General features: G+C 40.2%; 1 protein-coding gene across 2 annotated transcripts; it reads left to right on the top strand.

Annotated features, from left to right (window-relative positions):
* Positions 1-11,597: 11,597 nt before the first annotated feature.
* On the top strand, positions 11,598-101,999 carry Rasa2 (RAS p21 protein activator 2). Of its 2 annotated transcripts, none has more exons than XM_051206812.1 (24): positions 11,598-11,814; positions 29,270-29,387; positions 35,239-35,342; positions 37,367-37,461; positions 46,620-46,696; positions 53,195-53,278; positions 55,359-55,431; positions 58,729-58,805; positions 59,891-59,992; positions 65,386-65,542; positions 65,835-65,983; positions 66,565-66,679; positions 67,287-67,361; positions 69,742-69,865; positions 71,942-72,048; positions 76,756-76,839; positions 85,753-85,830; positions 88,507-88,580; positions 89,277-89,383; positions 94,672-94,754; positions 95,512-95,720; positions 96,898-97,001; positions 97,315-97,501; positions 98,365-101,999. In XM_051206812.1, the coding sequence occupies exons 1-24, from the start codon at positions 11,673-11,675 to the stop codon at positions 98,393-98,395; spliced, it is 2,556 nt and encodes an 851-aa protein (XP_051062769.1). In that variant the 5' UTR covers positions 11,598-11,672; the 3' UTR covers positions 98,396-101,999. The 2 variants fall into 2 exon arrangements, with proteins under 2 accessions (XP_051062769.1, XP_051062759.1); XM_051206802.1 differs by lacking the exon at positions 11,598-11,814 and adding an exon at positions 11,948-12,190.
* Positions 102,000-115,722: the final 13,723 nt, after the last annotated feature.

Here is a 115,722-nt window from a genome sequence, read left to right on the forward strand (position 1 = left end):
TATATCCTTGTCTTTTCTCTGAAATGTAGCCCTATGTTAAGGAAATAACTACCAGCATCCCATCTATGAGGGGCACGATATTGGGCTGGCTTGCTCCCAGTACCTATGTCTCTCTATAGGGACATATCAAGTCAAGGGCCCAGAGGCAGAGGGCAAATGCCAGCAGGCTTAGCCCAGCACCAACCCCATATAAAGCAGTTGCATTTATTGCCTCTGCTGCTCTTGGTGGAGACCTACTTCTTTCCTTCAGCAACAGCAAACAGCAAGCAGGGCCACCCTTGATGACTCCAAACCACTGTCCATCAGGTGATTTGTGAATGAACAACTTGGCCCCTATGAGACAGGGGTCACAGCATCAGCACATAATGTGCAAAAGTTAAAGGACTAAGCAAGAGGAGCATACCTCGGGCTTCAATAACTGACAGATGGTGGCCTGAACAGAGAGCTGTCTGTCTGTCTGTCTGTCTGTCTGTCTCTCTCTCTCTCTCTCTCTCTCTCTCTCTCTCTCTCTCTCTAAAAGGGCCAAAGGATGAGTATTGATTTCAGAGTAAGGGCTCTCTTGAGCTTTTCCTTGTGATCACAAGATGGCTGAGGAATTTTCAGGCATTTATCCTTGTTCAACAAAGGAAGATGGCAGGGCCATAGGAAAAATGGTTATAGTGTATGTATCCTTCCTAGTGGAAAAAGCAAAGCCTTTTGAAAGATCAAAGCAGACTTGCTCTCAAGTCTCAGTGAGTCATATAACCAGCCCTAGCTGCCAAGGAGACTGGAACACATAAGGGAGAAGTTGGGGATATTGGTTGCTTTGACAATGACAAAAAAGTCACACCTGTAGCCTAGCATCTTAGACTAGTGTAACCCTGATGGTGAACTAGGAAAAACTCAGAGCTATTAACTGTTTTTTACAAGTCTTCCAGCACACACAGTGGTAATTTGGGCCTAGAAATGGAAAAATGATCATTCTTGCCAGCTTGGCTGGTACCTGGATGTCCCATGGGTTCTGAAACATGATGCTCTTGGCTTGGGTCTTGACCCTCTCATAGCAGGCATCACAAAACAGTGAGAGTCCCCTTATGTGACATAAGAAGCCAGAGCAGGGAAGGAAAAACACAGCCACTCCATCTACCTCATGCTATACAACCCAATCCCAAGATGCCAATGGCAAGCAACCCCATGGCCCTCCTGGAAAGCAATAACCGAGGGGAGATTGAATTATTTGGGCAGGTAGTGGCAAGATGGAAAACTTTGGATTCATTTGTAGCCACAAAAGTATAAGTCTACCTGGGGATTTCTTCATAAGTCTGAAAGTAGCTTACAACTTTGTATTCACTTTCCTACATTCTGCAACAACCCACAAAAACGGAAGATGTTTAGATCTAAGCCACTGTTAACAGCAGAGTGTGGCCAGCAGGCTCCTGTCTTCCTCTGCACTCTCTACCAAATATGAGTTGCTTGTGACACACAGCCCAACCCAGGGTGAGGACTAACCACAGATCTTGCCTCTTTCCCTTTCTTCTTCCTCACCTGACTTCTGACACTTTGCCTCCCCTCTACCCCTGAACTTTCAGCAAAGCTCTTGCTTGACCCCTCTGGCTCTGGGATGAGCTCTGGTCTCTCTTAGCAGCTTAAATTTAAGTTCAGATTTGTGGCACGTTTGCTGGCAGTTTTTCTGAGCATCCCATCTCATGTCTTTGTTCAGCTACTCATTCTTAAACGTTCACTTGATGCTTCCTCTATCCATTTTGTTTTCCATGCACTTCTGAGCCAAAGACACAGTATTGCCCAGTTTTTGAGAACGGCACACACAGCTGAACAAAGGGGACTTATGAGTCTGCTATGAGCACTGCAGGCAATGTCTGTGCACCCAGGGTCTTATACTACTAGCCCAAAGGAAAAAGAGGCAGATCTATGGGGCAGATTCAGAGAATTAACTTTGGGCGGTAAATGTATCAAAATATTTTCAGCTGTCAGGAGACATCCTGTTGTGGACAGAACTCTCTGGCTTCATGGATATTGATCCCCTCTCTCACAGTAAAACAATGATTTGGTCCAGACTACCAGGTAACAAGCAATGATGGTTATCTGATGATGAAGTGCCTGTCTTCAGGCCCATTAACTATGATTAGACTAAGACAATGGATACAGTCTTCAGTAGGCAATCCTGATGAGAGTACTCCAAGATCAGATGTAGGTATTTCCAGCTACAACAGCCCTCTTGTGACTATGAAACAAAAGGTAAGAAGATTACAAAGATGCTAACTCCCCAGGAGCACCCACAACCTCAATGATTTCTTTTTTTCCCTCCACTATGATAAATACATATAACATAAAAATGTGTTATCTCAGGCCTGGAAAGATGGCTCACGCTGCTCTTTCAGAGGACCCAGGTTTGGTTCTCAGCAACCATATGGTGGCTCACAACCACCTGTGACTCCAGTCCCAAGGGATCTAACACCTTCTGCTGGCCTTTGCAGGCATTGTACATACTTACATACATGCAGGCAAAACATTCACACATGTAAAATAAAATTGTTTCCAAGGTCAGCATCTTAGCATTGGTAAACATGTGTATAGTTCAGTAGCTAAAGACATCCACATCGTTGTACAGCTTTTACCATTATCCACTGCAGAGTTCTTTCCATGCAAAAACAAAACAAAACAAAACAAAACAAAAAAAACCTCACCCTCTACCCAAGAGACAGTGACTCCCTAGTACTCCCTTTGCCCAGTTCCTGAAAATACCATTCTAGTTCTGTCTGTATGAACTTGAAACTCTTAAGCACCACATACAAGCAGAATCACAGTTTGTGTTGTGTAACTAGCTTATTTTGCTTAGCACAATGTACTTGAAGTTTGTCCATATTACAGCATGTGTCAAAACTTCCTTCTTTTTTTTACAGTTGAGTAATATTCCGATGTATGTCTACACTATACTTTGTTTTTCCATTCATCTTTTAGTGGGTACTTAGTTGCTTCCACTTTTTGGCTACTGTGAATGATGTTGCTGTGGAGATTAATGAACAAACATCTCTTCAACACCCTGCTTTCAATTTTTTTTTTAAACCCAGATGGGTAGAATTGTATGGTTGTATGGTAGTTCTTTTTCTAATTTTTGTAAGAGTGAACATTTCTTCTCTATGAAAAAAAAAGTGTAATTGTGTAAGACATTTCTGAACATTTCTATGTTAGTTACAGCCCAAGGTCTCCTCACTGTGCCCATGAAGGGTGGGACTTGGAGGGAAAGTGAACAGAGGAAGTGGTATGGACCCGGGAGTGCTCTGTATAGAGATGCTAGGCTCATTTAGGGCATTGCAGACAGCTTTGCATATCAACACAGATAACCCAGGGATCTACCTCACTTGACTTGAAGCAACTGAAACCCCTGCTTGCTAAGAAATGACTACTTTAAATGTGTTAGGTAACTAAGAATCCTTCAGAGTATCAAAGAGTCAAACTGCAAAACTTACCAGCCAAGTACAATAAATACCCAGTTTACATGGCCAGTGTGCAAAGACACTGTGGTCTGTGCAGGCCTTTACTGCCTGATGTCTCTCTGAGACATCATATCAACCTCATCTTCAATGTAGACTTCTCCAGCCCTGCCTCCTTCCTCATCTTTCTATGAATCCAAGTTTCCCATGGCTATAATACTCTATGGGAAACTGAGTTATGCACATGCATCCCAGCTATGAACAAGACTAATCTTGACAAGGCTTTTCTCAGGCCAAAAAACATGTGACTGAAATCCAGGGACATTTTACATAACAACTGACAAGAACCAACTTGTCATGTCTCAACTTTCCTAGACTTTTCTCTCAGAACAAAATCTGGCAGGGTCTCTGGACCACCCACCATGGCGCCACCACACCTCCCCAAAGAACCTCCTTTGGTGGTGCAGTGCTTTCTTCTGATGTCTGGGGTGATAAGTGGCAAGATGAACTTCCCCTCTTCATTTGCCTGCAACAGAAGCCTCCTTATTCCTGAGTATGTGCGAAGGACCCCTGCTCACGATTTGCAAAAGTCTGAGGCCAACTCTGGGCCTAGTGTTAGACATGTTGCTAGTCTCTTGCAAAACATGATTATGTCGCTGGGGTATGAAGGACTGGAGGAATCCCAGGGCAAGAAGCTGAAGCTCCTGCTCTGGATGACAGAAATAGACGAGAGTGCAGAGAAGAGGAAATATCGTGGGGAGAGCTTCCAAGGACTGAGCCGGTGGGCAGAGAAAGTCCAGGAGAAGTGTATGTAGCCTGGGGAAATGTAGAAGATGTGTGTTGGCAATGGTCAGCTGGTAAATGGAGTAGATGGGGCTAGAACTGCAGTTCAGAACATGAAAAATGGAGACTACTCAGAGCACTGCTGAAGTCTAAGCAGCGATGCCGGTCATACTAGGACATGCCATCTGTGACTGGGCCATTCTTCTATCCCTCTTCTTCTGCCACTCTACCTCCCCCCCCAGAGGAGATGGCAACCTCAGTGAGGACAAAAAGAGGCCACAAAAAGGTCAAGAAGTCAGTAAGATCCTACCTCAACTCTGCAGCTAGCCTCCTAACCGCTGACAGGCCTAACTCTACCGGGAGGAGAAGCTGTAGCTTTGACTGCTATCCTCAACTAGACGCTTAAACTGCTGAAATGATAGATTGGGGACAACCAAGAGGCTGAAAGGATGGTGGGAATGGCACCAGACTTCACTTAGAGCTAGGAAAGGAGTAGCATCAGGGAAAATAGAATTATTTTGTTGCTTATATAGGGCTTACACTTGGCTAGAGAGTGGCAGGCTCTTAGCCCCTCCCACACAAACCCCCAGGATCTGCCACGCCCCTCTAGTAGGGTTCTCTTTCCTGGAGACCTGCTCAGTCTCGGGTGCAGCTTGTCTACTTCTCTACTCAAATACTTCCCTTCTGCTTCTCTGGGGCTAAAACTCCATTCAGCCTTTCCGCATCAAAAATATCATGGAAGTTGCAGTGGCCGTCAGACACGACTGTTTCCCAGAGCTGACCCCCCCCCCCCCCCCCCCGGGTCCTCACCACTGGAAAACCGCCCAGTGGGCAATGGAGCGCCTGAAGATGGCAACAGAGAGGACCGACTTGGATTGCACTTGGTAGTCAGGGTGCATTGGCTCAAATCCTAGCGATTCTGTGGGTCAGCTCTGCCCAGAGCCAGCACAACAGCATGGGAATAACTAACCAACACAGACACTAGCTAGAAAGTATTGGAGTCTACTGTGGCATGGACCGTCAACCTGCATAGGCCCACTGGACGAGCCTGGTTCAGTGGTTATAGCCAGCAAAACTCCCTGTGTTTTGTAGAGGGAAGAGAGACTCTGCAAAGAATTCCCCTTGTGTCTGAATTCTTGATTCTCAGTCCTCATTGCTGATTGATATTTCCTCCGTTCCTGGCTTTGTTGCAAGAGGGACTTTGGGTCAGCTTTTTAGTTAGCACACTCTTTCTTCCCTCCCTTCCTTTCTAAACTAAGTGGGTTTTCTTGTTTGTTTGTTTGTTTGTTTTTGTGTGTGTGTTTTGTTTTGCACTGGTGTTTTGCTTGCATGTATGTCTATGCACCACGTGCTAGCCTGGAGCCCAAAGAGGCCAGAAAAAGGTGTTGGATGCCCTGGAACTGGAATAACAGATAATTGTGAGCTGTTATATGTGCTGGGTATTGAATGCTAAGTCCTCTGGAATTGCAGCCACTGCTCTTAACCACTGAGCCATCTCTCCAGCTTCATTAGCCAGCTCTTCATTGAATCTACTTTCTTTTAGCTGAGACTTTAAAAGACTTAGAAGGTACCATTTAACCAACTACCACTCCATTGTTTTCCCAAGGCATTGAGGAGGGGACTAGGGGACCTAGAACTTTCCTCGAGCATAGCTAGGTGGGTCTCTAGCCTATTTTCCCTGAAGGTGCCCACGAAGAAGTTAATGACGGGGGATTGGGAGTGCCTACCTGTATCTTAAGAGTGTGGGACTCAGGTAGACCATGACCTGCAGTTCGTAAGGACAATGTGGCCTGCGGTACTCTAGCCTGACTCTTACCAACTGAGTTACTGGTGTGTGTCTCCAGGATTTTGATGAATGGATAGAAAGACATTTCCTGGCACAGAGTAGACAAAACAAGTGCACAGTTGCTCAACATTTCCAGTTTTCTTTTCATAGCTGTTGTTTTATCAGTCAAAAGTGACAAGAAGAACACACTGGAGGAGGGGTGAACGTGCCATCATAATTCGAAAGGAAGGAAGCCGGAGAACACCTGAAGTCACTCTGGCCAAAGGGCATATGCTGCTTTATGTTCCAACATCCAGGCCTTTAACAGCCTCCTCCAGGAGCTGAACATATTCGAACATATTTTAAATAAGTGAGCTGGAGCCTTCGGGATAAAAGTTTGTCCACATTTTTGACCAGTTTTTAATCATAGCCTTATTTAGTTCTGAACTAAAATCTTAAAGGTTCTCTGGGAATTTAAGATCTTTCATCACCTTCCACAATTTCAGCTTTGCTAAAAAGAAAGATGCTGTCTGGATTTAGAGGTTGAGTGAATAACTAGAATCCACAAAGTATTCAGATGGGAAGAACAGAGAAACCAAATCATCGCTGATGAAAGAAACTTGCTTCTCAACCAGTCTAGGAGAAATGATTCTCCCTCATTAATATGCAGATCTATGAACGTGACCTACATTTAAATACTAAAGTGCAATCACACACTTCTCCTGAATTATCAGAAAGTGCCAGGAACTCAGGGGGCCATGTGTGGTGGCCAGCACATTTGACCCCAGCATCCAGGAGGCAGAAATCTGTGGTTCTCTGAGAGCTCCAGTCCAGCCAGGTCTACATAATGAGCTTTATCTCAAAAATAAAATAAAATAGAGGCTGGAAAGATGGCTAAGTGGTTAAGAGCACTTGTTCTTGCAAAGGACCTGAGTTAGATTCCTAACACCCACATGGAGGTTAGCTAACAATCATCTATAACTTTAGTTCCAAGGGACCCAATGTCCTCCTCTGACCTACAGGGCTACAAGGCACTCACATGGTGCACAGGCATACATGCAGGCAAAACACCCATTAAACTTGTAAAATAAAAAATAAATATTAAAAAATAAAATAAACTTATGGCCAGGAGACACCTTTCACAGGTCATGTTATAGGCTAGTAGGTGATTCAGAAATAGAAGGAACAGACAGGCTCTAGAAATATTTCCTAGCATCGGGATGTATGTATTTCAAGGGATAGGTGATTTTCCTACACGACCCACCATGAATAAATAAATGAATGGGTCTAAAACTAGTAAAGAAATCAGAAAAGTAGTGAATGATTGCTCATCAAAATAGAGAAGAGGAGAGATAGGAAGATAGCCTCTAAACACATTCATTAATAATATGAGGAAGGAAGTGGACTGCAAGATCTCGTCTGGTGCAACATTGTTGCAGTTACCAAACCCGGTGAAGAAAGGAGAGGAACTCTAGATGAATTCAAAACCCAGCACAAGAGGCAGAGAGGAAATGAGATGAAAAAGCAAGCCGTCTCACTGTTCGAATGTCAATCTTAGCAGTCTGTAAAACTTGACTTCCCAAATGCTTTATATTAAGGACACAATGACCAGTACAGATTTCTTCAGCACCAGTTGGAAACATTCATAACCTTAAGTGCTCATTCAGAAAGTGATTAATTAGAAGTGACTTCAGACGAAAAAAAGAAAGGAAACTTGAGTGTCTTTGGTGGAACAGTGTGCTAATTTTGAACTCTGCAACAGGAAGATGTCCTAGGAAGAAAAATTAATGTTACTTCAAGTGAAATTGTTTTTGTATCTTTAGTAACAATTTAGTATCAGAGTTAATGGAAAAGGAGGGAAATTAGAAGAATCTGGCATAAGCACGGATACTTTTCAAATAAAAAGCTAGCTTTAGATGTCTAATTAGAGGGTTATTAAAGTTTTTAATTCCGACGCCTGCCATTTGGATGGTTATGATAACAAATTACAAGCGAGAAATTGCAAAATAGGGAAGCTCCAAATCTGCAGAGCAGAGGAAGTGGGTTAAGACTTCACTCATTCACGCATTGGACATACTGAAATCTTTAGAACCCTGACTGTAGGAGGTGAAACACCTAATCGCCTACCCTTCCGTTATTCTCTCACAGTGCTAGGAGGGCTTCATATAATATCTATTAGAAAGTAATCAGGATCAGACCACGTGCAAATTACTGTCCCTGAAGGAATACACAGAATGATGATGAAATGAAGCAGCCTTCCGCCAGACTTCTTTCTTTCTTTCTTTTCTTTCTTTTTTTTTTTTTTTTGGAGACAGGACTGGGACTTGATATATAGACCAAGATTGCAGAAATTGGCCTGCAACTGCCTCCTAAGTGCTAGGATTAAAGGTATTTGTCCCCATGCCTGGCTTAGGAAGACACACTTAACATCAGGTTGTTAGGGAATGTAGAAGAACTGTGAGGGAGGCTGGGCCCAATCTCAACCCTGAACACCTACCTAGCTGGGGAATTTGAACTTTATTCATTAGCCATCTTTAACGCTATTCATGACCGTCACTGTGTGTATCTACACTTGCTTATTGACTGCTAAGATGAATGAAGCCTTGCTTAGGTTTTGGTTGTTGTGTTTTCTACAATAAGAAGTGTCAGTTTTTGCTTTTGATTAAGACTAAATGGTGTATAACAGGAATGAGAAGGGTAGGAGACCCATTATGAGTCCCATCAAGAGCATGACATGGTATTTACTGAACTAATCCTTCTAGATGCGTCACAGACATGTTCTCAATAGTTATTTAAGACCAAAGACAAAAGAGGGAAGAGTCACTGTAGTATTTCCATCTTGCACGGGAGAAACACATGCAGACATTTAAACCCACAGGATAGTGCTGCTCTGGGCCTCGGTCAGAAGTTCCATTTTTCACTGGGCAGAGGCTGATGCAGAGATTCACAACTGGCCAAAGAGCTGAGGGTCTGGGCCTGAGAAGTAATCAGCCCTAAACGTGACACCCACACCAGCTACCTCTGAGCTCCAGAGAATTTCAAGGATGATAGGTCAGGAAGAGTGCAGGGACCCGAGGATGGGGAGGAGAGCTGTGGAATTCCATCTTCTGGACTTGACATGGCCTTTGTGCTCATGACCTCACAGCAGCTGTGGTGACTGACCCAAGATTAAAGGGTCAACATTCCAGCATAGACTGGGAGGGGCTTATGAGAACCCTCCCCTCTCTGAGGAGAGGAGCAATAGGGAGTTAATGAATGGCTGGTGGAGGGGAATAATTTTCTTCAGTGGTGCAGGCACCATTACGTTACTCCAGTATATAAATCCCAACCCACAAACCTAATTAAATTCTATGGGGCATGTTCATGTGGGTGCACGCGCGCACACACACACACACACACACACACACACACACACACACACACACACGGACAGGGACTTTGGGGGAAGAGTCTCAGTAGGAGTGGGAGAGTGATAAGGGAGGGTAATGGAGGTGAGTATGACCAAAATACAGTGTGTGTGTGTGTGTGTGTGTGTGTGAGAGAGAGAGAGAGAGAGAGAGAGAGAGAGAGAGAGAGAGTGACTGATTAGAGAAGAGACCACAGGACATAGAGGAATCACGGTGAGATAGAGCTGGAAGCTTCCTCCAGCTAGCTAGCCCTCATAGTGCCGGAAGGTGCTGGCAGACTGCTTGTGGAGAATTGTCATCAGTAGTCTTACTTGGCTGTGGTCTCTATTTGCTACATTACTGTCCTGCCAGGCAAAGTGTACCCACTGATGGTACTAGTGGTAAATCTGCTATGGTGGTTACCAACCACTTCCTGACTGGAATTGAGGCCTGCTCCATAAAATGGAATTTATATCTGATACTATAAACCTGTCTAAAAGCACATGGCTAGGGAGGTCACAGGCCCTAGTAGGGAGGCTACAGATGTTGTTTTGTTAAAGGTTGCTGGAGGAGAAAGAAAGATTTTCTTCCGTAGTATAGCCACTGCTAAGTTTGCCATGCTCCTGTAATTAACCTCTCACCTATATAGGATTCTGGAAACAACTCTCAAAAAAATTCATTGGATTAAAAAAGAAAATCGTGCTGGCGTGATGGCTCATGAGTAAAGGCTCTTGATACCAAACTAAATGGCCTGAGTTAATCCCTAGGACCCACATGGTAGAAGGACAGCCAACTCCCAAAGGTGGGCCACTGACCTTCCGGTGGATCAGTGTAGACAGAAGGGGACTAGCCGTCAAGAGGAAGGGGTTCAGAGGAAGTGGAGGGTAACAAAACAGGGTACTGGCAGGGTGAATATGATAAACAAGTTATACCCATGTATGAAAATATTATCATGGAACCCATTATTATGCATAATCAATAATACTAACAAAGCATTAAACGTCTCAAAAGAGAAAAAGCCAGACTCCAGCACATGGGTGTGAACTCTGATTTGGAAAGGAAAGGAAATAAAATTTGGACTTAGTGCTTGTAAGGTCAACAAAATGCCCCTAAGAACAGGATGCTCACTTTCCCTAAGACTGCATACAGGAAGAGGCATCACACATCGCAAGCTGGATTAGAAGCACTGCTCTGGAGCCTAAGACACTCGGCAAGCTCAGCTCACTGTCCCACTGACTGGCCTTTGCACAAGTGGCTTCTGCTCTTCGAAACACTTCCGTTCCTGCTGGTCTTCGTGGCACCCTTCCCAGGAAGTGTTTATTCCCTCACTAACTCCCAGTTTCCTTACCTTAGCGCTTCTATCACCGTGCCCTCTGCTTTTTTCTGTGTGCCCTTCCAGACTGAGGTGCTCAAGGGCTGGGGCTCTTATGTCTTCTGACCTAAGGCCATCTCTGTATGTCTGAGCCTTAAACAAACAAAAAACTATCTTGGCTGGCAAAGAACAAGCCTGCTCCATTAAGTCAGTTTCTTCCTTCTTAGGGCAGTGCAGTTAACGACCTCAGGACCAGGAAATCATCTCCCTCATCACATACCAGGGTATTATTCACACCATTTACTCACTGTAAATACTTCCCTTAAGATAGTGGCAACAACTAATTGAAGATTTACAAACTTCCCAGGGCAATCTACTTTCTTCAAAGCCTGCTTATGGGGGTGGGAAACCGGTCACCTTTCTGGTTCTGAAATACACATTTGGTGGTACATTCAGGATTTCTCCGGGTCTAGGGCTGGATGGGCATCTGTGGTCCTTTTCTTGAACCAATGTTTGCAGAGCAGCGTTCTTAGGGCAAAGGTAGTGTAAGTGGTTTGTCTCCGCGTTCAGAAGCATCCGGACACTGTTAGAAATCTCTAATACATACATCTCTTAGTTGTTTAATGTTCGCCAAACCCCAAACTTTCTTTGAACCTGGAGTCGTACTGACTGAAGACTCCTTGAGCGTTAGGGGACCTGGAGGTCCGTTCGTGGGGGACGGCCAATTCCAAGGGTTCTGGGGATCACAGCAGGGTCAGGGTTTTCCTCCCGGTGGGGGTTATGGAGCCCCTCTCCCTGACTTGCCCGGGGCCGAGAGCTGCAGCAGTGTCCCGGCGAGGCTGGGCGAGGCGGGCGGGCAGGGCGCGAGGGGCGGGGCGAGCCAGCCCGAGGCCGGGGCGGGGCCAGAGCGCGGCTCGATCCGGCCTAGGCCTCGCCGGGCTCCGCCTCGCCCGGCTACGCAGGCGGTAGGACTGCGGTAGGGGCCGGGCGGCACCATGGCGGCGGCGGCGGCGGCAGCGCCTGCTGCTGCGGCGGCTTCTCCCGAGGCGCCGGCCGTCACGGGCAAGGCAGGACCCGAGACGGGAGAAGAGGACAGTCGTGAGGTCCGAGTGCTGCAGAGCCTGCGCGGCAGGATCTGTAAGCGGGGCCGGGCGCGGGGGGCCGGGCTGAGGGGACCCCGGGGCGCGCGGCGCGGCGCGGCGCGGCGCAGGGTGGGTGGCGGGCGGGCGGGCGGGCGCGCGGGCGGGGGTGGCGGCGCGGCACGCCCGGCACTGGTGAGACTGGATGGGGGTGTGTTGGGGGAGGCGCCGCGTCGACGGGACGGCGCGGGTCCGGGCTCCCCTCCGAGCGAGCGGGGCGGGGAGCTGCACGCGCGGGCGAGCGGGAGTGAGGGGCGCTGCCTGGAGCGCGGCCTGGACGCGGGAGCCCCGGGCGCGGCCGGGGGCGCGCCGAGTTTCCGGCCTTCCTCAGACACAGGCCTGCGGGCGGCCGCGGACGACGGGAGCGGCCCGAGGTGGGAGCCCCGTGGTAATTACAAGGGAGGCGCGGCTGGAGGAGGGAGGCAGGCCGGGGCGGGGCGGGGCCGGGCGGCGGGCTGAGCAGGGGGTGCGAGCTCCCTGGGGGTCGGAGATCCTGCCAGCTTGAGACCGGTGCTGGGGGCTGCGGAAGCGGCGGCCCGGGGTCGGCTGGGCGCGGCGAGGCGAGGCGCGCAGGCGAGCGGGACGCCCCAGGAGCACGGGCCGGACACCTGTGCCCGCCCCACCTTGCGGCGGCGGCGGCGGGGACTTGAATCGAGAGGCGGCGTGACTGACAGGGACTCTGGGCAGGATGTAGTGGCTTCCTGTGAGCAGGTCTCAAAACACACTCATGCAGTCCGCGCTTAACCCGCTTAATTCTTTTCCCGTGCGTTTGTTACTTTTGTGAGAGCCGCGCTGATGAGTGTGGAATCTTCCTCACTCAGGCCAGTTTGATTGACATTGCGATCCTTAGTCTTTAAAGGACCCGTTGATATTACATTGACATCCCTTCCCCAGCTTCTTTAGAGGACCCCTTTTCACTGTTTGAAAGACAAACAATAAAACTTTTGTTGAAAATTTTTTTTCATTCAGTATCCTCAAATTGGAATCATGCTCCACGATGTCTCCTAAATCCATGGCTGTGAAAGATACGTTATATTTTGTGTTAGAATGACTAGTACTGCTTTCTTCGGCAGAATATATTTTTTCTTCTTAAATATTGTTTCAGGTTCGCCCACTTTATTTGAGGTTACCACCTCAAATCCTTTCAAAGATTTGGAATTTTATTAAAACCCCAGGAGCAAACACAATAGTTGTCACTTTTTATTCCCTGATGTGATCCTGGGACTCTTATTAAGACATTTTAGGTATTAAAACTTGGAAAATTACACCAGAGCAATGGATGTTTTGTGAGTGTTAAATTCCCAGTATTTTATGTTACTTTCTTAGGGTGTAAACTTTTCAGTTTGTTTTTCACACATATATGTAATGCCTGGGGACAGCCAAATGAACTAGAATTTCCTCCCCCCACTGATCTGGTTTTCCAAATATTTACTACTTTGTATTTTTCTGTGAATTGATACTAGACACTGTCTGTGGAAGTCTCGATAATCTATAAAAGCAGATTGTGTTGTGGAGTGACATGAACTGTTGAAGTTGAGACAGGGTTGCACTGTTTCTAGAAGGACTTAGTCATCATCTACTTTGACCTAGTCCATAACAAAGGTTCTATGAACAGTTTGGCAAAAATATCACTCCGAGAGAAATTTGGATGCAAATTTAAAGAAAAAAAAAAAAACAAAAACAAAAAACCACAACTTGGTTCCTGTGGTATAGAGTCCCACTGCCCAGAAATTGACCAACAAGTTCCTGGGAATGCTATTTTAACAAAGGCTAAAATATTACACTTGCTTTCATCCTAGAGAGTTTATTTATTTATTTATTTTAATTGCTCAGCTTATAGCCCAGGTCATCGTGTGACTGTTTCACAAAGAAATGTATTTACATGAAGAATACCCCTCCCAATTCTCTGTCTTCCTTTTAGCTAGTGTAGTCTAGAGTTGGTTGAGCTTGGGAACCTTGCAAGGAGATACTGCCCTGTTTGTGAAACTGACATGTGGGTTTTGTAAGGCAAGGGCTGAAAAGTGGCAAAAACAGTAGCAGGTGTTGACATCAAAGAAATGGGATGATGGAGGTCTGACAGTGACAGACTAAGCAGTCTGGGGATGGTGACTAACCTATGTCACCATTCCTTTTCATCACACCAAGAGGCGTTGGGGAGGACCCGATAGTTCCCTGTCCCTGCGGTGTACTGTCAGATTCAAAGCTGCTCTCTGGGGGCCTCTGGTCTACAGCTGAAAAGTCCACCTGAGAGGAAATATTTGTATCCTCATTCCTGGCACTCAACTCCAAACAGCCCAGTGGAAAGTGAGGATGGATTGGTGCAAATATTGTTTAAGTTCTAGAGGTAGATAATGATCCACACCCTTCTTCAGGTGTTTCATTCCTAATTTGTTTATGCCCCATAGATTTCACAAGGCATATAGTATCACATTGATGGATCAAAACAACTACAGGGCGGGGAGATGGTAAAGTGCTTGCTGTGCAAGCATGAGCACCTGCCTTCAGAGCCCATACAAAAAGGCATGCTTTGGGGAGGAAGGGTTACAGCACATTCCTTTGACCCTAGCACTGGGAGATTGTGGCCACAGGCAGGTCCCTGAAACTCATTGACCTGGTCAGCATGGCTGAGTAGAGCTCCTGGTTCGTTGAGAAACCTTGTCTCAGATAATAAAGGTGGAGGGTTTCAGTACCCACATACATGGACACCCACCAGTGTGCACATCTGCACACGGCCTCACTAACAAGTACACACACCCACATACACGGGCAGCTGTGTACACACAGCTTCACTAACAAGTGCACACACATATACAGAAATCATTTCCTAGCTGTGTTTCTACAATCAGTTTAAGGAAATCCACTATTGCAAACAGTATTTTGTGTTACAGACTGATGCCCAATTTCTTAGATCCTTTTGGTGTCTTAAAAATCCTGAACACTTTGAATGGTTGGCTTCTTAACTGTATTCAAGAGGCAGAGTCGTTGGATATCATCGAATTGTCATCTGAGCCTTTAGTAACCAAAGTTAGGAGTATTTTGGGTCTGAACAACTTGGATGCAAGTGGCGTGCCTAAAGCTAGTTTGTATTCCCCCCACTCCCCCATTAAACCCTACTTTCAGGTGAAAGAAGGATTTTAGACTTTCTCCCTTATATCTTCAGGCTTGATGTGACCTCTATTTGGGACCACATTTTGTTCAGTCTGCCCTTGTTCAAGTCAATTGTAAAAGTTTTGAAAGGTCCCACACTACTTTGTGCACAAGCTTTTTCACTCGTGGGATAGATACCTGGTCCATAAAGGTACCAGCTGTGAAGATTTTGTGTGGTGTTTGATGTATTGTGCAGTGAGTTGTGTGAGACAATGATTGTGACCCAAGAACTCACTTAGGATTTTGATATTTTCAGACCAAAAATGACTTAACCCTGTTTGATAGAGCAGAAAGCATTTAACAGTGCTTAAGCTTAGGGGCCTGGTGTAATTAGTCAACTGGGATTGAATGTACACTTAATCCCCAGCTTTTGTTCACACCTTTGTGTTCCTCTACAGTCCCATGTGTAAAATGTGAATAGTAAAAAATATCTATCTCACAGGATTGCTATGATGATACCCTCAACCCACAACTAAAAGAAAAAAAAAAAAAAAAAAAAAAAAAAAAAAAAAAAAGCTGGGTCAACCATGGGTCTCTTAGGAAGGAGTGAAGCAGGAGATAAAGCCTTATCTGATGCTCTTGTCCAACATGAACTAGCATTTCCTGGTGTACAAAGCTGACTGGAAGCAGAAAGCTGTGTTCTGCTTCGTACTTTGTTGGGTAATATTCCTGAGACTTTAGGCGGCTCCTTACCTGGGGCTTGTCTCTGTCTCCTCTTTCTAATCTTCAGAGTGGTGCCAGTGCTTTATCACCAGTCATTTTGCTCATGTTGTTTCCTCTGCCTGTGATTCCCCCCCCCCCCCATATTTGGCCAGAGAACCCCTACACATCTACACATCCTTCAAAAGCTTGCTCCTTGTGATCTGAGTCTGTGAGCCAATTTATCCTCATTTCCAGCCATAGGCCTTTGATGAAAAAAAAATGCATGACCATTTTCTTATCATAGAAATCATTTGTATTTGTTCCCCCTATATTATGAGCTCTTTTGGTTTAGTGTTCTTGTTTTTTTTTTGTTGTTGTTGTTGTTGTTGTTTTGTTTTGTTTTGTTTGTTTTTAACAGTGTCACTAGAGCAGGGCAGGCCTTTAGAAAATAGGCTACCTCGCAATGCCATCCTGAGGGTAGTTTCACAGCATTGGATGTAAAAGAATTTCCATATTGCTGACAGACTAGCAAGTGTTTTATTAAAGGAAAACTTTATAGATCTCTCAGGAAGCTCTTTTTTCTTTTCCTTTGAAAATTGGAATGTCCACTTTTCTTAGGTTTGAATTGAGGCCAAAGTTGCCTCCTTAGGAAAAAGATTACATTTTCCTAAATGCTGGCTTAATAATTAGAGTACTGATTGTTGTCTGATTAGTTGTTTCTGGAGCTTGGAAAAGAAAATCTTAAAGCCATACTTTACCCAGGAAGTGTTTCTATTTGGCATAGCAGGTTTAAATGTTTTGGTAATAAGATATAAGTGAAGACATTTTATTGACTACCCAAGAGTTGAGAGGAAGAGATTTAAAAGGGATTATTCATGCTAATAGTTCATTATTATCATCTTTTTTTTTTTTTTTAATGAGATGAGTACTTAGTGGAGGGATTTAAAGGGTTTACTCATGGTAATAATTCATTATTGTCAGAAACTTGAAATGAGATGATGAGTTATTTATGACAGAAAAAGAGTCCATCTTTGAGATGGATAGAAACTGAGGAGAAAGGGATCTTTGTGAAGTTCACAAAGCATTCAGCCAAGCCTTTGCTCTGTGGAGGACAGGAGTAAACCTCAGTGAATTTGTAGATGGTTTCTGTAACTGTGGACTCTTTGAATAGTCCCATAAGTGACTGTGGAATTAATGTAGCTAGAATAAAACCATCAAGGAAAATCCTATTTCCTTGATAATGTGCTTTATGAAATTATTTGATCGTAGCAGATTATTTGTTTTGCCTACTGATACATGTCTATACTCTTTTAAAAACTGATAATAAAGTTTTGTTGTATAGTCATGTATTATTGTTAAATGAAGGAACATTTTATGTAAATTAAAATTTTATGACATCTAGTTATGTGTGGTATTTTAGTCACCAAACACCTTTAATTAAATTGACTTCATTTGTGTATGTGTGTGTGTACATGTGAAAGCCAGGGGACAATCTTAGCTGTTGTCATCAAGAACACTGCCCACATCGCTTATGGCCTGGTGCCCAGTAATTAGTCTAGACTGGCTGGCCAGCAAGCTCCACGGATCCCTCTGTCTCTACCATCCTAACACTGGGATTACACACATGACTCCCCCACACCCAACATTTTTGCCTGAGATTTGGGGGTTAAACTCAGGTCCTCGTGTTTGAGGCAAGCCCCCCAAATGATGTTATAAGGTTATATCAAATATGAGCCAGGCAGTGGTGGTACATGCCTTTAATCCCACTGAGGAGGCAGAGTCTGGAAGATCTCTTGAGTTCAAGGCCAGCCAGGGCTACACAGAGAAGCTCTGTCTTGAAAACAACAACAGCAGCAAACAAACCAAAGAAACCAAAACAAAAAAACAAACAGTAAGCTATAGTTGGAAAATTTGTTATTTTGAGTGTGGTTCCTAATATCCTAAACATGCTATTAATGATAGGATAACCTGGCAGATTGAGGAGCCCCTGCTTCTTTATTTCAAAAATGAGCGTTTGGTTGTGTCTTTAAACACCTCTCCTAAGACAGTACATCAGAGGCCTTTGCTTTAATGGTTGACTTTGTTTTACATTTAATTCAGTACTTTTAAGAAATTTGCCTAAGACTTATTAAGGTTGTTTAATTCAATAGTAATAGGTAATATATATTTGAGTATCTGTTAGGACATATAAGTCTCTTGCACTGTAAGTCTAGATAAGAAAGTCTTTACTTGCTGTTTTATTCTAAAATTTATACTAAGCAGAAGTATACTTTCAATCATTGTCTGCTTAGAGGATTATAAAGTTAAAATTCTTTCTAGAATGCTATTGATTTATTACTGTGAATGTTGAAAATATGCTACATTTAAGACATGAAGACTGCTTTACCTCTTCACTGGTTTTTGGAGTGGCAGTAGAATTTCATTGAGGTTTGTATACATGCTCGTCTGTTCCTACTGAAGTAGTGGTAGGACTAGCAATGCAACCAAGGTTGAACTGAGTGGAGACTGAACCTGGATGTTTATTCCTTTGTGCTAGACTTTCAACTCCTTGCAGTCTTGACTACCCACCAGTGTCACTTGTGTGCTTTAAAAAGTTGATATCATCACTTTGAGGGTCTACCAGTGTACTTTGTATCCTTTTAGAGATTATGTAAGCACTTAGAAACAGTTGTGTTATAGCTTTTCCACCACAGAGAAATAGAAGCAAAATATGCATTTGTTCTGCGTCTTTCTTTGTCAGTATAACTTGAAGATTTTTTCATATCCTCATCTAAAATTGATGTGTTTATAATATGCATAATATTTCATCATCTGGATTATTGTATTTTATTTAACCAGTGACCTGTTGATTGACATTTAAGTTGTTTCTTGTCTTTGCAGTAACAAATGTTGCATGTGTGTGTGTCTGTGTGTTTAGTACTGGGAAGAGAATTCAGCTTCTTCTCTGTATTCTACAACCAAGCTGTATCTACAGCCCAGGAGCATGTTATTTATTTTATTTATTTATTTGGTTTTCCAAGACAGGGTTTCTCTGTGTAGCCCTGGCTGTCCTGGAAATTTCTCTGTAGACCAGGATGGTCTTGAATGTACAGAGATCCACCTGCCTCTGGAGTGTTGAGATTAAGGGGATACGACACCACTGCTGGCTGCTGTGTGTTATTTTAAGGATGAGCTGTCCTTGAATTTGTGATGACTCTCTTGACTCCTGCCAGTAGCTGAGTGTGTTGGCTATACTGCTTAGCATCACTGTGTTTGGACTTCATACAGAGTTTTAAATTATAGAGCCATTGGAAAAATACATGAAAAGGTATTTCAGAGAAGAATATAAGTTATCTAGGAATATATGAAAATGCTGGTAAGTGAACAGAAATGAATCAGAGAAATAATAGTGTAAATACATCACCACTTAGAAAAAATAGAAACTTTGATTATTTCATTATTTAGTGAGTGCTTAAGAAAACAGATATGTTTTATTGTGATTTTAAATTTATAAAACCATGTGAGCCCATTTTGGTAGTAGCTGTTAAAATTTAAATACATTTTTCTTATGTGTTTTTACTTCCACCTTATTGACCTACAAGCACATACAAAGAAGTTTCATGTTTGTCTTGTTTGTTTAAAAAAGACAAAGTGTTCATTAACAGGAAAGTGAATAGTTTTTTCATACATATATTCTATAGCAGTTAGAAAGAACAAAGTACATTTGTATTAGAATGACCACAAGATGTATTATTGGGTGAAAAGAAGCAAATTATAAGAGTAATATGTGTATTTTGTTATCTAGCATATGACCATTTGTCCGTCCGTCCATCCACTCAATCTGTTAATTGTGGTACCTGAGGATCAAATCTGGGACATCACAAATACTAATTAAGTTTTCTGTCACAGAGCTACAGTCTAGCCCCTTAATGTGTGCTTTTAAATTCTTAGGACAGTGGGCTTTTCTCTACAAATTAATAGATACATCTTATATAAAAAGATGTCTGTAAAGATGCATAGCTTGATTTTTTTTTTTCAATGATGGGCAACAGGAATTAGTCTTCAATGTAATGGCTTGATTTTTAATAAGAGAGTATAAATGTATTGGAGATATCAAAAATTTCTGTTATTACAAATGATTTTGATGGTGTTAGTCAGACATTGTGAGTCTCTATTTAACTTTGAGTTCTGTGTGCAAAAATCAGACTTGGTAACATTTTAAGTACACATTGAAATGAATAATATCAACGTTTCTATTTTCAAATGTTACTTATTAGTGTGTGTGTGTATAAATGTATGTAATTATGTTGGGAAGGGCTTGTGCGTGCGTGCGTGTGTGTGTGTGTGTGTGTGTGTGTGTGTGAGTGTGTGATAACTTGTAGGGTTGGTTCTCTTCTCCCACCATGTGAGTCCTGCAGATTGAACTCACAGCAGTGCCTTTACCTGCTGAGTGTTCTCACTTGCCCCCTTTGTGGTTTTTTTTTTTTTTTTTTCAATTTTAAAGATTTATACTTAATAATGAAAACATGAGTACAGGTGTCTGTAGGTGCCAAAGGAGTTAGAGGCAGTTGCGAGCCCCCTCTGTGAATGCTGGGAACTGAACCCAGGTCTTCAAGAGAAAAGCAGGTGCCAATCCCATAAGTTTAAGTTTAAAGAAAGTGAAACATAGAACAATACAATGGATTCCTATATAGTTTGCCTGTTTGGTCAGTTGCTTATGCGAAAAATATTGACTTTTCAAAAAGTAACTTTCAAAGTAATGTCCTATGTGAGGGTGCTGAATAATTTTGAACCTGTATATCTGGACAGACTTATTTATACAGAATTTCCTCAGTACATATGGGAGAGTGAGCCTGTGCTTATTGACAATTTACTGCTTCCAGGTATTTTTCTAGGATAGTTTGCATATTATTTTATTTACTTCATTTCATGTAGAGGATTGTTGTTCTTACTTTAAAGAAGCAGCAACAGAAAGCCTCTTTAGCAGTGTTTAAAAGGGCAAAACTTATTGTTTGTTGACAAGGCTCATGTCTTTTCTCTACCAGGCTGCTTGTCTACTACTGTATTGGAATGAATTTGTTTCTATTACAAGACGTGGTGATTACCTCTAAATTAACAATGGTGTAATGAAATGGATGGTTATTAAAGTTATAATGTTGTCAGATGCAGTAGAGTGAGTCCAGGGATTCATAAAATAGTCTTTTGTTTTCCTTACTTTGCTCTTGTGCGTTTTGCTGCCTCCCCGCCCCGTTCTCTCTTCTCTCCTTTTCCTTTTCCCCCTATTTCCTTGTTTTATTGACATGAAATCTCACTGTGTGGTTCTGCTAGCTGACTAGACTCAAACTCAGTCTAGCTGGAGTGCTGGGAAAGTTCTATCACACCCACTGATTTCTGTGCTGTTTAATGCAGTTTCTTGCCTTTGAGTGGTTCTGCTAATAAATGCACACCTCTTATACACATAGGGGTGTGCGTATCTTCGTTGTTATCAGATGCTGCTTTTTTTTTCTTTTGAAAAGTGGCTGATAAGAATTCCATTACCATAGATAACAGTCACATCCCACATAAGGCCTGTCCTTATGGCCCCAGGCTCCTCCAGCATCTGTCTTTAAGCCTTTTGCTTGCCATTCCAGGCCCTCTAGGTTGCTTTATGAGCCTTGCTAAGAATCATGTAGCTGCAGGGACCAATGGCCTAGCTTAGCAGAGATTACTCCATAATCTGTTTCCTTTCTCACCTTGCAAAGGGGTCTGTAAGAACCATAGAAACCAGCACACATTCAAAACTGACAGCATAAGTGGCAAGGCAAACCGCAGAAGATTGTTCTCGCACTTGGTAACATACTTGTATAGCCCATGGACACTTCCTGGTAATATCTTGTGAATTCTCTTTTTCATGTACAGTAGTTTCCTAAGTCTTGTTCTAGACTAAGCTTCAATCAGAGGTGATAATATGATCACAATACAGATAACTGCAACAGTTATTATGAATTATCTTTGATCAGGACCTAGTGGCTTGGATATGTGGTATGTAGATGTTAATTTTTAAGAACCTCTAGCTAAGCAAAAATACTGATAGTTGCTGTTTACTAAATACTTTGTTTTAGAAATTTTACCAAGTGCTTTACACACAGCATTTACAAATTAAAATTATTAGAGTTTTAGGCCAGTCAGGACTACTGAGACTGTCTCAAAAAAATTATTTATTTATTTATTTATTTAAAGTTACATGTGAATTTCTCCTTTGATATGAGTTGATCTGTGTCAACAGTCTAAAAGTTAAAAACAGGTCCCCAGTACACAGGGTATATTAATAAGTGTAAACAAGAGTGGGTACCACATATAAATAATGATAATAGTCAAGGAGAACTTCATTGAGAAGGTAGCATCTGCATAAATATATGAGGAGATGGGAAAAACATTTAATTTTTTTATGAGATAGTCACTTTTTGCCATTGTCAAAAAGTAAATGGTTAAAAGCAAGTTCGTAAATATCAATGGAAACAGTAACTGATAACAGAAATGGAAAATCTTCCATGTAAATGTCATCCATATAAAGGTCATCAGAATTTTAAATTAAGATTAAAAATGATAATAGCTAAGTATGGTGGCACAGGCCTGTAATCCCAGAACCTGGGAAGTAGAAGTAGGAAGACCAAGAGTTCAAGGTTATCTGTCTATCCTTGGCTGCATAGCAAATCCAAGGTCAACGTGAAAGTCCTTGTCTCAAAACCTTTCAACACCAACAGAATTTAAAAAAAGAAAGAAAAGAAAAACGTATACTGGGGGGGGGTGTGTGTGAGTGTTATGTATGTATGATGAGAGAAAACTTTTTTGTTTGTTTGTTTGTTTGAGACAGGGTTCTCTGTGTTGTAGTTTTGTAGACAAGACTGGCTTTGAACTCACAGAGATCCACCTACCTCTGCCTCCTGAGTGCTGGGTTTAAAGGCTTGCACGACCACTGCCTGGCTTGAAAAGTTGCATTTTATTCATCAGATAAAACCACTGACATATAGTGCCAACTTGCAGTACATCTGTGAAACAAGAAATGGTCTTAGGGTTTCTACTGCTGTGAAGAAACACCATGACCATGGCAACTCTTACAGAGGGAAACATTTAATCAGGACTGGCTTACAGTTCAGAGGGTTAGTCTGTAATCATCATTGGTGGGACATGGCAGCATGCAGGCAGACATGGTGCTGGAGAAGAAGCTGAGAGTCCTATATCTTGCAGGCAACAGGAAGTCAACCAAGACACTGGGCAGTATCCTAAGCATAAGAGACTCCAAAGCCTGCCCCCACAGTGACACATTTCTGCAATAAGGCCACACCCACTCCAACAAAGTCAAATTTAATAGTGTCGCTCCTTTGGGGGCCATTTTCTTCCAAACCATCACACTAGTGAAGGGTTTGTTTTGCTCATCTTTGAACATTTGAAAAAGGGACATTTAAAAAGAAACTTATGGGGGAGCTTTAAAAGAAATGTCCTTAACAGTTATGCATTAAGCCATAACGTAAGCTAAAGTGCTTAAGGAGTATTGCTTAAAAATTGAACAAAAACACTTATTACAGAGTAAAAGAAGCTGTGTCTCACCTTTTCAGCGAGGAGCAGTTGATTGTGAATGATGTCAGGATCCTAACCTTGATTTATTATTGATGGAAATAGTGACAGTCATAAATACAATCAAATATATACTTTTTGTTAATACCTTTATATGTTACAATGCTTGGCATGTTTTGGAGAGCTATAAGGATCCAAGTTTGACTGCTAGCATCTAAAGAAAAACTGCCAGGTGTGGTAGTGATTGCTGTAATCCCAGCTCTGGGAAGGCAGATCGACCGGACTTGCTGCCAGTTAGTCTAGCTGAGTAAGGGAGCTTCAGGTTCAGTGAGAGACCTTGTCTAAAACATTAGGGGAAATGATGGAGGAAGACAACCAGTGTGAATTCCCATGTGCACACTTGAACATGGTATTTCTTTTTATTACAGTGGAAGTGAAAATCATTTTTTGGATTGGCTTGGTCAAGTATCATATCTCAAACTACAGTAAAACGTTTTAAAAAAATACAGGTATGCTCATGCATTGTATTAAAATATATTATTTTGCCAGGCATTGGTGGCCTTTAATCCAAGCACTCAGGAGGCAGAGGCAGGAGGATCTCTGTGAGTTACAAGCCAAGCCGTTCTACAGAGCCAGTTCCAGGACAGGCTCCAAAGCAATGCAGAGAAACCCTGTCTCAAAAAACATACATACGTATGTATGCACATATCTTTATTTTAAAGATTATTTTTATTTATATATGTGTATGTGTGTCCATGTAGGTCCATGGCACATGTAGGAGGCCAGGAGAGGGTGTCAGATTCCTCGAGCTGGATTTAGAGGTAGTTAATTGTGAGCAGATTGGGAACAGAACTCCAGTCCTCTGGAAGAGCAGCAAGCAATCTTAACTACTGTGCCTGCCTTCCCTCTCTCCCTCCCTCCTAACCTCTCTGTTTTGTTTTGTTTTTTTGAGACAGGGTCTCACTATATAGCTCTGGCTGTTTTGGAACTCAATCTGTAGACCAGGCTGGCCTTGAACTCACAGAGATAACTGCTGGGATTAAAGGCATACACCAGCATGATTGACTTTTTTTTTTGTAAACTTTTGAGCAGGTGTGTGTGTGTGTGTGTGTGTGTGTGTGTGTGTGTGTGTGTGTGTGTACACGTGCAGGTAATATGGAGGTCAGAGGGCAATTTTGCTGATTCAGTCTTCTCCTACTACCATTACATAGGTTCTGAGGATCTAATTCAGGTCTTCAAACTTTCATGGCAAGTGCCTTTACCCACTGAGCCATGTTGTGAGACCCAAGATCTTTTAGTGATTTCCAGGCCAGGGAGGCACACTGTATCTACTAAACAAGTAAATTAAAAAAAAAAAAAAAAATGGTCATCCCCTAAGGAATGGCACCCAAAATCGTCCTCTGGATCACACACTTAATGTGCTTATGCCATCCCCTTCCTCCTGGGTGCCTCAGCCTTCTGAGTGCTGGGATTAAAGGTGTGTGCTACCATGCCTGGAAAGCCTTTTATTTATTTGTTTGTTTGTTTATTTATTTATTCACCCATCCATCCATTCATTCATTATATAAATTTTATTTAAATTAGAAGTAATTTATCTTATTTTACATATCAATCCCAGTTCCCTCCCCCTCCCATCCTCCCATGCCTCCCACCCACTCCCCAAGAGGGTAAGGCCTTCCATGAGGGATCATCAAAATCTATCAAGTTATTTAGGGTAGGGCCTAGCCCCCTTCCAGGCTAAGGGAGTACCCCTCCATGGGAAGTGGGCTACTGAAGCGTGTTCATGCACTAGGGATACATCCTGGTTCCATTGCCAGAGGCCCCTAGCTGGCACCCACGTTCAGGGGGCCTGGTTTGGTCCTATGTTGGTTCCCCAGCTGTCAGACTGGGGTCACCTTTTATTGTATAATGACATATTTTTTAAATACCTAAATTGGTCCTTTGCCTATGATGAATTAGTCTATACCAAGTTTCCTCACATTTAAATGAGGTGAATAAAAAACCAGAATGAGGTAGTAAAACAAAGATAACTTAAAATGAGCCACCTAAACTCTGAGGGTAGGTCAGTGTTACCAGATACTAAAACGTGGGCAAATAAAGTGGAAATCAAAAGGCAACAATTTGATTTTAGTGTTCTTGAAGATTCTAGACAAAGGAGGTTCTGAAGCTAACTGTAGAAGGGTTCAGGGTACAAGTAGAAGAGAAGGATTAGAGCTAGAGGATGGATTATTTTGGCCTAGTCCATCTCCTGAGATGGCATGGAGGTAGTAGGACCATTTGTGAGGAAGGACAGCTTCCACAATGCTTCACTTTTGTGTTGTATGTAGCTTGATGACACAGTGTATGCTATTAGTACCTTTATTCTGCTTAGAGATGGAACAGAACACAGCGATGCTTTAATGCCCTAACCATTGGCTAATGCACTTTGTAAACGGGCAGTTAATCACTGTTGGAGTTTGGAATTACAGTTTAAATTCCTGATAACTGATTAAACATGTTAGTGTAATTATTTTGGAGAACTGGGCATTGGTTGGATGAATTAATTTTCAGCATGGCTTATCTAAACTCCAGTCAGTGGTAGATACTGGGGAAAAAGAATGAGTTAGGAGAATTGCTTTTATAGAATGTAATGCATTTCTTTATATTTTAAGTAAGTATCTGGCAATGCCAATTTTATTAGATTCTGCAGACAGGACAACCCTCTTCCCTCTCTGGGGTGGTGTTGGTAGATAATGTACACATTATTCAGCATTGTTTCCTAAATAGTACTTAACATGGAGGAAACAGGTACCTACCCAGGGCAGGTATTTAATGTTCTAAACTCTCATGTTAGATATGTAGCATATTTATTACAGTCTAATTCTAATTGTTGTACATTTCAGGCCTTGTTGGTGGTCTCTATGAACTTAGGTTTAAAACAGATTTGTTGTGTTATGTGAAGGAGGAGAGTCTGAGGAATGAAAATAGAATTGCTAGGCAAGGTCTTGAGTGGGAAAAGGGGTAGGAAAGAGAGGACCCTGATGGAAGGGGGAACTCCTGGCGAACAGAGGACTTTGATTTTCTTTTTTCTTTCTTTTCTTTCTTTCTTTTTTTTTTTTTTGTTCAGAAATGCTTCACTTGTAAATACACCATCTCATTTTAGTTAGTTTGGGAATCATTTTCACGGTGAGATTCCCTGATTCTGATTTAATTGGGATGAGCATAACTTTGTTTAGAATGGTTAAGTGGTAATTTCATTTTTTTTCTGGTCTCCAGTGATAGTTGAATATTGTTGCCTTTCCATTGCCTCATTTTTTTCCTTCTTTTTTAGACACAGTCTCACTATCCAGTACCCTGATGAGGATAGAACTTGCTATGTAAACCTGGCTGGTTTCAAACTCAGATCCTCCTGCCTCTGCTTCCTGGGTACTGGGCTTAAAGACATACACCACCACACCTGGCTCTTTGATTTTCTTATTTTAAGTTTGTTTGTTTATTTTGGTTTGGCTTTTTGAGACAGGGTTTCTCTGTATTGCTTTGGAGCCTGTCCTGGAACTTGCTCTGTAGACCAGGCTGGCCTCGAACTCACAGAGATTCACCTGCCTCTGCCTCCCAAGTGTTGGAATTAAAGGTGTGAGCCACCAACACCTGGCTTTAAGTTTTAAATTGTTTACTCAATTTTTTATAAATGCTTCTTAAGTTTCTGGTAGACTTTATAAACATTGGCTTCAATAACTGTTCTAAACTTAAGCAGAAAGAACCCAAACCTTCATCAGAAAAACTGCTCTTCAGTGATTTTTCTGCAGTTATATAATTCTTAGTAGGAGAGAGACATTGATTTAATGATTCTTAGGGTAATTAAGTTTCTTTCCTTTATGAAGCTACCCTGCTTTCTTTTAAAAGCTTATTTATTTGTTTATTTATTACATGTGTGGGGATAGGGATGGGGTTTGGGTACACATGTTAAGGCATGTATTTAGTAGTCAGAAGACATTTAAGGGCTAGTTCACTTTGTCTTTGAAGCAGGATCTCTCTTGTTGTTTGGCTCAAGAGCTGATGGTTGGTTCTCCTGTGTTCCCTTCCCATCTTACTGTAGAAATGCTGGGGACATTTTCATGTGTATCATCCATCCAGCTAGTCGGGATTGCATGCAAATGTTTTCACACACTGAGCCTTTTTGCTGGCCCCTTCCTTACCTTTTTAGATTTGTACATTGGTGTGTATTTCAGTGTGAAGACTTGTGCTTGTTCTTTTGGTACATCAGTAGCTCACAAGAACTTCAAAGCTTGACTTACTGGGTTCTTTATTCCTTCAACAAATATATTACCAGATGTTTATTGTTTAGATCTTGAGCATTAGCAAATTCTCAGGCCTTATATAGGAACTGCAAAAACTAACAGAAGTTCAGCCAGTTACCAATGCTCTGAAGGAGACCAAATAGGAGGAGTATGGTAGTAGGATCATCTGCTTTCGACAGACCAATCAGGGAAAAGGTCTTTGACAAGTGTCCTTTGAGCTCAGACCTGAATGATAGGAATGTACCAGCTCTGTGAGGAGTAGAAAGATCCAGGGAGAACTCACAATAATAAAGTTGACATGGCTGATGAATAGGGAAATAAGTGAACCCTGCAGAGAACAAAAGATTTAGAGATGAGATTCTCAGATAGATGGTAGGTAGTGAGGCAGAGGAGTGACTGACTTGAAACTGATGAGAAGATCACTCTTGGTCTGGATTATGGCTCTGTGGCAGAGCACTCATCTACCATGTGTTCATGCATAAGGCTTGGGTCTGATCCCCGCATTGAAAAGGAAAGAAAAGATCACATCTCTAAGTGAAGAATAGAGTGTAGGAGAGCAAGAGAAGCAAAGACACCAGTTAAGATATTTCCATGCTTGTCTGATCAAAAAGTTACAGTGCTTGGACTTGGGTGATACAAGTAAGTGAAGGAAAAAAATAATTGGATTTTAGATTTTGTCTTTTTTGGTTTTTCGAGGCAGGGTTTCTCTGTATTGCTTTGGAGCCTCTCCTGGCACTTGCTCTGTAGACCAGGCTGGCCTCAAACTCATAGAGATCCTCCTGCCTCTGCCTCCTAAGTGGTGGTGGGTGTGTGCCACCACTGCCCAGCTTAGATTTTGTTTTTTAAAAGATCTTCTGGATTTGCCAATGAACTGGATGTATAAGGAAGTAGCATGAAGATGATGAGGGAGAAGGGAATAAGAGTAGACCAAGGGAAGAGCGTGTACAAGAGGAAATAAGATTGTTTTCCTGGGACTTGTTAAATTTGAGAAACCTAGTGGATGGATATCCAGGGGATAATTACATTTAGCACGAAGGAGAGAAGGTGGGGCCTACCGACACAGAACTGGGAGCCACTAACACTATATGCTGCAGGAGTTTATAGGGAAATAAAAAGGAGGGTCCAGATTGAGATCTGAGGCAATTACAGCATTGTAGTGAGAAGGGGAGGAGCAGAGCCAGAAATAGTATGTTGTGGAATCCAGCAGGAGGGGGTAGACATAGTAAGAACAGCATTGAACATAGGACTTACTTTAGTAAGTCAACATTCATTGATGTTGGTGACCTTGATTAAATAGTTTCAGTGTCATGTTGGGATCAGAGGCTAATTAGAGGCCAAAGAATGGACGGATGTGAGAAAGGAGTCAGAAGTGGAGGTTTGCAAGGGAGAAGGGGTGGGATTAAGGATGGTTATTTGCTTCTTTTGTTTATTTTTATTGAGAAATGTTGTTTCTGTGCTAATGAGAAATCTGGTAGAAAGGAAAATTAATGCTGATTCAGGAAAGGGGTTAATTGCAGGTTCATGATGGTACTGTGGGACAGAGTGGAGAGAGAATACCTTTTCATAAAGATGCAGTGATGTGTTATGACCCCCATGTGTCTGTACATAGCTCCTCCCTCCATTCTTTTTTGTTGTTAAATATTTAGGGTTTTTTTCTTTTAATTAAAAAATAAACTTTGCTATAGAGTTCTAAGGAAGGCTCAACACTTTTTAGCCACATCCCCCAATCTTAGATCACCAGTTGCTTTTTTTCTCTACACCATATTATGCCTTCTTCCAGATTTAATTCATATATAAGCCTTGGGTGATATAAGTAAGGATATTTAACATCAATCTAAACTTTTGTGCCAACAGATGAAGCAAAAAATTTATTGCCATATATTGGACCCAACAAAATGCGAGATTGTTTCTGCACTATAAATTTGGACCAAGAAGAAGTTTATCGCACCCAGGTTGTTGAAAAATCTTTAAGGTTGGTAGAAAATAAGAAATTGCCGCTCATTTGATATATATTCATAGTTTTAAGTATTTTCCATATTCTTATCAAGTTGACTTTAATTGAAACAAATATTTAAAGATTTTCTTTTCTATTATGAATGTGTTTTTAGAATTATAGAATGAAGCATTTGAAGGGGCCTTGAATGTTGAGTAAGCTGGGCTGACAACATTAGCAGTAGTTCTGGCAAGTGGTCATGTGGCTTCTACTTAACAGTGTTCCAGTCACTAAGAAGTTCAAGCTTCCTAAGCAGTCTGCTTGGTCTTTGAACTGTTCTGAGTCAGAAAGTGCTTATGTTTAATTAGTTAATGATTGTTAAAATAACATCCAGCCATGTGCCAAGCGCTTGCTCAGTTCTGGGTTCTGTTTTCTCCTCTGTGAGAATAATATCCATGCAGTGCTTGCCTTCATGTGTCTTTTCATTGCCTTGGAAAGTATTTTTTCTTAGTTGTCCTAACTCTGTCCCTTACATTTTTCTGGGCAACAAGTTTAGTCTATCTTTTACATGGCATCATTAAATATTTGAAAACAACTATCAGTCTGTACCCTGGGCTAAATTTTGCCTATTTATTTGAGCTTTCTCCAAGTGCATTATTTTACTTCTCCAAAGAATAAATTAGTTCTTAAAGTTCACACAAGTTGGAGCTAGAGAGATGGCTTAGTTGGTAAAGTACTTGATATGAGAACTGGTGTTCCATCCCCAGCACCATGTGAAAAAAACAGGTGCAGTAGCTTTCCCCTTGTAGTCCCAGTGCTGAGGACATGGAGATAGGAGGATCCCAGAAACTTGATGGCCAGCCAATACAACCAGATTGTTCAACAAGAGACTTTGACTCAAAAAATAAGTTGGAAAATGAGTGAGAAAAATACCCGATGTCACCCTTTGGCCTACACATACTCCCTACCCCTGCACCTGCATACACAGAAGAACAAACACACACACTTCTTACAAGTTACTTGCTAGTGTATTATCAGGGGATAAGCCCTTGGTAGGATGCTTTCATCTTTGGAAGTGTAATTACACTTTGAAAATATCATAGCAAATTCTTAATTTGTCTCCTCTGCCTTGCTGCATTGTTTGTGGTTGAAATTATGATTTAGAATTTTGCTAAAGCCAGGTGTCATAACACATGCTTTTAATTCCAGCACATGGAAGGCAGAGGCAGGCAGATCTCTGTTGAGTTTGAGGTCAGCCTAGTCTACATAGGTAGTCCAGGCCAGTAAGAGTACATAGTAAGAGCCTATCTCAAAAACACGCAAACAAAGCAAAACAAAACAAAAAGAAAAAACCCACCACCATCAAAATGATAAAAGGATAGTCTTCAGAAACAACACAATCGAGGATTCTGGGAGTTGTTAAACAAGTGTGGTGATTGAAACAGTTGTCATAACTTGTACTTCATTCCACGGGATCTCTGGAGTATGTTTTGGTGCTGTGTTAACCCCCCCCCCCACTTGCCTGTCTTCTGAAGTGTGCCTGTGTCTCCTTCCTGTTCTTCTTTCTCTTCTCTCCTCCATCTTCCCTTTCCTTTTCTTCCTCTCTTCCTCTGCACACAGGGTCTTGCTATGTAGCCCAGGTTGGCCCTGTACTTCTCACTCCTACTTCAGCCTCTGAAATGCCTGTGTTGTAGACATACCCCTCTGCATGCCCTTTTACATCTTTGGTTCTTTAATTTTGGACTTTTTTCCCCCTGAGGCAGGGTTTCTCTGTGTAATAGTTCTGGCTGCCCTGGAACTCACTTTGTAGACCAGGCTGGCTTCAAACTTACTGAGATCCTTCTGCCTCTGCCTCTGCCTCCCAAGTGCTGGGATTTAAGGTGTGTGCCACAACCAGCTAGCTAACTCTTCATAAGGAAAGTATCATATTAAATGAAAGTAGGCCAATGTAGAGGCTTAGTCAGTAGGTAAAGGTGGTAGCTGTCAAGCTTAACAGCTTGAGTTCAGTACCTGTAATCAGAGTTTTTCTGTGTCCCTGCACTTGGTTCCAAATATCCACTCAGAGACTTCTTATTAATTATAAATGTTCGGCTGATAGTTCAGGCTTATTACTAACCAGCTCTTACAATTTAAATTAACCCTTTTCTATTAATCTATGTGCTGTCCTTAGGCTCATGGATTTTACCTCAACTGCGTGTCCTACTTCCTTTCCATCTGGCTGGCAACTCCTCTCACTCTGCCCTTCTTCCCAGCATTCTCTCTACCCCAAAAATCCAGCTTAGCCATTGACCAATCAGCTTTTTATTAACAATGTGAGCAACACATATTTACAGTGTACAAGGGTTGTCATAGCGAGTTTGCAGCCCACATGGTGAAAGGAGAGAACCAGCTCCCAGTGCTTGCTCTTTGGCCTCAAAAAACAATAAATGGTAGCCTGAAAGATTGGGAATAATACAATTCAGAAATTTTGTCATAAGTCATATATGCCCATATTGATTTAGAATCTTGATGTTTTTCACATTTGCCATACAAACTCATAAATTTCTTTTTTATTTACATTTATGAATGATGCAATCGTGTTACCGAAAGGCTGAATAATTTGTCATGTAATGAAGGAAGTTAAAAGCACAGCTTGGATTTGAGACCCGAAATTACTAAATTTTAGTCTGTTACAACAATTTTATATCACAAGGTAATTAGTGATAAAAATTAAATAGTAATTGTCTATACGTTGAGTCCTTGTAGTTTGTAATATGTAGCCATAGATATGAAAATAACTAGAATTGGCTTATATGATTTTTTAACCCTTACCCTTTCTGAATTTTTGTGTAGTGGGAAATGGTGAAATCAGTTTTCTTTATTTCTTTATCCACCTTTAAAAACAAGAAAACAATTTGAAAGATACTGTAAAGCTAGCAGTGTTACTACCATAGACACTTGAGAGTATAGCTAGTTAGATTAGATAATGCTTGGATTCTGAGTACCCTCAACGATTTATATTAAAAACCGTTCCTGATCTTGATTTTATTATAATGTTCTTGATACTTGTGTAAGTTGTGATCAACCATCCAGCTGAAGTAACTACATGGTAGATCTTTCTAACTTTTTCTCCCTCTGAATTTTTTCCTTCATTTTTAGTTTTTATAACTTTGAATTATAAAACAGAAAATACTATAGAATTAACAAAAGAATGATGTAAGAGATTTTGCTTTTCAACATTTCTAAATCAAAGCAAAACCCTTAGTAATTCAGAAATTTAAAATATGAGAAGTCTCAGATATTTTATAAAAGATGTGCAGGTGTCTGGGAGACACATGAAGAGAGATGGAACACCTTTAATCATCAAGAAACCACAGTCTAAAACCGTTTTGTCACTATTAGGGTTTAATCAGTAATATAATGATAGAACTTTCACCAGTTGACTCATGTTGTTGCTGGAGATTCTTGTCCCGCCAGGTCCCATCACCCTTCAGCCCCAAATAAGCACACAGACGCTATATTAATTATAAAACTGTTGACCGATGGCTAGGGCTTCTTATTGGCTATCTCTGTCTTAATTATTAACCCATTTCTATAAATCTATGTATTTCTACATGGTCTTGGCTTACTGGAGAATGCCTCGACCTGTAGCCTTTGGCAGCTGCATGGTGTCTTCTTGCTCTGCCCCTCTCTGCCTACCTCTCCTAGAATTCTCCTGCACTGGTAGCCCTGCCTATCTTCCTGCCTCATAATTGGCCAAACAATATTTATCAACCAATAAGAGAAACATATATACAGAAGGACATCCCCCATCAGACTCACAATGTGACGCGTTAATTACAGAGGGTATAAGGGAAGTTTCTGGGAGATAGGTTTTATTTTTAATTCAATCTTTGAAAATTCTGTGTAGTTGGACTTTCTTTTGGGACTGCCAGCCTCCAAATAATGACACAGAGACTTACTAATTATGAAAGATTGGCCTTTAGCTTAGGCTTATTCCCAACTAGCTCTTATAGCTTAAATCAACCTGTTTCTATTTGCACTCAGCCATGTGGCTTTTTACATCTTTTACATTCTGTGTGTCTGACTCCCTTCATGTCTTGCTTCATGTCTTTCACAAACTTAGATTCACCCCTCTCTCTCTGCCCAGAAGTCCCACCTAACCTGTCCTGCCTAGATATTTGCCATTCATCTCTTTATTAAACTAATTTGGTGCCTTAGACAGGCAAGGTAAAACAGCAGCAAAAGTTTATACAGCTTGCTCAGATATCCCGCAACAATTCTGTACATGAATGTATTGTTTTTAAATCATACCCCTGGTACACTCTCTGAACTCCTTCCAAAAAGTTCACCTATTTTCATGTATTTTTGTGTATGTATGTGACCCACTGAGTTTAATTAAGGCTGCTTGCATAAGCATGGGTAGGACATTATTTACTGGAGCATGGGCAACTAACCAATGGCTACACCACCAAAGAAAACAATTTCTCCTTTTCCAATAGCTATTAACTGCCAATGGGGCCTCCCAAGCCTCTTCCCCAACCATGATGAGTCAGCTGATAAAGAGCTTGCCTTGGAAGCATTGAGAACTTCATTTTTAGATACTTAGCAACCCATGTAAAAAGCCAAACACTTGTGCTATAATCCCAAGACTGAAAATGTGGAGACAACAGAATCTCTGCAACTTGCTGGCCAGTCAGTATAGCCAAGTCAGTGAGCTGCAGGATCAGCTAGAAACCCTGTGTCAAGGAGTCAGGTGGAGGCAGATGAGGAACTAGACTCCCACTTCTGATCTCTGTGCTGATGCGCACATACACATACATGCACACACAAATCAAACACTGAGGCTGGGGAGACAGCTCAGTCAGTAGTGCTCGTTGAGCAAGCATGAGGACCTGAGTTTGGGTCCTCAATGCCCATGTAAAAAGCTATTTGTCGTGGCATGAAAATGAGCTGGGCCTAAATGAACAGAAAGATCCAGGCTCAGGAAAAGAATCTGTCTCAAAAAATTAGGGGGAGGCAGATTGAGGAAGACATTCAACATTGATTGACTTCTGTACTTCATACTCATACACTCATACCTGCACACATATGTGTGCACATATACACACACATACAAAGAAATCTTATCACTGGGCTAAGAAAATGGCGCAATGGTAGAGTACTTGCTAGTATATACAAAGCCCCAGGTTCTAGGCCCTGTACTCCCCACCCCCATAAAACTAGTTGTTTGTGTAAGGTACTATTGGGAGCATAAGGAAACTTTCTAGAGTGGTAACTGTTCTATATTTTGATGAGGATAGAAGCTACATAAGCTTGCAAATTTATCAGAGGTCATCAACCTCCACAGAATTTATAAATAATTCAAGAAAGATAATGAAAATATTTAATAATATTTATAATACATTTTAAAATATTTTATATAGCATTATCCATTTTAGATGTTAGGTATTATTGTGGCCAATACAATTTTATATAGTTACATATTTCTAGTAATTATATTTTAAATTAATTTATCTAGTTATAGTTAAATTACACATATAATTATGGTGTTATAATAATGTGAATGGTTTTGTTCTTGGCTTTCATTTAGGTCTACTTTAGGTGAGCATGGCCTAGGCAATTACTAGATCTTCTGTCTAGTTTAGAATTCTTTTGGCACCTGAGGTCTTTTCAGTTCAGCCTGATTTGTATAGGATTTGTCTGAAACAGTATTGAGAATAATTTTGGGGTTTTTGAAGTTCTTTTCTAAAGAATTTTAGTTTATAATTTCATTGATGTTTATTGAAAGTGACATTTGAGTGTGATTTTATTTAACAGTACCATTTTAATAGTGGTAGTAATGAATTATTTAATAGTAATAATAAATTATATATTATTTGGCATAATGTGCTTTTTCTGTTCTTTCTAGACCATACTTCAGTGAAGAATTTTACTTTGAGATTCCAAGAACTTTCCAGTATTTGTCATTTTATGTTTATGATAAGAATGTTTTACAAAGAGATCTTCGTATAGGTAGGTACAACTCAATAATTTTTTTTTTTCAAGACAGGGTTTCTCTGTGTAGTTCTAGCTGTCCTGGAACACACTTTGTAGACCAGACTGATCTCAAGCTCACAGATATCTACCTGCCTTTGCCTCCAAAGTACTGGAATTATCAAGACAAAATATTTGTAAAATGAGAAAAATATGCAGTATGTTTTTTAAGTCTATCCTGCAGTTGTATAATCACCTTCTGCTTCCAGGAAGAAAAAACAGAAAACACTTTGAACATGTTTTTCTGTGTTTATTTTTCTGAAGTCTTCCTATTCATTTGATAGCTCAAAGTTGATGCTGCTTCTCATAAAAGTTTTTCATTTTCTTGGTGTTTTCAAATGCTGAAGTAAAAGTAAGCTGTATTACAAGCAAAAGGGCATAACATACATTTGAGATACTTGAAAATAGTTTTGTTTTGTTTTCTTTTAGTTTTTTAGGTATATTGGTGTTTTATCCGAATTTATGTGTCACCCCTAGGACTGGGGTTATAGGCAGTTGTGAGCTGCCATGTGGGTGCTGGAAATTGAGGGTCCTTTGGAAGGGCAAAGTGCTCTTACCAGCCCCAAGTAGTTACTTTTTAAAAAAGGGAAAAAAGTGAATTGCTTTTAAACTGTAGCACATCTCTTTTGTTGGAACTTTTGTGCAGTCTTTGAATTGCTAATCATATGCAAAACTATGTGTACTTCTTAAAACTTGAATCAAGGAAGGAAATGCTTTGCACCAACAGGGCAAATATTTCATTTAAATATCATTTGTTTCTTTCTTTCATAGTACTTTGTTCATGGTACATTATCTTTCCCCAGTAGAGAGGAGCACTTTAGAGAGCTGCCTCGATTTTTTAAATGTATGAATTGAAGCAGTATAGTCAGGTTAACAATGTTTTGATGAAGTAAAATTTTGTTGTTGTTTTGTTTGTTTTTGTTTTTTGAGACAGGGTTTCTTTGTATTGCTTTGGAGCCTGTTCTGGAACTCACTCTGTAGACCAGGCTGGCTTCGAACTCACAAAGATCCTCCTGCCTCTGCCTCCCTAGTGCTGGGAGTAAAGGCATGCAACGCCAATGCCCGGTGATAAAGTGAAATTTTAAAAAGGTGAGTTTTGAGTTACATTTCATTACTAGGTGGTAATGTTTGTCCTTTCACTTAATTGTAACATATAACCTCTTGTTAAATGCAGCTGTAACTGCTCAAAAATAGCCAACACATAACACTTCATTCACAGCTTTATAGAACCTGGAACATTATATTTCACTGCCATTTATATTTTGTTTTGTTTTGTATCCTGAATATACTAGTAAAATATTAATCTGAGTAAATTATAGTACTACAATACAATTACATTAGAGTCCAACTGAGTGAGTTCATTCTTTTCTTTTTTTCTGGTATTTTGAGACAGGAGTTCTCTGTATAATAGCCCTGGCTGTTCTGGAACTCTGTTTGGAGACTAGCCTGGCTTTGAATTTACAGAGATTTACCTGCCTCTGCCTCTGCTTCCTGAGTGCTGGGATTATGGCTGACTTTTCTAATTCCCTGATTCAGAATGACCCACAAGAGTCTGCCAATGGACAAACAGAAATAAGACATTTCTCTTTTATGGTATAGGAGGAAAAAAAAGTCATAGACACGGGTTTTTAAATTCTGTACTCCCAGCCAGGCAGTTGTAGTGCACGCCTTAAATTCCAGCACGTGGGAGGCAGAGGCAGGTGGATCTCTGTGAGTTTGAGACCAGCCTGGTCTACAAAGAGAGTTTGAGGACTGTTACACAGAGAAACCCTATCTTAAATAACTAAACAAAGGCAGGAGGATTACCATGAGTTCAAGTCTATCATGGGCTATAAAACAAGTATCAGGACAGCTAGGGCAACATAGCAACATCCTATTTCAAAGAAAGGGGTGGTGGTGGATTTTTATATCAACTGATTCAAATCTAAAGTATTTTTTATAAAGTATTCAACTCTGCTTATGAATGGTAAGATTGTATAAAATGTTTTTCTCATTTTCTGTAGGAAAAGTAGCCATCAAAAAAGAAGACTTGTGTAATCACAGTGGTAAAGAAACTTGGTTTTCACTGCAGCCTATTGACTCAAATTCAGAAGTTCAGGTAAGTTAGGTACTACAAGAGATTGTGACATACAGAAAATGAGTGAAAACCAACTAATTATACTAGTTTATACTGTTAGAACTTGTTATACCTTAAGTTCTAATGCTACACATTGTAGAGCTTCAAGTAATAGGAGCTAGAAGCAAGTGGTTGTTTCATGTGGGTATGAAAATAAAGTATGAATGGTGAGGTAGCTCACTGAGTAAAGGTGTTTGCTGCCAAGCCTGAGTTCAATCCCCAGAACCCCTGTAAAGGTAAACGGAAAGAACCAACTCTCACCTCTGACCTCCATTTGTATTCATGGCACCTACACACATACACAAACATATATTCATAGATGACTAACCACAAAATCTAAAGTCTAAAAGACATATTTATAGAAGATAGTCATGAGCAAAGTACAATAAATGCATATCTAGAAATGGCACAGTGAAGCATTAGTTACTGCAACTGATGTGCATTGATAATTATAAGAAAAAAGTGTGTGGATGTATATACATATCTGTTTAGGAGTTTTGTTGTTTGTTTTTGAGACAGGGTCGATCTGTGTCCTTTAACACACTGTGTAGACTTGGCTGGTCTAGAACTCATAGAGGTCCACCTATCTCTGCCTTCCAGTGTTGGGATTAAAGGTGTATGCTGCCGCACTCAGCAAAAGGACATTTCCTTCATTTCTGGGTCCTAGTATCAAAAAAAAAAATCTTTTTTGAGAACATTTTAAAGGAAAGGATGTTTTATGAGCTCTGTCCTTTAGAGGAATACGGGAATACATGGAAGTCTGATTGTATTCATTCTCATCAGGATACTTCTATTCCATTTCTAATAAGCTAGACAGGAAAAAAATGTTACTTATTTAAACCATGCCTGGCTCTCCAAAGCACAGCGTCATTCCTACCTCCTCCTTCCTATTCACCTCTTTTTATTTGAAAGGGTATCATTATGCTTGTTAGCCTCTTCTTTCCTCTTGCCAGAATAAAAGGCTGTATATAGATTCTGTACATGAACAGAACTATATATTTAGCCAAATAGTTGAACTTTCTAGAAAGCTTGAGTTTCTATGACTGAAGAATTATTTCTAAGGGAATTTTTTTTTTGTAACCCTATTTATTAAGTGCAGTAATGATTGTGAAACCATTTCTAAGAGTGTAATTGCAATCAGGATTCTTCGTCTCTTGAGGAGACTATAATTTGCCTCTAGGACTCAAACAGAAGTTTAATAAGACAAGGGGAAAAACATACCCACAGATAATTTGCAAATAAGTGTATCTCCATTTCCTCATAACCTTTCATGCAATCTCTAGGTTTAAATTCTCAAAATTGTGTGCTGAAATCCCTTAAGTACACAAAACAGCCAAGGGCTGCTTTTGGTTTACCTGCTCCACCCCATTTTAATATTCACTCTTTCCATTTGACTGTAAGTATCATTCAGATCCCACTAGTATAGCCCTGTCAATAACCCAGGTCAGAAGCAACAAATGTGAGGAAGTAGTCAGAAAATTTTTACTCAGTATTTTTATGTATGGTTATTCTGATGATCTTTGGCTTTGTTTCTGTAAAATGAGAATAAAACTCACTATATTGGACTCATATTAATTTTGAGCTGTGTTGTAGTTCGGTTGGTAGAGTGTTTGACTAGCATTCCCGAAGACCTGGATCCCCAGGATCACTAAAACTGAATATGATGGTATATACTGTAATCCCAGAACCTAGGAACTGAAGAGGGGATTTAAAGCCAGCCAGGCTACATAAACTTTTGTTTTTCAAACAAACAAACCTATTCGTGTCTATGCAAATGTAAATTTATTACCATCAGTCAGTCTAGTGGTGTCCTAGTTAGGGTTTCTATTGCTGTGATGAAACACTGTGATCCAAAACAGCAAGTTGGGGAGGAGCTCATTTGGCTTGTACCTTCCGTATTGCTGTTTGTGGCAGTTTGAATGAATGGCCCCATAGGCTCATAGGGAGTGGCGCTATTAAGAAGTGTGACCTGGAATATTTGTGGCTTTGATGGAGGAAGTGGGTGACTTGGGGTGGGCTTTGAGGTCTCTGATGCTCAAGCTAGGCTCAATGTGGCACTCTCTTGCTACTGCCTGTCGATCAAGATGTGGAACTCTCAGCTCCTTCTCCAGCATCGTTTCTGCCTGCCTGCTGCCATGCTTCTCACCATTATGATAATGAACTAAACCTCTGAATTATAAGCCAGCCCCAATTAAATGATTTTTGTTTTGTTTGTTTGTTTTTTAATAAAAGGAGTTTTCATGGTTATGATGTCTTTTCACAGCAATAAAACCCAAATTAAGACACCGTTTATCATTGAACTCAAACAGGCCAGGAACCTGGAGGCAGGAGCTCTGATGGCAGAGGCCATGGAGGGATGCTGCTTATTGGCTTGCCCTCATAGCTTGCTCAGCCTGCTTTCTTACAGAACCTAGGACCACCTGCCCAGGGGTAACACCACTCACAATGGGTTGGGCCCTCCCCCATCAATCACTAATTAAGAAAATGCACTACAACTGGATCTTATGGAGGCATTTTCTCAACTGAAGTTCCCTCCTTTCACATAACTCTAGCTTGTGTCAGGTTGACATAAAACTAGCCAGTATAGGTGCCTTTCTAATGTAGCCTTACAAAATTACCAATTTACTTTTTCTTTTTTTTGACACGATTTACTACATTTTCTGTATACAATCCACATGAGGAATTGGGTATGTTGTTAACCTTTTTGGAGGTGGTACGCACTGTGTACCTGAGGTTGGCTATACACCTTAGAACCTCCCTAGTGTTGGGATTATAGTCATGCATCACTGCACCCATCTAATCTTTCTAGTAATTTGAATACAGAGGAAGATAAGAAAGGGCTTTGAGAGTTTGATCTGAAATGGATTAGAAGATTTAGTACACTTTCTTTATTAAATGCATTCTTAATGACCAGCATCCATTTTCTAAAGAATTTAAAGATTTTGTTCTGAAAATGTAGAGCTCTATAGAGTATCTTTATGTAATACTTGGAGACAATACTAGAAGCTAATATGGTGGCACAAGCTTTTGACACTGTATATATAAAACTGTCACCTCTGAAACATGAAAATACTTAAAGTAGCATTTGGGTTTTATATATAGTATTGGCATTTTAAGTTTTAGTACTGTTTGGGTTCATGACCATTAGTCATTAACCTTTCCAGAACTTTTATCTAAAGTGGTAATTAGCAAGATTTACCCGTTATTTAAAATAGATTGTAAAAGAAGGGTGCAGTAGGAGGTGGGAGGGATGGATAATTCTTTTTAAGATAATGTGGTGTCATTGGGAATATTATTTAGCCACAAATTGATCCGAGAATACCACATTAACCTTGTAAGTATAAAAGATGTGAAAGCAGCGCATACTTAATACAGAGCCTAGTCTGTTAGTGTTTGTTTACTCTGCATCTTTTTAACTTTTAAAAGAAAACACACAAACATAAAAATAGATGACTATATAGAAAGTGATGAGAGTGAATTTAGCCAGGACTCCATCTAATAATTACTTTTAGTAATAATAAAAGTGTATACTTGTCACAACAGTGAGTACCTAATAAACATTATGTCATTTAAGGTCCACAATAGCACTTTGAGGTAGGTCGTCTTAACCTCATTTTACAGATTATTTTAATAGGATTAAAGATGCGCTGACTTCTCTAGTCACAGAAACTGATTCCAGTGGAGATCTGTCTTGGTGTAATCACACACTAGACTGCCTAGAGGGGGTGCATTAGAAAGTTCCTAGGGAGCTTGTGAGCTCCTCATCAGGCTTTTGCCCAAAGGCTGCATGTTGATTAGCGGTTAGGTTCTGACAGTAGCAGACAAGATAAAAATTCACATAAGTTAAAAGTGATCTTTGAAGTGACTTTAAATTCTCATAAAATGGTTGCCCACCACGGAGACATTAATGAATGAGCACTGTGTGGTGTTATCCTTTGCAGGAGGCCTCAGCCCCGCAGCAGTGTGTGCTGTAAAGCCTTGGGACTGAGATGTGCTGATTGATTTCTTTCCATGTTTATGTTTTCTTACCTTTCTCTTTGCAGAGTGGATAGTTAATGTTTTCTTCTTTCTCTTTCATTGTATCAACTTTATATTTGTAAAATAAAGAGAAAAAAGGTTTGGGGGTTATGGGGGAATTGTGTGTGGCAGGTGTATGTGTGTGCAGGAGCTCATGTGCTTGTGGGCTTGCACATTTAGAAGCCAGAGAATAACCTCGGGTGTCATTCCTCAAGATACTCCCTCTTGCTCTTTGAGATAGGATCTCTCCTTGGGACCTGGAGTTCACTAACTTGCTAGGCTTGCTGCTCAGCATGTCCTGGGGATCTGCCTGTCTCTCGCCTCTCTAGCATTGGGATTACAATTACACAATATCACATCCACCTTTTTTTAAAAGTTATTTTTTAATTTTTTGAGATCATATAATTACATTGTTTTTCCTTTCCTCTCTCCAAACCCTCCCACATATCCTTCTTTGTTCTTTTTCAAATTCATGTCTTCTTTTTTCATCAATTGTTGTTACATACACTTATGTGTACATATGTATGTATATACATATATCCTTAAATTCATAACTACAATCTGCTCAATCTGTACAATATTGCCTTATGTATGTTTTCAGGGCCTCCCATTTGTGATTGGATAACCAATTGGTGTGTTCTTCCCTGGGGAAGACTATTTTCTCCTGCTGTTAACACTCCTTAGGTTGCTATAGTTCTTTTTGTAGAATTGGGGCCTCCTGGGCTACCCTCATCCCCTTTAGCTTTCTGTTGGTAAAACTTTATGGGTGTACTTTGTAACATTACTATTAGGAGACAGTTTCACAGCAGACTTTGTGATCCTCTGGTTCTCAACATCTTTCTATTCCCCTCTTGCACAATGACCTCAGGCCTTAGGTAAAGGAACTGTATTGTAAATGTGTCTGTTGGGGCTGGGCACCACAGCTCTGCATTTTGCTGGTTATGGTTTTCTGTAATGGTCTTGGTCTGTTGCAAAGAGAAGTTTCCTTGATATTTCAGACAAGGACTACACTTAACTCTGGGTGGAGGGGCACATACTTAGGATGTAGTTAGACACTTAACTTTTTACACACCCATTTTTCTGGGTAGGTGGTAGAGATTAAATGCCACATGCATATGTGGCAGGCTCTTTACCAGCCAAGCTCCCTCTGCTGCCATATTTAAAAGTCTTAAAGATAAAATTTCACCCACTCTTTTTATCTAATGAGAATACATACCTCTTCCTCTGTTTCTTTCTGTGAATTTGCTGTTGTATATACTGTTAATACAATATTCATCTTTGAGTCTCTGTGTACATACAGCTTCCTCATCCTCAAACATCTGACTCACAATTTGCAGAGAAGTTGGCTAAATTTGGGTCACTATCCACTGAAGTCTAATTTGATGTGGTTGGAGAAAACATTATAGGACAGTACATTCTGGAGTTTGGGTTAGGCCCGTTTGTCTAAGGGCTTAAGTAGATGAAATGATTAGTATCTTTATCTCAGAAAGGGAGATACTTAATTTTCTATCTGTCACCACTAATTAGTATTTGAAATTCAAATGATTGCTGATTATTGTTGCCCAAGGATCGTTGTGAAATGAGGATCTCAGTGTAAAGGATTGTCTTTGCTTGTAAAGACACAGGAAGTGACATGCACAAATGTAGTTTAGTTCTTAAAAGAGAAGATCCCCACCAGTAACTTGCATTTTATACCCAAACTGTTTAAATATTTTAGCCTTTTACTTTGCTACTTTATTATTGCAGTTATTATTTTCTTTTCAGAAGTTCATGATAGCAGTATTTAATGGGTACAACTTATACATTTTTGGACAGATTTTGTTTTGTTTTGTTTTTGTTTTTTAAGACAGGTTTCTCTGTAGCTTTGGAGCCTGTCCTGGAACTAGCTCTTATAGACAAAGTTGTTCTCGAACTCACAGAGATCCACCTGCCTTTGCCTCCTGAGTACTGGGATTAAAGGTGTGCACCACCACTGCTCGGCTTTGGACAGAATTTTAATTTTAAAAATTTATATGTGTTAGTATTTTGCCTATATGTATGTCTCTACGCATGTGTGCCTAGTGTCTGTTGAAGCCAGAGGGTGTTGGACCTCTTAAAACTGAAGGTACAGATGTTTGTGACTCTCCATGTAGGTGCTGAGAGTTAACCCAGGTCCTCTACAAGAGCAGCCAGTGCTCTGAACTGTTGAACCATGTTTTCAGCTCCTTGGCAAATTTTTTAAAAAAAATGTTTATTTCATGCGTATGTGCTTGTGCCTGTGTACATGTACATGTGCCACATGTGTGCAAAGCCCACAAAAGTCAGAAGAGAGCATGAGATCCCTTGGAACAGGAGTTGCAAGTGGTTGTGAGCTATCATGTAGATCCTGGGAGTCAAACCTGGGTTTTTACCAGAGTAATGAGTGCTCTTAACCACTGAGACATTTCTTCAGCCTCTTTTCTGCCTTCTTCATAACACACAGAATTGGGTTCCGTTTTTTGCAATTTTCCCCTCTGGATTGAACTGTTCTCTTAAACCATTAAAAAGTGCCTTCAGACTCTGCAGTGAGCCTGAGGAAGCACAAGTGGCTCACCCCACTTAGGACTCTAAGCTCAGTGGGCATTCTAGCCCTTCTCTTCCTTGACTTTTAATCAGCTCTTGATTCTGACTGACTGCTTCTTTCATTTCAAAGCACTTTCCGCCTTAAGTTCTAGTCTTGGTTTCTGATAGTCATTGTGTGACACTTGGTGTCCTTTTTCTGTGTTTTCGTCCATACAAGTGAAGTTAGTACAGCTTACGACAGTGCCTTCTGTAAATTTTGTTTGGCCTGCAGCCATCCTCTTAGCTGTAAAGATGCTGGAACTCATAGCTTTCAAGCTTTGTCCTATTCTTGTTTCTTAGGTACCATGATGTAGAGCACTGTTAATTATGGGTGGTGTCCCACACAACTTGTACAGACAGCAAACCCAGATGTAATGTCAGTTATGTCCTTTTGATGCAATTACTATTTAATCTTACCCAACAGGATAATCTTGACCATCTGGATCATACCATAAGTTATTGATTGTTACATACTTTTTTGTTCATGGCCTTTGTTTTAAACGACATTTAAGAAGGAATTTATAAGTTTATTAAACACATGCTAAATTAATGCATCATGAATATAAAAGTATAATTCATTATTATTATAGGTTGATTTTTAAAACTTCATTTCACTTATAAATTTGTATATAGGAAGTAACAGAAACTAGCCATTCTGTCTCTTTTTAAATTTCATTTTTTACATTTTTATTCATTATTTTGCAACAGGGTCTCACTATATAGCTCTGGAAATCACTGTGTAGACCAGCCTGTCCTTAAACTCAGAGATCTTCTTATTTCTGCTTCCTGAGTGCTGGGACTAAAGGCATGCATCACTGTTCCCTGCTCTCTATTTCATTATTAAATTATTGTTTAAGAGAAAAACAAACCTAATATAAGAGATGTTATAAAGCAAAACTTTGTGTTTTATGTGATAGTTGTGTTCAAAATTATTTACAGAGACAATTTCTGTAGATAAAGCCCTGCCAGATGCTGTGTTGTTGTACACTGTAATTCCAGCTACTCTGTAGGCTGACGCAGGACAGGCATCTAATCTGATTTCAGGAACAGCTTAGACAATAGAGAAAGATTTTATCTCAAAAACAAGCAGCAAAATCTGTCAGAAGGCATAAGTTTTACTTTTTTCTCCCCTCTTTAGAAGTTTTCTTAAGAACAGTTGAAACCTATGGAATTCTTTTAAATTTGTTTTCTTAGATTTGTGTATTTTATGTGTTTGTGTGTCTATGTGTGTGTATGTACACCATGTGCATATTTGGTGCTCTTAGAATCCAGAAGATGCATCGGGTCTCCCAGAGCTGGAATTACAGATGGTTGTGAGCTGCCATGTGGTTGCTGGGAGTTGAACAGGGGTCTGTGGGAGAAGCCAAAGTTCTTAACCATGGAATAGTCTCAACAACCCTGGAAAATACTGAGTTATTTTTATAAGGAAATTATTAAATTTAAATATTTTTGATTTAGAGACTGTCTGGACATAAGAGGATTTTATTTTTATGCATTTTACTTTGCCTAAGTACTTCTGTTTTTCTGAAATATGCATAAATTGTCATGCATTTTTATTTAATATCAGGATTTATATGTCTATTATGCTCTTCCTTTATTTCCTGTTTTTATTATTAAGACCTGTTAGAATTCATGCTACACTACCTCTGATAAGATCACTCGGTTCACCAGCTGCTAGACATTGTACCCAGGATCTCTACTTGGCACTGTGGAAATATGTCTTATCAGCTGGGTAGAGGTAATGCAGCACTGATTGCTAACCAGTTTAGAATTGCTCATCACTGGTGAATGGAAAAGATAACCAAGCTCTAGATTGTGTTTTTCCTAAGCTCTATTCTTGAGGAAGTTGACAGCTTGAATTCCTTTAAATTTACTAAATTGTGTTTTAAACCCAGCTCTTAGCAGCTGTATGCCAGAAAGAACTCTGTTTTATTCCAGAGTCATTTCCTTCAGTGATTTTGGCCATTTATTGTTACTCTTTAAGTATCCCTCGCTAGTTCTTGAACTTCTGGCAGGTAGTGATTGTGTCCAAGACATCTGTTTGTTCCCACCTGTTCCCATAGTACCTCTTAAAACATGTCAGATATTAAATCTGCTTATGTTAAAGTATATAAATATAATCTGCTATATTAAGTTAATAGTTGATAGAAATAAGTTTTTAAAAATGGATTCTTACTGTCTTTAACTTAATTGTATAGCTTTAGAAATTAATTTCTCTTTAATTTTACCAAAAACATAAGTGCTATCATTAAGGAAAAACTGTGGTCATTGAGGTACATAAACATTTATTAAACAGGGCATTAAGTTCTTAAATTTTTGTATGTCATATTTAATATAAGAATTAGACTCTTTACTTTCAGAACTTTCATATATGCATTGTTGGTTATTAGGCATTTAACAACTAAGTATGTGCAGAGCCATGTGATAGTGGTTAGTGAATAATTAAATATGTGCCATTTGGACAAAAGTACATTGTAATATTTTGTTAGCAAAATAGACTGTTCAGTTTATGATTTTTTTTTTTTTTTTTTTTTTTGTCATAGGGAAAAGTTCACCTTGAATTAAAACTGAATGAACTGATCACAGAGAATGGAACTGTGTGCCAGCAGCTTGTTGTACAGTAAGCATACCGTTTTTATTTTTACTTTTTGCCAAAATTACCTAGAAATAATTCTCTATGTTACATTCTTAGACCAACTTCTTATTTTAAATATTTCTGAAACTTCAAAATGAAACTCACATAGATCATTTCTTTACTAAGCTGATAATCCAGTTTTGTTTTCAATCTAGTCCACTTAGGTTATGGCCAGTCATTATATATTCAACTAATTTCTATTGAATGTGGATTAAATGACATATCTTCTGCATTAAGGTATGGCAAGGTCATAGGTAAGGGCCTCTGACTTCCTAGCAGTAGAGACTTGCTACCAGAGGATATCTTTTCAAAGAACTCAAGACAGGCACGCACGCACGCACACACACACACATTTCCAGAATTTTTCCTTATTTGGTATTCTTTATCATCCTAATTCTTAATGGTCTGACTGTGCTGTAAAATTCCTGTTCTAGTCTAGTCTTCTACTTCTTTCCTCCCCTTCAGATGCATACCCTAGGTCACCAGCAAGCTACCAAGACTCTTTCATTCTGGGACCTTTTGTGTCTTTGCCTCAGTTGGTATCTGAATATTCTCTGAATTTATGAGGTACATAACCACATACCTCAGGGCAAGGAAATGGAGAAGTTATTTTCTATTGCTGCTCCAAATTGTAATTGACTCTCCTAATGATGAAAACCCCCATTCCTCAAGGCATTGCCTTTGTTCCTGAGTTGACGTTTCTTTTCTCATCTTGTTTAAATAATTTTCTTTTTTGCCATTATTTGAAGGTAGATCTATGGATGACACATGCTCTTAACTTTACTTCTCAGAATGTTTTATTTTTCTCTACAGACATACACAGAGTAAGACTAGCTCTCCTCTCGCCCTCTAAACTTTGACCTGTGTGTGTGTGTGTGTGTGTGTGTGTGTGTGTGTGTGTGTGTGTGTGTGTATATGTATGCCACAATTTTAGCTACTACTTTTATTTATTTATTTATTTTTGGTTTTTGGTGGAAGAGCAAAATTTTTGCTTTATTAGTTTATAAAGGTTTGTCTTTCTGGGTGTCCTATTTCTTGATTGTTGGGCTAGGGAGAATTGGATAGAGTCCTTTCAAAGGACATTTTTTAAATGTAGATTACTCACTGATATTTCTAGGTTTCTAATCCCTTTAGATCTATGTGAAGTAAATAAAGCTAAGTTAATTAATGTCCTCATCTAGTCATTCCATGCCTTTCTTTGGGTCCTCATGTTTAATTGGTTGGCCTTCTTCTCTCCAAATTGGAGTTTTCATGGTTTTTATAGAAAGTATCCATGATTTGTGCTGTGCTTACTAGAAAATAAAAACATTTGTTTGCTCCACCCTGTTTAAAATTGATAGTCAGTTCATACAATATATTTTGATCATTTTCCCTCCCCCAACTCCTCCCAGATCCTCCTGACCTCGCTTCCCACCCAGCTTCATAAACTTGCTTGTGTTCCATGAATTCTCACTCACTCACATGCATGCGTACTTGCATGTATGCACATGCACTTGCACATACACTTTTAAAAAAAATGAAAATCAAAACCAAAAAAAAAACTAAAACACACAACATGGAGGTCCTTTTTGTGTTCTCCAACTGCTCCTGGGCACAGGGCCTGCTTTGGAGTGTGTGTGATATGTACCTAGAGACACCACTGGAGAAGACTGATTTCTCTCTTTCCCAGCAGTTTTCAATTGCAAGTAGCTTCTTTACATCTATTTCTTCTCAGCACTGGGATTATTTGAGTCTCTTAAGTCTTAGGCATGTTGTCACAGTCTGTGAGTTCATATGTATATCAACCCTGTTGTCTCTAGCAGTTGTTTTCTTGGGAGTCACCTGCTACATCTGACTCCTAGAATCTTTCTGTCTCTTCTGCTTAGACCCTGGAGCCTTGAAGGGATGATTTGATGAAGACATCCCACTTAGAACTGCATAGTGTACAGTTGTGGGTCTCTTTGTTCTCTGATGAGGGTTGAATGATGCATTCACCTATGGTTATTGCATTATGTCATTAGGAGTCATTGCTATGTTCCTTTAGCAAAATAATAATAGATTTTCCCCTAGGCCCATGACCTAGCTAGTCCCAGGTTTTTGGCCACTTTAGCAGTGTCAGGTTTGGGTTCCATCTCCTGGAGTGGGCCTTAAATAAAAGCAGAGGTTGTCTATTTTTAACACTTGTGCCACTATTACACCAGTATAACTTTCAGGCAGGTCTCTGTTATAGGTTACAGGGTTTGTAGTCATCTCCCCCATTTCAAGGACTTTCTTTCTATGGTTATATTTTTCTCCTGCTTCATCTTCTGATTCTCGCTGACCTTGGTTGACCTTGTTACATATAGCTCCCATCCTAAAATGCATGCTCTGAGACATTTGTACTATTAGCTAACTCATTCTGTTTTCTGCTCTCCTTTGAAGGTAGACTTCTCAAAGACATGTTGTTTAAAGATGTAGGGGCTTGGGGAATGGTATGTGCACAGGATTGTACACAAATGTATCCAGTATGAATGCTGACCAGTAGATATTTATATGAAAAAGAAAACATTTTACATCTTCACTCCCAGTTTAATACCTACCAGCCATGTGTGGCTGTTGAAGACTTGAAATATGGCTTACATGATTAAGTACTTTTTAATTTTGTTTAATTTTAAATTAATGGCCAAATATGGTTATGGCTGCAACATTAGTACAACTCCATTTAAAAAAAACAAAATAGAACAGAACACCTAGAATCCTTTTTCACATTGCTGCTTTAAGGGCTTGGATAACAGAAATATATGATGGTGCTAGAATATCTTATGAAATTAAAAAGTAAAAAATAATCTTAAAATAATGGACAGATAGATATGAATGAACTCCAGATGGCCAGTTATTTGAGCCACAGAATTAGTAATAGTAATGGATTAAAACCTGCAGAATAAAATAAATATTTATGAGTCACTACTGATACAAGTAAAGAGTTGAATAAGTGCATAGAAAGAAAGGATTTCTAATTAATTAATTCTAATTAATGAATTCAGGAAGAATGATGGAGATTGAATCAGCACTGGTAAACACCATAGTTGTAACTGGGTCAAGCAGAAAAACAAACACTGCAAACTCTCAAATATATAGACACTTAGAAAGCTATTATTAAGGAAGTACATATAGAAGATGAGGGGAAGGATTGGTGGAAGGATAATTGTTAATGGGTCAGAGCTACAGGATGGGAGGAATAATTTTTGTCTGTTTTTTGTTTTGTTGTTGTTGTTTTTGTTTTTGTTTTTTTTGTTTTTGTTTTTTGAGACAGTTTCTCTGTATTGCTTTGGAAGTCTGTCCTGGAACTAGCTCTGTAGACCAGGCTGGCCTCCAACTCAGAGAGATCTGCCTGCCTCTGCCTCCCAAGTGCTGGGATTAAAGGCATGCACCACCAACACCCAGCAGGAGGAATAATTTCTAATGGTTTATAGCATAGCACAATTCAGCACAGCTGGTATAGAGCATTTTGAACATTCCCAAAACAAAGAAATTGTGTCTAGAATTTAGATGTGCTAATTTCCCTGATCTGATCATTATACATTATATAAATGTATTGATCTGTCATAGGTATGTACATTTATATGTCAGTTAAAAACAAAAGCATATAATAAAAATATAATTGGAGATCTAGAGAGATGGTTCAGTGGTTAAGAGCACTTGCTAATCTTTCGAAGGACCTATGTTCCATTCTCATAACCCACATGGTGACTCACAACTTCATTTCCAGGGGGATTGAAACCCTATTCTGACTCCCACAGGTACCAGATATGCAGGTGGTATACATACAAGCAGATAAACACTCATACATAAAAGACAGAAATAAATAGCTAGCTACAGAAATCCACAGAGACAGCTGATCTGAACAAGGAGGAGCTAATGGGCCCCCAGACTGATAGCTGGGCCTCTGTTAGAGTGCCTGGGCAGTCTAAGGGACCTCTGACAGTGGAACCAGGATGTATCCCTGGTGCACAAAGGGACTTGGGGAGCACGTTCCCCATGGATGGATACTCCCTTAACCTAGAGGCAGGAGGGAGGCCCTAGTCCCTACTCCAAATTACTTGAGAGATTTAGATGATCCCTCCTGGAAGGCATCACCCTACATATGGAGTGGGGGGAAAGGGGGGTATGGGAGGATGGAAAAGGGAGTGAGGGAGGGATAGAGAGGGAACTGGGATCGATATGTAAAATAAGAAAAATAAATAAATTTAAAAAAAGAAGTAAATAGCTAGATAAAATATAGTAGGATGAGGAAGCATCTAGGACTACTAAGTATGTCAGCCTAAGAAAGATTGCATATTTGTATAGTCTCAAAGAACCTCCTCATAAAGTTATCTCAAGATAACCACTTCAGAGTATTGAGACATCCAGTACCTCTTGATATATATAATATATCGGAAAGGACACCAAGATATCTAATCCCAATCCGGTCACGAGCACATACCAGACAAACTCAGAATAAGTAATACAAAAGCAATTATCCCAGGGTGACAGAGACTAAGAGGACACGGCACCTGAATGTAGTATAGGATCCCATACTGCATTCTGCAAAATCTGAGTGACATCTATAGATTAATTAGCATTAGTAGTATTAAGTTAATTTTAGCTTGTTGATTATAGTAGTTTCACATTGGTTAACACTGAGTACTGGGTTTATAAAAACTCCTTATATTATCTTTACAACTATTTCAAAGTCTGAGATTATATTAAAACCATTTTTAATTGTCTGTACCTGTTTGCTTTGAGTCTTAGTCTCATATCCACTGTAACATTGCAACTTTACACGTCTAAAGCTGAATTATTTTATTCTCATGTTTGTTCAGCTCCTCTCCACAGTCTTAGTAAACATTTGAGTTTACCTGTGTTTTTGTCAGATCTTACATTTTTCTATGTCTAGACCTACATTTCTCTTAAGGTTTTTCTCTATCTCCACTATGAAGTAAAATTTTTAAATGTCCTTGTCTATGGTTATATTTTCTGTCATTTCTGGTTCTGTTTTGTTTTGGTTTTCTTTACACAGTAGGTCATATTTATTTACTATTTACATTGGACACTGAAGTCACTAAATGCTTTGTATTCCTGGAATGTATTTGAGTTGTTCTGTAGGGATCAGTTAAGTTCCTTGGAAACAGTTTGTTCTGATTATAATTTGCTTTTAAGCTTTGTCAGACAAATGAGACCAGCATATATCACAGAGCTAGTAAGAGGGAACCCACCAGCCACAGGGGAAAAAAAAAAAAAAAAAAAAAAACTTGTAGTTAAATAATAATTCCTCACTAATAGGAAAATGTAAATCCTGAAATATTTCCTTGGCCTGTGCTTTTTTGGTTAGTTTCAGAATTTTTAAAAAATAATTTATTAAAATTTATTTTATGTACATTGGTGTCAGATTCCCTAGAATTGGAGTTACAGACAGTTGTGAGCTGCCATATAAATGCTGGAAATTGAAACTTGGTCCTCTGGAAGAGCAACCAGTGCTCTTAATATCTGAGCCATCTCTCTAGACCTAGAATTTTTAAAATTTGACTTTTGAAACCCAGTTTAGTAGAAATAAATCTTACTTTCAATTTTCTCTTTACTCGGCAGTACTTCATTTGCAGTTCACCCACATATGTGATGAGTGAGTTTTGCAGAGAAATAGAGGATGTTGCTACCTTGTCTCCAGAAAAAGAAAAGAAAAAAAACCACTTAACAGCATTCATGAGCTCCTGTTAGGCAGCAGGAAATGAAGAATTAGACATTAAACCAACTAACAGTAATAATTACTGAGAATCTTTGAGAATCAGGCCATTAAATTGTATTGTGCACTTTCTGTAAATATAACAATAATCCATCCATAAAGTAGATTGGATGGCCTTGGTTTTTATAGTCTAGGACATTTTCTACAGAATGATGCAAGAACTGTTGCTGAGAATCACCATGAAAGACTACAGAACTATGTGAAGCTTGCCCTATATTTATGAATCAGGTTTTAAGTAAAACCACAACCATTTCCTCATGTGTCATTCATGCTTTAACAGAGGATATGGTGCCATGGCATTGGCCTGGTTTATAGTTTCTCATGTAAGTTTGTAGTTTCTTTTCCTTTTTAGAAGCCGCAGCAGTTTTGATGTATTATCAAACCACAAAATGTACCTTGAGTATTTACCAGAAAGAAATGTGTTATGGTAGTCTGAGTACCAGCTGTGTCATTCCTCTTCAGTTCTCTTTGGGGAATAATCATGTAAATAAGCAAATACATCATTTAGAGCAGTTGTATTGGAACTGCAAAAGTGGTAAATAATTTTAAAGCCTTTGAATTGGTTGATTTCTATGTAAAGATAGTGTTTTAGTGTTGGGAGTGTGGCTCAGAGGCAGAATACTTGCCCTGTGTGTGAACCCAGGGTTCTGTCCCCAGTCCATAAGAAGGGAAGGGGTGGGGTGGGGAGAGATGATATGATGTTAACTAGACTCTAACGGTTTAAAATCTCTTTTATTCTACCTTAGCATCAAGGCATGCCATGGATTGCCTCTCATAAATGGACAAAACTGTGATCCTTATGCAACGGTTTCCCTAGTTGGCCCTTCTAGGTAATATTTATTGAATTGTTACTGGGTTTTCAAGTTTAAGGTTGGATTTAGGAGTTTGAAATCTAAAGGTCTTAGATCAAATGCTAAGTAACTATGACATAAAATAATGTTTAAAAGAAGAATTTTTAGTAAGTTCTAATGTACACTTGGTAAACAACCACGTTCTGTTTTTACAGAAAAATTCTGGGTATCATTTTAGATCTATTATGCTTTTACTAGACTATGGGGGAAAGCTCCATCTTATACACTTGTAAAATGTATTTAAAACATATGCTGTGGGCCAGGCATGTGGGGTGTGTGCCTTTAATCACAGCACTTGGGAGGCAGAGGCAGGTGGATCTCGGAATCTGAGGTCATCCGGGTCTACATGACAAATTGTAGGCCATCCAGGGTCTAAAACAAAAACCTCAAATCATATTCACCTGGCTGCCTTTACCCATTAACACTCTTAGTTCAGATAACCTCAATTTCATACAAGTAAAAATCAAGTTTTAATAAATGTCAGTTCAGTATAACAAAGCAGTTTCCATACTGTTGCCTGAAAAGCAGCTCCGCCTTAAAATTCCTTTTCTATTCCTGATGTCAGCACTTTACAAAGAGTCTTGAGCTCTAGAAGAACCACTGAAGTTCCAGAGTACAGGGAAGTGCCCCATAGCATTTGCATAAGCCTGTAACTCAGGAAAAACCAATAGCACTTTGCAATATCTGTATTAGAAAACGTCATGTCGTTTAAGAGACTGACTAGTCTGGAGTTTGTCTATAGCTTGAAGCTGTTAGAGTCAGGGAACAAAAGCATGGGATTTGTTCTTACACACATACTTCCCCTTTATTACCTAAAGCTCTTTTTTTTTTTTTTTCCACAAAGTTTTAAAAAGTATGTGTATGTTGTGCATGCATGTGTAAAAAAAGTATTTGATACCATGGGAGCTGAAATATTTGTATGCTATTATTATTACAGATTAGTTTTAAACAGATTAGTTTTAAATTTAAAAAGCAAGACTTCATACAGCATTAAAAGCTGTCACTCACACTCACACTCACACCATGTTAAAAATGTTCAGCCCTGCTGGGTAGTGGAAACATAGCAATAGTCCCTGAACCCAGTTAAGCCCCTGTCTCACAGAGAAATGGAGGTGGGGGCACACGTCAGCCGAGAGGAGCTGCTTGTTTGGAGTAAACTTTTTTTGTAGTTCTGCATCCAAACCCAGACTATTGATGATAAGCAGTTGCTCTACCAGTGACATGCTCTGCAGCTCAGGAGGCTGTTTGTTCTCTGTTTAATGATTTCTTTCTCATGAACAAATTCTTTTTTTTTTTTTTTTTTTTTTTTCTTCTGAGACAGGCTTTCTTTGTGTAGCTCTGGCTGTCCTGTAACACTCTGTAGACCAGGCTGGCCTCAAACGCACAGAGATCCCTGCTTGTGCCTCCTGAGTGTTGGGATTAAAGGCGTGCCCCGCTGCCATTTCCATCTGGCTTCTCATGAATGAACACATTTTTTAGTGGAACTTTTAAAGTAATGTTTAATAGAAACTTTTTTTTTTAATCACAGTTGAGTTTGCTATATAATCACGCAAGACATTCACATTGGTTGAGTCTGGCTAAAGACACAAGACTCCCTGAATATTTATTTATAACTGCTTCAGAATGTGTGTATTGACTGGGAATTAGGAGTTTTTTAAGTCGGTGTTCAGAGACACGCCACGTTTCCCATGTGTTTTCAGCGTCAGTGGAGACATTGTGAGTTCACTGCCTTTCTTCTCACCACTTTCTCTGCTGTAGGAGGATGTGTTTAAAACTATCAAAGAGAACTTGGCAATCAACCTTTCCCAGCCATAGAGACAATAATCCAGTCTTGGCATGTATACATAAATAAAACTTGTATCCTGTGTACAGATATTATTGGGTTTGAGTTTGTGAGGACACTCTGGCTTTTTCCCCCCTCACACAATATGTGAATTATTGTCTTCTCTCAGTCATCCTTACATTTAGAAAAGGGTCAGGCTTCCTGGTTGGAAATAGCTTGTTTTATAATTGTGTACTATTAAGTTCTACAAGGTAAAACTCTACCACATTGGAACAGGAATGACCAAAAGAAGACAAAAGTAAAGAAGAAAACAAGCAATCCGCAGTTTAATGAAATCTTTTATTTTGAGGTAATTTCTTGTTTTGTATAAATATTAATATTTAATCTAGAATTCTAGTTGATTTAATTTTGTAAACCATGCCATAGTAATTATTTTATCAGTTAATGTAACTAGTAATTTCTGTGTAGAAAGCAGTAGAACCATGATGTAGCTCTGGTTGGTTTGGAAATGGGGAGGGCTAGAACCATACCCACCCTGTAGTCGTTCTCCTTTTACAACCTCCTCCAGCTGGCTCCCACACGCTCTAGTCCAGAGTGACTCTTCTGAGCATACCGTGCTAAAACCTCTAGAAAAACAAGCATTACCACTCAGATGATCTGAAATCTTTTCCCAGTTGACTTGAATGATGAACTAAACATGAATCCTGTATTTAATACCCTGTGAAAGGACAGTGTTTTTTTTTTGGGGGGGGGGAATAGCAAATGTGCCAAATTCAAGACTCCTTTGAGAGTATGAAGCACTTCATGATTAGATCTTTCTATCATTGAGATCTCCTTAATCTAATTTACTCTGTAGGTATATCATGTTCATGAAGATCTTCAGGTGCCTTGAGCAAGTTCTAACCACTAAACCACCAAGGTGCATCTTCAGCTGCCTTGAAATTGTCCCAAATACAGTGCTTTGGAATTCTTTCAAGTATTTAATAAATTCTTTTTTTATATTAATTGAAGTCTATAGAAAAAATTAAAAATCAAAATCTCCAAAAGATTTTGTAATAACAGAATGAGCTACAATTGATACTAATATGTGAGAACAAATTGTAGGTAGTTACATCATGAAGTTTTTCTTTTGTATTTTTCGTCTGTTTTGGAGAGGGCACCAGAATACCCCTACTCATGCCTGAGTCCTATAAGAAAATACTGAAGGTGAAATAGGAAACTGGGGGTGGGGTGGAGGGCTAGAAGAAACGAAAAAGGAAAACATACTAACGCAAGAGACTTCCTTTTCTGGGGGACTTGGTGCGTGCAGTTTTCTACATTCATTAATGGCTCTTATGTCTAACCACGAGAACATGAAGAAGATGGCAATTTTAAAAGCTGCTCCCATATTCACTCACTCTTGCACATAGTTCACACCTCAGATGGGCTGGAATTCACTGTGCCTAGAACCTCGTAACAAGCAGGTGACTTTTTTTAAGTCAGGGTCTGAACTATTCATCATACCAATTTACCTGTCAGACCTTGAATGTTTATTCATTGAGCCCTTTGTTAGGCAGGTTATAAAGGTAGACATGTTAGGCAACCAGAGCACGATGTAAGAAAGCGCACACACTTGTACATACACACAGCTATAACATGCAGCACACACTGCTTGAGTTCAGGGTCAGAACAGTTCAAAGACTGGACTATCCTAAGTGAGAACAGGGACGATATCATAAAGAACATTTTGGGCACAGAGTCAGAAAAACTGAAAGTTATGCCCAAAGAGCATCTGAGTAATGATTTAACCAAGTTTAATAAGAAAAAGCCAGAATTAAGAAGGATGAAAAACAAAGAATAGAAAGAAAGGGGCTGAAGAAATGGTTCATTGGTCCAGAGCACTGACTGCTCTTGAAGAGGACCTGGGTTCAGTTCCCAGCACCCACATGGCAGCTCACATCTGTCTGTAACTCCAGTTCCAGGGCTTCTGACATCCTTACACAGATATACAGACAGGCAAAACACCAATGGACATTAAATAAAAGTAAATTATTTTTCAAAAAATAAAAAAGGAGTAGAAGGAGGCATAAAGTGGCTGTGAGCCCCAGGCTTTAATTGTAGTCAATGAAACATCCTTGAGCCTAGAACAGAATAACTGTGATCTCTTAGCAGGTGCCTAAAAACTTGGTTTCAGTGTTAAAACAGACAGCTGAAAGGGGGGCAGAGAAGAAAGATACCGCACGTCAAGATAACTGGTTAAAGGGAGAAAACCAAACGTACCCGTGGATCCATGTAAAAGTTCTCCACCGGGTATCAGATGTGGTAGATGCCTGTGATTACAGCCCGTGACAGGTGGAGGCTGGAAGATCAGAATTTCAAGGCCAGTCTCAACTACACTGTGAGCCTTAGGCCATCTTGTCTCAGAAAACAAATAAAATCTGTTCACAGGACAGTTTGTGACTGAAATATGATAGGTGATGACCAGATCACAATACAAGATTTGTCACAGAGTCAGGAAAGCCAAGGGAATGAAGAGATGCAACAGAGAAGAAAACCAAAGCTCTGTGCTAACTGTTCAGCTTCAAACATACTTCTTAATTTTTGTACTGTAGCTTTCTCATTTTTAAGACAGGATAATAAATCTAGCACTGCCTGCCTCAAAGCAACATTCTGATGAGTAAAAGAGATGATGAATGTGATAGCACTTTGTAAGCTGGGCAACACCATGTAGCTTTAAGTTGTTTTTAGAACAAAATAAACAGAATGCCACCTGTGTAGAAAAGAGAGTAGCAAAGAGTGGCAGGATAGTCCTAAGGTAAACTCAAAGCAAAGAGCTCTTCTGGGAACAGGTCAGAGGGAGAGGCCAAGGACAGTGAGGAGTAGGAGTTGACCACAGATTTGGTGATAAAGGTAGATTTTACAAGGGTGCTCTGTAAGGAAGCTGGCGATGAAGTGGTCACTGTCCTGGGTGGGTGGTGAGTAAGGACGACTCTGGGATGAATTAGTTGTAGGTAGTTGTCTGAAAAAGAAAAGAGGCGGGAGCACTGTGATTTAGGAGGAAAGTTTTTCTCAGACTAGAATTGAGTGATCAAACTAGTAAGGAAAGCTGTAATTAAGATAGATCAAATGCTTACAGCACACACTTAAATACACTGGGGGAAGGAGCTGGCTTGGGGGAGGTAGTATTGAGTCATCTCTTGAAAAAACTCGAGAGAGGCTTGAGGGTAGGAAGTGGGTGTTCAGCTGGGTGGCAGTTGAGGAAGTTCCTGCCCAGTGGCCTTGATATTTTCAGTAAAAATGTGAGGAGGAAATAAGAGTGTGGTGGTGTACTTTGAGAAAGGTGGGAGAGACTGTAAGGTGCTTTTAGTGTAGCTCTTTGAACACGGTTTTCCTCTTTGTGTCACTGAAGACACCTGTAAACCAGGGCCCAGGGGTTGCTGCACATAGAATTGGGAGAAGAAATGTGGAGGCAGAGACGCTTGTGGTTTTCATACCACTCTTCCCTAGCTGTCTGGTGCCTCGCCAATACTTTCCCCATGCTTTGGAATATCATTCTACCCTTGACTCTTTATATTTGTAATTGAATGTTTTGGGAATTGTCATTTTTTTAACTCACGGTGGAAAAGGCTACTTTAAGATATTTTTTACTAAAATACTTTCTTTATAGGTAACCAGATCCAGTAGCTATACCAGGAAGTCCCAGTTCCAGGTAGAAGAAGAGGACATTGAAAAATTGGAAATCAGGTGTGTGCCTTGTGGTTTTCCTTGAGAATTGGTTTTTTTTTTTTTTTTTTCCCGTGTGAACTTTAATAGAATTCTCTATAGCAGGTTGATAGATGAAACTTAGAGGAACAGGCATCTAATTTAATCCAAACTGTCTTTTAAAGATCTGATTTCTTTTCAGAAATACCAAAGTATATTTGTTGTGTAAGCAAAGACAACCTAATGTCACCTATTTTCTTTTTCATTTCCCCTTAATTTAATTGTTCCTTAACTATCTGGATTATAGTATAATGAATGGAAAAGCAATTGTATTTAAGCCAATTTAGAAATAATTTTTTTATTCTTCTTAACATATCTGCTGACTATCAGAAATTTCAGTGAGGTAAGGCGATAACTCCACAGGTGCATGGGTTTGAAGTTTGTGATATTTCCTAGGTCTTAAATATCTATGCTGTTTTGGAAAGGAAACTTTTGCAAATGCATGTATAGGTGTGGTGTTAACAGCGTGTTACCTAAAAGGCACAATACTCATGTGGTCACAGTGATAGGCAATATTTTTCTAAGTCACCGATCTTTACATATTAATTAATTATCTTCAAAAGAGAATCTGTAGTCTTATATTGGTTTGTGTTTTCAAATTCAGTAAAGTAACCATTTTATCCTTACTGCTTACAGATTTAAAAAAAAAAAATCAACTAAACTTTCACACTTAAAAAACATAAGTTTTTCCTTGGAAACTATTTAGAATTTAGCCAGGGAGATAGCTAAACTGGTAAAGGCACTTGGTGCCAAGCCATTCTACCTAAGTTCTATCCCTTGAACCCACGCGGTGGAAGGAAAATACCAACTCCTTAAGCTCCGAGTGTGCACAAGTGGCATGTGCCCCTCCCCCAAATTAATAGGAATATAATTTAGAATGGAAATTGTGGTTTTTCAATAAAAGTTACTGTAGTACTTTGCTTTCAAAGTCTGGATAATGAGATATATGACAATGCTAACCTCTTTTTTAAGCATGTTAAATTAATGCTACAGTATACATCAAAATCACTTACTTGAAACTATTCAGTGTGGTTCTCAAAGACTAAAGCTAGGCTTTCTGTTTTCAGGATTGATTTGTGGAATAATGAAAACCTAGTCCAAGATGTTTTCCTGGGTGAAATTAAAGTTCCTGTGAATGTGTTAAGGAATGACTCCTCTCATCAAGCCTGGTAAGAAGACAACTGTTCTAGTGAGCCAGAGATGCTCTGGTGAAGCTCTTTAAAGAGATGCATGATTGCTGGTAGTGAGCCAAGCAGTGGTGGTGCACGCCTTTAATCCCAGCACTTGAGAGACAGAGAGACAGGCAGATCTCAGTGAGTTCAAGACCAGTCTGGTCTACAAAGCTACACAGAGAAGCCCTGTCTTGAAAAACAAAACAAAAAATAATTACTGACATTAGTTTGTTTATGAGTTTGTTATTAGACAAAAATAAGTACTTTACTAGTTATGATACTGGATGTGATACTAAGATAAAAGAACTTAGTTGTCTATGAATACTTATTTTCCTGATTAAAAATGAAACTGAGGACTGTAGAGATGGGTAAACTCACTGTTCTATCTGGACTGCATTTCAGATCCCAGCACCTACCTAGGACCACTCACAAAAAAGCAGCTTTAACTTCAGCTCTAAGGAATGCAGTGCTCTCTGTGGTGTTGGTGGGCACCTGTACATATACTCATAGACACACACACACACACACACACACACACACACTAAAAAAATGAAATACTGAATCTGAGAAACTGAAAAACAAATTAGCATAAGCATGAGAAGATGCTTGATCGCAAGTTTTCATATGCAGTTCAGATACTTTGCTTTTTGGTCATAAGAGCTATAGATGACAAGCAAAGGGCTTATAGAAGATGCAGTTGTTTGTGGGGAATTGGTATATGGTTTTCCTTCATCACACACTACTAAAATGCAGATAACCTTTCATGTATTTTCTGAGTGTAGAGTGTTGACATTGAACTGATTCACTCTTTAGGAACTCTGGGAGCTCAGTATTGACTATAGTGTTATTTGACATTTTTATGGCTCTAGTGGTGATACTAAATTGATGTTAATAAACCTAATGTTCATAGATTAAATTCATACTTATTTCAATGCAAAACCTTTTATCTGTATAGTCCTTAAAAACTTAATGTATTCTGTCCCTTTGTGTATCCTTGCCAGTCTCTTACTAGATTGGTGTTCAACTGAGTATGTTGAAACATGCCTTTCTCGATTATCATATGTCTGCATTGGGGGAGGTAGGGGTGTGCTTGTTGATAAGTTTGTGTAAACATGTAAGTGTGCACACAAAGAATGGAGCTTGAAACTGGGATCTTCATCAGTCACTCTCCTTATATTTTGGAGAAAGAACTTCTGAACCTGGAGCCAGACTAGCTGGCCAGTGAGCCCCAAGGACTCCACCTGTCTATCTCCCCCATGCAACATTACAGATGTGTATACTACTAAGTCCAGCTTTTAGCTTTTATGTGGGTGCCCGGAATCCAGACTCAGTCCCTCATGCTAACATAGTGAGTACCTTATCAACTGAGCCATCTCTCCAACCTCTGTCTAAAGATCCTTTTTAAAAATGAAATGTAGTATTTGTGCTTGCTTAAAGGAAAATAAGTACTATCACATGTATACAGTATGTAATGATCAAATCGGTCTAGTAAGCATGTCCATCTCCTCTGTGTTCAAAAACTGTGCTAAAATGTAACATCGATTGTTGTAGTCCATGGTTATTAACCTATTGGGTTATAAACATGAGAGCTGCTACTCTCACAGCTATAGCATGACAAGTAAAAGACCCAGAGACAGGTGTTGGGGTTCAAGCTTCAAGCTGAAGATCAGAAAAGCAAAGCCCCCAGTCACTAGCTCTTACCTCCAACTCAGGCTGAAAGGGCTGATCCACAAACTGTTTACCAAGTTTCAGGCTAAAATCCTAGACTGCTACGCTCTCTTCAACGTGGCTGGAGAATCCTGAGACCAAATGTCTTCCTATCTTCAATGTGGCTGGAAAATCAATGCCAGCTCTGAGTCCCTGTTCCTGTCTTAAATACCTCTCATGAGTGCTGAGATCATCATTGTATGAGCTGTTTCTCTTTAGGACTGGATATGTTTCTTGTAGCTCAGTGTGGCCTTGAACTAACAAAGATCCATCTACCTGTACCTTCCAAGTGGTGGGATTCAAAATGTGTACTAACACCACCACCTGGCTTCAATAGCTTGTGGCTGACGTTGCTTTCTGAATCCTCAGACAAGCTTTAATAAATCATAAATAATAACTCACCACACACAGCTGCATTTAGAGCCCACTCTCTACCTTTTCTTACCCTTTCTCTCCTCTTGCCTTCTAGCAATTCTACTTTCCTATGTGGATCAACTTCAGCTTGCACAAATGAATGAGAACTTGTGATCTTTATCTTTCTCTGCCTCTTTCACATGATAAAATTACCTCAAGTTCCAGATGGGTTACCACAAATGCTAGGATTTTACCCTTTGATAGTGAAATGCCTGTTGATGAGTGAGTCGATTTAAATAATATGTGTACACACTGGAATGCTAGCCATGAGAACCACTTTTTAGAACTCAGTTTCTGCTGCCTGGAAGAGGAGTTGACATTTGAATATTTAGGAATTGTTTTTGTTGTAGTTTTGTTTCATTTTTGTTGTCTTGTTTTCTAAGACAGTTTCAGTATGTAACCTTGGCTGGTCTGGACTTTGCTATGTAGACCAGACTGGCCTTGAACTCTGATCTGCCTGCCTCTGCTTTCTGAGTGCTAAGATTAAAGGTATGCACCACCATGGCTGATAGAGTATTCCAGTATTTCTTTTTGTCTCATTTGCCTTTAAAAGAGCCTGCCTCTTCTACCCAGCCATCAGACACTCATCATTTGGATTGTGTTATCTCATAGTTTCCTTAAAGACTGCGTTCTAGATTTCTTTTTAAATGTTATTTTTAACTCCTCTAAAGCAGCTAAGATGTGTTGGTATCTCTAAGGATATTTTGTATACTTTCTAAATGCAGGGGGGGTGTGACTTTTCATTAAGAAAAATATATCAATGTTTGTCCCTCCATATGCTATGCTTTCTTGCATCTCTATAAAAATTTCCATATCTTTTAGTACAGAAGAGAAAGATGAGTTGTTATATCTCCCAGGGCCCACCAAAATGAACTGTATCATGTATCTACCCTATATTGTTTACTTTCAATGATAGTCTCTTCATATACGTTCCAAATGTGACAGAACGTTCTACCATGGCAGACTATAGAATATTATCAGACAGTAAGAAATTTTATTTCAATTTCTTCTGTCAATAGTATAAATATTTTAAGTGCACTTAAGGGCTGGTGTCTTTGAGGGCAGAGCTGGAGCCTCTGGAGGTAGAGTTACAGCTAGTTGTGGCTGCCAAATGTGGGTACTTAGAATTGAACTCAGGTCCTTTGAAATAACAATGTATGATCCATTTCTCCATATAAACCTCTTCTCCAGCTCCCAGTGATATGAATATTTTAAAGTAGCCTGTCAGAAGCATTAATGCAACATGAAAGAAAAGAATCTGCCAATATGTATATTAATGTACATTGTAGGGAAATATAAAAATATTAATGCCCTTTTAATTCAAGATGCTTTGTCTCCTTCATCACATGTAGAGCTGTAGCATCCTCTAGTGGGGCTACTGGTAACTGCATAAAAATGCCATAATTATTTCTGATTTTGTTCCTTACAAAGGGTCATAACTTATCAGGCAGTAATATTGTTTGAAGTTTTTCTGTTTTCTTTTTTCCCCAATAATTTCCATTAGTATTTGTCTATTATGCTGAACTCCTAAAAACTGTTTTTGATGGTTCCAATTTATTTTTTTATGATTTTTATTTTATGTGTATGAGTGTTTGCCTGCACATGTATGTTTGTACTATGTGTGCCTGGTGCTTGTCGAGGTCAGAAGAGTGTCAGATGCCCTGGAACCAGAGTTAGAGATTGTTGTGAGCCGCTGTGTAGGTGCTGGGAACCAAACCCAAGGTCCTCTGCAAAAGCAGCAAGTGTACACATTTCTCTGGATTATAACATGACTTGATCATTTTTCCCATTGTTTTAAAAACTTTTTTGTTACATTTATCTGTTTATCTATGGGTGCGTGTGGCATGTGAATGCCAATAGGAATTGTTGCTCTGTTTCCACCATCTGGCTTCTAAGATTGTCAGCTGTGTATCTCTCTAGTTGGCTCTTGGGTGTGGAACCTGGGATAATGGAGCCTAAAACTTAGGCAGACTAAAGTCTCATGCAATAACCAATTCCATTCAGAACATTAGATAATTTATACTCTGAGGGTGAAGAAGAATCACGTAAGAAAAGTGTATAATCACAAGGACAAGTCGAATGTGGAAAAACAAACATGTTGCTCCATAGAGGCATATATACAAGTAACAACAACCAGTTGTAATGAATAATCAGGGTAAACTCACTGTTATCTGTTGCACCTGGGAGGAGGGGCATGAAACATGCCAAGAACGGTTCTGTGGGGTTTTTGTTTTTCTCTTTTGTTTTGTTTTGAAGAAACTGAGGTCACAAGTCTCTTGTAGTTTTCTCACAAGCATGCAGAACTCCATTCTTAGACCGTGTTCCAACAGTCAGCAAGTGCTTTTACCACTTAGCCATCTTGACAGTGCCCCCCCCCCTTTCTTACTGATTTATCTCCTTAAAATTTATGGTGTTTTTTTTTTTTTTAAACGGTATTAGTTAAGTCAGATGTTAGCATTGTCTTGTTCGTGTTGATACTAGCAAATTTTCACTTTACCCTCTGTAGATAATAGAATTTGATTTGATTTGGGGGTGGTTGTTGCTGTTGGTTTTTTGAGACAGGGTTTCTCTTTGTCACAGTTCTGACTGTCCTAGAACTAGCTGTGTAGGCCAGGCTGGCCTCAAACTCACAGAGATTGCCTGCCTCTGCTTCCCAAGTGCTCAGACTAAAATTTTTTTTAAAATGGGTAATGTACTCACACCATTTCTAGATTTAAAAAAAAAAAAAATTCAAAAGAGAATCCTACCTCCTGCCCCCCAGCTCCTCAAGTGGGGCCAATTTCTGAGCCAGCCACAGTTACCTAGTTTCTGGGAATATTTTCTGTATTAATAGGCAAGTGCATGTGTATATTTTTCATTCATTTATTTGTTTTATTGAAATTCGGTAGCCTAGGCTGGACTGGATGGAACTCACAATCTTTCTGCCTTAGCCTCCCAGATGCACACACTACCACACTCATCTGTACCATGCTCCTGTTCTTACTTAACAATATAGAACATATAAATGTGTGTTGACTCTTGATAGTGGTTAAGGACTTGTATTCTGCAGTCAAACTGCTTAGTTCAAATCCCATCTTTGCCAGTAATGATCTCCTCTGTGTATGTACTTATTTTATGACATGCTGGAGGTTGGATATGATGAGAATATGTTTCACCACTGAACTTCACTCCCAGCCCCTGGTTGTTTTTAAGTAGCTCACTTGTTTGTTTATCCCACTTACTTGTTACTCATCACCATCTCTTCTGAGTTGACAATATTTTTACTTTAGGTACTTGCTACAACCAAGAGACAATGGAAACAAGTCATCCAAAACTGATGACCTGGGATCTCTTCGATTAACTCTGTGTTACACAGAAGACTATGTGCTTCCATCGGAGTACTATGATCCATTGAAAACTCTGCTGCTTAAATCACCAGACGTTCAGGTACTTTAAAAATCTTACACGTGCAGCTCAATGTGAAAGGCTAAATTAATTCTGTAAACGATGAAGAAAAGATTTCATAATGTCAGCTCTTTAAAAATCTGTGTATTTAATCTCTCTGAACTAGAGTGCTAATGTGTGCTTCATATTTTACCTCTGATTAGAATTTAGAGAACTAAGTACTATTTTATGTATCGGTTGTAGTTAATGAGTGTATTTAAGTTACATCCACAGATTGAGCATGTAACCACATTTCTTTGATTCTGTGCTTGTTTACTTCCATTCTGTATCCTAGCCAGTATCTGCCTCAGCTGCTTATATTTTGGGTGAAATATGTCAAGATCAAAAGGATGCTGTTTTGCCTCTTGTACGACTATTGCTGCATCACAATAAACTTGTTCCTTTCATCACTGCGGTGGCTGAACTGGACTTAAAGGATACCCAGTAAGAATTGTATTTCATTAAATGTTAATCATGCATTGCCAAAATTGAACTTCATTTGCTAGATTGTTTTTATAATCTCAGTTTTGTTTTCTTTTTTATTGACCAAGTTTATTGTAGAACGGGTAAAAAAGAACTCTTGGTCAGTAACAAAAGACAGTTCTTAAAGTTACCAAATAGACTCCAACAACAGTAAGGACTAGTTAATAAGGGAATGTGTTTAATTCCTTTGTTACTATTACTGATCTTTGCTTCTGGATGCAGTGATTCACATGTCACAAGTCAGATAGTAAGAACACTTTATAAGGCACACATAGGACAATGTAAACAGCAATCAAATGGCTTTCCATTCCCACTGTAGTCATTTTATGTACAGGTAGCCACACTATATTTAAAATTCATAAGCATGGTTAATTTTTGAAACTTATATTAATAATTTCAGAAAGTAGTTTCTCAGTGGCAGCAAATTTTCCTGTTAGTAGTAAAATTTACTAAAAGTGTATATATAATCAAAAAATGTTATTATTTTTAAACTTTTTCTTCCCTTTTTTGCTGTAATTGACTTGTATCTCTTTCTGTTTCAGAGATGCAAGCACAATTTTTAGAGGAAATACCCTGGCAACCAGATGTCTGGATGAGATGATGAAAATAGTGGGAGGACACTACTTGAAAGTCACATTAAAACCTATTCTAGATGAGGTACAGTGTATACCTCATTGCCAGCGTCTCTGACCCTCTAGAGCAGTGGCTCAACCTGTGGGTCAAATAGTCTCTTCACAGGGGCCTCCTAAGACCGTCTGCATATCAAATATTTGCATTACAGTTCATAACAGTAGCAAAATTACAGTTATGAAGTAGCGATGAAAATAGTATTATGGTTTGGGGGTCACCACAACATGAGGAACTGTATTAAAGGGTCGCAGCATTGGGATGGTTAAGAACCACTGTTCTAGAGCTGCTCTTTCAAGAAGTAATATGTTAGTTAGAAGGATCTGTCCCTTCATGGGCTACTGAAGCAATAAGGATAGACACTTTATAAGTAAGTTACTTTGCCATCTGTGCATTTTACTCACAAGGCATATCAATCAATATCATAGTTCGTTACATTTTTATTTTACTAGGACTTTACAAAACAATTTTGATACAAGTATTTGGGAAAATTGTCTACATTGTACATATTATCTTCAGATGGGGACTTTAAACTTTGTTTGATTTAATTTTTATATTATCAGAAAAAGAATTGCTTTCATGTTGTCAGATTGCTTACATGAAAGAACAGTAACTGAAAAATACATGTATTTTCCAGATATGTGAATCCTCAAAATCCTGTGAAATAGATCCTGTTAAGTTGAAAGAAGGAGATAATGTAGAAAATAATAAGGTAAGTTTATATAATGTAGTTTAGAACTACATTAATTTAATGTTATACCTATCTCCTCTAAATGGTTTATTTTATTTTATGTGTATGAGTGTTTTTTGCCTGCATGTGTGCTGTGCACCACATGTGTGATTGGTACCTGTGGAGATCAGAAGGCATTGGATCATCTGAGAACAGAGCTGTAGGTGGTTGTGAGCCACCACATGGGTGCTGAAAACCAAACCTAGGTACTCTGCAATAATGTAAGTGTTCTTAACCACTTAACTATTTCTCTAATGCCCCTCCCACAACACACACACACACACACACACACACACACACACACACACACACACACACCTACACACTTAAAATTTAATAGACCATGTGTCTGGAAACAATGCTTTTTATTCATTTTATTCTTAGATTTTTTTAACTTAGCATTTTTAACTATGTCTGTATGTTTGGAGGTAATATATATGGGTATGTGCGCATGAATGCAGGTGCCAACAGAAGCCTGAAGAGGACATCAGATCTTCTGGAACTGGAGTTGCAGGCAGGCAGTTGTGAGCTGCATGATATGGGTGCTGAGAATTGAACTCTGGTTCTCTGGAAACTAATCTTTTGTGAGCATATATTATAGATAATAGTAGGTTATATTATGTTTTAATACATGTATATATAATGTATTTTAATTGTGTTAACCCCCTTTTTTTCTCTTTTGTTCCCTCTCCTACTGATCCACCTCCTCTTCCTAACTAGTCCTCCCCTTCAACTTTTTTTTCTTTTTTTTAATTGTGAGTATATTCATGTGACAGTACAGATGCTGTGGAATCCAAAGCCTTTGAATTCCCTTGAGCTGTAGGCGAGCTGCCTAACATGGGTGCTGAGAACTGAAGTGTTTCTATTCAAGAGCAGCATGTGTTCTTAACTGCTGAGCCTCCCCCACCCCCACCCCCAACTATACCCTTTTCTTTCAATTACTGGCCCTCCTCCTTTTCTACTTCCATGTTGTGAGTGTGGGCATGGGTGCATGTGCATGCGTGTCTGTCTGTTTCTGTGTGAGTTCATATGTATCCTAGTAAGTTTACTTAGGGACAGAAGTGGCGGGTTAATTATAGTAGCATAGACAACTTAGCAATAGTTATACCACCAAAAAAAGATATTTCTTCTCCTTCAGCAACCACTTACTGCTTGTAGATCCTCAGGGATGTAAGCCCCTCCCGGCTCCTAAACAGACAGTTAAAGGGCTTGATTTTATATAAGTCTTGTTCTGTTGATCATAGCTGCTGAGAATTGAAGAGTTCTGTGGCCATGTAGTGCTTAAAATATGGTTATAGGAGAGTCACTCTTTCCTCCTAGGTTCTTTCTGTCCACTCTTCGGTGATGTTCCCTGAACCTTGAGGGAGATGTTGTAGATGGCCCACTTAAAGCTAAGCACTCAACAGTCACTTACTCTCAGCACCGTGAACCTCTGCAGTGGCTGCCACCCACTATAAAAAGAAGCTTCTCTGACCAAAGCCAACGGCATCACTAATCTATGGACTTAAACATTTAGAAGGCCATTTGATAGGCATATCCATTTAGCAGATCAGCAGCAGTAGCTTCCCGTTACACCACTGCCCTTATCCTAGCCATGGGTTTTTGACAGGTTTTACAGTGTCAAATGAAAATTCCCTCCTGTGAAGCAGGCCTCAAATCCCAATCAGAAAGTGCTTGTTTATTCCCCAAACAGTGGTGCCCCTGTTGCCTGGCAGGTCAGTAGTGCAGTATGCAGGGTTGCAGCTGAGTAAATTCTTAGTGATAATTCTCCATTTGCAGCCTACATTGTACCTTTTGACTCTGAAGTATAATTAGCAGGGAGACAATTTCTAGACCAGGGCACATGATGTCTTCAACAGTAGGGTCTTACAATCTAGTTCTAGTGAGGTTAATAGCCTATAATAAAGATAGATTTAAACTGTAGCTAGTTGCATCCTCCATTCTGACTGTTCCTTTCAGGTCAGACTCATAGGACTACGTGACTTAATGAATTTAGTTGCCTCTGAGAAGTCTATAATTATGTTGGGGGTCACAGGTTTTCACTGTGGTGTATTAACTGTGTTAGTGTACTAATGCTGCCCATCGTGCTTTATTTCCCTGGTTTCCTTCTTTATTGTTTTGATTAACTGTGCTTATTGTGAAAATTACCCACATACTAATCTATCTAGAAAGCCTGAATTTATTAAATTAATTCAGAATGTTGATTGCCCTTTTAACTGAGTGAGCTTGGAGAGTGGGAGCAGAGCTTTAGAATAGTAGATAGTCATCATCTAATACATCTCATATCCATCTCTTTTTCATGAAGACTGTTGAAGATGTGTGCAAGTCAGAATCTTAGTGTTCACTTTGTTAAACCCTGCAGGAGAATCTGCACTACTATGTGGACAAAGTATTCAACACAATTGTAGGATCAAGTGTGAGCTGCCCCACTGTGATGTGTGATATCTTTTATTCTCTGAGGCAAATGGCTGCTAAGAGATTTCCTAGTAAGTGCCTTGATATACTCAATCACACCATTTCTTTTTATTATGTTTTTTCCTACATAGTGTCCATTCGGTTTGTATGAAATGTTTGTGCATAGGTCCAGTCTTCTAGAAGTTTTTCAAAATGATGCTAGCTTCTTTGTGAGACTTAATGGTTTATTTTTCCTATAATCTCAAAAAATACAATCCATTTTATTTCAGTATAATGGAAACTATATAAAAAAGCAAATCAAAATCATTAGTTTTAAGAAGGAAAATTTGGCTCTGTAAGATTTTCTGTAGTATGTAAGTAAGCCTGTCCATGCTATGTGTTTAGGAAACATACAGGAGTACCTTTGTTGTTCCAGCTGTTTCCTAGCTGCATGTATTCAAACAGTCGTAACCATTAATTTCATACAGTTGACTAGATTTGACAGCTGGGGAAGGCTAAGATGTCTATGGCAAGATGTTTTTTCAAAAATAGTCTTTGGCCTTATAAACACTGTCCCAATATACATAAGACTTTGAGGTACACATATCAAGAAACCATTGTGCTCAGTTTAGCAAAATTAGCTACATTAAGATTTTTATTGGAATTTATAAAGTTATGAATTACCCCCTATTATTAGTACTTAGTTCATTTCTGTTACATAAATAAATTTGTCAAAGCCCATTGCAGATCTGCCCAAAACAGGAGGAGGCATTGACCAGGCAGCTACTCATTAATAATCAGGTTTATCTATCTGCAAAAAACTGTAAATTAATTTTTTTAGCCATCCAAAGAGGTTGTATTATTTTATTATGTTCGCCCAATTTACCCAATACTAAATTATTAATTTACCCAATACTGAAATAGTATGGCTGAGTTGCTAACATACATAGATTCAGGTTTAGGTATCTTGGCTAATTATAATAAAGTTATAAAAACATTTAGCTTTAAATAAGCATCTTTAACCTTCATAATCAATAGGGGAGGCAGAGACTTGTTCCTATATAAAGTGCTAATTAGATTCCTTCTTCAAGTAGTGAGCTAGATCATAGCCACATTACCTGCTTGCTAGCCCATCTTGTCTTTTGCTCCTTACACTGTTTGAGGTCATTAACTATTGACTAGATAATGAAACTGAGGGCTCGTTTGTTCTTACTACTGGCATATAGAGACCAGAGCAAGCAGTAGGAAAACAAATATCATTAAGGGACAATGGACAGTTTGGTGGTGTTCCCTAGTGAGTGATTTGTAAGAGTGAAAAGTTACATAAGTCACATCAAATCCTGAAACTCTTTCCCTCACCACCCGCTTCTCTACCATCTGGTTGTCAGGTTAGTTGTTGACTCCAGTCTAAAACAAGTACTGGAGATGAGGGACCAGTGCTACAAGTAGCCTGCAGTTCATCTACAACTTTAGAAGAAATACTAGGAGCTTTTTGAAGTTATATTTCTACCTAATCATTTTTAGTCTTCAAGCTGTTGGTGTCTCTTTTTGTGGTAAATACCTGAGAAAAACAATATAAAAACGATTTACATGGCATTGTTTCAGAGCTTCAGTCCAACACAGACCCGTGCTTTATTCGGGCCTGAGACAGCAAGCGCTGTGAGGGGGTCCTGCAGCAGAGGAGGCTGCTCACCTTACAGCAGTGAGGAGGGAGGGAGAGCGAGCTGGGAACGAGCCCTTCAAAGACATACAAAGGAGGTTTACTGGTCTCCTAGGCATTTTCCATCCAGTGACTAGACAGAGTTAACCACACACATGACCTTTGATGTCATCAAGTTTTTTAGGATGAATTTAAAACAAAATTATATATAAAACAAAATTATAAAAATATGTTTTGGTATTCAAGTGTTGCCACTGGGTAGTGCTAGATACTGTTTTTATTTTTGTTGTAATTTCAAGACTGTTTTTCAAATTAAAAATATTTCTTTAAAAACAGCAACTTTGCCTTTCATTTTGTTATTTTAAGTTGCAGCATTTTTTTTTTCTTTTAGTTTAGCCGCAATCATTAGTATCATCTCACAAACTCCGTTTTTACTTTACAATTTTTTTTCCTCTCTCTGGTTTTAATTAGTGTTTTTGCATGACATTTCACCATTTTATCCCTGCAGATAACCCTCATGTTCAGTACTCTGCAGTGACCAGCTTTGTGTTTCTTCGTTTCTTTGCTGTAGCGATACTATCACCTCATACTTTTCATTTGCGACCTCATTATCCAGTAAGTGTTTGTTCCTCTCAAAGCTTTATTCCATTTTTATTTATTTTTTAGTAAAATGAAGAAAAATAAACCACTTTTAGTGCTGTGCTAAGATTTTTCACTAGTGATAAAATGCTGATAAGTTGAAGTCTGCTGATGAGCAAGAGGGAGATACATCAGGGTTTCCATCTGCTGTTTTATACATGTAATTTTCCTAATACAGGTGCTGTTGGTCCTTAGTTACAGGGTGGTGGTAATGGGTTGTAGTAGTGGTTTTGGCTGGTTGTTAACAGACCCTTTCCTGATTTAGTATAACAGTTTTTTTGTATTTTGAAACAGAGTCTTGTTACATATCCCAGATTGACCTTAACTTGCAACAGTATTCCTGCTTCAGCTTTCAAAGTATAGGCACACCTGTTGTTAAACCCAGTTTATGGTAGTTTAATCATGAGAATATTTTTAAATCTCAGAAATTTGAAGAAAAATGAAATTTATTTCTAAACCGTGCAGTAACCTCTTTCTGTTCACTTAAACTATATCAAAGCATAAGATTTAAAATTCTTCAAAGTGTGTAGTTTATTGAAATTCTACTCAAATAGTTTAAATCTTCTTTGCATATATACTTCTTAATATTTTAAGGTTCTTTTTTTTAACTTATTTCTACATCCTTCTCTCCATACAGCATATTTTAGTCACTCTTCAGCTTTTTTCTTCTAAATACTTTATACTCTTGATGGTTTTGGCTGCTGGTTTGTATAACAGATAGTAAGAAACAGTGATTACTTTGTACTGAGCTGTGTTTTAATCACTTTATATGTTTAACTCAGTTATCTCATCCTAGTCAATGTAGTAGTCAATTATTTTATTAGCCTCATGTACAGGTAAGGAAATCACCATGCAGTGATCTCTAGGCTCACATAACTAAGTTGTTATGATTGGATCATACCCAATTTGAAATAGATTCAAATGGAACTAGGTTCAGTCTCCTTAGTCTGTAAGCAGACTGGTGTTGAGACACTTAGGCAGCCACTGTCACAGTGCTCAGTACTGGAGATGCTGCAGCATCGTGACATTCCCTACCATGATATACTCATGGTCCATCAAGTAATGCAGTGTAGGGAAGACTCGTAGGCTTTGTAGCTGAACTGGATTCTGAATGCCCACCCCTCCCCTGCATAGCTTCACAGTGTTAGATGAGTAGAGCCACATAGCAATGGCAGAAGATAGATGTTCTGTGTAGCCTGTATCCTTTTGTTCATGGAGCAATCCATTTTGTGACTGTGTTAACTAAAGCTGTAAAGACCTGAGGCAGTGGAAGCTTGCCAGCAATATTTTATACATAAACAGAACTCCCATTTCTAAATTTGTGAGATTCTGCCTTGTATTCAGACTTGGGATTCCTAGATCAAATGTTGAAATAAAATCCCACCAACCACAAACACTGTTAGGTCACTTTTCATGCAATTTTATTATTCTAATTTTTCCGTCTTTTGATCCTTTTTGTTGTGTGCCCCTACCCCTGCCACCTCTAACAGGTCTTAAACCACCCTTCATTTTAAGGAAATTTTGAAATAATGGGAATAGAGAAAACATATAACATTATTTGGTATTGGTGATGTAGGGATGAGCACAGCTACCATCTATTAATCTAGAACTACTTGCAAAAATTTAAAGCTAGCACTTAATTAGAACCAAGTAAAATGTATGAGTAGATGCTACTGTACACGCTGAGAGTACTGAGTAATCTCAGAGAAGGGAGTGATGATAATATTGTCATGTATTGAAAGTTACAAAGTAATTCAGGAGCAGAGTTGATCAATGTTGCTAAATTTTACATTTAGAAATTGTTTGAATTTTGAGAAACTAATTATAAAAGGTAGTTTTAGAGTAGACAAGAAAATAGATTAAAGAACAGGTTCAGTCCATTGTCATCATAGTGGGGAGCATGGCAGCATGCAGCCAGATGTGCTGGAGCTGAGAGTCCTACATCTTGACTCAGAGGCAACAGGATGTCAACCTACTGTCACACTGAGGAAATCTTGAACAAGAGAGATCTCAGAGCCTGCCCCCACAGTGACAGACTTCCTCCAATTAGGAGGCCACACCTCCTAATAGTGCCACTCGTTTATAGGGCCATTTTCTTTGAAAGCACCACAATCTTTTTTGTTTGTTTGTTTTGGTTTTGTTTTGTTTTTTGAAACAAGGTTTCTCTGTATTGTTTTGGAGCCTGACCAGGCTGGCCTCAAACTCACAGAGATCCGCCTGCCTCTGTGTCCCAAGTGCTGGGATTAAAAGCACATGTCACCAAAGCCCAGCTCAAACCACCACAATCTTTAAAAAATAAAATTTTAAAATATAAATAATGAGATAGACCAAGGGCTGAGACCATAGTTCAGTGGTAAGGCATATACGAAACATTTGTGAGACCCTACATTCAATTTCTAGTACTGGCAGAAGAAAGAGAAAAGAAAGAAACCTTCACTTGAATTGCCTTAGCAATTGTTTTTCCTTTAAAAACACGGATTGTATGAACATTGACTTGATAAACCACTGTTGAAGTTTCATAAAGGAATAACGGGACTATTTTCACTATACATATCTCTCATTCTCTCCTTGATAACACCTTTTTAAGATCCTCCCAAGGAAGACCTCATTAACCCATTAGTTTTGTTTTATGCCCCTCATAAAAATCTAATACTCTGTGGACTCTCTCTGTCATGGCATTTTTATATTCTGTTCAAGTAACATCTGTATAACCTCTGTACATAGACTGCCAGTGCTTCAGGGGAAAGGTGGGACCTTTTCCAAAGCTTGTGGCAGCTTCTAGGACAGCCACGTGCTCAGTGAGTGTTGAGTTAATAAAGAGGGTAGCTCAGAGGAGGAGCTTCAAGTCGAGTCTTTTTCTTAATGGGAAAACAGAGCCATGACTTAAATACAGGGGAGGGGAGGCAAAAGGAGAGAGGGCTTTGTTGCCACCAGGTCAGACTCCCAGAGAATTCAGAAGAACGTCTTTAGAAAAGGGAATACCTGCTCTTTTGAAAAATTACAGCAGACCTATGGCATTATTTTTTGTAGACCGAAGACAGTCAGGTGGTACCAGTTTTATAAGTTGACATAAGAGAGAAAAAAGAAGAGAGAGAATGTATGTTGTTATTTTGAATTGAAAAATCAAGCATTTCAGTTGAATTTAATAAGTGTTAAGTACTGTTTGCTGAGTGACAATATCCAATGAAATTTTATTACAGCCTCTGTGTAGGTAGTACCAGGGAATCAAAGCAGCTGAATGACATGTTGTATGGTAGTAACCACAGTTGTGTGCTCTGTGTAAAGTATTTTTTGGGTAGCCATAATTTATAACTTTTTCTGAATATATTGCATTGATCATATACCGGGTGTTACTCCTTCAGATTTCTTCATTTCTCAATTATTTCTTCCCCACCGCATTGATTGCCTTTTTCAATGTTGGGATATAGGAACTAAAATGATATGTCTCCTCAATTATTTCTTCCCCACCGCATTGATTGCCTTTTTCAATGTTGGGATATAGGAACTAAAATGATATGTCTCCTTAACTAAATTTTCCTAGACATGTCTTTTGATAATATAGTTTACTGTGGTAGGATAGTTGGTTATGTAAAAGATGGATATTGATAAGAGTTTATCAGGGTGTGCACATGAGAGTAGGACAAGTCACTATATGTAAATTTTATCTTAGTCTGAAAGGAAAAAGGAAAAGATTGCAGGGCACTGGTAGCATATGCCTTTAATCCCAGCACCTAGGAGGCATGTGGACCTCCGAGACTAGCCAGGAATAAAGAGCAAGTTATAGGACAGCCAGAGCTACACAGAGAAACTTGTCTTTAACCCCTCCCCCCAAAAAAGAAAAGATCAAGGACTCATGGGAAAACTCTGTTCCTGTCCATTTTACTTATTATTTACTTCTGTCAGGTAGACAGACCTGAAAAATAGCTTGGATAACAGACCCAAATTGTTACCCTCTGGTAAGATCCTGTGTCATCTGGGAGACTTCATTACCCAGTCTGAATTTGGATTCTCCCTCCACCCCCATGGTGGAAACAGTTGATTGCAAAAGCCACTTATGTTCTTCAAATAGACTTAGAAGTAGACTGAGCACAGGAAGTTGGAAACACCCATTTTAGGTTACATGGTAGAAAAAAAGTATATAGCTCTGATCTTCCAAAAGTGAATAAACTTTGTGGCGTGATCCAGCCACAAAACCATTAGGTACAGTTGATTAGTAATGTCTTTCAAAGTCATTAAATATCTTTAATCTGTTTTTTTTTTGTTGTTGTTGTTTGTTTGTTTGTTTAATGGTACTGAGGATGGAATCTAAGGCCTCTACCATTGAGCTGTACCTCAGCCCTCTTTTTACTTTTTAATCTTGAAACAAGACAATCACATTAAGTTGCTTAGACTGGACTTCAATTCACTTTGTAGCTTAAACAGGCCTCCAGTGTGCAGTCTTCCTGTCTGAGCCTCCCAAGTACTTGGGAATCACAGACCTACACCACCAACTTCTTTAGCCTTTTAACCCCTAAGTTCTCTAAGTTATCCTAGGCTTAGCTACATTTTAACTCTTTTGGTTTGAATGAACTTTTTTAGCTACTATTTTAGAGCCATATAGTCCATTTACTCCATTCTGCTTTTTATATAAATTCTACTTCTTGAAAAATTAACAAGAATTTTGGTCATTTTTACATTTTCTAGGATACACAGACAAATAGGACATTAACTCTCATCTCAAAAACCATACAGACTTTAGGAAACTGGGGAAGTCTATCCAGAAGAAAGGTGAGTCTGTAACTTTTCCTTCTTTTCATACTTAATACATGTTACTATACCCTAAGATTCCTGCTTCACTTACCTCCTTCCGTATTAAAAATAAAACTGAAGAGAATACATATTCAGAGGCAATAACTGTCTGTTAGTGGATGGTCTGTGTCTCCTATTGAAGGAGACGGTGTTATTAACCTGATATACCCAAGGTAAGGAGAACAACTAGGAAGAAAAGACACAGGCAGGCACAGTTGAGGTATCTGATGGTCTGTGCCATAGTCACCTAACAGCTGTTAAAGAAGTCTTCAGCTCCAACCTGAATAACTCGTGGAAATATGTGACTAACTTGATCCTTGGCTTCAAAATAGAGTCCTATCATTTCTTAGTGCTCTACTTCAGGGCTTCATAAACTTCTCCACTCATGAAGCCTTTTACCCAAGAAATGCAAGAACAAATCAAAAATTTATTGATGTTAATTTATTTTAGCATTTTGAAATGCCCAGCACCCAGTCCTTAGGAGAATCTTTCTGTCATTTGCTTCAACAACTGCTATCCTGAGTTTTTATTTAGTTTGGGATCCAGGAGGAAAAAGGCCAAACAGTGATTACCATGTTCATGACTGTGCCTCATGCTTTGAGGGACCTTCATTGCTCCTCAGTCACTCTCTCATCAAGAATATTCAGAAAGAGGAGAGAAGAACCATCTTCCGATTGATAGAGTAACTGTGGTCACTGGCTCCACAAAAGAATAGCTTTTCTGGCTTTTCTGGCACCCAGCAACTGATAACATTTGGTTATCAACATCTGGAAACAGCAGAATTGAACCAAGCCTGGTCATGTTCAGGGAGGGGCTGAGCATGATATACCATGTGCTGTGTGGGGAAGACTAAAGACCAACCACCAGTGCCTGGAAACTATGACCCTGGACCATTCTGAGTTCACTGGCTTTCTGACGTGTATGACAGAGGTCCACGCCTGGGTGGAAAGCACTCTGGGAGTGCTCTGGAACAAGATTGTGAATGTGAAGTCCCTAGCCCTGCCCCACATGGCCTCGTCTCCTATATTTGCTTATGTGTCAGTGCCAGATCTGAGTCTACAGTACGGGTGAGATAGCACTGTGGGACCTCTGTGAGTTCTTGGCTGCAGAGCTGGCTCTGGAAGACATCCAGGTGAACTGCCATGAGTAATTAAGACTGATTAGCCAAGAGGAAAAACACACTGCCATACTTGCTACCTGACATGAATGAAACCTGTGGATCTCAGAGGTTTCGGGAACCAGAAAAATGTATATGATTGTCCATGTGCTCTCTTGAGAGTTGGCTATATCAGCCGTGAAACAGTGTAGTGGCTAGCTTCTTATCTACTCTGTGAAGAGACAGTAGAGTTGAAATCCTCAGGGAAAATGGGAGTTAGTAAGGAATATGAAATATGGAGACCAGAACCCTTAAGAGTACTTCATCTTGCACAGCTTGGTCCTGGAAACCTGACAGGGACAACACAGGAATGAAGAAATGACAGGCACAAATACAGAAAAGCTGGAATTGGGTGAGCTGTGCTTAACTTATGGGCAGACCTACTAACTAACCAACTAGTAAACTAGGTCTAGCCTTCATTGTATATAGCACAAAAGGAAGGAGTTAGCTAGTCTCCATGGGAGGTCTCTGGTAGGGGAGCAGTTTCAGGCAGTAAACTTCCTGAAGGAGGAAGTTGTATTTGGTAGTTTCTTGTTTTAGATAAAGGTCACTCCTAAACATTAATACATGAATCAAAAGAAAGTTTTGCCATTTTCAGGGGTCTGAAGCACTGGGGTCCTTGACATGGCTGTGCTCCTGTCAATAATACACATTTACATGGCTTCTCTCCACTGTACAGTATGTTTTAAGTTCCAGGTTATATAAGGAAACTTGCTGAAGAAAGTCATATACGATTTTTTATTTGTGATAAGCATGTTTGGACACTTCTACTCTGGGCCCATTCTTGTTTGGCTAGTGACATGGGAGCAGCCCCCGTGACCTAGAGGCCTCTTTCCTTATCACTGTCCATCATCATCTCTTAGGGTTATATCTTTCCCTACCTGCTTTCTTCCTTTCCCATGAAACTGGAAATTGAAGTGCTGGGCTATAGCTCAGTGGTAGAACCCTTACCTCTTATACATCAGACCCCACTACTACTGTGTTTCGCAGTAATCAGAGGGCCAAGAATTGTCACAAAGATCACACCAAGCAATAGACCTCACACTGTTTGGTTGGAACCTCCAGCTTGCTCCTGCATGGTCTGAGAAGCCCAATCTCCCCCTTAAAGTAGCTAGCAACCCAAGCCCCCAAAGTCAGTTTTTGACTGTACTTGGGCACAAGCCCAGCTTGTGGCAGACACATCATTACCCCTCTCCTACAGGATATATAAGCTCCCTGCTCTAGCTTGGATTTGTGACTTTTCTGGCCTCATTCTCTGGGACTGGAGAACTCACCTGGGAGAGTTGCTTTGCTCAAATAAACCTGTTTTTTTACTTTTTCAGTTTGGCTTGATCTGGCTTACTGTGTTAGCAGAAAAACCTGCTGTCAGAGTATAGAAAACCTGTTATCTTAGGAATTTATAAATCTTATTAAATCAAATTTACCTTATTTATCAAACATGTTACTTACCTGAATTTTTTAGAACTTTGGTATTGAACAGTTAGCAAAGACATAAGTAGTTAGAATACATCTTAAATCAGGTTTTGCTAATCTGAGTAGACCTTTATAACTTTAAATTTGTATTATCATATACAGTATATTCTAAACCAGAGTTGAACATATATATATATATATATATATATATATATATATATAGTATGTTGTAGCAAATCTAACCTTAAATTTTTACCATCGTATAAAACTCCATACCAATCCCAAAATATTTTGAAGACTTGTTACTTCCTTCATCTAAAAAGGAGATACCATGATAAACAGAGTGTAGAGGCCAGAGAAAAAGCTGAAGAAAGACCCCAGGCTCAAATAGTATGCAAGAGCAAAGAGTGTTTGCCTACCAACACATGCATAGTTGTTCACCTGTGCAAAATGGCAATGATCCTGAGAGGAGGGAGCATGCAGGCTCCTTTAAGCACATTTAGGGGTATTTCAGGAACATTTATTTAAGTCATCTCAAACATAATAGGTTAAGCAGGCAGCAGTTAAATTTGTACATTTTTGATAGGCTGAGTTTATAGTATTTTATTTTTGGACATATTTGGGCAAGTCTGGGCTCGTTTCAGGAGGTTACAGGAACTGTCCTTACTTGGTCACAATCTTGTAATAGTTGGGTCTGATCCAAGCCTTGTACATGTTCTCTCTTCTTCCTGCTGTCAGGGCCATTGTTTGATTAATAGCCCTTTGTTTAAGAAATTGAAACTTGTGCTGGGCATTGATGGCTCATGCCTTCAATCCCAGAGGCAGGCAGATCTCTGTGAATTCAAGGCCAGCCTGGTCTACAGAACAAGTTCCAGGACAGGTTTCAAAGCTACACAGAGAAACCCTGTCTCGGGAGGGAGGGAGGGAGGGAGGGAGGGAGGGAGGGAGAAAGGAAGGAACTGGAACTTCTTTGCGCTTTAAAAAACTGTAACCAGATCCAGTTGTAAAAATGGGGGAAATTTAGACCTCTCCAGAGCTCAGTAAGACTGGGAAGTTTTATAATTGATGGTTTTGTGCCACATGGTCATATTAAGTGGTGGTTAAGTCACATGGCATGTACTCTTTAACCTTAGTAAAGATGGCTGCCAGCCATGTGGCTGCTTGTATCTTCATGGGGTCATTAGCCAAGACAGTGGAGGGCATGGTTGCTATTTAAAAACATGTGTTCCTAATAGTAGAAAACTCTAATTTTTAAAATGAGAGTTGAATTTGAGTTACATACACATTTAGAGTTGAATCCGAGTTACACACACACACATATCCCAAACAAGAGCTGAATAACATAAAATATGCTGCAGCAATTAAGATTATCAATTTAAAGCCAAACTTTGTTACAGATTTTATTAAACTATACCCAATGAACTGAGAGTTTACAGCAGAGCACAGATAAATTGTAAAGATAAAAGTTTTTTTTTTTTTTAATGGAAAGAAGAGGAAGTATAAAGTGGAGCCAGATTAGCTATATCTGGGAATCATTTGTGCAGTAGTAGTTGTTAATATTTGTGAGACTTTGGAAATCAAGTATACCAATCTTTGGCCACTGATGTGTTTTGAGGTCAAACTGTCAAAGAGGAGAGAGGATTGCAAAAAGAAATTCTGCTGGAGGGAATTTCTATAAGCTCTGTGAGGGAGCAGAGGGAGCAGAAGCTGAGAGAGAGAGAGCAGGGGAAAGGGGAAAGGGGAACCGGTGAGTGACTTTGGTAGAGAGACCCAAAGGGCATAGTAGCCCAGAGCTGAAAGATTTAAGTGGAAAGTTGCCTGCTGGCAGTGGTGGCACACACCTTTAATCCCAGCCTGGTCTACAAAGTGAGTGCCAGGACAGGTTCCAAAGCCACAGAGAACCCCTGTGTGTGTGGGGGGGGGGGTGCCCACATGGTGGACATTCCAAAGGCATAGTAGTGTTAAGTCTGAAATCCGGAACCTGAATCACCACCACAAAACAAAGCAAAAACAAAAAAATCTTTATTTGCGGGTTAACTTGGGTCCTTCCGTCTGAAGCACCAACAACCTCCATGGCACAGCAGAAGCAGAGCAGGAGAGACCTAGAGCATCGAGCATGGGGGTTTAAGATAGTAGCCCAGGCAGGAGGAAGGGGCTTGGGAAACTCCAAACCTGCCTGGCTCAAGCCTGAACTGAGCTGACTGGCTGCCCCAGTATAGGAAATTCCAAGCTGGCCTGTGATTGGTCAGTTTTTCTAGCTCAGGGATTGGCTAGTTTTTAGGCAGAGATGGCTCCAATTCCAGGGCCAAGCTGGGTTTCTTTCTATGGTTCATTTTGGCTCCAGTTCTAGGGTCTAAGTGTGTTCTTTTGGTGCCAGTTTTGAAGTTAGGGTGTTTTTTCCTGGCTCTAGGCCTAGGGATAAGTGTCTCTTAAACTGGCTCAGGTTCCGAATGCAGGGTGTGTTTCTTTCACTGTGCTGGACCTTGGGGTTGAAACATTCAGGGTCTGCATAGGGGCTGTAGACTAGGGATTTTCTGGGGCCTGGGTCTCTCAAGATAGAACAGGTAGCAGGAGAAAAGGGAGATGTCCACATGGGTGTAGTAAGCCAGAGGCATAGCAGGCTGCAGGACCCAGCAGGATAGGTAAGTGCCCATGTGGAAGGCATATCAGGCCAGAGCCCAAAAAGGCAAGAAACATGGTTAGAAAGCAGGTAGAGGAAAGAAGCAGCTGAAGAATCAGACTCTAGAATTTGTAACCAAATTTTGTGAGTGGCAGAAGCCAGCAGAAACAAATGATCCTTACATATCTTAGGAGAGGACTCTACAGTGGCAAAGAGATGCACTGACCAGCAAGGAGTATGTGCATGCTGGGGCTGGTCTACGCCTTTGCTTTCTACCTCTCCTGCCAATTTGGACTAAGACACTACTTTGCAACACTTACAAATCAGTCAATGGTAATTTAAAGATAGGACATTTACACAGTGTGTGGGTGGGGAAAGGATCAGACAACAGGGCTTGGGACTAAGAAATATGGAATGGGGAACCTCTTTCCTCCTCCCTGTGGGTGTTACACTGAATGGGATGGACTGAGGTTCTGGCACTTGGGAGCCAAAGAATACTAAGTGTTACAGCTCAGATGGAAAGGTATTCTGGCAATCAGGAGCCAAGAAATACCACAGGTCACAGCAAGCATAGCATCTTACAGCCCTGCTTCAGGAGAGGGCTTCCCCAGTTCCCTGGAATGGCTTCCCACGTAACAGCTCTCCTCCATCAGGAGAGGGCTTCGCTAGCAGAGTTATTACAGTTTACCTCTTGTCTCCCCAGAGTACAAGTATAACAGCTCTGCTTCTCACCAGGGGAAAAGTTTCCCCTGCTAAAAGTAGTGCAGCCCTTCTCCACTCAGTCCAGGGTTGTCTCTGCTCTGGTAAAGGAAGGTCTCACCCAAACCTCATTCAAGAGATTTATTGGGAGGGAAGAATCCAGGAGAGTAGCTGCCTCTGCCAGGGTGGAAGGAGACAGCCAGACAGCCACAGGCTGGAGAGGCTCAGGACTTATATAGGGCTTTTTAGGGGCAGTTTTTCCAGGGTGGGGATTGATCAGATTTCAGTCCCTGAGGTCAGATTGGCTAGATATCCTGCTCAGGGATTGGTTGGTTTTCTGCACAGGTTCAGGATCAGATTTGGCTCTGGTTTCCAGACCAAAGTGTGTTTCTTTCTTTGGTCCTTTTTAGCCTTTTGGCTCTAATTTTAGGGCCAGGGTGTATTTCCTTTAGTGACTCTGATTCCAGGGACTCTGATTCCAGGAACAAAGTGTTTCTTTGGCACTGGTTTCAGGGTCAGGTGCATTTTTTTCGTTCTGGTTGCAGGACCAAAGTGTGTTTCTTTGGCTGGCCCTTTTTCCCTACACTCCCTATCCCAATCATTTGCATTATTTGTAAAGGTCCAGGGTGCTGTTAGTCAGCCACATTTGAATTGATTATCTAAGGGATATTGAGGCCAGATTTGATTGCAGAAGCAAATAAATTTAGGAACCTTCAGGTAGGTGTCAGGTGGAGAGGCTGGGGATTTTCCTAAGGTGCATACTAGTAAGGGAGCCAAAAGGTATGAATTCCCATGGGTGAAAAAGAGAAGAAGGTCCTAAGCCTGAAGTCTAGGGACTCCCCAGGACTCCGGGAGGACTGACAAGGAATGAGGAAGAAACAGCCTTAGGTGGGTAATCATCACACTCAACAAGGGTTGAGGCTAACAGCCCTAGGAGACTCAGTGCCCGGTACTGGGGCTTTCTTGTAAAGCTAAAAGGTGAAAACCAAGCTCAAAAACAAGGCCTCACCCAAGGGAAAGGATTTAGAGCAGATGGGTACCTCCACTTCCAAGAGTACCAGAGATCAGAAGAAGCAGTTACACCAACCAACCTAGAGGGATCACTTACCATTTGCAGATGATGGATGGACAGCCAAGTGTTCAGTGGGTTGGAAGGTGGGTCTGTTGCAGGTGGACAGAAGATAAGGAATAGGGGTCCTAGTGCAGCTCAGATCCCAAAGGGGAATGCAGGCACCAGAGTATTCTATCTAAGTCTTGGCACCAGTGTTAATAAGTATTTTGTGGTATCAGAAGGCCAAGGAATGCCACAAAGGTCACACCACACATAGACTTCATGTAAGAGATTTACTGGGGTCGGGGGTGCTATGGAGCATGGTATCAGAGCAGAAATGAGAGAGACAGCACAGGTAGGTCATGATGGCGCGAGCATTATTGGGGAGGGTCCCATTGTAGGAGTGTGTGCATAGTGGTGATATAGAAACCTGTTGTCCTTTAATAATGATGTGCTGTTGGTGCTGAGTTATTGAAGGCAAGAGGAACTTGGTTTTGGAATGTGGGCAGTTCTTAACAACTACTGTTTTTTAAACAGAAAGAAACTAGAAATAGGGCTGCATAGTTTCTATCTCCATCCCTACTTTGCTCTACTTCGTGCCTCAGGAAGACCTATGATCTCTAGCTTCCGGGTGAGTTTGGGCAATGGAGGAACAGCAGACTGGAAGTAGAAGAGTGAGGCCAGAGGCCAGAGGATTTATTTCTTAGTCTATAGTCTGCGTGATATGTGTGAGCTGTTCTGCCACTAAAGGAAGCTCTTGGCGGTTATACGTATAGATTTTCATTTGCTACTTGTCTCTTTAGGCGGTGGATAATGATACTCTTGTTGTATGCTAATTAAACCCTGTTTACTCACTTATAAGTACATTTTCAAAATCTGTGTCATATAAGAATTACACAAATTTATATATGCAATGTGTTTTGATACATATTTACATTGTATATTGTTAAAAAATATTTTAGACCAATTCTTTGTATATATAATCTTACCACTTATTAAAGACAAAAGGCAAATTAACATACTAATAAGATGGATATACTTATTTGTGTTTCCATAAATAAATATTAGTTGGGTATTTGATACTGTAGAATACAGTTTTTCAAACCTGATCATATTTTGATTTTATAATTACTCAGTTTGCATAAATATATAGTACAGAAATTTATTACAGGGGTCAGGAGCAATGGCTCAGTGGTAAAGAGCACTGGCTGCTCTTCCAGAGGTCCTGAGTTCAATTGCCATCTACAATGGGATCTGGTGCCCCCTTCTGGCATAAAGGCATGCAGCAGAAAGAGTACTCATTCATTTGTATAAAGTATATTTAAAGCCATTTTAAAAGTTGTGGAAATTCTGTCCTAATCTCAAGCCAGAATTTACTTCAAGTTTTTTTGGGGGGGTTGTTTAGTTTTGGAATTTGTTTGTTTGTTTCTTGAAACTTAAGTCAGCAATTTAAGCAGTTAAATCAAACATTTTAATAAAACCCAAAACTATTAACTTAATACATGCTGACTAATGATATGGAAAAAATATTGTCAGTCTTTGTTTTCTGTAATTAAATTATTATGCTTCTATTAGAGAAAAAACCTTCATGTGTGGTAATAATAGCTCTGTCCCTAATATACCAGAGCCCAGAGCTGTGTTCCGATGTCTTCCAGGCAGCAGTGATTGGTGATATGTGGTGTGTTGGCTTGCATAGTGCAGAGTGTAAGTGTGGTGTGAGCAGGGGTAAAGCTGTAGAGACATGCTCCCATGCAGCATACTGACATTGCCAAAAAACACCTCAGAGTTGTGACATGCTTGCTTTTGAATTAGTTCTTACTGTTGTGCTTTCAGAAACCTTCTATTGACAGATTTTTCATGACCCCTTTTGTAGGGTCACAACTAACATTTTAAGAAGCTATGCATATTTTAACATACACAAATCCTGTTTTGGTTTTTTTTTTTTTTTAATAGTCTCGTTCCAAAAAGTCGGTCATGTGTGAATTTCTCAAAATGTTTCAAGAGGAAAGATATTTTACAGACGTGAAAAAGGTATGGTGGTTTTATTTTGGACTAAAGGAAATAGGAAACTTTTGTGTCATCTAGCATAAGAAAATTAATAACTCATTTTTCCTAGAAGTCGGTCTCCAATTAACAAAAAAAAAAAAGTTTAAACTGTCAATCAAGTCTATCTTTAAAGCTGTGAAATAAGCAAGTCTTAACAGTAACTGCAGTTGCTGATTTCTTGGCTTAGCTTTCTCAACTACAACACTATTAACATTTGGACCTGGGTAGTTCTTGATTTTAAGAGCTAGCCTTTACATTGTAGGATATTGAGCAACATCCCTGAATTAAATGCCAGTAGTATATCCCCAATTTTGAGGACCAGAAGTACTTTTAGCTATTGCTAGATGTCCCCCAGAGGACAGAATTATATTTGGTCTAGGCCTAAAGCCAAATAAATAGCACATGTTGTGTAGTAGAGTGGGTACTCAGTCACCATAATAAAAAGCAAAATGGGTGAGCAAGATGGCTCTGTAGGCAAAGGCATGTGTTATGGATCCTGATGACCTGAGTTTGATCTGTGGGATCCACATGGTTGGCAGGAGGGAATCAGCTCCACACAAGTTGTCCTCTGACCTCCATATATATGTTGTGACACACACACATTCCCATACACATCCACACAAAATAATAAAAATGTAAAATACTGTTTTCAATGAATTATTGTGTGCCTGTATTAGTAATTGGAGGAAAGTAACTGTTAGGAACTAGCAGCCAGCTGACCCCCGCCCCAACAATGGGCGGGACGCTCATGGCCATGTCGTCCGTACATACGTCAGCTTTACCTGGCAGCCAGAGGACTCAGTTACTGCGCAAGCCTCTTTTAAAGCAAGCGCGCCAAGTGCTTCTCTCTCTCTGCCTCTCTGCTTCTTTGCTCTCTCTTTGCTCTCTCTCTGTTCTCTCTCTCTCTCCTGCTTTCGGTTGGCCACCAGCTACCCCCTCTTTCTCTCCCTTCTCTCAATAAACTCCACGTGGGCGCTGAGTCTCATATCTGTGTTTCTTAGGCATTAACTGCGCAGCAAAAGAACAACAGTAACTAAAATAGAAATTTACAAATGCCTACAGTATATAACATGGTAACATAAGACCTACAACATGTAAAAAGGTATATGATTAGAAACAGGAAATGTTTTTTTAAGCCTTTAATTTCTTGGTCCTTGACTCCTTAGTCATCCATATAAAATACAATATTATAAATCTGGAAATTTTAGGAAGAAAAGAAATTTGTTTTTGAATTTTTTTTTTTTTTTTTTTTTTTTTTTTGAAACAAGGTTTCTCCGTGTAACTTTGGAGCTTGTCCTAAAACTCCCTATGTAGACCAAGCTGACCTCGAATTCACAGACATCCGCCCGCCTCTGCCTCCTGAGTGCTGGGACTAAAGGTGTGCACCACCGCCGCCACCACCACCACCCCCGGCAAAAAATTATTTTTTAAATAAATCTAAACTATACTTGAAGAACTGTGTCATCATTATCACAATCCTAACTCAGTGAACCAAATTAGCAAGGGGAGTCTTTAAAACTTGTTCAATTTCTATAGCATGATTTAGCAGTTGATAGCCAAGAACACACTTTACTAAAGTATATATGTCTGTACTTTTAAAATACGTTCACAGGGACTCTATAAGTAAAACTTCTGGCACCAGATAGTTGGTTTTGTTTGTTTTTGGCTTTTCAAAATAGAGTCTCGCTATATAGCTCTGGTTGTCCTGGAACTTATTATGTAGACCAAGCTGGCCTCTAACTCACAAATATCCCCTGCCTCTACCTCCTAAATGCTGGGATTAATGCTGTGTACCATTATGCCGAGCCTAGGCTTTTATATTTTTATCTAGAACAATGCAAATTCACCTAAAACTTTTTTTTAAAGCAGTTGTTAAAGGCTCTTGAGAAATTTTAAAAATAACCCTTTTATTTGGAGGACATTATTAAAATATTTTAGGTGAATTTGCATTAATAAATTCTTTTTATCCAAGGCCTTATGGAGACCAAAAATATAGATAAGAGCTAGCTGTGGTGGTAATCTTAGTACTAAGGAGGCCAAGACAGGAGGATTGCAGTGAGTTTAAGTCTATTCTCAGAAATAGTGAAATAGTGTCTCAAAAAGAATTACAATAAAGTATTATTACACATTGAGTTATTTCTATAGGGAAATCAATTCAGTATTTGAGTAAATTAAGAATAAACTTCTTAACTTCTTTGTAAATTGGCGACTTTGTATATTAAATGTATTTTATTTTTATAGATAATTGTAGAATGGGCCTCTTCAATCCAAGATGGTCTAAAATCTGAAATATTGGGATATCTAAAACTTCTTGAATGGACATGATGTCACAATGGAAAATTCCACACGACCTCGTGATAGATTACAAAGTGCAGGATTAGTAAAAATACTGTATAAAATTGTCTTTAGGCTATGTGTATGAATTTGTTTAGATATGAGTCCCATCTTCAAGAAAACTTTCTGTATATGAAAATATTTCAGAGCCCTAAATCTAAAGCACTTTGGTCCTGAGCATTTTGTGTAAATATATTCTCAACCTGCATTATATATACTCTAATAATGAATTTCCTCATATAATCAGTGACATATAAGATAAAACAGTTTTGTACAATATACCTCATTTACTCACATACCATAATACTTTCCCATTTCCCCATTTAGTTCTTAGATGAAATCTCATCTACGGAAACTAAAGAGTCCAGCGGTACGAGTGAGCCTGTGCACCTGAAAGAAGGGTAATTAATTAAATGAGACATGACTTTTCTGTTTCACTGTAGACAGTAAGTACAAAGAACGTGGGTCTAAAGAAACCTGAGTTTTCATTCTGCTCCAGAACTTCTTAAGCTTCTGCACTCAAGTGAATGACCCTCTATACCTGTCAGCTCCATGTCACAGGGCTGCACTCCCTGGCCGTACAGTCCCAGGGCTCTACAGTTAAGAGAGAGCTCTGATCAGCTTTACGAGTGGTTATTACTAGGAGTCAGTGGGATGCAAATGACTTACCTGATCCTCTTTATTCTGTATAGCACAGTTTTAAAACTACATTACTTATGGGCTAGAGAGATGGCTCAGTGATTAAGAACACTGGCTGCTCTTGTAAAAGACCTGGATTTAATTGCCAGTCTGTAACTCCAGTTCCAGGGGATCTGATGCCCTCTTCTGACTTCCACAGGTACTGCACACATGTGCATAGACATCATGCAGGCTGAACACCATACCTAAAAGTAAAACTAAAAGAACCCTTCATTAATTAAAGACTATTCCTTCAGTGCGACCTAAGTAAAATATATGAGTCATCGGTGGAAGTCAGTGTCGTACACTAACAATTATAAATGACTACCAAGTCCTCTAATAGTAAGGGTCAATTCTTTGTTTCAGGTGAACAATTTTAATCTCTGAGGCTGTTTATTTTATGTCTGTTATGTTGGCAGTGAGATGTATAAAAGAGCTCAAGGAAGAACCCGTATTGGAAAAAAGAATTTCAAGAAACGGTGGTTCTGCTTGACAAGCCGAGAGCTCACCTACCACAAGCAGCCAGGTAGGGCTGTGTCCATTCTTTATTGTGGCTTTACTCTGCTGGTTCCTGGGACTGCAGTGAATCATTGCACAACGAATGGCTCAGAGTTTCTCAGAGAGACACAAAAAATGAAACTGGAGTGCTTATCTCATCACATTGTGTGGTGTATAATTAAACTGTAACGTAAAAGCTGGGCATAAATCAATTTGAGTGTAAAACTGGACTTGGTATAGCAATAAAAACAGAAAGGTGAGGGCTTAACAGTGGCTAGCAATCACAGACATTCAGCTTGCCAGGGTATTCAGGAAGTTTTTGAAGTCCCATCAAATCTGATCAGTAAACACCTACTAAGAGAGCTTGGGTAGGTGGGGAGCTTATCCTACAAATTCCGTAATGATGACATAAACACCTGACATGGGCTACTGTACGAGAGTATAGAGTGCTTCAGTGGAGACGGCTGAGTAGTAAAATGATTGGGAAGAGAACTCTGGGCTTAAGCCTCCCAAACAGCAGGAACTACTGACATGTACTGCTGTATCAGCTAAGAGGAAACAAAAATTTTTTTTGTATACACATAAGAGCAGCTTACACAGAATGAATGAATATACATATGTGTGTGTGTGTGTGTGTGTGTGTGTGTGTGTGTGTGTGTGTATGTATGTATGTCTAAGTATATTAGTAAGAAATTTCTTAGACTGTGCTGCATTTTAGGCACCCAGATAGCTTACTATAGTATATAAATATGTAGCTAAAGATCAGTAGGCTTGCCTTTCCAAAGTGTTTTTAAAACTGACTTTGAATATTTCAGATTTCTGGCTTATACTGAATTTTATATAAATATTCTCACCTGCTGATTGTGGTGGTGCAGGATTTTAATCCCAGCACCCAGGAGGCAGAAGCAGGTGGATCTCTGAGTTCAAGGCCAGCCTTTTCTACAAAGTGAACTTCAGGACAACCAGGACTGTTATACAGAGAAACCCTGTCTCGAAAAACCAAATAAATAAATATTCTTACCTATGGATAGATAGTGTTGTTGTTTATTATGTTTATATTAGTAGTACAATTAAGCCAGGCATGGTAATACACACCTTTAATCCTAGCAGAGACAGAGTTGGAAGCCAGCCTAGTCTATGCATAGTGAGTTCTAGAACAGATAGAATTACATATGAAGAGACTCTGTCTCAAAACAAACAAAAAAACAATAGTAATAACAATAGTGCAGTGAAATAAAATGTAAGGTAAATTAGTCATTTTCTGTGAATAAACAAAGTTATTTCTTCCTCAGTTAAAGCACTGTCTAGTCCCAACCAGTATCCCAAAGTCTGCTGGTTATAGTATCCTTTAAATTAGATGATAGTAATGGTGCCTGTCTTTTGAGAACTCTGCATATATACACATAGGTTTTCATGACCCCATAGGCCCAGAGTACACCACAGTTTTCAAGTTTAGCCTTTGTTCTATCCACTGATGTTAAGGGATAGACTTCATAGAATTGGACTATTAGAACCTTATGGATGGATATATTAGAACTTTGTTGTTTTGTGTTGGAGGAAATACACAAATGAGACTGTGAAATTGTTTACCAAAGCATGCAGTTCTAAGCATATATGCTTGTTGTTTTAACTACTTTGATGGATTTTTCCAAAGGGTATTACACACTTTCCTGCCTTCTAAAAAAGAACTCATTGAATATAAGTTAGCATTTTCCGGCTGACTTGGGTTGATCAGAGTTCCTGAGTGTAAGTGCAGCTGTGTTCCCCAGCTGAGTGCCTTTATTCCCGAGCTAGTCTTGTACTGTGCCTTTTGTGTTTATGTGTTTGCTGTGCTGAGTTTATCCTCACTTCATTTAGTCAGGCTGTCACCTTAAATTTTTTATGCTGTCAATGAAGTGTCTTCTCCCCTTCCCTGTCATCAACCTTTACTTCTTACTGCTAATGTACTGTGAATTAAGGTTCGGGTATATTTGTTAAAATTACACAGAAAAGCAAAGGCTTGAATAAAGATGTAAGGACCTTCCCCCATAAATCAAATACATGGCCTTCTTATTTGCTAGTTGCTCAGCAGTTTTGCTTAAGTCTGTCTTCTGGCTATTTTCTTGGTAGCCTAAGCCAGTAATTATTTTCTGTTGCTACAGTTACTATAAATTTTACTATACAATAAATTTTGATGTCTGAAAGAATACCTCCCAGAGTTTCTGTAACATAGTTGTGAATCATTGCCTTTCACTTATCTTCCTGATAGATAAATGTATTCTGACTCAATAATGGGCTCTCTTCCCCAATTTGCTGTATAAAGATTAATAGAATTTTTTCCACTTTAAAGATTTTTTTTTCTCAAGTTGTGGTGCTTACTTAGGAAGCTGCTGAGAAGCAGTAGTAAGCAACTCATAGTGAGTACAATTAATGTGGCAAATGAGTGTTCTCAGATATTTAGTGATCCGTCATTAACACTTTGACGTATTTTTATAGAGGTAAGTGCTATTCTCTAGCCGTTACTTCTGTTATGTGGTGAAGTTGAATGGGCTGCTCATGTTGCAGCTTCTTCGGGTCTCACACACTCCCACCTCACATTCCTTATATAGGACTTCACCAGACTGCTCTTAACGTTTCTTTAGTATCCAATTTTTGTGACCGTGGTTCTGTATATACTCTACATAGAGATCTTCCTTTCTGCAGGTCTGTGATCTGATGTCCTGTAAGCCTCAGATACTGTCAACGCTTCATTGCAATCATTTAGGTCTCTAGCCACTTTGCTGTCTATTTATTAGGAACATCTAGCACGTTGGTCGTTACATTTCATCTCTCTCTTCCCCTGCTCTTTAAGATCCTTGCCGGTATTGATCACGTTACTAGCATAAAAGCAGTTAGTAAATATTCTTCAAAAACACCAAGTCTTCAAATACACTGTGGCCATAATTACTTCAGTAGTAACCACTATGGATTCTGAAGCTTTAACCAAGTTTACTAGTAAAATTTTTAATAAGCCCATCTTTGGAATACTTCTCTGAGATTTGCTTAGCTATTTTATGTTCATGAGGCCTGTTATCTATAGGTACAGACAGTTTATACAGCTTCCATAAACATACACTCTCAGTACATTTAGGTTCACTGGACTTTTGCTGGCTCGAGTTTTCTAACATGAGGCTCTCCAGGGTTTTCGTTTGTTTGTTTGTTTGTTGTTTGTTTGTTTCTCTTAATAGCTGAAGAACCAAATAAATCATTAACTCAGTTATGCAAGTATTTTCAGCTAAAAATATTTTACTGGGTGCCTACTATGTGCCAGAGGCGAAGGACAAAACAGTAGTAAAGTTAATATTTCTCTACCAGTCTTTCAGAACTCAATACAAATTCTACTAAGGGTTCGTTTTTTGTTTATTACTCTGTCTTAAATTATTTGGACAGTGCCTGGCATATAGTAGACATTCAGTATATATATCTTTTAAAAATATATGTCAAATCTATTTGAATTACCTTAAATATTGACAGCAACAACAAAAAACAATTAACTGAACACTGTTTTTGCGTAAAAATAAAAAGTCTCAGCATTAATTTTTTTGAATTGTATAAAATAGAATATTTTTAGTTTTCTTTATTTCAGCCCACACATCCTTAAAGAAAAGCTTGAGGAAGAAATAAAAACAAAACTTTGATGCTGTAAAAAAACACCATCACAAAATGACCAGAAGTCAAAAATGTATTTGTCAAAAGCTTCTACAACTGGATGAGATATGGGTAACCCTTTAACAAACTCCAATTCCCTTTGCCTACATTTCAAAACCCTTAAATAGTTAAGGATTCACTCTGCTGAATAAAATTTTTGTTTATCTCCAGCATCTCCTGAAGTAAACTTTAGGGACCACATGGTAGAAGGAGAGAACTGACTTCTGTCAGTTGTCCTGTGACCTTTACACGTGTGCTATATAGTTCATCTACATGCACCTACACCTATGCCTACACACACACAATGTAAGTTTTAAAAAAATTAAATAAAGCTGGGCATGATGACACATGCCTTTAATCCCAGCACTCAGAATACAGAAGCAGGTGGATCTCTTTAAGGTTGAGGCCTTAGATAGAAACCTGAGGCCAGCCTGGTCTACATACTGAGTTCTAGAACAAGCCAGGGCTACATAGAGAGACCTTGTCTCAAAAAACAAAATAAATAAAATTTAAAGATCCAGGGCTGGATAATTAGCTCAGTGGTTATCTTAGTTAGGGTTTCTATTGCTGTGAAGAAACACCATGACCATGGCAAGTCTTATGAAGGAAAACATTGAGTTGGGTGACTTGCAGTTCCAGAGGTGTCCATTATCATGGTGGGAAGTATGGAGGCATGCAGTCAGACAAGGTACTAGAGAAGGAGATGAGGGTAGAGAAGGAACTACATCTTGGTCCATAGACAACAGGAAGTAAACTGAGTCACTGGGTGCAGTGTAAGCATGTAAATGAAACCTCAAAGCCTGTCTACACAGTGACACTTCCCCCAACAAAGCCATACCTACTCCAGCAAGCCGCATCTCCTAACAGTGCCACTCTGTGTGAGTTTATAGGGGCCAGTGACATTCAAACTACCACAGTGGTTAAGAGTACTTGTTTTTGTAGAGAGCCTGAGTTCAATTCCCAGCATCCATATGGTGGCTCACAATCATCTGTAACTCCACACCCAGGGGATCCAAAGCTGCCTTCTGACCTTTGAGGGCACTGGGTACATACATACACATGGTACACATATATACATTCAGGGGCAACACTCATACACATAAAATAGTAAAATTAAGCATGTTTTAGGGGTAGAGATATAGGTCAGTGCTAGGATACTTGCATAATGTGCATCATGCCTTGGGTTTGGTTTCCTGCACATGCATACATACCAAATGTTTCTGTCTTGAAGGATAATCCTTTAATTACATGTTAAGTTGGCAAAACAAAAGAATCTAATAGTTATAGTTACTGCTTAGGTCAATTCCCATGCCTGGGCCTCTCAGTGGATCTTTATCACTAGACACACTAGTTCTTTCAGCTTCTATATAATTAGTGTTACAAATTTGCAACAGCATAGAAAACAATTTTCTACATAGAGATGAAATTTATTCACATGCTTTTCTTTAAAAATATTTTCATCTATGTAGTAAAAGGAGAGGACACTTTATAGAACTCAATCAAAAGCCCTGTTTTATTATATAGAAAACTTCCAGAAGCCTACTGTCGATGCATGTGCTTCTTCCAGCAAGGGAATTAACCTTAAAGAATTAGCATCTTACCTTTGTAACTATTACAGTAATTCTTTTCATTTTGTCATCGTTTATTTAGGCAAAGATGCAATTTACACTATTCCAGTGAAAAACATTCTTGCTGTGGAAAAACTGGAAGAAAGTTCTTTCAACAAGAAAAATGTAAGTTATATAAATATTGGAAGCATTTCAAATTGTTGTATATAAGTTATTTTGGTATTTGCCATTCAGATCTCTAAGTAATGTCCCAACTCATGTCTACTATTGCCAGTCACCAGGATGGCATCCCTGGTCCTCATTATCTCCTCACTGCCTTGTCTTTCCTCAAACTTCCTCCTACATCTAAAATTACCTTCCTTTGTTCTTATTCAGATAGTAGATTTTCCTTTGGGCATGTGTGACATCTAAATTTACATTGTTTACTGCTTAGTGCCATCAACTAAGAGACACTATGACCACAACAACTCAAAGAAAAACATTTAATTGGGTGGCTTACAGTTCAGAGGTTCAGTCCATTATCATCATGGTGTAGGACATGGTGGTGTGCAGGCACACATGGTGCAGAGAAGTAGCTGAGAGTCCTACATCTTGCAGGCAACAGGAAGTGGTCTGTCTCACTGGAAGTAGCTTGAGCATAGACACCTCAAAGCCCATCCCCAGAGTAACGCACTTCCTCTGATAAGACCACACTACTTCAACAAAGCCACACCTCTTAATAGTGCTGTTCCCTTTGGGGGCCATTTTCCTTCAAACTACCACAGGTCACTGACGTGCTTAGAGAGTAACAACTCTTTAAGATACATTAGCAGACATTTCTTAGCCAAGCAACTAGGTTTCCTTTCTAAGTACTTACTCTGTTGGTGTACTATGTGTTGGTTTTAAGGCTTTTTTAACTTTTTTGTCTTTATTACCAATGAAGATGTTCCAAGTGATACATACAGAGAAAACACTCTACGTCCAAGCAAATAACTGTGTGGAAGCTAACGAGTGGATAGATATGCTATGCAGGGTGAGCAGATGCAACCACAACAGGCTCAGTTCTTTTCACCCTTCAGCATATCTCAATGGAAACTGGCTCTGCTGCCAAGAGACAAGTGAAAATACACCAGGCTGCAAGCCCTGTACTGCGTAAGTTCCTTCCTGATGAAAGCAGTAGTGATTCAAAATCCATCCATACAGTGGATATGGATGTGAAAACAAGCTAAGTCAAAGTAGCTATACATAACGGCCACATATTGTTGGAAAATATTCCTATGAAAGGTACTCAGCAAGGCTTGGATTGTTGCCTAGTTGTTGCGTGACACACATAAGTACTTTGGTTGGATCATAGTACCATAAAAATAAAATACATAGAATAAGTAAATTCCTAGACACATAATGTAAATTAGCAGTGGCCAGGGACTGGATGGATGGGAGAATGGAGGCTGTTAATGAGTAAAAAGATTTGTGGCTGATGAAAATAATTCTGAAATTATTAATGGTTGTACATGTCTGTGGGTGGGATTTTAGATTGTAGCACAGGTCTGAAGGGCCAGATTAAAGGTTAATGGTAGAGTATTTGCCAAATATGAGCAATGTTCCACTGTATCATCAACACCATTAGAAGAAGAAAAGTCAGCATCTCAAGCCTGAGCAAGACACAGAAGACTAGAAAGATGGCTCAGCAATTAACAGTACTTACCGCTCTTGCAGGGGATCCAAGTTTGGTTCCCAGCATCCACATTAAGCAGCTCTCAACCACCTACATCTCCAGCTACAAGGTATCCAATGCCTGTGGCTTCCTCAGGCACCTGCACTTACATGCACACACCCACACATACACACAAATAAAAATAAAATTTACAATTGTATCAAAGAAGTCCACTAAACATTATATTTTAGATATAGAATAGCCATTGTTGCCCTGTACACTTTATTAATGCATTGTTTTGTGAAGAACCATAGTTTATAAAAATGATTTTATTGGGACTGGAGAGTGGTTAGGAATTCTTGTTGCTCTTGTAGAGGACCCCAGTTCAGTTCCGGAACCTGTGTAATTCCACCTCCAGGGAATCTGATGCCCTCTTCGAGCCTCTGTAGATACCCACACATGTGCATAAATACACACATACACATTTAAAAAATACTTTAAAAGGTTATTTTACTTCAAAATCCTCTTCAATATGTCCCTGTTTAATTATCTCAGAGATTGATTTCTGAGATCCCTTTTCCAAAGTTCTAAATGTAGTTTTAGTCTCAATTCATCAAAAATCTTACTCATAGTAACAAAATTTTTTCAATGTCTTTAATTTTCTTTTTATCATAGAGGTATCCCTGCAGACATCCAGATAGATATTGATGAAGACAGAGAAACAGAAAGAATTTATTCCCTTTTTAACCTCAGTTTACCTAAACTGCAGAAAATGGAAGGTAAACATGCTCTACTTTTATAAAGCCATGATTTTTTATAACTAATTTCTGAATTATTTCTTTGATTTTTTTTTAAATTAAAAATATTTATGGATTTACTAAGTTACTGCTAATGAAGTTCACAAACCATCAAAAGAGGCTACTCATGAAATAAAACTACTGTTCTTACGTAAACGTGATGGTTCTGTTAAGTACAATTGTTGTATAGTATAATCAGAATCTCTCTCTCAAAAACTTCAAAAAATGTTTAATTATACTACAGATTACATTTGTGGAATTTAGTTTTCTGATCATATTTCACTGTCCCTTACAGAGGCTTGTGGAACTATAGCAGTCTATCAAGGGCCACAGAAAGAGCCTGATTATTGTAACTTCACAATTGAGGATTCTGTTACAACCTTTAAGACAATTCAGCAAATAAAAAGCATCATAGAGAAGCTAGATGAGCCTCATGAGAAATACAGAAAGAAAAGATCAAGTAGTGCAAAATATGGAAGCAAGTAAGTACCCTCAGGCCCTGCTCTCCGAGTCTGAGGACCAGCCCTTCTCCTGTGCGTGCTTTCTGCCTCTCGGGCTGTTCTGCTCAGTTCTGCTCTTGTTACATGCTGTGGTCCTGTACTTCACAACTGCTCTGAATGTCATGCTCAGTTGTAATTCTCTCCTTGGATGATTAGTAGCTTTTTTCTTTTTGTTTTTATTGTCTTTATATTTCTCACAACACCTTATATTTATAATGAATACCAAAACAAGCAAGCAGATCTTAGTTTGAGGCCAGCCTGATCTACAAATTGAGTTCGAGGATAGCCAGGCTATTACATAGAGAAACCCTGTCTTGAAAACAAAGTATCTCATCATCTCTGCAGTCCATGCATACCATGCCCTGCCTAGCTTTATTTTTCTCTATTAAAAAATGCCATCTCAGCTGCTGGTGGTATTCTTGCTTACTGCCCAGCTAATTGCCCTTGCAGTGTACACTACACATCTGTTTTCTTTCTCTAATTTTGTGGGTGAGGGGGTTTGGGCTGGGAAAACAAGTTGGTGTTAGTATGGTTGACTAGCATACAGCACTTGTTGGGAGGCAACAACAAACAATCAAATCCTCTTACACAAATATTTTGCTTATTTTCTTTTGCTGTACCATCATTCGAGCTCCATGAGTTATGTATCTATTTCATTCAGTACTATACACTTAGCTTCTAGAATAGTACCTGAAATGTGGTTAAGTGGTCAGTAATATTTGTTGAATTAATAAAGCAAGACAGTGCATGAGAGCAAGGAAAATTAGAAGTGCTTGTGGGTTCTGTATATATCATATTTTTAATTTGTATATTTTAAAGAGTATTTTTCTCTTACTGTTTTATAGGGAAAATCCAATTGTTGGGAAAATATCATAGTTTGACCAACTGATGGAGAACTGGAAAAATACTGTTTTTCATGGAGTTTTTTAATTCACCCAGTTTTGTTCAGAGTATGTAAGAGCAGACATTGGCTTTGATGACACCTGCTTTCACATTGTATTTAATATTTAATGGTTGGAGTTAACTGTTTGGGAATTCTGATGTCAATGAGTTTATTACTAGAGAATCCGAAACCCACGATTCCCTTCCAATCCAAGCATCCAAATCCCTGTCATTGCAACTTCTTTCTGATAGAATCTTTCTAAGGAAGGTTCCTAAGAAGCTTTGTAACAAAGGGAGCGCTTCACCGCGAGGGACCCGCCCCTACTTGTGGCACTCTATTGTGTGGACTCATTTTCACTACCGTTAGTGCCTGCTCTGTACTGCCAGCATCGTGTTTCACCAGAAAATCCTCAGTCCGTTGTCAATTCCGAATTTCTCGTTGAGTTCATCTGGACCCGCCTCTCTAAGAAAGAAAAAGAAGAAAAAACAAAAACAGACTTTTTTCCTCTATCGTGTTAGCCATTACAGGACATAGAGACAAAGATGAAGACCTCAGAACGCCCTTGAAAGTGGGTGGATGTTTTGCCTGGTCACAGGTACAAGAGTACTCAGATAGATATCAGGGAATATGTGCTTCTGTGTGCACCATGTTTACATTTGGAATGAGTGATGGCAGATGAAATCAAATGAGACCACTAATGTTTTTCATTGTTTTAAATATCAGGTACTCATTTTCTTAATTTGAAAATTCAGTTTAACATTACTCCTGAAGGCATCTCTTCCCAACCAGAAGAGAATGGTGAAGGCCGTGAGAAAACCACGTGACCTTGCCTGCTGTTTCATGTCATAATAAGGGTGTGTAAGGATGCCCTCCATATAGTGTTTGGTCACTCGGCGCACTTTAATAATCTGGCACATTCCAGATTGTAGCTTAGATACTCCGTGGTATCTGTCCTTTATGATCAGTTGAATGATCAGTGTTTAAGCCTAGAACAGTGCTTTCTGAAAATGTTTCTATTTTATTGCTGTTTCCTTATTGACTGCTAGCCAAATGGAATTAGGGTCAGCAACTGTTGAAATCCTGTTTTTCCTTACTCTGCTTGTAAATAAGCAGTTGAAGCAAGCGCCACCCTGGAGGGGGGGTGCCCTTGGCTTCATCAGTATTAAAACCATGGTACTTACTTGTCTTTTTTAATTCAGAACATTTTCTAAGTGTGGTACTTTGAACGTTGGGGTATTTACTTGTGTTCCTGTTGAAAACTGTGACTTATTGGTGTAAGTCTAACTAGCTGTGATTTTTCTATTTGGTTGAGCTTAAGATGTATTTCAGAATATATTTGCCAATTATGTTGTTGCTAGGTAATTGTTTTTACATTGTTATTAGGTAATTATTTTTAAAGATTTTTTTAAACACAGACTTGTCCCATAAAAAATCATGACTGAAAATTTTTTCTAAATGGCTTTGTTGTTGGTTGCCTTTTCTCTTTGTTCTTTTCGGGGGCCCACCACCCACCTCCCAAATTAATCACGTGGAGACTTATTATTACTTATAAATGTCTGGCCTTAGCTTGGCTTATTTCTAACCAGCTTTCCTTAAATTGTCCTGTGTACCTTTTGCATATGGGCTTTTTCCTTTTTTCATTTCTGTAATCTTATTTCACCCTTACGCTCTGGTGGCTGGGTGTTTGGCCCCTTCTTTTCTTGTTCTTGATCTCCCTCGCTTCTCAATCCCTCTCTCCAATTTATTCTCTCTGTTTGCAAGCCCCACCTATCCTTTCTCCTGCCTTGCTATTGGCCATTCAGCTCTTTATTAGACCAGCAGGTGTTTTAGACAGGCAAAGTAACAGCTTCACAGAGTTAAACAAATGCAACGTAAAAGAATGTAACACATCTTTACATCATTAAACAAATGTTCTATAGCATAAGCAAATGTAACACATCTTAAACTAATATTCCACAACAGACTCTTAAGAGTCAGCATGGGATGGGCCTGAATAGTGTTTGGTTGTAACTCCTGGCCCATGCTAAAATTTAAAAGAGTCCTTTAAATCTGACAGACTTAGAGATCCCATTAACTACATTGTTTTGTAGATGTTAAAAAAAAAAAAAGTAGCCACTTAATACATTACTCATGAACTTTGTATTAAAATTCCTACTTAGATTCTCCAAAATGTCTACCTAAAAAAGACATGAGTGGTCCAGATAAAAGAGTTCAAGACCCTTTAGTGGTTTTGAATCTTCTGCTGGTTGTTTTGTTTGGTTTTTCTCTCCCCCCAAAAGGAACTATGTCCTAACTGTTTCTTGTTGTTTTGAGACAAGGTCTCACTATATATCCGTGGCTGGCCTAGAACTCACAGAGATCCACCTGCCACTGCCTCCACTTCCTACATTTTGGAAGTAAAAGCATGTGCCACCACATCCCACACCCCTAACATTTCTAATATCAAATTCCCAATTATGAATAATTTTAAAGATCACAGTATCAAATGGGCCAAAGCTATGTACATGTATAGCTCAGTTTGAGAGCTCAATCATCTATTTTTGTTATTGATGTGACCCTTTGAACAGCCAAATTGACTGGAATTAATTGGACAGTTTGGCACAGTGTAAAAAGAGAAATATATAATTTTCCTTAGATACAGTCTTTTCTGGTCAGAAATCATGTCCACAGGACCTTCCGACAATCAAGACCCTCCAGGGCCTTCTCCTTTGCTGTGCTCTTGCGTACTGTGAGTCTTAACTTCATGATCTCCTTTTTCTGCCTTTTACAAAGAGCATTTGAAAAAAGTATATGGCAGCTCACCTCTCCCTAAAACCTGGAGACCCCTGAAAGGACAGAAGAAATGATGGGGGGGACTCTTTTCCTGTAGATGTTCACCAGCTCTGAGCTGTGCCCTCCACTCAGAGTGGTGATACGTTGTATGTTTTGTCTAGCTTTGTTTTAAACCATCATCTGATCAGACAGTGGGCAATAGCAAAGATTTTTACTCCCAGGAATATAACTTATCAAATTGAACTGTTGTGTTTACCAAAGAAACATGTTTTAATGTCACGGGTAATAAATAGCAAAGAGTCAAAACTGGGCTCTCGTTTTACCAACTTGAAAGCATCACATGACTAATGACTGTGGCTTTTGTTTGTGTTTCCAAGACCTGATTTCATTCTTTTACTGGAAAAAAACTCATTCAAGCCATGTTTTAAAAAACAGATTTCTTTTAAGTGAACGCACCTTCTAATTTGCTTTAAGTACTGTTGAGTAGCCTATAAAGATGGACTCAGCAGATCTTTCTAGTGTCCTTACATATGTGACAAATACAAAACTCATTCTAGAGTTAAATTACTGATCTTGATTGATGTTATCTGCTTACATTTTTAACCTGGGAATTAATATGTTGCTAGTAAATATTGGTTTTTACAGTGTCTAGTTTGAAAATGTAAGTTATCAAAACGTAATATAGTGAATTTGTGTAACCATGTTGTATTGTTGAGAATGTATTTTTATTTAAATTTTATTTTCTTATGAAGAGTATTATAAAAATTAAAACCTTTTGTAACTGTCGTTTGAAAAATAACTCAAATAAAGTACAAGAAGCCTGTCTGCTCTTTGTGAGACATTACTTACAGTGTCTGCTCCTTGCCGATCTATCTGAGGGGGATGCCGTTCAGGAAGACCCCAGCAGCAGCAGCTGGGAAGCCCCCTGTGCTTTGCCTGCGCTTGACCAGGCCACATTCTTACTCCTTATTATTTGCTCCCCAGACTTCTCTCTTTGACCTGCAGCTTTCATTGTCAGTGTGGGGAACCATGGGAGAATATGTTCTACTCTTGTCTGAGCAAGCAACTTGAACTGAACCTGTTCAACTTTTTTTAAAAAGGCCTTTCTGCTCTTTAAAAAAAACAACAACAAAAACAGCATTAAAGTTTCTGATGATTCAGATCCTACACTGACCCCTGTGGCCATGTTGTGCTGTGTTGACAGGTTATCTCGAGAATACATATAGCACCAAAGACTAGTCTAGAGATGACTCGCACTCCCACAGGAGTAGATCTTAAGCTCTTTTCCTGTGTGCCTCAGAATCTCTGAACACCCCTAAATAAATACAACAGCCCCTGTGACTCCATGGGAATCTAAGGTTAACAATGAAGAATGGGGGTGGGGGTCTGAGTCTCATGCTAATCCTGTGTGGACTAAAACTTGTAATAAACAAGTTTTTGTTTGTTTTTTTCTGAGGCAGGGTTTCTCTGTGTAACAGCTCTGGCTGTCCTGGAACTCACCCTGTTAGACCAGGCTGGCCTCAAACTCAGAGACCCACCTGCTTCTGCCTCCTGAGTGTTGGGATTAAAGGTGTGGGACACCACCACAAGTCCCAGTATTTTTTCTAATGGTTTATTCTTGGGGCAGGTATTGGTTGCTTAGTTTGTTGGTTTTGGTTTTCTTAATTCTTGTGTAGCCATGGTTGGCCTTGAAGGCCTTGAACTCCTCTCCTGCACTCCCAGTGCTGGTATTAAAAGAATGCACCACCATGCCTAGCTCTTCTTCCTGATGAAATATGCTGTTCTTCACAGGAGGGGAGCCGTGCTTTACATTTCTCTTTCCAATCTGCATGATTCCAAAATGAAGAATGTCTAAAGCCAATTAGAGTTCCTTTCTATTCCACTTAAGTACTAAGTGCCATACTCCCCTGAAAGCTCTTTACACAGTGACTTTTTGGATGATTGGATATTCTTAAATAAACTGACCAGTATCCTTTGCTCTTAATTTTTCGTGTGTATCATATATATGATCATATACCATGATCAAATTGATCTCGTTCCAGAAATTAAGGATGGATCGACATGTGCAAATCAGCCAGTGTAATAAAGCAGCCTTCTGCACACACTCAGTACAGAAGATCCTTTAATAAAACTGCACACGTGTTGAGTTTTCAAACCAAGTAAAGAAGGAGCATAAAGTCAGTATACAACGGGCTGATAGCTAACCACGTACTAAATGGGGAAAAACTGAGTGAGATCAGCGTGTCTGTTCTTATTACTCTTGCTTCAAAATAGTGCTTGAAACTTTGGCCAGAGCAATGGGAAGAAAGGGAATATAAACAAGAAAAAGATAAAATCTAAAAAGCCCTTCAGTAGTCATGGATCAGAGTTGCTGTTGTAGAATTGGACATTACTGAAAGTAATTTATATATTCAGTACAGTCCGTATTAAAATTCCGATGAGATTCTTCCCAGGAATAAGGGGAAGGAAATCTCAAATGTAAACAAACCCCAAGTAGCCAAGGCAATCTGAAGCAAAGAGAAGCAGTGCAGATAGAAAGCTCCACTTCACATTCTACAACTGTGCCACGGTAACCAGACCAGCAGGAGCCTGGCACAAAACACAATGTAGACCAACGGAATAGAGGTTCAAACATAAACTCACAAAGTTATAATGGTATGATTCCTGACCAAGATGCCAAAAACCTTAAGAGAAAAGAGAAGCTTGGGACTGGGAAAACTGAAAGCCTGCTGCAGAAGCCACAAGGAACCTAAGGCTTCGCAGACCTGGTAAGTAGTTAGTGCCTTTGTACTCAGTGTGAGGTGCTACCAGCCCCGCTGACCATCCTCCAAATGGAAGACACCTAAAGAGACACAGCAGGAATGCGGAAGCTAAATGCAGGAGTGGAAAGCAGTTTGCAGGCCAGCCCTTGCAGGGGATCTGACCTACAGCCCAGCTCAAAGCCACCACCTAATGCCAGACAACCCAGGAATGTTCTGAGGTGTGAGTGGGCCCAGTAGGAAGCATGGGGGACAACCACACCAGGCATCAGTAACCTGGGGCATGGGCCACAGCCTGAGGGGGCAGATGCATTGGGTGGCAGCTCTGGGCCTAGGTCACTGAGGTGAGCTGTGTACGCCCTAAGAGCGGCACACTTCTTCCATAGCAGGGCACTATGGCAAAGGGGGACAAGTCACCCCTGGCCTTAGGCTGCCAACTGGGAAGCTCGCGTTTCCCTACACTCCACTCAGCTCCCTTCTTAATGGGCTTGCTGAGCATGTGTCCTTGTCCCCAGGCCCTCAGCCAGAATGGACTTGTTACCAACACTTCCACCAGCCTGTGGACACTCAGGCCACCTCCTTTCTCTAGCTCAGTCTTGGGTACCAGGCTTAAACACCAAAGCTTAACAAGTTCAGCCAACCACAGAATCTATATAAACCCCTCCCATGTCTGGGTGTGGCCTATTACTTATTTGGCACTGAATAGGCTTGGCTGACCTAGAACTCATCATGTAGACTAGGCAGATCTCAAATTCACAGATATCCTCCTGCCTCTGCCTCTACCTCCTGAGTACGGGAATCAAAAGCATTCACCACCACACCTAGCCTAGAGTGACTGACCTTATTAAACTGCAGACAAGTCCCTTCTCCAACCTTTGCAAGCCAGTTTCCCAGCCATGGCTTACTCTTTTGGAGCTTGGGAAAGAGATGCATTAGGCTAGTTGTTCTCAAAGTGAAGCCCCAGCCATACCTGAACACTTCGTAGACAGGCAGCCTTTCAAGCCAATCCAGGCACCCTGGGTCAACAGCACAAACCTCTGTAATGTGCCCTCCACGGGTTCAGTAGCCCTTTGAAGAACCCCTGCATGAGCCATGCTAAGCTGGTCTGGAAAGGTGGCCATGATGGCAGACCCTGGGCAACCAGCCTCTACTTGATACCCACTGAGGAGGGAACCCAGCCTTGTCCTCATTGTCCCGCTAGGGGAAAAGCAATTCCTGGAAACGCAGGTTCTTCTGACTTTGGAGGTGTCGACACCGAGAGAGAAGGCTAAAGCTGTATCCATGTGGTGAGGAGCCATCCAAGATAAGAAATTAAAGTTCCCCAAATATTATTGTTGAGCGTACTCAGGACAGCTCTAGCGTGGTGCCTTTTACACAAATATTGTCAGTCACAGTAAGTGTGTTGATCTTTTCTTACCTCTGGCAAATAAGGAAACATCTGCGGCTCTGCTGTTATTTGTTTACTTTTGAAGGAGCTTCATAATGGTGGAAATATTCCATACAAGATTGTAGGAGCCTGGGGCTAAAGCCCTGCCTCTGAGGAGGGGTGAGGCATTAACTGGCAAATGATATACACATTCCCTTCTGATTAAGACCTCAGTGCGTAAATCCTTACCTTTTTAAGTGTCAAGACTACAGCCATCTGGCCTCTCAATAAAATGCAAGGTCAACTAGTGGGAAGGAAGCCAGTCTGGACAGAGGGCACTGGCCCACCAGTCTCAAATGACAGCAACTTTTCTGTGCCTCGGTTTCCCCATTCTTTGTTACAAAGAGAAACTAAGAGAAGCCACAGGTGGCTGTGGACTCAGACTCCCAGTCCTTTCTCAAGCAGCCTTTCTGGGTGGGTTCCTAACTGCAGTGCCAGACAATGCAGCCAGAAACTTCTCACCTAAAAATTATGCTGACCTCCATGATGCACTTCTAATGCAAGCGAGAAGGGCTCCTTGGGGCATGAGGACATCACAGAAAGTGTAGCAGTTCAGGGAAGAGTATCACGAGGCCTGCAGATGTGACTCAGTGCTGGCCCAGCATGTGCAAAGTCCTGGGTTCAAATCCCCATCTCTCCAGAAAAGAAATGGGCAGTGGCATAATTAGGAAAAAGTTGACCCCAACGTTGGGAGAGTGCCCCCCCATCTACATTCTTGGTTTTCTTCTTTTCTTTTTTCTTTTTTTGAGACTGGATCTCTTTATCTGTTCACCCCCAGCTGTTCTAGAACTCATGATCTCCCCTAGTGCTAGGATTACAGGCTTGCCCCACCTCCCAAGCTTCTGGATTTCTTTCTGGAGACAAGAGAGAGAAGAAGGGTGTTTGGAATAAATGTCATCACGATTGGACTGTGAGACACAAAAACACACAGATGCTTGAAAACTAACATTCAGGCAGTTTTTGTTCTTTGGTTATTTTGTTTGGTTTTTTTTTTTTTTTTTTTTTTTTTTTTTTGCCAACATTCAGAAAGTGGGTGGGGATGGAGTTTGCCTCCCAGCAACCTAGCCCCCCCCCATAACCCTCTGACCTGCTGGGGGCCTCAGTCTGAAGCGGCCCCCAGCTGCCTGGCTTCACTACCTCGGGTGTTCTAATGTTACCTCCTTCACTGCTCCAGGTGTGGGACTCCAGTGAACCTGGCCTGCATTCAGAGCACAGGTTCAGTGCCTCCTTCACCCCCTCCATCGCTAGGTGGCCCCAAAAGCACCCTGTAAATGTGCCAACCTCAAATGTCTGTTCACCCAACCAGCAGCCATTCCTACATTCTGACTGCATTCCCTTAAAAAAAAAAAAAAAAAGTAATTGTTTTTGTTAATTGTGTCCTGGGGATTGAACCAAGGCTTTGTGGGCGCTAGGCAAGTGCTCTGCCACTGAGCCATACCCCCAGCTTTCTTTTGAAAATGAAATACTTGGCCAGGCAGTGATGGCTCAAACCTTATCCCCAACACCTAGGAGTTACAGGCAGGTGGATCCCTGTGAGTTTGAAGCCAGCCTAGTCTACAGAGCTAGTTCCAGGACAGCCAGGATGGTTACACAGAGAAACTGTCCAGGGGGTTGGGGAGAGAAAATTTTGAATGATAATACAAGGCTTTGGTGTTACTCTTGGTGAAGGGGTGAAACAGTCCAATTCTAGTACTGGGGTACTACTCAGAAACAGGAAAGACTGGGCAGGATTCTAGGCACTATCAGAAGTGCTCCCCAAAGCCCTGTTCTGTGCAGTAGCTGGGCAGGACAGAGCCCTGGTGAGTGTGGTCCCTGCTGTGTAAAGTGCAAATGGGCAGTAGAGCAGAGGCTGGGGAGGAGCAGCGCAGAGCCTGGGGGAGGGGCATTTTATTCATTCGTTTGTCTGTTTGTTTTTTCTAGACAGAGTTTCTCTGTGGTTTTGGAACCTGTCCTAGAACTCGCTCGTGGACCAAGCTGACTTCGAGCTCACAGAGATCCATCTGCCTCTGCCTCCCGAGTGCTGGGATTAAAGGCTTGTACTACCACCGCAAAGGGCTTTTTAAAGGAGCACGGGAAGCTTCTGGGACAGTGAACGTGCATGTGGCTCATTGTTGTAACTGGTGGGAGAGGGTTCCAGACATGCTACCCCAAGTACAGCATGATGGCAGGTAAAGTACTTCAGGTTGAAGGGATCCAAGCAAATGGCAGAAACAGGTCATTTACTGTCTGCCTTCTCCCTTGAAGCAGGCTATGAGCCCTCAAGAGCAAGGCCCTTCCCTAGACCTCAGGACAGCAGTCACAGAGAAGGATCAGAGGCCTGGAGAGGTGGGTCCGTGGTTGAGAATTCTTGCTTCGAAACAGTGATCCACAGCTAAGCACTGGGCCAAACCCCTGAATCCAGTCTTAAGAGAGGGAGAAGCGATAATATGAAGAAAGGGGTCAAGACCATGATGGAGAATTCCACCCAAACTGCTGACCTGAGCAAGTAGGAGCTCACTGACTCCCAATTGACAGCTGGGGAACCTTCAAAAGACCCAACTAGGCCCTCTGAATGTGGGTGACAGTTGGGTGGCTTGGGCAGTTTGTGGGGCCACTAGCAAGGGAACCAGTGTTTATCCATAGTGCAGGAACTGGCCTTTTGGAGCCCATTCCCTATGAAGAGATACCTTGCTCAGCCTAGATATAGTGGGAAGGGCCTTTGTTGATCCCCATGGGAGGTCTCACCGTCTCTGAGTAGTGGATAGAAGGGGGGGAGGGACAGAACAGGAGGGAGAGGGAACTGGGATTGGAACGTAAAGTTAGATTGTTTTAAAAAGAAAATGACAAAAAGCATGCTTGCTTCTCTGGCCAGGCAGTAGTAGTGGTACACGCCTTTAATCCTAGCACTGGGAAGGCAGAGGCAGGTAGATCTCCATGAGTTCGAGCCCAGCCTGGTTTTTCAAATCAAGTTTCAGAATTGCCAGCTGTTACACAGAGAAACCCTGCCTTGACTTGAAAATCAAAACAAACAAAAAACCTCTGCCAGAGGCCTAGAGTTCAGTACCTAGCACCCATGTAGGGTCCACTATAGTGAGATAGTCCTTCTGTAGCACTGACCACGCCCATTGGGGGGTGGAGCGATGGGCGGAGGTGACCTGAGGAAGGAGGTCGGAGGGGGCCAGGAAGGTGCTCTCTCTTTCTGGTGTGACTCGGACAGGAGAGGATCGGGTTGAATTTCCTGGTGTTCATCTGTCCACATACAGCCCCCTGTAACCTCAGCTGTCAGAAGCTGTCTTTGTGGGGCTGCAATCAGAACCAGCCGAGCAACCCCAAGTTTGTACCTGAGTGGGGGTGTGTGGATGAGGGAAAGGCTAGCTATAGATGATAAAGAGAAGACAGAGACAGAACAATGGTCAGGAGGGCAGATCAGTCAATACCAAAATGCCATGAGTTTATTTTTCACAGCTCTTACATACCTTAACCAAAAAGGGGAACAAGGTATCATGTGTACAGGACAAACAGACTTTTCTTCCTCACTTATTCTAAGGGTTCAGTACCCACACCTTAGCTCCAACTTCTTGCTCCCTAGCCTTGAAGACCAGGAGTAGTCACACTTCAGACTCGGGTCTGTTGTTATTTAGAATAAGACAGACAGACATCCTACTGTAGTCACCTTGGACCTTTAGGTCTTATGACTTACTGAGGACAGTTTTGAACTCTGTTCTTGTGCCAAGATGGAGTGCAGCCATCTTTATGGGCACTCACACAGCTCATGTATCTGACCACACACACACACACACACACACACACACACACACACATTTTTTTTAATGAAAATAACATGAACAAATAGGCCAGGCTGCATGTGCCTGATTGTCAACAGTGAGTCAGACCTTGGTACATCAGTCAGCAAGAGTGCACTCTTCAAGTGTACACATATGTGTGTTTAACTCATGGGTTTTTGCCTTACAAAATCTCCCGTGTTGTTTTCACAGTGTATATTAAGCACGTGTGTGCTTTTTATCCTGTTAACCTTTTGTTTCAGGGGTCTTGGCAGTAAAACCCAGGACAGATGGAAATATTTTTCTTTTGTTTCTATTCTTTTTTGGATCTTTGTTGTTTTGTTTTGTTTGTTTTGTTTTGAGACAAGGTCTTGCTCTATAACTCAGGTTAGCCTCCAATTCATGTGTAGCCGCAGGCTGGCCTCAAAGCACAGTAATCACCCTGCCTCAGCCTCCCAGGGGCTAGGATTACGAATGTTCACCACTAGCCCCAAGTAGGAAAATGTTTCTCCCCCCTTTTGGTTTAATTAATGGTTCATATGTCAATATTTGTCAGATTATATACTTAAATTTGCTTAATTTGCCATATGTCAGTAGCAAGTATGTGATGTATCTGTGTGTACACATTTGTGTGTGTGTGTGTGTGTGTGTGTGTGTGTTTGATGATAATATGCTTCTTTAAAAGAATGGTCATGCTGCTGCTAGCGTCCCTTTCCTTCCTGATTTGGAATGAATCTAGGACCTATATAAAAGTTGTGATGTACTATTACAGGACAGGAAAAGGGAGGGGGAGGGGGATGGCATGGGGGAGGGAGGAGTGTCTGTGTTCTGGGTGAAGTATGCCCGACTTTGAGGCTGATGGGTGGAGATGAAGGCCTCCTGCCTGTGGTGTCAGTGTTATTGAGTAATCAACAACTTGAGCCAGCCTGCCAGGCTGAGCTTCTTACAACCCTTGTCTTTTTAACTCCTACGTGACTTCTGAGCAGGATTACTGGACCCATTTTACAGAGGGTAAAATAGGGACCAGAATTTATAACAGGATGTTAGAGCTGTCCTCTAAGATGTCAAACTGGGACAATTTCTAGCTGTGGGTTTACAAGTGAATTTTGCTTATGCTTATTTAGTTCTGACACTTTCTATAATGGCTGCTGCTGTGGAATAATCCTTTGGTACACTGAAGATTTGTCTCTGTGTTTGGTTTAATAAAGAAGCTGACTGGCCAATAGCTGAACAGGATGAAGTTAGGAAGTGGAGCCAAACAGAATTAAGGGAAGAAGGGTAGAGTCAGAGGAATCTCCAGCAGGGTGCAGAGGGAGCAGGAGATGAGCGTGCCATGCTAATAAAAGCACTGCCATGTGGCCAAGGGTAAATAAGGAATATGGGTTAACTTCAAATGTAAGGGCTAGCTAGTAATAAGCCTGAGCTGTTAGCAGAGCATTTACAAGTAATTTTTTTTTTTTTTTTTTGAGGGTGGTGGTTTCAAGACAGTTTCTCTGTGTACAGTCGTAGCTGTCCTGGAACTCTGTAGATCAGGCTGGCCTCAAACTCACAGCGATCCACCTGCCTCTTTCTCCCTAGGGCTGGGCTTAAAGGTGTGTGCCACCATGCCCAGCCCTTTATAAGTAATCTTAAGTCTCCACGGTTGGTTATTCAGGAGCAGGTGGTTGGGACAGGGAAACTCTGCCTACTACAGGCTGCATCTATGACTAACCAGAAATAACCTTGCCTTAAAATGGTTATCATGACCACTAGGCGATGATATTTCAAAAAACACACATCAGCTCTCACATTAGCCCACAAGGTAGAGGTGAGACCCAGCAGGACTCAAAGATAACAGAGGCTGAGAGAGGAGGAGAGGGTTTCCGGAATCACTTCAGAGCCACAGGCAGCCAAAAGCCTGCTGACCTCTTGATGTCTGAGGATGCCTTCTTTCTCAGGTGATGCACGCTCACACTAGACCTGCTATTTATTTATTTTTTTTTTTCTTCTTCAAACTGTTTGAAGACTATGTTCCACAATCCCACTTGGAGATTTTTCCACATCCAGATAGTTCTGTAAAGGCCCACGGGAACGGGATGCACAGCTGACATTTTGTAGTGCTTTGCTCCCTTTTCTACAGTTGGTGAATGAGCTTTTTATAGAAAACAATGCACCTTGTCAAGGAGCCAAAATAGCACCAGTTAGCCGAAACTCCTTCCCAAAAAAGTAGCAGAGAGAGAGCACCAGTTGGGGCCGCGAGGTCCTGACAATTTTCACTCCAAAAAACTATGACAACGGGGGGGGGGGTGGAGCATGGTGAAATTAACTCCTCCCGCCCCCACCCCCCACCCCCACCCCCCACCCCCGTCTGTACAGGAGCTCTCCCATTGAAAAACACAGATGTTCATGCTGCCTGCCCACTTTTATCTCGGCCTTTCCATTTGCTATGAAACAAATATTGTCCCCTAACCTCTTCCTTGGGGTACTGTGAGGGTTCACTGTCTGACCACGAGGGATTTGTGGTCATCTGTGTACTAGTGAGGACTAAGGCTGATTCTATTTTCCCTGACAGGGTTAGCCAATTACAGTGCAAAGGACAAACATGTTTTTGTATGCTCAATACTCTGATGGCTATTTTAGTTTTTCAGTTTTACTTATTTTTCTTTTGTGTGCATGGATGTTTAGCCTACGTATGTGTGCGCGCGTATGCAGTATCTGTTCTGTGGAGGCCAGAAGAAGCGGTCAGAACCCCTGGCATAAATAGTTGTGAGCCGGCACTTGAACCCATAAGCTCTCAACAGTCCCGTTTTACAGTTTCTATGGTAAAATACACAGAACACAACTTTTATCGATTTGACCACTTTTAAATGTACAGTTCAGGAGTGGTAAGTACACACTATTATTCACATAGTCAAACAACCTTTTTCAGGATGTTCTCATCTTGCAAAACTGAAACTCAGGCTGCCACACAAATTTCAAAAAAGTGGCTCGAGAAAGACGCCATGCAACAGAGTTCAGGTTTTTATTAGGGAAAGGGACAGGAAAAGGGGGGTAAAGGAGAGTAGGGGAGACTGGCCTCTGGGGACAGGAGCAGCAGGAGACAGGAAAGAGAGGCAGAGAGAAAGGGAGAGAGAGGCAGAGAGAGGGGAAAGAGGAGAAGGGGGAGGGAGGGAGAGAGAAGAGGGGAGGATGGGAGGTGGGCGGGGCCCTTTTAAAAGGAGCATAGTGACTAGGCACAGGTGGTGCTCTTAGTGGCTGCAACCGAGGACGTATCCTGTCTGATCTCCAAGGGCAGGGCAGTACAAGTGCATAAATACTAATACTTATCTTGCAAAACTGAAACTGCCACACAAGCCTGGTGACCTGAGTCTGATAGGGAATGTGGAAGACCACCTCCACACAATTGTCCTCTAGCCTCCACACGGAAGCCTTAGATGGTGGTCTGAATGAGAATGGACCCTATAAGCTCATATATTTGAATGCTTGATCCCTAGTTGGTGGAGCTACTTGGGGAAAGATTAAGAGGTGTGACCTTCTTGGAGAAGATGTGTCACAGGGGTAGGCTTTGAGATTTCAAAAGTCTACAGTAGGCCCAGTCTCTCCCATCCCTTCCCTCTGTTTCTAGCCTTGCAGATAAGATAAAAGCTCTCAGCTGCTGCCCTGGGGCTGTGCCCACCTGCCTGCTGCTCCATCTGACCCTGATGGCCATGGACACACCTTCTGAAATCGTAAGCAAGCCCCCAGTTAAATGACTTCTTGGTTATTTGCCTTGATCGTGATGTCTCTTCACAGCAAATAGAAAAGTAACTAAGACCCTATGCGACACTTGAGAGTGTCACATGGGCCATGGCGAGCACACATATGCCCTCCCTGAATGCACCTCTCCCTCCCTCTTCCCCTCCGCCCCTCCCCCCTCTCTTTAGTAGTAGTCATCCTATACTTTAAACAAATTCTCTTCATTACAGTTATTTGTGTGTATAAGAGTAGAGACTCATGAGCCAATGGACAAGTGTGGTGGTCAGAGGACAACCTGTAAAAGTCAGTTTCTTCCTTCCTGCATGTAAGTCCCAGGGATTGAACTCAACACCATCTTTGCCATCTTGTCAACCTAGCCTTCTCCTCCTCCTCCTCCTCCTCTTCCTCCTCCTTCTTCTTTTCTCAGGTTCTCACTATGACTTCTTGATTAGCCTGGAACTCTACATAGACCAGGCTAGCCTCAAAATCAAAACAATCTACCTGCCTTTGCCTCCAAGTGATGGAATTAAAGACCTGTTTGGGTTTTGGTTTTGGTGGTTTGTTATTGTTGTTCATTTGTTTAGTTTGTTTGGAGACAGAGTCTTGCTATGTAAGCCAGGCTGGCCTCAAACTTGAGAGCCTCCTGCCTCAGCCCCCTAAGTTACAGATGTGTACCATCGTGCCTGGGTACTCATCCTGCAGTGGCTGGGGGCTCTCGAGCCCCTTTCAGACGGGTGACTCTGTGCTGCTCATGGTTGCTGGGCTATTTCCCGCTTCTCCACAATCTCATTTATCACAGAGCAGATTTTAGCGTATATGAACTCATACTGGTGGACTGGCTAGAGAAAACAAATGCAAACATTTTGTCTTTAGCCTTGAGCAAAACTTAAAATGTAGTCACTGAGGACATAATTCAGGGTAGACGGCTTGCTTAAATATGCAAGGTGTTGGGTTCCATACCCAGCACTGTGAAAAATAAATACAAAAATAAGTAAATGAAACAAGACACATAGAGAAGCCTGGAAAGGGTTTACAATACTGTGTTTTTCCGGGTGAACACAAGCATGGCTTTGAGGGGAAAATAAGAGCTTGATTTTGAGATTTGTCTACATTTAAGATACTTTATATAGACAACCACATTACAGTAACAAAAGAGCGGTAATTTTCCCTCTCCCACCAAACCATAGCCACCCTTACTAGCGAACAGAAATCAAGCTTTACCTCATCTCACTGAGAAACAGGTCAGGGGAGAGGGTGGGGCTGACTTTTCTAGAAGTTAGGTGACCTGAGAAATGTAACCAGGCAGCACGATTTGCAACCTGAATGACTGTCAGTCTACATACACTAGGACAGTGACATCAAGATAGCTTAAGACAATGACCTGAAGCAAAAAAGTCCTTAACTTCAAAACCATCAACTCTCACTGGTGACAAGTCACTGCACTGGCATCCCAACTCTCTCCTCCGTCCATCCTTTTCACACGCCCTAGCCCTGGCTTTAGGTTTGGGGTGTTTTCTGCTGTCTGGGTGTGACTACACTCTGACAGTGGGTCCGGTAAAACGGGCAGAACCCAGGGAGACTGTGGAGCCTCTCCGCAGCTTTACCCTTCCAGCAGGGGTCAAACAAAGGATCTCAGAATCATCTACTGATCTCTCAAGAGTGATAACAGAGGGTTAGGATGTGGCTTGCGGATAGAGCACACACTTAGCATGCACAAAGTGCTGGGTTCCATCCCTAGCAAGGGCTAGGGTGGGAGACAACAGCTGGGATGTATCCTGGAGAGGAAGTTCTCCATTGGTCCTGTTCCTAGAAGAGGGTGCCATGGTGCTTTGGGCGTTTTCCAAAGTTGGGGGGGGGCGCCCAGGGGGCGCTTTCTGTTTTGCTTGGCCCTGGTGTTGTTAGTACTTTTGTTAAGTCCTAAGAAGCTTAGCCAGTGAGAACATGGGCCTGGAGTTGGGCAGACCTGGTAGGAAGCCAAGTCTACTCGTTTTAATTTCAGTGACTCCCTCCTTCAAATAAATGTGTCATCATTTTTGACTTTCATAGTTTCCACTTTTATATATATGAGTAACACTCTCTTAAATATTTTTGCTTGAAAAATATGGCTCCCTGGGGGCAGGCATTTTGGCTGTTCACACCATGCCCTTTACCCTCCTCTGTCCTGCAATACCACATGGTATTATTCAGGCATCCATACCCCACTATGGCAGTCACATCCTTTGGGAATGGCACCTCCAGGGATGTACATTCCATCTCTACTTCAGACATGAGATAAGTAGCTGGGTGTTCCTACGTTTTGGGGGTAACATTTCCTGTGAAAGGCCTCTTCCTTTCTGACTGGCCATTGTAGTGAGACCAGGAGACCCTGACCTATAGCAGCTACTGCAAGCAAAGCAGTGGGCAGAGGCCATACCCTGCCTCCAGCCATCTTCCCGTCCACCATCCTTCTGAGGATGGAATGGGAAGAGTGACCAATGTTCAAATAAATTGCTTTATTGCTGATTTGGGATTAAATGACTTGGGATAACTTTAAACAGACTGTCATGCGATTTGACAATATAAGTATATCAGATTCGAACTCTTGGTACCAGTGTAATGCTAGCCAGAAGTATCTCTTGGCTCTGAGAAGTGTCACAGCTCTGGGATGGATCTCAGGGAGCTTCAAGCTGTCAACTAAGAGAGGTTCCCTGTAGAGCGAGTCTGCAGAAAGCAACAGGGTGGCCGATCTCAAAGTCTAGAAACAGATGCAGTAACAAATTTCTGTCTAGCAGCTGCAACATGTGCCGGATGGAAGCTGAGGCAGGAGCGAGCCCCTCTGCTCCCAGTCTTTGCTTGAGGCTTAGCAGCTGGCTCCAGAGAGCTCCCTGCCCAGGGCAGAAGCCTCAGGA

This window comes from Phodopus roborovskii, unplaced genomic scaffold (genome assembly GCF_943737965.1).
Source record: "Phodopus roborovskii unplaced genomic scaffold, PHOROB, whole genome shotgun sequence".
Lineage (NCBI taxonomy): Eukaryota > Metazoa > Chordata > Mammalia > Rodentia > Cricetidae > Phodopus > Phodopus roborovskii.

Excerpts from the sequence above, each read along its gene's own strand:
- Rasa2 (XM_051206802.1), top strand. The coding sequence starts at position 11,962 with ATGGGGGTGTGTTGGGGGAGGCGCCGCGTCGACGGGACGGCGCGGGTC. Across the intron at positions 37,462-46,619 it reads ACTCAAATTCAGAAGTTCAG|GGAAAAGTTCACCTTGAATT; the intron begins GTAAGTTAGGTA and ends TTTTTGTCATAG. Across the intron at positions 76,840-85,752 it reads GAAGTCTATCCAGAAGAAAG|TCTCGTTCCAAAAAGTCGGT; the intron begins GTGAGTCTGTAA and ends TTTTTTTAATAG.